The sequence below is a fragment of the Phascolarctos cinereus genome, unplaced genomic scaffold (assembly GCF_003287225.1).
Source record: "Phascolarctos cinereus isolate Bilbo 61053 unplaced genomic scaffold, phaCin_HiC Scaffold_5;HRSCAF=322, whole genome shotgun sequence".
Lineage (NCBI taxonomy): Eukaryota > Metazoa > Chordata > Mammalia > Diprotodontia > Phascolarctidae > Phascolarctos > Phascolarctos cinereus.
In genome coordinates this window covers 118,223,976-118,368,154 of record NW_027555958.1, presented here as the reverse complement: position 1 = coordinate 118,368,154, position 144,179 = coordinate 118,223,976, and the positions used below count along the sequence as shown (strand labels likewise).

At 38.1% G+C, this 144,179-nt stretch overlaps 2 protein-coding genes and 2 long non-coding RNA genes across 5 annotated transcripts; 1 reads left to right on the top strand and 3 right to left on the bottom strand.

The window, feature by feature from the left end:
- Positions 1-57,304: 57,304 nt before the first annotated feature.
- Positions 57,305-71,922, bottom strand: IL22RA2 (interleukin 22 receptor subunit alpha 2). 2 transcript variants are annotated; one of them, XM_020987159.2, is made up of 6 exons: positions 71,788-71,913; positions 68,431-68,566; positions 63,534-63,712; positions 59,985-60,154; positions 59,231-59,382; positions 58,528-58,559 (listed from the first exon to the last, which is right to left on the bottom strand). In XM_020987159.2, coding segments are annotated over exons 1-6 (699 nt in total). In that variant the 5' UTR covers positions 71,849-71,913; the 3' UTR covers positions 58,528-58,558. The 2 variants fall into 2 exon arrangements, with proteins under 2 accessions (XP_020842817.1, XP_020842818.1); XM_020987158.2 differs by lacking the exon at positions 59,231-59,382 and having other exon boundaries at positions 57,305-58,559; positions 71,788-71,922.
- A 3,911-nt stretch (positions 71,923-75,833) lies between these two features.
- On the top strand, positions 75,834-122,485 carry LOC144457544 (uncharacterized). Its single transcript, XR_013486929.1, has 2 exons — positions 75,834-76,149; positions 119,078-122,485. It is a non-coding gene; the product is annotated as an uncharacterized LOC144457544 (long non-coding RNA).
- Positions 93,965-120,790, bottom strand: IFNGR1 (interferon gamma receptor 1). Its single transcript, XM_020987160.2, has 7 exons — positions 120,676-120,790; positions 111,664-111,778; positions 110,818-110,984; positions 104,366-104,550; positions 101,078-101,267; positions 98,462-98,589; positions 93,965-97,925 (listed from the first exon to the last, which is right to left on the bottom strand). Exons 1-7 carry the CDS (start codon positions 120,788-120,790, stop codon positions 97,350-97,352), a joined length of 1,476 nt encoding a protein of 491 aa, XP_020842819.1. The 3' UTR covers positions 93,965-97,349.
- LOC110208930 (uncharacterized) lies at positions 107,312-110,811 on the bottom strand. Its single transcript, XR_002324703.2, has 2 exons — positions 109,862-110,811; positions 107,312-109,623 (listed from the first exon to the last, which is right to left on the bottom strand). It is a non-coding gene; the product is annotated as an uncharacterized LOC110208930 (long non-coding RNA).
- Positions 122,486-144,179: the final 21,694 nt, after the last annotated feature.

Here is a 144,179-nt window from a genome sequence, read left to right as displayed (position 1 = left end):
TTGGCTGCATCCTACCTGTATTTCTGGCTCCAAGGGTCACCATGGCTCAAACTCAGTTCTAGTGGGAATCACCATCTGTACCTGGAACTGAGAAGGAAACAACACGGAACAGAGACCCCAGGCCTATTTCTCAGAGCTAAGATGAAAGAGGTGGAGCAGTAGAAGGAAGTCCTTCCCCCTCTCACTAATAATAGTTCAGTTCCTTGTGCCCGTGCTATGGGTGAACATGAACCAGACAGAGAGCAGAAAGAAGAAAGTGATGGTCTCATTTTCGCCAGTTTTAATGATATAAGCAGTTAACAAAAGGCCACACCCAACCATGTGTAGGGAATACAGAGGCCTCCATGTTAGGCAGTCTGGACATGCTCCAAATACCCTTCAGAGTGCCTCCATATAGGAGAATCTGGCATGTCTAGCCAAGCCCAATTAATTTGATCTTCACAACTCTGTGATGTAGATGCTATTTTTATCCTTTTTTCCTCAATTATTTTTCAGTCATGTCTGATTCTTCATGATCCCATTTGGGGTTTTCTTGGCAAAGGTACCAGAGTGGTTTGCGATTTCCTTCTCCAGCTTATTTTAAAGATAACTGAGGTAAACAGGATTAAGTGACTTGTCATCAAAACTGCTTGGTACTCACTAAGAAATAGGGAGGTGGATCAGTGGAATAGGTTAAATATGCAAGACACAGTAGTCAATGACTATAGTAATCTATTATTTGATAAACCCAAAGACCCCAGCTTCTGGGATAAGAACCCACTCTTTGAAAAAAACTGCTGGGAAAACTGGAAAAGAGTATGGCAGAAACTAGGCATAGACCCAAATCTCACACCATATACCAAAATAAAGTCAAAATGGCTTCAGGACTTAGATATAAAGGCTGATACCATAAATAAACTGGGAGAACAAGGAATAGTTTACCTATCAGATCTATGGAGAACAGAAGAATTCATGACCAAACAGGAGATAGAGAACATTATGAAAAGCAAAATGGATAATTTTGATTACATTAAATTGAAAAGTTTTTGCACAAACAAAGCCAATGCAACTAAGATTAGAAGGAAGGTAGAAAATTGGGAAAGAATTTTTACAACTAGTCTTTCTGATAAAGGCCTCATTTCTAAAATATATAGAGAATTAAGACAAATTTATAAGAATACAAGCCATTCCCCAATTGATAAATGGTCAAAGGATATGAACAGGCAGTTCTCAGATGAAGAAATTAAAGCCATCTATAGTCATATGAAAAAATGCTCTAAACCATTATTGATTAGAGAAATGCAAATCAAAACAGCTCTGAGGTACCACATCACACCTATCAGATTGGCCAACATGACAAAACAGGAAAATGATAAATGTTGGAGAGGAAGTGGGAAAATTGGAACACTAATACATTGTTGGTGGAGTTGTGAAATGATCCAACCATTTTGGAGAACGATTTGGAACTACGCCCAAAGGGCTACAAAAATGTGCATACCCTTTGATCCAGCAATAGCACTTCTAGGGCTATATCCCAAAGAGATAAAACAAATGGAAAAAGGACCCACATGTACAAAAAATATTCATAGCAGCTCTTTTTGTGGTGGCAAAGAATTGGAAATTGAGAGGATGCCCATCAATTGGGGAATGGCTGAGCAAGTTGTGGTATATGAATGTAATGGAATACTATTGTTCTATAAGAAATGATGAACAGGCTGACTTCAGAAAAACCTGGGAAGACTTATATGGTCTGATGCTGAGTGAAGTGAGCAGAACCAAGAGGACTTTGTATACAATAGCAGCCACATTATGCAATGACTAAGAATGTTAAACTGAACCCTTCTCAGCATTACGAGGATCTAAGACATCTCCAGAGGCCTCAGGATGGAAAATGCTGTCCACATCCAAAGAAAGAACTATGGAAGTTGAATAGCTCTCACTTATTTTTACCTTCAGTTGAGTTTTGTTTCATCTTTCTGATGGTTCCTCCTATTGGTTTTAATTTTTACTTACAACTTCACTAATGTGAAAATACGTTTAATGGGTATGTAAATGTAAAGCCTATGTTAGATTGTGTGCCATCTTGGGGGGGGGGAGAAAAAGGGAGAAAAAATTTTCAACCCAAAAGCATATAGAAAAAAAATTAAAAAAAAAAGATTAAGTGACTTGCTTGGGGTCCTATAGCTAGTAAGTATCTGAGGCTTGATTTGAACTCAAGTCTTCCTGACTCCAAGACTCAGTGCCCTATCCACTGAATCATCATGGAAATTGAAGCTGAGAGAGATTAAGTGACTTGTCCATAGTCAAACAGGTATTAAGGACAATTTTTTAAAAAAGCTGTATTTTATTTGTTTGTTTGTTTGTTTGAATACATTGTGAGGAAAAGGGAGATTCAAGGAAAGGACAGGACCATTGTTTAGGGTTGAGGAGACAATGATAGAACAGATCACAACGAGGAGGCAGAGCTGCTCAATTCTAATTTTGCTTCTGTTTTCTTTGCCAAAGATAAATGACCTTTGCATTGGAAATGACAGAACAAAAATAACTAACAGGGAGTTTCTATGAAAGAGGACAGTAAAAGAGTATCCAGCTGCCCTTGAAAAATTCAAGTCAGTTGACCCAGATGAACTATACCTTTGGGTCCTGAAAGAAAAGGCAATGTGATTGATGAGACGATGCCATTGATATTTAAAAGATCATGGAAAATGGGAGAGGTACCGCATGACTGGAGAATTAAATGTCCTGATTTAAAAAAAAATAGAACAGTTACAACAGTCCATAAATTATGAGGCAGGAAGTTTGTCTTTACTTTCTGGGAAATTTCTGGAATGGATCATTAAATGGATGGTTAGTGAAATCTAGAAAGAGAAGTGGTAATTACAAAAATTACAAAAACCAGCATGACTTCAGCAAGAACAGATCAGGCCAGACTAACCTCATTTCCTTTTTTTTTTTGACAGGATTGCTAAATTGTGTTTGACAGGAGGCAGTATACGCCTTGTAGAGAGAACTCTGCTACTGCCTAAGTCACCACCTCCCCTTGGGCCATGGTGGAGATGGCTCAGAAATGATGAAGGAAATGCTATGGAAATAATTTACCTATATTTTTACTTATTTTTAAAAATAATATTTTATTTCTCCCCCCAATTACATGTCTCTCCCTTCTCACCCTCCTCACTGAGATAGTAAGCAATCTGATATAGGTTATATATGTGCAATCATATAAAATATTTCCATATTAATCATTTTGTTCAAGAAGACTCAGAAAAAGAAAGAAATGAAGGAAGGAATAAGGAAAGAAAGAAGGAAGGAAGGAAGGAAGGGAAATATAGTATGCTTCAGTCTGTATTCAGACAACATCAGTTCTCTCTCTGGAGATGGATAGCATTTTTCATCATGAGTCCTTTGGGATTGTCTTGGATAATTATAGTGCTGAGAACTGCCAAGTTATTCACAATTCTTCATCATGTAATATTGCTGTTACTATGTACGATGTTCTCTTGGTTCTGCTTACTTCACTTTGTATCAGCTCATATGTGTCTTTCTAGGTTTTTCTGAAATCATCCTTCTTGTCATTTCTTATAATGTGATAATATTCTATTACCATAACTTATTTATCCATTCTCCAATTTATGGGCATCCCCTCAATGTCCAATTCTTAGCTAAAACAAAAAGAGATGCTATAAATAACCCTCTTTTAAATCTCTTTGGGATACGTACCTAGCAGTTTACCTATATTTTTAGCAAAGCTTTTGATAAAGTATCTCATGCTGTTGTAGTGGAGAAGATGTAGAGATATAGACTAAAAGATAAAGGAATTCAGATTAGATTAAATTCAGATTAAAGGAATTCAGAACTGGTTGGATGGCTGGATTCAGAGTCATTTTATTAAAGTAATCAAAGCAAGATAACAAGAGGTCTCCAGTGGAGTGTCCCAATGGAACTGTGCTTTACCTTAAGCTGTTCAACACATTTGTCAATGAACTGATCAGTGAAAAAGCATTTATTAAGCAATTATAATGTGCAGAATATTGTGCTAAGTGCTAGAGATAAAAACAGAAAAGCAAGATAGTTCCTTCTCTCAAGGAGTTCATGTTTTAATGGAAGAGACAACACCTATGGGGCATGTTAGCTATAAGTCAGATGGAAAAGCTTAGCGATCCTTAGTGTGCCATGCAAAGTAGATGATAATACACCTTTTAAAATTTTATTTCCAGTGATAAAACTACATCTGTTTTTGATGTAGAATCATTTAACAGGGCCAAGGACTTTGGTGTCAAGAATTGCTTTTCCAGGTCTTCAGTGGCTATGGCCAGCTGAGGATGCAGTGGCTTCATCCTTGCAGAGGCAGCTGATGAATCACATTTCCATAATGGTCGTTTCTCATTAGGATAGCTAAAGGGTTCAGGCTGATAGCAGAGAGTTGGTGGTCTGGGTGGCACTGCTATTCTTGAGGCCCTTGGCCTTACCTGCCTGTTGGTGGAAGTTGATTAACTTGTTGACTGATGTTGGTGGGAATAATGCCTTCTCCACAAGGTTTCTTCCATTTGATGATGGCTTCAGGTGCTGGCCTAGAAACACTGCAGTTCTTAGGGCTCTTGTGTTCTGATTTCTGAGCCGTTGCTACCATGGTCCAAGAAGAGGTGGTGATCTGGAGGTGATGAGAGTGGTTTGATCTACATGGCATATGCTGCCTCTTGTTAAACAATTGGGTGAAGGCATTGAAATCATGCTCAAAATTTGCTGATGACAGAAAGATGGAGGCAGAGCTGACACAGTGTGTCAATGTAAGGATAACAAAAGTATCTTGAGAGGTTAAAGCATTGGGCTGAATCTAATAAGATGAAATTTAATAGAGATAAATATAAAGTCTTATCTTTGGGTACAAAAATTAACCTCAGAAGTACAAGATGGGTGTGTATGTGTATGGGGGGGTGGGATTAGGGATAGACAGCTGTTGTTCTGAAGAAGATCTTGAGACTTTTTAGCTCAATAGGAATGAACCCACAGTGTGGTGTAAAGCCAAAAAACCTGATGCAGTCGTGGGCTGCATTGAGAGGCAGAGCTTCCAGGAATAGGGATGTGAGAGTCCTAATGTATTCTGCTCTCATATGACCTTATCTAGAACATTGTGTTCAGTTCTAAGAGTCAGTTTAAGAGCATTTTAAGTTTTAAAATATGCCCATGTTCAAAACCTGAGTATCCAGAGGACAGCAGCCAGGGTGATGAGATACCTTAAGTTCACGTCATACGAAAACCATCTGAGTGATCAAGTCTACAGGTATTTATTAAACATTTTCTAAATGACAGGCATTGTCATCTATGTGTGTATAAGCTTGGGGGAGAGGGGGAAGGGGGAAGAAAAGAAAAAAAAAACAACAGCACAAACCACACACAGCTCCTGCCCTCAAGGAACTTACCTTTTAATTTTGTTGTCGAGTTGTTTCAGTTGAGTCCAACTTTGTGACCCTATTTCGGGATTTTCTTGGCTAAGACGCTGGAGCGGCTTACCATTACCTTCTTTTAAAATTTTTTATTTATTTCATTTTTAATTTATTGATAAACATTTCCATAACATAATATAATAATAAAAGTGATCACACATGAAGCTTGCAAGTCTATTATGTACAACTTGCTATCCCTTTTAAAGTTATTATGTAAATTTTCACCCTATTTTTCCCTTTTTTCTTCCCTCCCTCCCTCTGCTCTAGAGAAGGCTACCATTCGACACAAATATATGTAAAATCATCCTATATTTACTTCTATTTGTCATTTCTTTCTCTGGATGCCTAGAGCTTCTTCCTTCACATGTCATTTGTAGTTAATTTCCTTCTTCCCCTCCTTTTGCAGATGAGGAACTGAGGCAAACAGGATTAAGTGACTTATCCAAGATCACATAACTAGTAAGTCTCTGAGGCTGGATTTGAACTCATGAAGAAGAGTCTTCCAGATTCTAAACCCAGTGCTCTGTCCACTGTGCCACCCAGTTGCCCTACTTTCTAATGGAGGAGATGTATTGATAACTAGGTACATACAAGATATAAACAAAGCTTAAGGAAGGCAATCTGAGAAGGGAAGGCATTAGCAAATAGGTGTACTGGGTAAGGTCTCTTGGAATGGGGGGGGGAGTTTATTTGAGTTTTAAAGTTAGGGAAACCAAGAAGCAGTGGTAAAGGAATAGCGCATTTCGGGTGTGGCAGATAGCCGCAGGTGAAGTGCAAGATGGACGTATGTGTGGTGGGGACAGGGGGAAGGGGAAGGAGGAGTTGTACAAAGGTGTGGAGATGAGAAATGGAATGATGTATTGAACTGCAAGTCGGTGAGGGCTGCTAGAAATGCTACTGAGTGCGAGGAGGAAAGTCAAGTGTGAGAAGACTAGAAAGGTGGGAAAAGGTCAGGTTATGAAGAGCAAAGAAGTTTTATATTTTATTCTGGTGGTAACAGGGAACCACTCGAGTTTATTGAATAGGAGATTGACATGATTAGACCAATACTCCAGAGGACAGCTGTCTTCAAGTATTTGAAAGGCTGTCATATGGAGGAGAGACAAGACTTATTTGTCTTGACTAAAGAAGGCAAATTCAGGAGCAATGGGGTGGGAGTGCAAAGAGGAAAATTTAGATATGTTGTACATGAAACTTGCCTGGGGAGAGAAAACCAAACTTGTAGCAATTATAACTGTCCAAAAGTAGAATGGGATGTGGTAGGAGGTAGTGGGGTGGAGTGGGAGTCTAGACAACCACCTTGGGGGATGTTATAGTGGGGATTCTTTTTATGTATGAGTTGGATGAGATGGTCACTTAGTTGCTTTCCGATTCTCAAAATCCTGTGATTCTGTGATATTTTTTCCCAGTTGTTCTAAGTTTGGCTTCCTTCCAATGATCTTTACATTTATGTTTGTGTTTGTGTGTGCGTGCGTATGTGTATGTTTGTAGGGTCTTTTAATTGTAATTGTAATACATTATAAATAAATATAATTTAATCACGAATTGTAATAAAATACCACCTTTGCTTCTGGAAAAAAAAAAAGCTTACAAAAAACCCCCTGACTTATTGTTTCGCTTACCATCCCTATGATCTCCCATATCAAAACATCCTTCCATGGTTGCTATTCCCCATATGTGTGTTTCCCCCCTATTAGACAGTAAGCTATTTGAAGTCATATGTGTCTTACTTTTTAATTTGTATCTTTATTGTTTATCATGCTCAGAACACAGTAACAGCCTAATAAATTATTTTAAATTAATTCGCACCTGAATTTTTTCATAAATTTTTACTAGATCTGATCAATGGTCAGTCTTTTCAATGGGAAACTAGATGTAGAGGGTCAACTCCAGAAGGCCAGGAGTTATAAACTGGTAGAGCTCTTAAATGAGCTGTGGTAATTTTGATGAGCACATGCTTGCTGTGGAGATCCATAATGTGGTTCATCTCCATAAAATCCTAGATTTTATGAGTTTAAAAGCTTTAACTCATGTCTTAGTAACATTCCACCCTGATTATTATGATTCTTGGTGTGTTGCTTTGCCATCTGCCTACCTGCAGGAATTATAGTCCTACTGAATGACACAGCTAAAATCTAGAGTCGGATAAAGAAATATGAGAATTCTCAGTTCTTTCCTGCTTTCTTGATGGTATGTTTTAATACTTTGTTGGCATAAGCACAATAATTAATTTCTTATAGTCACAAGTTTTCTCATCTCATGTCATCTGATCTCGTTATCATCATCATCATCATCTCTCTATATATATACATATACACACATACTTTTATGTATATATATATATATACTCATATATGTATATATATATATTCATTCCTAATTGTTTCTTTTATGGATTTTATTTCTTTTTGAACCACCTTGGAGTTTCTTCTTGTTGTTTCATGATTCCTGGGGGATCCACAGGATTATGTTTTCCTTCAGGCATGATTAATTCACTTTTCCTCAGAGTATAATATTTGTTAAGAAAGATTTGTGTTCTCCTTATTGTTTTTTCTCATTCTTCTTTCTGTTTGAGGATACTCTATATTGTTAAATTCATTTAAATGTTGTCTTATATCCTGTAATGATTTCAAGTCAATTCAAGGATGCAGATTTAGCTGAATTAAGAGAAACAAATTAGAATGGCCCTATGAGACCTCTGTGTTTTATTAGCTGGGAACAAAAGGGCAGGAGAAAGGAGAGAAGCAGCATAAAATTATAGAATCTCAGTGTTGGAAGGAACCTCATGGAAGAAACCCAATCTGAATATGAACCTCCTCTATCACATACATGAAAAGTGGTCATTTGGCCTTTGCCTAAAGCCTTCTAATGAGACAAACCTCTTAAAGTGGCCTGTTCCATTTTTAGATTGCTATTTATATTCCTTACCAACTCTCTTTCAACCCACACAGTTCATAGACTCATGAAATGTTGGAACTAGAAGGGAGGGATTGTAGAGCCCAACTAGATCAAAGGCCTCAATTTCCAGATTTCTTCATTTTCCAGATTTCCACTCCACAGAAGTGAGGGCCACACATCTAGTTAATAGCTGAGCCAGGGGCAGAACCCTCATCTTGATATCTATTCCAGCGTATTTCAGCTCCATGCCCTCAATATGCTACAATGAATCCATGAAGTGAGCATACCCTTGAACAATAGACTGCGACCCATACCTTCTCATCGTCTGAAACTCTTGCCTGTGTCCTTCTATAAATCCTCTGCAGGCGAACCACTGCTAGCAGCTTTGCTCATACTTTGGACAATTGGTATTCTCTGTTTACTTGTTTTTTCCTGCACTCATAGTTCACTGAACTCTTTTGAGTTACTATAGATCTAATTAAAAGGCTCTTCAGGTTTGATGTGACCAACAAAACGGCAGATAAATCGTTTTCTCCATACTTCTTTAGCTCTCTATCCTCATTCCTCTAAAATGAATTGTGTGCTTGATGTAGGATAATTACAGCAATATTCACAGAGAAAGGCAGAATCTTTGGCTAGATAAAAATCTATTATGAGCTAATACCCCTTCCCCACCAGACTCCATGAGTTCAGGATAAGAGCAGAAGCAAACTTACAAACTTATGTGCAGCCAGAGGTGGGCATCCCCTGCTGCTTCAAGGACTGTCTCTATAACAGCCCCCAACCCTTCTACCCCCAAGAAGCAGCAAGTGCAGATTTTGCCCAGACATATGAAGAAATTGAGAGCAAGGGGAGAAATAAGATAAGATGCGGGTGGCTGAAATAGACCTGGAAGAAAGGGAACTGAAGCTCAGCCCAGAGGTTACTCAGGACAGACACTTAGACTGGTTAAGTCTCTATGCCATGATATCAGGAATCTGAGGCAGCTTTGTAGTCCAGGCTTAGAGGTTTGCTTATCAGTAAAGGGAAGGTGCCAAAAAGCCAGGGAAAGAGTCCAAAACACTATCAGATAAAGCAACATAGAGGATCCTAAAACGGAAGAATGAGAAAAATACCAGAGAACACAAATCTTTCTTAACAAATATTATACTCTGAGGCAGCTAGGTGGCGCAGTGGGTAGTGCACCAGCCCTGGAGTCAGGAGAACCTGAATTCAAATTCAGTTCAGACCAGACACTTGACACTTACTAGCTGTGTGACCCTGGGCAAGTTACTTAACCCCCCAATTGCCTCACCAAAAAAAAAAAGTATTAAAATTTAACAATTTTAGCAAAAAACAGTGAATTTTTCATCTATCCAAGGAAAAGATCTTTAAAAATGCAGGAGAGAAAATGTAAACAACCCAATATTACTCAATAGTCACAAGAAATCTCAGAACGGAATGGAATAATATTTATCAGAAAGCTGCAATCTAAAATAACCTATCTTGCAAACCTAAGCCTAATCATCAATGACCAAAAAAGAGGATGTTTAATAAAAAAGAATAATTTATGACATCCCTGAAACAACAACAAACAATCCAGATCTGAGCAAAATTTTTAAATTACAACTCTCTTAAACAACAGAAATATATAAAAGACAACTGTCAAAGAAAAAAAGTAAATCAGTTACTTTATACCTAGAGACTATTGCTTTAAAAAAGAGAAAGGTTGGCCTTTGTGGCAAAAATAACAAAGTGGGGAGCATCAAGGGATAATAAAGAATAGAAGAGGAATAATGAGAAGTGAAGGTGGAAAAACCGGATGTAACATCAAGGACTTTAAAACCCCCTGCCTTCCTACAGCTGAAGTGAATGTATTTTGAGGAAAGTTACATAAATAGGGAGATGAGAGGTAGGGAATAGAACAAGAACAGGTAAAGCTCTCTCCCTTACCAAATATATGAACTAATAGTAAGGTGTACATTGGGAGGATACCATCTCTGAGAAAGTTGTTATCTCTAAGGGCAGCATCCTTTATATGAGGTTCCTAGGGGTATGTGAGTTCCTTGGGGTATCTGGTACCCAGAATGATGTTTGGGGGTCAGGAGACATAGCAACAGAGATGGATGACAGTTTTAAGAAGAAAAAAAAGTTATGATAAGGGTCAGGAGTATCTATTTTTCACAGGGACCGCACAATTTCAAACAGAGAGATTTTTACTCTGTGGGGTTGCTTCTATTCGATATTGCCTGCTTTATCAGAGAAGTTTGTCATGAAAATATTTCCCCAATTAACTTTTCCCCTTCCAATTAAATTTTCATTTTGTTTGTGCAGAAGTTTTTCAACTCTATGTCATCATATTGTATACTTTATCTTTTAGGAACACCTCTTTCCCTTGTTTAGGTAAAAATGTCCCTCTACATATAGTTGTGAAATATATGTCCTCCTCTTCTCTAATTTTTTAATATGACCTACATGTGGTTCTTTCTCTTGTAGCAAAGGTACTAGAGTTGCTGTCTCCCATTGACTCAGTTTCCACCATTGCCATAGTTCCATCTTCTGTAGTTCAGTTCTTTGTAAGCATCTTCAATTATGACACTCTCCAAATCAATAAATCAGTCAGCAATTATTTATGAGGCGCCTACTATGTGCCAGGTAGGCTCTGGAGATAAAAAATACTGTAAATGATAAAATATCTACTTGAAAGGAAATTAATTTATAATTATAGATACTATAGCATGCACTAATAAATCAACTAATATTTACTTATTAAGTGCCTAGTATGTTGCAGGCACTGTGCTAGGCAGTGGGGATACAAGCACAAAATATTTAATGATCCCTAATCACAAAGAACTTACATTCTAATGGAGGAGATAGAAAGTACATATAAAATTATATACAGCATAAATACAAAAGTTAAAAAGTACAAATATATACAGAGTAGGAAAATAAAAGTAGTTTGGAAGGGGCAATCCTAGAGGTTGAGGGCAGGGGATCAGGAAAGGCTTCATGCAGAAGATGGTGCCTGATCTGCTTCTTAAAGGAAGAGAAGAATTCTATGAGGTAGAGGTAATGAGGGGGTGCATTTGAGGCATGAGAGCAGCCAGTGCAAAGGCACGAAGAGATGGCGTGTCTTGTGGGAAGAACAGAGAAGACAGTCTGGTTGAATTTACAGAGTTCCAGAGGGGAAGTAATGTCCAATGAAACTGAAAAGGTGGGTTGGGGCTAGGTTGTGCAGGGCTTTAAATGTTTAGTACCTTCGGTAAGGAACTAGCTTGGCCTGGACTATTCTGATGTGATACTCAAATGCATAATGGCTCAAAAACACGTCCTTGAACTTGAGTGCTTTGATTCTTTTGAAACCTTCTTTTTATATACCTGAGTCTAATAAACCCTATTTTCCCATTCCAAAGGTCTTTCAGGATGCTATGGAAATGTTCCCTGTCCTCCCTTGAGTTAGTCTCTGTTTTTATTCCTCTCTAGCTGAAGGGGAGTCAGTCATTTTTCCTAACTCTGTCTCCCACTTCCCTGGGTAGTATGATTCCTGCCAACATCAGCTCCTCCCATGGAGTCTTGTGGTTTGGAGGGACCCCTACCATCTCCATTCTTGTCTTTCTGTTCTACAGAACAGTGTAATGTGTTCCTTCTGTGACAGGTGGGCCATGGTATTTAAATTATCCCATAGGTTCTTCATTAAAATTTTCAAAAGAGAAGAGGGGAAGGGCAGAGCCATTGACTTCCTAGCATGGGTGGACCTGTTCCAAGGAAACCTATAGATACAAACAGGTAGATACAAACAGGTACCAACAGGAATAGAGCCTTTGTAATTACATGCAACATTTATCACGTTCACACCTATGGATAATGTCAATTAGAAAAGAAGTGCTTATTATATTATGCCCTTTGAATAATAAATGTCAACAAGCTTATGATAACTTTTTCTCTGTGATATTTTTTTCACTTGGAGTTGTCTATGTCATCCTGATCTTCCTTTTTGCAAAAGTGTAGATGTGACTTAAATGTTTTGTTCTAATTGATTCCCTACTTATTTTCCACCCGCACCTTTTAAAATTCATCACAAGTATCTTTCTTTACCTGGTAAGTACTTGCCACTACCTGCCATCCTCAGGTTGTCCTCCACCATAAATAAAACTGCATAAACTTTTATAATCCATAGACAATTTTACCTGATTTTGCTTAACTTGATTTTTAAAAATAAGTTTAATCTGGGTGATGTCTTATTAGAGAAAGACATAGCACACAAATTTTTAAGTTTCAAAATCCAAAAAATGAAGAATCTCCTAGGATGAAAGATTAAGGCAATTATCTAAAAGTATGAGGATGTAGTTTGTTTCTTCAAAATTATGCTTAGAAATCAGAACTTAAATTCATGTTAGAGATTTTTCATCTAAAAATCACAGCTGACATTTATATGGTACATTGAGGTTTACAAAGTGTCTAATACTGATTATGTAATTCAGACTTCACAACAATGTGAAATAGATGCTATATAGATATCCCCATTTTACAAATGAGGAAAATGAGACTCAGAGATTAAGTGGCTTGTCTAGGGTCACACAGATAGCAAGTTTCTGAGGAAGGATTCAAGGCAAACTGACTTCAAATCCAGGACTCAAAATAGAGTTTGGTCCCAGGGTAGAACACTCTAATAATAATTGCTCACATTTATAAAGTACTTCAAGATTTATGAAACATCTCTAATATATTTATTATGTATGTATATATTATATATATATATATTTATAAATAAATAAATATTTAATCCTCAAAGTAATCCTTTGAGATTGCAGATGTGACAAGAAGGCACTGTAAGTACCTAATACATTTTTGAATGATTGAATTTAAACAAATAAGTAATTTTTTGTAGTGCAAATATAAACAGGATTATATTTAAGAGTTTGGTTATTTTTCTTCCCTAATGAAATTATCCATTTTTTTTAATTTTCAAAATTTCAAAGGATCTGTGAATTCTTCAATGAGAATGCTCCCTATAGTAAGTAGCATTTACATAGTGTTTTACGTTTTGCAAAATGCTTTACAAATATTATCTCATTTTATCCTCACAACAACCCTGGGAGGTGAGTGCTATTATTATCCCCCATTTACTAAGGCAAACAGAGGTTTAAGTGATTTGTCCAAGGTCACCTAGCAAGTAAATGTCTCTGACTAGATTTGAACTCAGGTCTTTCTGACTCTAGGCCCAGAACTGTATCCACTGTACCATGTAACTGGTATAGATACATGCCTTCTCATCCTGTGCAACCCTTACATTATCCAGACAGAATCCTCTAGTTCTTTTAACATTATGGGAGACCCAAGGAAGTGCATAGTCTGTCAATCTAGCGTGCTTCCCTCCCACTACCTGACTAAACTTCCTTGTTTTCCAGTCATATACCTCTTTTATGATATCTTTTATTCAGTTCAGTGCAACAAGCATTTATTAAGCTCCTACTGTATGCTAGGCACAGTTTTAAGCTCTAAGGATACCACATCTTTGTCCTCCAAGAGCTTGCATTCTCCCTGGAGGAAACAACATGTACATGGATGAACACAGACAAAATATGTACAAAAAATAAAGTAACTGGGGGAGTTGAGAGCATTAATAACAGCTGAATTGGGAAAGTCCTCTTGTAGAAGGTGATACTTGAGCAGAGTCTTGAAGGGGGGGTGGTGGAAGAAATGAAGGTGATACTTGTGCATGCGTATTGCCTTTGCTGGCGATACATCGAGCCTTCTTATTCTTATTATGGAGCATTCCATTGCTCTTTGGGGAACCCACAATTTCAATTCTGTGGAGACTCTGGTGTGCCATGATTTCTAGTCATCATAGGAAGAATACGGATGTTAAAAAGATAGGTTTCTGTTTAAAGGAGAAGCTTGGGATGGTTGTGCACTATAGTGCACAGAGTATTAGGCCTAGATTCAGGAAGACCTGAGTTCAAATTTGGCCTCAAACATTTACTAGCTGTGTGACGCTGGGCAAGTCACTTAACTGCTGTTTGCCTCAGTTTCCTCATTTGTAAAATGGGGATGATAATAATAACATCTACCTCCCAGGGTTGCTGTGAAGATCTAATGAGATAGTAGTTATAAAAGTACTTAGCACAGTGCCTGGCACATAGCAAACACTATATAAATGTTAGCTGATTAGTATTACTATTATTATTTTCAATGTAATTTGGTCCTCTTTTCCCATTCAATTCTGTCTAGTTTATTATGTAGCTGAAATGTTTATCTAAGGTAAATGTACAGATGGACTTGCTCAGTCGGCTGTCCATGAAGCTGTACAATCCAACTGAATAATAGACTTTTATCTGTTGGGTTTTTCCTGTGTGGATTGTTAGGCTTGACATATTTGATGTAAATATTTGAACTCCTTTCTTTTTTTAGTTGTATAGTGTTCATAGGTCAATTTCCAATTGTCTGTCTCTCCTCAACATGTTCATTCACATTCATGGGTTTGGGGTTATAAATACACGCAGCGTCTTTGTAGTCCAATCAGTACAAATCCCATTTCTATATGCTGTACAAACAGGTATTTCATAAACTTTTGTAGATAACATTAAAGTATTGAATAATATATGAATAGGTTTTTGAGGACATTTTTAATTCCTTTGCCTGGAAAGTCCTTTTTAATTTTAATAATTAAAGTAAAAAGTTCATGAGCCTTAATTACCTGTCCCAATGATATGATAACAAGTAAAGCAAAACTCTTTTAAGAAAGGCCCATTCCGGAGAAAATTTGGAACTCAAAATCTTGTGGAAGTGAATGTTGAAAACTAAAAATAAATTAATTAATTTAAAAAAAGAAAGACCCATTGCCTTTTCAGATTTGTTCTGATCCTTCATTGGTTGCTAACTGGGACACAGTTCAACACACGAAAGTTGAAAGTGGATAGATTATGGATAAGGACTGGGCAAGACTGGGCCTATACCTGGCTGTTAAACTATTGTTACATTTTCAGCTGAATGACAAGGCCAAGAATAAGACAAATTAAGGGTGCAGTAGAGAGGCAGTATAGCTATTACACAGAGAACAGAAAGTCAATCCAGAATCTAGGAAGAAGTGGATTCAAATCCTACCTCTCTGACACGTACTGGCTGTCTTACTACAGTGGACCCCTTGATGTCCCAGGCTACTTTCTAGCACTATAGTTTGCAGAGATGATGCTAAACTTGCATCAGGAGAGGAAGTTGCTTCCTGGAAACTCCCTAGACCAATAAAATCACAGGTTCAGCCCCATTTCTTCACCAAGAAAGCAATGACAGTATAATCTTGGACCCCTTGCACCAATGAAGAGAATATCTTCGTTGACTTTTGATGTGTAATTATAAATTAAGAATAAAGCACCTTAATAGCATAAGCAAGAAGCAGCATGCATTAGATATGGAGTCAGGAAGACCTGAGGTCAGCCCCTGCCTCTGACACATGGTAGTTTTAAGGTCATAGATAAATTACTTAATCTCTTAATGTGTTAATATCTCTAGGACTTTAAGCTGCAGATTGAATTTCCAAACCAGGTGTTCCTTTTATCAATAAAATCACAGGGCCAGATCAAGATAAAGAAATAAATGATACAAAGAAACACTATTACAATTTACATAGGCGATAGCGATAAGGAGGTAGATATCAGGCTGGATAACACTTGAGAAATTTCACAGTGCTTTAAACAACCTCAAATTGTTTGTCATTTTAATGATCCCTTTCTTTAATACCAATATTCTTCTAGGGATCCCATGAGACCATGAATCAATTATGAATGCCATGACCTAATTTAAATTATAAATAACTAAAGGGAAAATAGATAAATAAGATAAGTTTAAATAATCTGTACAATGCTACCAAAGACATGCAAAAAATGCTAAAAGATTTGTTTGAGCAATGTATGATGAGAAAAAGAGGTAGGCCTATCACATAGAGAGAGTGATAGACAAAAGATGGATGGCTTTGGTACCAAGTACCAAGTACATTGGTATTCCCAGGATACCAAAAGTATAGAAACAACTGCATCCATAAAGGGGAAAAAAAAAACAACTTCATTGACTTTTAATGTATAATAATAGAAAAATTACGAAATCATGGATCATTCAATATAACTTATAAAAGATATAAAACTTGAAATTTGTGTGCAAGGTCTCTTTGATAATACTTGTCATTGTTGGTAAGTGTACAATAACTTTTGACCAACATGGTGCAATGGACAGAATCCTGGATTTGGTGGAAGAAGACCTAGGTCCAAATACCACTTCTCACTTCTCATGCTTAATTCCTGTTACTTAGTGACCTTGGGCAAGTTGCTTAATCTCTGTAGGCTTCAGTCTGGACCTTCACTGGAGGAGGTTGGACCTATGTGGTCTCTTTGAGCCTATGACCCAAAACTTTGTTGACTTCAGTCTGCAAACTTCAGGATCCAATTGTTACTTTTTTTTTCTATGTTGGAAAACTGTACATGCAGAAAAAGATCATAGTACACCTAGTCCTCAGGTTTTCCAGGTACAAAACAAGTGATAGCCTAATTACCATGCATAGTTGATCCATTTTAGTCAATAGTATTTTGACCTCCTCCCCAAGGCAATTTTTTAACTGGCATTATTAACTACACTAAATCTATGTGTAGTGAATAACATAATAATATAGTCTTATTTATAATAATGATAAAATAACATACAGATTAGTTTCCTCATTTATAAAATGAGTTGGAAAAGAAAATGGCAAACAACTCCAGTATCTTTGCCAAGAAAACCCTAAATGGGGTCACGTAGAGTCAGACATGACTAAAATGACTGAACTACAACAAGAACAGAAGAGAATAACAACACCAACGAGGTTAAAGGGACACTAAAGTAGTGAATTATGCGTATGGGCTTTAGATTATTCGGAGGTTTTTAGTCATCTCACTTTAGCATATGAAAGTTTAGTTTCACTTTAGGTGAAAGTTGATTGGGAGGAAAGAAAGGAAGTGAAGTTCAAAGTGATCTTGTGTCTACGTAGTTGTTTGTAGGTTTTCTTAGAATGTGACCTCCTTAAGGGTATGGACTGTGTGTTTGCCTTTCTTCATCCTTATAACCATACCTGACACCATAGTAAGCACTTAAAGGATGATTGTTGATTGACCAAAGTCCTTACTCTTAATCTTTTGCTGTAATAGTTCATGGATCTCAGAACAATGCCTGGGCCATATATCTATTATCCCTGGTTTCTCACTACATGGATAGCCTAACTCTTCTTCCAGTAATACAGTAAATCCAGAGCATTAGATGATATACTTAGAGATGGAATGGACCTCCAAGGTCACCTAGTCCAAGCCCTTCATTTTATAGTTGACAAAATCAACATCTAAAAAATGACTTGACAAATACTGGATTTCAATCCAGATCTTGACTCCAAATCCAGCATGCTTCCCATTATACTGTTAGCTCCAGAATAATTCCTCGACTGTTCAGTGATTAATATGATCAATAACTAGAAATGTAGGATTGCTCTTCGATACTAGTAGTAACCATTTCCTTACTGACTAATTTGGGGAGTTAATGTAGAACTCAGAGAATCTTAGAGCTGGAAGGAACCTTAGAGATTGTTTGATCCAACCCTTTCATTTTACAGAGGAAATAACTGAAGCCCAAAGAAGTGCTCAGCCACATGGAGTGTAGCAGAGCCAGAATAGAATGCTCACTTTATCTAGTGTGCTTCCTACTGCACCACTCTGAAAGGGAACTGGTTCAGACGTACCTTTGTTATTACAAATCATCTCCCAGCAATGCTGTTTTGAAATTCATGAGACAGACTGGAACCTGACATTCTGATGAAAAGAGAGAAAAAGAGGGGGACACACCCCCTTCCTCTCAAGCTTAGCTTGTAAAAATGGGGTGAATCACTGGTTGCCAAACTTTAAATGAATCTGTCATAGTTTCACAAAAAGGTTACAGAGGAAATCTTATTATATGGGGCCTAAACTGTTCACTGGAAACCAAGTTCAGATGACATATTTTTTAACTCTGGTACATAAAAAAAATCAGTAAGATAAAATTTTCAGTAAATATTTTAGTAGCATTTGCCTAATTTTTTCCCCCTTCTCTATTATGTATTACCAAAAGGCAGTGAGTATATCCTTGTTGTAAGATAGACCATATGTTAGTCTAGATAGATTCTTATATTGGGCCTTCATTCTTCTATAAATAATTCAAAAGGTGTTTGTGGGGGATACCCTCCCAAATTTCCCACAAAGTTTCCAGGAGCTCATGCAGCTGAAATAATAAGACTTTGCTTTGGAGAATTAGGTTGAGTCAGGAAAAGGATCAATTTCCTGGCACTCCCTGGATTTTTAGCTTCCTAATCTTGAATAGAGTCTCCCCACTCTGAAACTGTCCAGCAACCGTGCTATTCAGCCACACCCTGGTACAAGCCTGTCCTTTTCCCTTAAGCTTATTCTCCTTTCCATTAAGATCCTTTCTTCTTACACCCATATGGAGGTTGCCCTTCCAACCCAAACATTGCATCTAATTACTAGCACATGTCAGGCTGACCTTGCAGGGAACATGACATGTCATATATAAGACACTATATACAGGTTAGCTTTGGTGTCATTGAATCAACCACCTCCTTGTATGGTCATGAAAACTGAGAACAGGGAAAAGAGCTGCTCAAGGTCATACAGACAGTCAGCCTTGTTATTATCACGGCTTTGAATTACATGGTTCAATCTGTTAAGGGTATGTAGGATGGGTGAATGGGCATGCTATATCTGCCACTGGAATTAGAGTAGTCATGCTTGCCATGAAGCACTGAGGTGGTAAAGGGGAATTGTAGGATGTAGGTAATGGTGTTATCAGGTGAGAGGTAGTCTGGTTCATGATCGTTGTAGAGCTCAAATAGTAGAGACAGTCATTATCAGGCATGCATCATTGACATATGAGGCCAGAAGGCAGGAGACAGAGGTCCTTGTTGGGGAATGGGCAGTCTTGGCATTCAGGAGGTAAAGCAGACTTTTGCTAGTAAAGCAAGTAGAAAACCCTCATCAGAGGTTAGCATCATGGATGAAGCTGACAGAATGCTAGACTTAAGAACCACAGGAGAAGGCAGATCACTATTTGGTGAAAGACAGTATTTCCCACAGCTGTCTGAAATCACTAATTACTCCAAGACTATCAAAAAATCCAAACACATCATGACCTCTTCTTGACTGCTTGTAGGATACTAGACTCTAGGTATTTGTGAAGGAGAGTGTAGAGTAATAATTGAGTGAGAGAGGAAAAAAAATGGGAAAGTGTGTGAGGAAGAAGATAGGGAAGAAAGCTGTTAGTAATTCCTGGAAGCAATATAAGTGAATGTGAGGGAGGAATGGCATCTAGCAGATGTTATTTCTATAGTCAGAGAGAGGAAACAGAGTGCTAAGACAAGCCTGAGGCAACCATCCCTTTGCACAGTGGCTAGAGTGCTAGTCCTGGAGCCAGGAAGACTTGATTTCAAATGTAGCCTCAGACTCTTACGAGCATTATGACCTTGGGCAAGTCACAACTTTTGTTTACCTCAGTTTCCTCTTCTGTAAAATGAAGATAATAGTAGTTGTGAAGATCAAATAAGATTATATTTGTGAAGTGCTTAGTACAGAGCCAGGTACATGGTAGGCACTGTATAAGTATTAGCTAGCATTATTACTATTGGATAGCTGGCTCATAGGGTTATTTGGGTGGGGTGCCTTTTCATACAGCAATATCAGTATTTTAGAATTTGTGATGACAAACCCTGATATACACAAGGTCAAACTCACCTTCTTATTGTTCTGCACAAATAACATTCATTCTTAAAGGGCCCTTGGGTGGCCCTTCAAACACAGTCCAGTAAGTAGTTCAGGAGTGAGATGATTCTCATGAGTTCAGGCCAGGAGCAGCTTTGTGGAATGGTACCCTTGCACTGATAGTAGAGGGTCAGCAAGGGGGAAAGAGGGGATTTCTCCCTCTTTCACACCTCCATAAAACATGGAATCTAGCATCAGAACTACTGTCCAGTAAAGGATGCTCTGTCTAGCAGTTTGAATATTCATCAGTTTGAAAAATTTGGGGGAGCAGAGGCACACACTACCCAGTCAGACACAGACACAGAGAAGCAGTGACTTCAGGAATAAACATTTTTAAAGAGCAAGACCGCCCAGATATCAGATAAGAGAGTCAATCATGGATGGAAAACTGACCTGAGAAGAGGCATAGATCCGAGGAGTTCATCCACTTAGCAAAGATATAGCACCTGAAGGGAGTATTATGAGCAATGCATGAGGAGAGAAAGGACATCAGAGCCCTGTAGTACTAGAGGCATGAATTGTCTTGGCCATCTGTGTTTTCTATATGTGTGCCTCATTACCATTTGTAATCCTACTTTATGTCTACTTTTCCCACAGATGTTGTGTGTATTTGTAGCAGAGTGTGCCCTAGGCTTGGAGGGTGGGGAGGCAGAATACTTTATAGCTACTATTCTTACTTTGCTATCTTAGTAAATATTTTTGGTGTGAGCCAGTTGTTTCTATTGGCTGTTAATGAGAGGCATACTGATGGGGGCTCGTGAACTACAGTTTTAGGAGTAGCCACTCATAGAGTGCCCTCTCCTTCAGTCAGCAACTCCCTCAGTCCTCGGACACAATCTGCAGACTTGTGAAAGTCAAGTTAGGGAAGTAGCCAAAGAGATTGTTACATATGTACATGCTGTCTTCCCCAAAAGAATGTATCTTCCTTGAGGGCTAGGACGATTTCATTCTTGTCTTTGTATTGGTCATTGCTGAGCACAGTGCCTGTAAAGGCCTAGTTGGCTCTTGATAAATGCTTTATTACTTGGTTGATCTTTTAATGTCACACAAGAAAAATAATGTAAGGAAATACTAATTGATTTAGAGCTTATGTTTGTGAACATATATGAAATACATCCATAAGATAGAGACTTTTTCCTCATTAAATTAGAATGAATGAATGAATCTCTTTTAACTAGAGGCAAGGACAGGTAGCTCAGTGAATAGAGCACTGGGCCTGAAATCAGGAATACCTGAGTTCAAATCTGACCATACTAGCTATGGGACCCTGAACAAATCACTTAACCTCTGTTTGCCTTAATCCAATGGGGGAGATGACAAGGAATTCCAGTATCTTTGCTAAGAAAACCCCATGGACAACATTGGCATACTATGGTGCAAGAGGTCACAAAGATTTCTTGCTGATCCTCTGATTAAGAGTTGGACGTGACTGAACTAGTGAAGAACAACAAGGCGGGGGCAGGGAGTGGCAGAGGAAGTTTCCTAAATAATGCTTCCCATGAGATAGAGCCTACAGTGTCTTAAATAGCCGTGGATGGTCTCTTACTTCCAGTTTTGCTACCCAATGACAAAGCATTGTCATTCTTTATCCAAGGCCTTTTTCTATCAGTGTCACTACAGGTACATCAGCCTCTGGACAAATTTGTGGTTAACAAATTTGGAGAATTAAGCCTTCTCTTGGCTCAATTTGGGCAACTTTCCTGGGGCCTTCCTCTGGGAGTCTGGTTCTCCTGGTTCTAGGTTAAGGTAATGGAAGGTAAACAGAGGGTGAAGCAGAGGGATACCATCCATGGAAACTATCACAATAGTGTAGGTGTTGATGGTGAGAATGGGGATGAAGGAATGGACGCAGGGAATTATCTGAGGGAGAATTTATAGGACATGGTGATTAATTTAATGGGGGGGGAACAGGAGGTAAAGGTAAAAGTGAAATCAGTGACAACTTAGGTCCAAATTACCCACTAAGGCCCATGGGGAACCCCTAAAACTAAATACATATAGAACCAAGTATACCATAATCCCTTGAAGTAAGGCAACATCATAGTCCAGGGGAAGAAGTACTGGATTCAGAGCTGGAGAGCCTAAGTGTGAATCCTACATATATTACCTCTTCTCAACCCTGATCAAATTATCTCATCTCTACCGGTCTGTTAGTCAACAAACATTTATTAAATTCTTACTGTGTAAGGATACAAAGAAAGGCAAACATACCTTCCAGTTTATTTCCTTAGTCTCCTCATCTGTGAAACAAGGGGTGTGGGCTTGATAAAATTACTTCTGACATCCCTTCTAGCTTTAAATCTATAATCTCTAAGGTCCTTTCCAGCTCTAAACCCTCTGCTTTATTCTAAGAGCTGTTCTATTCTGAAGCCGCATGTGCCTAATCTGGCCACAAGGGGTCAGCAGTATCGTACAGATTCCTGCCCAACCCTTCAGAATCCAAGCCTGAGAAAACTTCAAACCAGAAATTTCTTAACATAAAACCAGAAATATAGAGACATGTAGAATCCTGTCCAATGTCATACTGCTAGTTAGTGTGCTTCCTACCTAACTTCAGCCCTTCAGGGATCTGTGATGATGTCCATGTTGAGCCCTTCTCTGCCCGTGTTAATCACGTATCCTTATCTTAAACAACAGTTCATTAATTCTCATAGCAACGAAAAAACCCCAAACCACACACACACAAAAAAAAATCCCGTTGGTTGACTCTTAAGTAATGAGCTTCCAAGGCAACACATATTATCTATCTCAATGCCCATACGTGACGCCTTTGTGGTTTGGTAGGATCCGCCCAAACTTAGACGCTCCTTTGAGAACACCGCAGGTCACAAAGAGGTCTCAAGAGAAGATTTTGAATCATGGTCTCAGAGGCAGAAGGGGTAATGAAAAGAACATTGGATTTTGAATCTGAGGACCTGGGTTCAAATCCTAATTCTGCTTTGGTGTCACCTATGTGACACTGGACAAGCCACTTTCTGGGCCTCAGTATTCTCATCTGTAAAATAAGGGGGCTGCACTAGATGGCTTCTAAAGTGACCCCCAGCACTCTCATTTAGCTTAACTCCATCATTTTATGAACAACTGGGTGTCACAGTGGATAGAGTGCTGGGCCTGGAGTCAGGAAAACTCATCATTCTGAGTTCAGATCTGTCCTAGACACTTATGAACTGTGTGACCCTGAGCAAGTTACTTAACCCTGTTGGCTTCAGTTTCCTCTTCTGACAAATGAGGTGGAAAGGGAAATGGCAAATTACTGCAGTATCTTTGTCAAGAAAACCTCAAATGGGGTCACGAAGAGTTGGACGTGACTCAACAACACTATTTTACAGATGCCCATGGTCACAAAGCATAGCCAGAATTTGAATCCACATCTCTTCCGATCCTAGAGCTAGCATTTTTTCTACTGTACCAAGCTCAGTAGAGGATTTCATTTCATACTTTTATATAAATTAATATGTTTACTTATAGAAAGGATGTTTGTAGTTTAGAGAACAGAATGTAGCATATTTGAATGTGCCATGTGTATGCCTCCCTCACTCTCTTTCTTCCTTTCTCTTTCCTTCCCCCCCCTTTTTTTTTTTAGGTAATTGGAGTTAAGTGACTTGCCCAGGGTCACACAGCTAGTAAGTGTCAAGTGTTTGGTCTGAGGTCGGATTTGAACTCAGGTCCTCCTGACTCCAGGGCTGGTGCTCTATCCACTGCGCCACCTAGCTGTCTCTTTCTCTCTTTCATTTATTCATTCTTTCTTTTTTTCTCTCTTTTCCTTCCTTCCTTCCTTCCTTCCTTCCTTCCTTCCTTCCTTCCTTCCTTCCTTCCTTCCTTCCTTCCTTCCTTCCTTCCTTCCTTCCTTCCTTCCTTTCTTTCTTTCTCTCTCTCTTTCTTTCTTAAAAAAAAAAGCCAACCTTTTGGGAGAACAAGCCAAAATCTGGTAGTAAGCAGACCTCTCCTAAAGATCAGCATAAATTCCTAGTAGCTTTGAGGTACGGGTATTTAGGGTCGTGTTTGTTTCGGTTTGTTTTGTTTTCCAGTGGGTTCTCAGTAGATGGTTTGGGGTCCTGCTCTCAGCTGGCTTCCGGCTGCCTCTGCTGGAGCAGTAACTGCAGTGATTTGCCTCTTAGTTCCCACTGCACCCTACAGGTATAAACAAGCATTGCTCTCTGTCCTGGTTCCTCTAGGTATTTTCCCTGTGACTCCCAGCTGGGAATTCTCCAGGTGTGGCTCTGTCTTTCTCACTCAGCTGCCAAGCAAAGCCTAAACAAATAGAAAACCCTGTCTATATCTATATTGTGGCAAGTGAGGTCTTCAGCACTTTGCAGTCAAGAGTTCTGCTTGTTTGGCAGGAGAAACAGTTCTCCTGTGTTTGGTACTCCCAGATGCTGGGCTGCTGTATTTGCCCAGGGACTTCCTTTTACAAAGGTTATTTATTCTCTCTGGTTTGCTCCTCACACTCTAAACATGTAGCTGCTAGCTCAAGAGCAGAGTCTACCAGTGTTACCCAACTTTAGGAGAGTCCCATCACAGACAAAGGGATGATACAATTCTATGAGACCACAAACCATGCTGCCCTTTCCCATCTTGACTCCCTAGTTGGCTGTCTTTCATCCAAAAGAATGTTTTCTACTTGTTCAGCAGCTGACAAATCTCCCCCAATTATTCCCTAATTAACTTTTAAACACAGAATTATTTAAAGCATCTAAGTCTGTCAAACATCTTGAATGAATAAACAGTCAGTCAATATACATTTATTAAGTGCCTACTATATGCCAGGCCCTGTATTAAGTTCTGGCGATACAAATAGAGGCAAAAAGAGAGTCCTTATCCAGCTGGAGCTCACAAGCTAATGGGGGAGACAAGTAAACAAATGCTGAACAAGCTATAGCCAGAATAAATAAGAAATAATTAAGAGAGTGAAAGCACTAGAATTAAGAGGAGTTTGGGAAAGGCTTCTCGTAGAAGATGAGATTTTAGTTGGGTGTTTAAAGGAAGCCAGGGAAACCAGTAGGCAAAGAAGATGAGGGAGTGCATTCCAGGTGTAGGGGACAGTCAAAGAAAATGCCCAGAGCCAGGAGATGGAGGGTCTTGTTCATGGATCAGCCAAGAGGCCAGTGTCACTGGATGGAAGATTAAGAAGCAGGAAGTACGATGGAAGAAGATGGGAAGGTAGGAGGGAGTTAGGTTATGAAGGGCCTTGATGATTTTGCTGGTGAGTAATTAAGCTGGCCTTAAGTGGAGGCTGTGCTTTTAGCAGCTCTCAACATGCCAGCCTTCAAGAGAGACACTAATCAGGGGTGGGATTTGCTCTGTGAAGTTTGAATTCAATCAGAGGGCTGAACTAGAGGACCTAGAGGGCCACGTGTGGCCTCAAGGCCACAGGTTCCACACCCATGCACTAAGTTATCTCCAGGAGAAGAAGGGAAGGAAGAAGAGGTAAGTTGGGATCTTAGCACTCAATCTACAAGTATTACTATGCACTTACTACATTCCAGGTATTGTTAGACAATCCTTGCCTTCAAGGAGCTTACAGTCTATTAGGGGAGGAGAAGGAGAGACTACACACACACACACACAAATGTATATATGTGTGTGTGTATAAAACACGCGCGCACACACACACACACACATATATAAAACATCTCTCTCTATTTATATCTGTATGCAATAGCTAATAGAACATTTGGGGAAGAGGTTAGGAAAGACTGCATGTTGAATGTGAAGCTTAAGCTGAACCTTGCAGAAAACAAAGATTTCCAAGAGTTGGAAGTAAGGACAGAGTGCATTCCAGGTGCGTGGACAGTGAATACAAAGACGTACAGAGAAGGAATAGACTGTTATTTATGAGGAAGAGTAAGTTGGCCAGCTTAAGACAGCTATGTGGCTGGAGCCAGGAAGACTTGAGCTCAAATCCAGCATCAGACACTTACTAACTGTGTGACCCTGAGCAAGTCACTTAACTTTTGTCTGCCTCAGTTCCATCATCTGTAAAATAGGAATAAAGGATTGTGAGGATCAAATGAGATAATATTTGTAAAGCACTTTCTGAATCTTAAAATACTACCATATAGTATGCTAGCTATTATTATTTGCATGAATCAAAGTTCATAAAGGGGAATAACATCTATGTAATAAACTGAAAGGTAGGTTGAGGTCAGGTTATGAAAAGCTTTGAAGGCCAAAGAGAAGGGTCTATTTTTGATTGTAGAGATAATAGACATCATAGAGGCTATAACTATCAGCAAGTTGAGTTAAAATTCTATCTTGTTCTGGTCCCCTGACCACCTCCTCCCTTTCTGGTCAGAATAATGAATAACTTTATAACTAGGCAACATAAAGTGGCTATAGCAGGAAGTGAGACTGCAAAGGGGAACCTAGAAGTCACAAACAGAACATCTCAAAGCCCAAAGGTGCATAATTTGCAAACTGTATCATATGTTAACTAAAAATCACATGCTGGTAATATGTTTTGAATCAGGGGAAGCCACCTTAGTTTTGCTGTTGGGACCTTTCAGTCCTATGATATGCAAATCTCAGATGAGTTCCAGACATCTGCAGTAAACAGCAGAAAAACATTGAATGTTACTGACAACTTTGAGATGTTGTCATTGTTTAGTCATTTCAGTGACCCCATTTGGGGTTTTCTTGGCAAAGATACTAGAGTGGTTTGTCATTTTCTTCTCCATCTCATCTTACAGATGAGGAAACGGAGGTAAACAGGGTTAGGCGACTTGCCCAAGGTCACACAGCTAGTATGTGTCTGAGGTCAGATTTGAACTCTAGCCTTACTAACTCCAGACACAACGCTGTATCTGCTGCTTCACCTGGCTGTCCTATTAAGATGATGAGGATGTGTTAATGAACTAACCCCAAGATGGCACAGATAAGAGTTAGTCCGTTGCCCACCAAAACTCTATAAAAATAAGACTCCAAAGTCCTTCCCTCCCCACCTGCCCGCCAGCACTGTTTCCTCTCCACTAGGTCTATGCTCTTGACTGCTTCTAACTCTAATCCATGATTACGTGAGAGATTCTCTGTGCCTCTCTCCCTCCCCCTCCTCCTCTTCACCATGTTGCCTGCCTTCCTCAACCACCCCATCCCCCATCCTCCAACCCCTATCCCCATACTTTCTGCCTCTGGATCCCTCCCACCTTTTTTCTGCTTGTCTCCATACTTTCTCTGCTGTTTGCCTTATTAAACTGCAATTGCAGCCTCACTTCCCTCTGCCATCGTGGTCTTTCTCAGTGAGTACCCAAAGAATGGGGAATGCCTGCCCCATTTCATCATTTCATAAATTAGCAATTTTTAAGTATCAGTGGAGAATATTGACTTTGCAAATAATGCCTGAGATCACTAACAATTTCATTTATGAAGGTAAAAGTCACCTTTTAATGAAAGGCTTTTGTGGGCCTTACAGCTTGTTGTCTTAAAAAAAAAAGCCTTATCCATTTGTCAAAAACAAACTTGATGATACCTAACATCACATTCACAGGTACTGTAATTTGGTCTCCATTTCTTTGTTTTGCCCTTTGAAGGAGTCATTATGTGACAAGAGCGTGGGCCCTGCAGTAGCAAATCCTGGGTTCAAATCCCACCTCTAGGAGTTGCTATCTATTCACTTAATGTCCCTGGGCCTCAGTTTCCTCATTGGTAAAATGAGAGTGTTTGACTGGATGGTCTTTGAAGCCTGCTTTTAGATCTGCGATAGTACTGTGTTGAAGCTGGCACTGTTGGCTTAACATGAACATGGCGAGTCATGCTTTGGTTGCCTTAAGGGTCCCTAGACATCTCAGTCAACCTTGGCTCTTGTTATACTATAATTTCAGAAGACAGCTTTACTTTGCCAACTGCTTGGATTTTAAAAATCTCTGCCTCTCTTATTTGTTCTGTAGAACTCAGGTGACTGGATGCTGAGTGTTGGGTCTTTGTGATTTCTTAATGAACTTGAACTGGATATTTTGTGATTTAAGAGATTTGGGGCCCCAGCTTGGTGTTGGGGAAAAACCTTATAAAACCGTCCATCTATGCTAGAGTTCAATTGCTTGTTATATGCACTAAGTAGTTTTTCCTGGATCAGTGGTGAAGATTCTGATGGTAAAGCAAGACCCCATTGATTTCAGTGCAGGTAAAATTGGAAGCCATGCACATTTTCAACAGTGTCCATTTATAGTCTGTTTAAAAAGAATGCGGGGCAGGGTGGAGGGAGAGGAAGTTAATTTTTCTTGCACCATTGATATTTAAAAGTCTCTTGGCAAGGCAGCTTGGGATATTTATATTGTCTATCACACAAGTAAACAGCTGTGGTCACATTTATAGAATCCTGTTGAAGGACATGCTTCAGATTCATGGAATGGAATTTCACATTTTTAACTTTTACAGGCAGGTTCTCTCCCAAAATACCTAGAAAAAAAATCAAGATAGATTTCAAATTGTTCAAAAAATTTAAGAAAAAGGAGTCTTACTCTATTCCACTCATAGGGGTCTTTTAAATCCTCTCTGCTATTGGAACCCTGCCATCTCTGTCTTTTGTTTTATTCCTTTATTTTTTGTTATTCACCAAAGTCTGAAATCCTGTTTTACCATATTAATCAATTGATTTTAGCGGGTATTTTTAAAAGTATCTACAATGTGCCAAAAGTACATACTGTATGCTGTGCTAAGCATTGATGATACAAGTACAAAAACAGAATCAAACATTCTATTCTTGGACACAACATGTACATGTATAATTATAACTCCTAGGGGAAGAGAAGGGTTGGCTTTGAAAGTAATCAATGTTTTCTGCTCCCTCCTGCCTTCTGGAGGAGCTGAAATTGAATCTAATCTAGGCCTCACCTGTTTCCACCATCTTCTCCCACCTTTCCTTCCTCACATCTGAAGCCTGCAAATATCATTAGCCACACATTGTTAACAGCATCCCGCTCACTTTTACAATTTAACGGCCCCCAGATCCTTGTGGGCCCTTTCTCTGTCATTTTATGAAGTTTACATCAGAGCATTATTAATATAATCACAATAGCTCGGAGCCCTCAGTAAGAAAAATTCCTATCATTCGTACAGGTTTGGCTCTCTGCATGGAAAGATGTATGTGAAGTAAGGAGAGCAGAGATAACAATATACACAATGACTACAACAATATAAAAGAAAGAACAGTCACAAAAAAGTGAATGCTGCAAAATTACAGAGAACAAGCATGACTCCAAAGAAGAGATTGAGAAGACATTCCCATCCTAACACTTTGCAGAGGTGGGAGCTCTCTCGTAGTACATTGCACATAGTTTCTAAATTTTGTGATCTATTGATCAATTTTGCTTATTTTTCTTTTTTTTCCCTTTTTTCCCTTGTCTTAAAAAAACATTATTTATCATATGGAGTATCTCTATAGGAGGAAGAAAAAAGGATACTCTGGAGAATTTTGGTGCTGTAAAAAAAGACATCAATTAAAATTTATTAAAAAAAAAGTTCGATGCATCTTTAGCTACATGTGACCTCTTTATTGTTGAGGCAAAAATCAGGATTCAGCAAACATGTTGGTAAAAGAAATGAGTAGAGTGTATTTCCTGTGGAAAGCCAGGAACATAAAATACTTTTGGTAGAGCTGTGAATTAATTCAATGTCTCTGGGAAGCAATTTGGAATTATGCTAAAAAGTAAAGTGACTAAAATGTTCATATCTTTCAATTCAGAGATCCCACTGCTGAGGCCAAGGAAAGAAAGACACCCATATATGTCAAAATAGTCTAGGCTGAAGTGTGTGTGTGTATTAGAAAACATCTAGACACAAAGTAGATGCATATTATTTGGGAAATGGCCAAACAAATTTTGGTATATGAATGTAGTGGAATATTGCAGCATGAGAAATTGTGAACATGTAGAATTAAGAGAAGTGTAGTAAGATATATATGAACTGATGCAGAGTGAAGTAAGCAAAATCAGGGGAAGAATTTACACAATGAATGCAACACTGTAAATGGAAAGGATTTTTAAAAAGGAACTGAACATCATAATTATAATAATCAAGCTTGGTCCCAGAGAAGAATTGAGAAAATGTACCTCCCTTCTTTGCGGAAGTTAGGGATTATGGGTATGAAATATTGCATACACTGTGAGACATGGCTGGTTTTTGCTGAACTACTTCTTTTATCTCTTCTATTCTTTGTTTCAAGGAATGTGTTGGGGTGTGAGAAACAATATAGTTGGAAATAAAGAAGAATTAAAACAAAAATATCAATAATTTTTAGATAAATTAAAAAGTAAGGCAAAAAAGGGAGTCAAGTACAATTCAGACTCTTAAATCTCTATTCATGAAAAATATGTCATTTGGCAACCTCTCAACCATCTTGGGTTTCTATTCATATATCCCATCTCTTTACCTGTTTAAGCACAGTCATAGGTCCTCAGCCTCTAACTTTTCTTGTTTTAATGACATATTCAAACCAGTAACTATATGGTGTACTTGGAGCTTTTGGATATTTCAAAGATAGATTTGGATCCACAGCATGGTAAGTCTAAAGGAGACAAGGTGGTATAACCAATAGAAGGCTGGCCTTTGAATAAAAAAGACTTGAGTTCAAGTCCATTCTGATATGTATTAGCTATGTGACCTAGCAAGTCACTTAACCTATTAGTTACCCAGGGGACTCTCTAAGATTATAAATTAAAGGTAGCAATTCCTTATACTGATGAAATACTCTGTCCTAATTGAAAAAAAAAGGCAATCTGAACCATTTTTGTGAAAAAACATCTTCTTTACTGAACAATAGAACACATACCTGAATACCCAGTATATGAACTGTATCATAATCAATCATATCCCAACATATAACCATAAGGCATTAGTCATGTCAGGGCCAGGCAAGTCAGAAAGTTTAAATGATGATTAAAATAGAGAATTGGGATTAATTTTACTTTGTCACTTGGTCATAGTTCTAGACATGATCTAAAATAGAATGAAGGACAAGGCTCAGATTCCTTAAGAACCTAGCCAATAGCTCACACATGTTCAGGTTCCTTAAGAGTCTGGCCAATATGCTGGATCTTTAATAAACCTTGTCTCTGGCTGATAGAAGGCTTGGGTCAAATTCTTTTGGGCAGGACCCACGTCTCTCGCTCTCAATATTTTGGGGTCACAGCACCCCTAAACCTCTAGACCTCAACATGTGGTTCCCTGACAAGGAAGAACTGCCTAATCCCAAGCTCTTCTCCAGCCAAGACTGGAAGGTATGTAAACCTGCACCTCCCCCAATCCCTTTCTTGCTCTACAATTGGTGGATTTCCAAGCAACAAGGAACGCTTGTCTTGGAAATGCTTTTCAGGCCTGACATCTCAGGTCCCAGATGTCTCGAAATCAGCCTAATGCTCTCAGGCTCTTGGTCCAGTGGTTCTGTTCGGCCATGGATCTGGGCACCCCTTTGGATTCCCTATCCAGAAGTGTAGGCCCAATTCTCTCAGTTCTCTCAGTGCTAGGGAATTGGGAAAACTTTAGATACTTTTTGGGGCTTTTGGTTTTTTGTTTGTTTCCTGAGGCTTATTTCCAAATCCTCCTTTAAGAAGGGAGGGACTTCCAGTCCCTTTGCCCAAAAAGGGTCAGTCCTCTTCAGTTCCCAAAGATTCACCTTTGGGCTGTCTTTTACAAAATTGGGAAAAATTTAGTTTCTCCAAAGACCTTAAAAAGAAAAGGCTGGTGTTCTTTTGCAACGCTATTTGGCTTCAGTATCACCTGGAAAATTATGAGGCATGGCCCATTTTTGGGACGTTACAGCAACATACTCTCTCAGAGTTAGAATGATATTGTAGCAGAGAAGGAAAATGGGTGGAGATCCCCTACATAATGACTTTTGTTGATATTTCTTGTGACCCCATTCTCAGAAAAGATTGTAGAATGCTCATAGCTAGAGCCATCCCACAAGTGGGGAATGTAGATCAGCTAGACTTTATGGATGACCCTCTTATGGCTTCCAGTGCTACAGCACTCCCCTCTTCCCATCCTCGGTTAACACCACTTCCCCAGCTCTTATCTCCACCTCATTCTCCCCTGCCCCCCCTTGCTTCCCATGCTGCCCTTTCCCTTGGTTTTCTTTTCCTTTTCCTCTAGCCCACCCTCCTTTGTATCCTACCTTGTTCACCTTCCATGTATCCTACCCTGCATTTCCTCCCCAGTCCCTTTATCCTTAGGCAAGGACTACCCAGGTCCCAGTCTCAGTGGTATCTCCTCCCCTGACCCTTCCCCCTCCTCCAATGCCAACTGATTTTTCCCCTTGCCAGCTGAATCTCCCAGTTTTGCAGTTCAGTCCAGTTCAGCCAGCATTCTCCAGTCCCTCACTCACAAGAAGTGGGACTTCCTGTCTCTCTTCCTCTCCAGCCCCAGTTCCCACAGTGCCTTCAGGGCTTTTTCTCCTAAGGGAAGTTCCTGTCTTGCCTAATGGGACAATTAGGGTGCATGTTCCATTCTTCATTTCAGACCTCATTCAGGTCAAAGAGAAACTGGGGTGATACTCCGAAGATCCCACTTTTACTGAGGACTTTAGGGATGTGTCCCTACAATTTGAGCTTTCTTGGAGTGATTTGCATATCCTCTTCTCCACCTGTTGTACCACTGAGGAGAAGAGGAGAATCTGGGAACAATTCCAAAAATTTGGGGACCATGTGGCTAGCAATGACCCCACAAAATACCCCCCCTGGGAACAGCTGCTGTTCCCACTACTGACCCAAGATGGGATTATCAGAAGAGTGAGGCTAGGGGGAAGAGAGACTATATGGTAATTTGCCTATCAGAAGGCCTAAGAATTTCATTGCATTTCAAAAGCAAGTAAATTTTCAAAAAATTAAGGAAATTACTCAGGGAGAAAAGGAAAACTCTGTCCTTTTCCAAGATAGAATGGTAGAAGCTATTAAAAAGTATACGAATTTAGATACTGACTCTACAGAGGGGACAGCAGTCCTTAGCCTGTATTTCATTAATCAGTCTGCCCCAAATATTAAGAGGAAACTGCAGAAATTGGCAACAGGACCCCAAACACCTCAGGCCCAATTATTGGAGATGGCCTTTGGAGTTTTTGACAGCAGAGATTTAGCAGCAGCAGAGGAAAGAAAAAGAAGGGAAAGGGCTACAGATGCAGAACATGCTCAATTCTTAGCCGCTGCCATGGCCAGAAAAAGACCCAAGGGTGCTCCTGGCAACTTGGGCAGTGGGGAAACCTGTTTTTCATGCCACTAGGAGGGTCACTGGTCCAAGGAGTGATCCTCCAGGGCGCCCCACCCAGAAGGAGCCCCCAGGACCAACTCCTCTGGGACTGTGCCCAAGATGTGACCAGGAGGGACATTGGAGGAAGGATTGATTGCTCCCGAGTTTGGAAAAGTGGTGGAGTTGCCCCCCAGTACTCCATCTTCCAGTCTTCTCAAGATTGGGAATGACAGGGGAGCCTGGGGCTCGGCAGCACTCCTACTTTCTTCATCTCTCTCGCCCAGCCCTGGGCAAAAATTGAGGTCAAAGGTAAGGTTACCCACTATATCATGGCTACGTTCTCTGCTTTAACCAATTACTCTGGCCCTATCCACCCCTCCACATGTCTGGTCATGGGCACTGAAAGGAAAACTAAGAGATGTCTCTAGACATACACCCTCCCCTGCCTATTTGAGGATCTATTGTTTGAATACCCCTTCCTTATACTCTCCTCTTGCCCTTCCCCTTTGTTGGGAAGAGGGACCTGATGGTGAAGTTGGGGAGCCAATCTTCTCTAGTTAAGCCTCCCATCTCCCTTTTCCCTCTGTGCACCAGACTTCCCCATGTTCCCCCAGAAGTGTGAGACAGTTGAGCTAATTGTTTGGGATCAGGGAATTCCTGGTGGAGCTACTCATGCCACCCCAGCTGTTGTTCACCTCCAAGACCCTAAGGTCCCTAATTTTGGTCTTTTTACTAAGCTCCTTTATGACTCTACTCAAGGCCCTGACCAAGCTAAAGCATTTGAGACATTGAAAACTAAATTGACTACTACTCCAGCATTAGTTCTACCCAATCTAGAAAAACCTTTCATTCTATATGCTGATGAAAGGAGAGCGGTTTTGGGAGTCCTAACCTAGTCCTTAGAACCTGACCCCAGGCCAGTTGCTTATTTTTCAAAACAATTAGACTCTGTGGCTGCCAGATGGCAGCTGGGCAGTGGCTGCAAAAGCCATTTTGTTTAATGGGCTTGCCCAACTTTTTCCAGAGACTCTGGAATATACCTGTGAATCCTTGGAGGACCTCAAGCTACTGTTTGGAAAGGCCCCAGCCCCCTCCACTGGAGAGATAGATAAAAAGAGGTGAAATCCTACATACTCTTTTCTTTTTATGTTTTTACCTTGCTATAATCATCTTTAATTCCCTTCAGGGAAATGGTCTTTTCTCTATACTCCTTTTGTGGCAGTTTGGTCCTTGTTTGCTTAACCTCCTTGCCAAGTTTGTCTCCTCCGGGGTCCTTGCCATCGACTTCCAGATGATTGCTCAAGGCTACCAATCTCCGACCGGGTCCAGGGTTTTCTAGCACACTGGACCTGAAGTCTGACCCCTTGAACGGGACCCACACAAGTATGGACAGATTTATGTCCCTAGCCAGCAGGACACAGTTTCAGAAGCTGAGACCTTTGCCCCTTGCTCCAAAAAGAATTTGGGTCCCATTTGTCTAAGGGATTCTCCTTGAATTCTCCCATTTGATCAAAGAGGTCTCTGGTTTTCCCTTGAGGCTATAATCCTATCAACTGATCTTTCATTATCTCCCTGGCCCAATCTCCCAATTCTCTGTTACCCTAAACCTAGCCCAGCCCTCTATTGTTTATTACCTCCCAATGGCCCCTGTCTACTTCCCACCCTTGACCCTATCTAGACCCCATTCATTCCCATCAAGATCCTTCCTAGATCCCTCCCACAGTCTTTCTGTATATAAGGTCCATCTTGTCTTCATTAAGATGCTCAGATTCCTTAAGAACCTAGCCAATAACTCACAGATGTTCAGATTCCTTAAGAGTCTGGCCAATATGGCGGATCTTTAACAAACCTTGTCTCTGGCTGAAAAAAAAATGCAATAACAATGGCTCCCAATTGCCTTTAGTATAAAATACACACTCTCTATTTGGCAATTCAATCCCTTCACAATCTTACTGTGTTAGTTCATTAAGTGCTTTTACTTTGAACTAATTGTGTTCTATGGCTAACTTGTCAAAGTAGATAAAGCAGTGGGAGCTCAATAGCTATGGGTTTAAATGAACGTGGACCCACAAAGTATCTGCAGCATGCTGGTTTTCGGGGAGTACCATGTGTGAGGAGGTGCCCAGCTGCTCTATGTAAGATGAATTAATCAGAGCAGATGATTTTTAAGGTCCTTTTCTACTCTAAATTCAACCTGCTTTGGTTGTGGTGGCAGTATCCATAATGATAACATTACAGATCATTTGAGGTATTGGAAATATCCCTGGGTAGTTGCAGGCCTCCACTTTTATATTCCATTGCAAAGACATCTCTAATATTCTACCACAGAAAAAGACCCAAGCCAAACCATCCATGAGCAAAACCTCCAAAGCCAGGCCATGATTTCCCTAAGGTGAAATTCTTGTTATCTTGCAAGAAAGGAAGGGAAGTAAGAAAAACCTCAGATTATGTCCAGAGTTGGTACATGCTTCTGAAAAAATCTTGAAGAACTCTATTCTTTTTATTTGTGTCTTAGGCATAGAAAATAGAAGCAGTTGGTGGTGCACTGGATAGAGCACTAGGCCTGGATTCAGGAAGGCCTGAGTTTAAATTTGGCTTCAGATGCTTACTGGTTGTATAACCCTGGACAAGTCACTTTATCTCATTTGCCTCAGTTTCTTCAACTTTCAAAATGGGGAAAATGATAGTACCCACTCCCCAGGTTATTGTGAGGATCAAATGAGATAATATCTGGTTTTTTTGAAGCACTTAGCACAGGGCTTAGCACTTAGCACACACATAGTAGGCCCTATGTAAAAATGCTTATTCCTTCCTTCCCTCCTGCCTCCCTCTCTGTTCTGATTTGTCATTCTGTAATAATACCATTTCTATTAGTATTGACATCAGATTATAACAACCCAATTAAAGATTCACGATAATAAGATCTCCCCCCACCCTTGATTACCACCTACTCTCACCGCCCAACCTTTATTTAAACTCAGTGATGTCTTGACTAGTAAAAAACTGATAGCAAGGGCTCTCTTGGCTGTCCCCTGCCAAAGGTAAGATAAGATCACAGGAGGAGTTTCTGGTGGAGACTGAAGCACACCCACATAAACAGCCCCCAGTCTATGTTTGATTAAAATATATATGTGGGAGTTGGGGACAGGACCAGACCAGATGCTGGACCATATGATGAACACAGAGGATCATGGTATGGTATAAAAACTGGGCATTTATATGGTACAGCTGGCTATGCATAATCTTCTCCTAATTTATAAGGCTGAAGCATCTGGTCTGCTGTTGTCATTCTTTCCAATTTTCCAACAGCCTTATCCTTGAATCTCCTGTTTAATTATGCAGTCCCACTGTGCCCAGGAGACAAGGGAGGGTCACTACTGGTGAAAGACACAGTGGCTAAAAGAACACCATATTTCACATAAGACAAGGAAAATATTTTCTCCACCTTTAGTTCCATTTCCATTTCACCTGAGGGTTGTTCATTGAAGAACTGGTTCTCAAATATATGCTTTAAAGTGTGTGTGTGTGTGTGTGTGTGTGTGTGTGTGTGTGTACGTGTACACACACATATGTATGTGTATAGTACATATATACATATACATACACACTTTATAAGGACTTTTAACTTTATAAAGACCTTTCCTTTTCTTCTTCTTAAATCTGCATCATGACCCACTCCTTGGAGCTCCCTTCCCAGGGATAAAGTATATTTCAATAAAACAAATGAACAAATTGGCTGTGTCTGACAGCCAATGATGTGCCTACATCATTTTTCACCCATAGTCCCCCATTTCTCTGTTGAAAGGAGGAAGGTATATTTTGCTCTCAGAGATTGACAAGTTGAGATTGATCACTGTATCAAATGCACTATTTTAACAGGAGCTACCCATTGTGCCACCTATCTGAGTGATAGGGATTTCCTTTCAATACTTTTGTTAATCTATGGAAGGGACCTTAGTTAGACCTGCTGATTAGGTTAACTGTCTCTGTTTATGTACTATTTAATGCACCAAGCATTTGCAGAATCACCTGCACCCAGGGCCAACATGGCACAAAACTTCCACTTCCAATCTCATTCTCTTTATTTTTCACTTGTCCTTCATTCTTGAAGAGGACCTCTACTTGGTCCCTTCTTTTCCTTTATACTCTCTTTCCCTCAGACTGCTTATACTATGTCTTGTGGAGTAGGGTCTTATTTTCTCTTACTTTCCCACCTAAGCATCTGAGAATTAACTAATAATGGATTAGAGGTGTCAGTTCTCTCAGTGATGGCTGCATGTTAACCATGGATTCTTCAGGATTAAAGGTCTTGAATACCCAAAGGAATGGATCCCTAATAGTAAAATTTTAGGCACTGGTGACAAGATAGGGGAAATAGATTAGTGAGAAGGGAGAGAAAATTTGCTGAAGCCCCTTAAATCATATCATATCAAAATTCAATCCAACATTTATTAAATACATCCCATATGCAACGTACTGTGTTAGTCACTGGGAGAGGTATGAAGACAAATAAGACACAATCCTGGCTCTCAAGATACTTGTATGTTACAGGGCCCTAGCCAATGGGAACTCCATCTCCAAGGCATGTTCTGAGGATTTGGCTTGCTGCCAGCCTAAATGGAAGAGGCTGGAGAGTCTGTCTCCAGAAAGCTGTGATAACTTGTAATAGAAGACTATTTGGAGCCTCTAAAGACATTCCATAACTGGTTATGTCTCTTTACCGCGCGGATAGCAGACCAGATGGAGCTCTCATTGGCCAGGACCCCGTTATGCAATATCATAAGAGAATTAAAAAAAATTTTTTTGTATTGGCTTAAGTGTCACCATTTAATTAGCTCAAGCCTTTTGAATTTAGCTGAGAGCTCAGAAGTTTAGCTCTGGTTAAATGATAGAAAAATTTCTAGCTCAGCTTTATTACCCCCTATTTATTTTAGCTGAGCCATCTTTTAGAGCTGATGCTCCGGTTAGTTCCTGCTTTTTCTGTTTGCAAATTTCAGTTAAAATCCCCTCATGTTTGCTGATCCAATTAATATTTTCATCTGATATACATCTTCCTTTTCTGCTCTAGGTTCTTTGAGGTATAAATATTAATCTTCTCCTTTGCCCTCTGTAAAATTCTAGTAGTATCTTTCCTACTGATATAATTCAAGACTAACAGTTTTGGAAATGCTACATGGGGCCTGTTGGTTTCTGAGTACCATGGGACTGTGCTCAGAGCATATCATAAACCATTCATTAAAATGTCTCTGTATATTAATAAGTATGATCGGTAGAATACTTATCAACAAATCCTTGAATATATTTATATCACAATCCACTAAAAAAAAAGGTAAGGCATGTTCAACAATAACTATCACCCAAAGTAGAATATGATTAGTATGTAAGACAGGTACACAGGAGACGAAATGAGAGTTCATTTTATGGAAGGGCCAAGGCCAACCTACCTTCATTCTCCTCTGCTTTTCTGGGCTTCAAAACCATGCCTTTTCTACTGCTCACTCATCCTGGAACCTCCTCAGTATCTGAGGTCTCCTTTTCCTAGAATAACCTAACATCTCTGTGGCTTGCTGACTTTGGAATACCCCTTTTCAGATATCTGTCCCTCCTCCCCCTTCTCCCATTGGTGAGTTTCCTCCCGGAATCACCATTTTGTGGAAGGGCCCAAGCTGGCTTGCGTTCATTCTTTTCTCTGTCTTGTTTCCTGACATTCTGGATTTTAAAACCATGCCCCCTACACTGAGTATCTTCTTCTTCCCCTCCTCCCTTTTGAGTTCCTTGAGGGCAGGAATTATCTTTTTGCTTATGTTTATATCACCAGTGCTTAGCATACTCCCTGGCACATCCTGTTTGATAAAAGCTTATTTCCTTCCTTTCTTCCTTTAGGCAATGATTACTCCTGGCAGGGAATATGGGGGTGGGTTGGAATCAAGACAGCTTCAGGATGGAAGTTATACTTGATTTGGACCTCAATGAATGGGTAGAATTTCAACAGGCAGAGAGGCAAGATGGGATGGGGACAAAATGGGAAATCTAAGAGTAACCCTACTCTACTTACTAGTGCCTAATCTACTTGGTACAGCTTGGTCCTGCCTAGATAGCACTGTACTAGACAATACAAGAGAAATGCCAAAGAAATAAAAGGTCCTGTCCCTGAGAAACTTAACAGTTAGTTTGAGAAGCCTAAAAAAGCCAACATGAAATAAGAGCATTTACAAGTAACATATGGACTGGAGTAAAATAGAATTTGGTCTTCAAAACATAATTTGCTACTCGTGACAGAACCATAGCTTATGCTTTCATAGGGTCTTATTCACTATTTCCATCTGCTGCTATAGTTCCCTCTTGCCCTTGTTCTCACTACTTTCTTCCACAGTAACAAAAGAGATTTTCAATTCAATTTAACAAAATTTATTAAGTGCCTATTGTGTATGGAACACTGTACTAAGTGTTGTGGATGAGGTTACAAAAAATGGCAGAATCCCAAGAGCTTATAATTGTGTGTGCGTGTGTGTGTGCGTGCGTGCGCCTGTGTGTGTGAGAGAGACAGAGACAGAAACCAAAACAGAGACAGAGAGAGAAACACAGACAGAGGGAAGGAGGGAAAAAAGGATAGCCAGAGAGAAAAGGAAGGAAAGAAAAAAATAAGGAAAGGGGCAGAGGGAGGAGAAGGACGTTTAGAGAGAAAAAGAGAATGTGTCTGCTTTTTTTAAAGAGCTCTTTTCATTTTTAAACCTTAGGTGGACTTCGATGGAATTATGGTAACTTGCATAATAAGCGCACCGAAGGTCTTACTCAGTGCTCTGTACACAAAGGGCCACATGCAGGGCCTGCTGAATGTGTCTGAGTTCCAACTTCTGATAAACCTGATTCCTTTAAGGGGCAAGAAGGAAAGTGGTTAATACCTGTCATGAGACATAGTTATCTCATTCCCCAATATCTCCCCAAACTTTAGCACCTGATTTACTTCTCTGGTATTTAACCTTGGTTTGTTCTTGGCTTTTCTTCTTATCATGGTCCCACTCCTGGCAGCTATCTCAATCTTTCTTTTTTTATGCTTTAAATATATGTTAATGCACAGTAAATTTTTCATATAATCAACAAGCATTTATTTTCTCTCCCTCCTACCATCCATTACAAAAGAGAGAAAGAAAAAAAAAATCTTTGTAACAAATATGGATAGTCAAGCAAAACAAATTCCCAGACTGACCATGTTCCAAAAATGACTGTCTCATTCTGTATATTGAGTCAAACACCTCTGTGTTAGGCACTGGGTAGCATTTTTTATCATCCATCCTCTGGAATCATGCTTGTTCATTACGTTTTTAAGTCTCTTAAAGTTGTTCATTTTTACAATGTTGTTATTGTGTAAATTGTTCTCCTGGTTCTGTTCGCTTTACTCTGTATCAGTTTATACAAGTTTTCCCGTTTCTCTGAAACTGTCTTTTGTCATTTCGTACAGCGCAGTAGTATTTCATTACATTCATGTGATACATTTTAGCCATTTCCCGTTTGTCAGAAACTTTCTTAGTTTCTAGGGTTTGGGGTTATTTTTTGTTGTTGTTGTTTTTGCCACCACAAAATTACAAATATTTTTGCACTTGTGAATCCTCAATTTCAGAAGAAATACCTTTTGTGGGTGTAAGCCCTGTAGTGGCATTGCTGGATCAAACAGTATGCACAGTTTAGAAACTTTTGGGGCATAGTTCCAACTTCCTTTTCAGAATTGCTATACTGATTCATAACTCCATCAACAATGCATTAATATTCCTCAAATTCAATCTTTCAATCTGATTCTGGCACTTATAATATTTCCGTTTCTGATTTCCCTCAGCTTGGAATCCTCCAAACCTGTTCCTGGTTTCATTCTGGCTTAAGGTTATGCTATTTGATTTTGACTATGCTTCCCATTTTGGTTTCCCCCCATGAAGAGAGTATCTGACAAGTACTGTAGAACTGGAATGAATCATTTGTCCCAACTAGGTCTGGCTGCTGATGTAGCTGTTCATTAATCCTTCATTTCCTGTTCTGGTGAAGTAGGATGCAACAGCAGACACAATTTGTGAAATATGTGGAATTTATGGCAACATAATTTAAATGGTATAAGTGTGGTATAGAAAAAATATTCCTAAAAAAAAAAAGAAAATATATTCCTTACTTGTCTTGGACTCGAGACCCAAGTTCAAATCTGAATTCTGTTAATTACTACTTCTGTGACCTGAATAAGTCATTTTACAATTCTATGTCTCAGTTTCCCCAAGGTAAAATGTGAACAATGATGTTTGCACACTGCATAAAATTGTTGTAAGGAAACTTCAAAATAAACTTCAAAATGTTAATACAGATGAATGACTTATTTTAACATTCCAATTTCATTGTTTAGTGTTCTGAATGAATTTGTTTATTGGAATGGATCAGATAAATTCATACTGTACTAATCTCAGATGTGATCAGTATTAGTATTAGAATTAGCTGATTATTATTAGTATTTAAATTAGTATTAAATTAATATTAGTATTTAAATATTTGAAGGACAAATGACTCTCTAATGGTGAATTTCAAGTATCAGTGATAGGATAGTACTCTCCAAATCACTTCATTAGATAGGCAATGAACCTGTTTACATGTAAATAGTGTAAAGTGTAAATAGTTTACCCAGTAAATAGTTATTAAAGACTGACTTGCCTTTCTAAAACCCTAGCCCTTTCCTTTCAGTAAAGTTACGTGCTTTAAACAATTATTTTGAAAAATCTAATTGATATCTTAAAGAAATACCACAGTCATTTCCTTACATACACACTAATTATACAATTCTCCCTTATAACAACAACAATAAAAAGTTAGGCAAAAGTGAACATACTAACTGCATCTGACAGCACATTCAACATTCCACAACTGTATTCCCCCTTCCTCTCTAAAACATGTTAGGCACTGTGCTAAGCGCCTTACAAATAGAAAAACTTCAGAGGTCAGCAGAAGTTTGTATCACAGAGAGAGAAGCCTGTCCAGAGCCCACGCACACAGCCATGGCACTGACCCACAACAGCAGCAGCTTTGGGAGCTCCCAGCCCAGAGACAGGAAGGAGGTCAGATGACTGACTGGTCAGAAAGAGATAGCAGAGAACCCTTTGCTGACACTGGGTATAGCTGGCACTGATTGGCAAACTCTATTGCCCATAGGCACTTCCAGGGAGGAGGGAAGCACTGGTGGCTGATCACAAGGGACTAGGGGCCCTGGTCACAGTTTCAGAGCATAGAGGAGAACTCAGGCTTCTGACTGCAAGGGACCAGGAACCTTTCTTGAATAAAGACCAGAGTGCAGACCAAGAGAGCAGTGACCACACTTCTCCCAGGATCATACCAAAGCACCAAAAATTTACAGATCCTCAGAACTAGCCCTGAAAACAGCATGAGAAAGCCTGAAGCTTGAGACAGTGTCTCCCCGCCTCTATGTAAACAGAACTCAACTTGAACATAAAATTCAAAGTCAAGAAATAGGCTGGAAAAATGAGAGAACAACAACAAAAAAGAATTTAACCATAAAAAGCTATTATGGTAGCAGGAAGACCAACACATAAACTCAGAAGAAGACAAAAATGTGAAAAATGCTACCAAAAAAGCCTCAAAGAAAAATGCCAATTGGACCCAAACTCAACAAGAATTCCTGGAAGACTTAAAGAAATAGATGAGTGGTAGAGAAAAAATTGGGGGAGGGGAATGAGAGTGATGCCAGAAAATTTTAAAAGGAGAATTAACAGCTTGGTAAGAGAGGCATAAAAAATACTGAAGAAAATAACATCTTAAAAACCAGAATGGGCCAAATAGTAAAAGAGGCACAAAAATACACAAAGAGAACTTCTTAAAAAGTAGAATAGGTCAAACAGAAAAGAAGGTACAAAAAAATTCACTGAACAAAAAATGCTCTAAATCACTATTGATTAGAGAAATGCAAATCAAAACAACTTTAAGGTACTATATTACATTTATCAGATTGTCTAGCATGACAAAACAGGAAAATGATAAATGTTGGAGAAGATGTGGGGAAATTGGAACATTAATGCATTGTTGGTGGAGTTATGAACTGATCCAACCACTTTGGAGAGCAATTTGGAACTATGCCCAAAGGGCTATAAAATTGTGCATACCCTTCAACCAAGCAATAGCACTTCTAGAGCTGTATCCCAAAGAGATCATAAAAATGGGGAAAAGGCCCACATGTACAAAAGTATTTATAGCAGTTCTTTCTGTGGTGGCAAAGAATTGGAAATTGAGGGAATGCCTATCAATTAGGAAATGGCTGAACAAGTTGTGGTATATGAATGTAATGGAATACTATTGTGCTATAAGAAATGATGAGCAAGCAGACTTCAGAAAAACCTGGAAAGACTTGTATGGACTGATGCTAAATGAAGTGAGCAGAAACAGGAGAATGTTGTACACAGTAACAGCCACATTGTGCGATGACTAACTTTGATAGACTTAGCTCTTCTCAGCAATGCAAGGATCTAAGACATCTCCAAAGGTCTCACGATTGAAAATGCTATTCACATCCAGAGAAAGAACTATGGAGTTTGAATGCAGATCAAAGCATACTATTTGCTCTTTTTTTTTCCTTTTGTTTTATTTCTTCTTTCTTGTGGTTCCTCCTATTGGTTCTAATTCTTCTTTACAACATGACTACTGTGAAAATACGTTTAATAGGAATGTATGTGTAGAACTTATATCAGATCGCACACTGTCTTGGGGAGGGAGGCGGGAGGGGAGGGGGAGAAAATCTAAAACTCAAAAGCTTATGGAAATGATTGTTGATAACTAAAAATAAATTAATTAAAAAAGTAAAAAGTAAAGTATTAACTGAAAAGGGAAAAATTAGCTGAAGAAAAGAACTCCTTAAAAAGCAGAATTGGCTAGGTGACGCAGTGGATAGAGCACTGGCCCTGGATTCAAAAGGACCTGAGTTCAAATCTGGCCTCAGACACATAACACTTACTAGCTGTGTGACCCTGGGCAAGTCACTTAACCCCCATTGCCCAACCAAAAAAAACAAAAAAACAAAAAGTAGAATTGGCCAAATGGAAAAAGAGGTACAAAATCTCACCAAAGAAAATAATTCCTTAAAAATTAGAATTGGGCAAGTGGAAGCTAATGATTCCATGAGACATCAAGAAACTAAAAAAAAGTCAAAAGAACTAAGAAATAGGAGGAAATGTGAAATATCTTATCGGAAAAATAACGGACTTGGAAAGTAGATTGAGAAGAGATAATCTAAGAATTATTGGATTACCTGAAAGCCATGATCAAAGAAAGCCTAGACATCATTTTTCAAGAAATTATCAAGGAAAACTGCCCTGATATCTTAGATCCAAAGGGTAAAATAGAAATGGAAAGAATCCACTTACATGTAAACTTGTTTCAGCTAATAGAATGCAAACTTCTTGAAAACAGAAATTGCTTCATTTTTTGTCTTTGTATCACTGCTGCTTAACACCGCAGATGTACCTGGTAGAAGTAGATACTTAATAAATGCTCATTTGTCAGTTCATTAATTTCATTTCACTTATGAATAAACTGAGGATCAGAGAGTTTAACTGAATTGTCCAAGGTCATATAACTTGGAAGTTGCAAATTAGTATCTGTGAAATGATCAAGATTGATTCTACATAATTTTTTAAATGACTCTATTTATAATTAATTGAGTTTGTCCTGTTACTGCTTAAATCATGGTTCTTTGTCTCTGAACTTAGCTAAAAATTCAGCAGTCCTGCAATGAGTTAAGTTTAGAAATCCACTTCTCCAGCTAATCACCATTCTATTCTTGTCTCAAGGAAATCTGCCATCCTTGATGGATACAGGTGGACATCAAGGATGTCTGGTCCACTCTCTCTGACATTGCAGGTGAACTGAAACAATGAACATTTCTTAGTCACAGGAGGGAAGGAGGGAGTTTTTTAAAAAAACATTTTATTGTGAGATTAATAACCATCAATGAATACTCATTTTGAAATGCAAATAACTAGAAGAAATTGATCTGTGAAAGAAATTGTGAACTTCTGTTACATTGTTTAAATTCAACAAGGAAGGAATAAAATTGTTCAACGTGTCTCCTTTTACACTTTTTGTTTTCTCCTGTGCATTTTTTCAAATTTCTCTTTTTTAACTTTTAAAATTTATTTAGCATGTTGTTTTTCCACAGTTACATGTAAAAACAATTTTAACACTCATTTTTAGAACTTTGAGCTCCAAATTCTCTCCTTTTCTCCCTCTCCCCCCCATTGAGAAGGCAAGAAATTCAATATAGGTTATACATAGTTGTGCAAAACATATCCATACTAGCCATGTTGTGAAAGAAAATATAGACCAAAAAAACTCAAGAAAAATAAAGTAAAAAAAGGATGCTTTAATCTGTGTTCAGACACCATCAGTTCTTTCTCTAGGGATGAATAGCATTTTCATCATAAGTTGGAAGGAGAGAATTGTTACTAGCCTGTCTTCCCAATTTTCAACCAATCATTTTGTCACCTATGCCTCAGCTCTGTAACCAGTCATTGATTTCACCATTCATGATGTTGAGCTCTTGTAACCAATAATAACCTGTCCCTTCCATGAAATCCTGTTCTTTGCTCTATAATCCCCAAAGAGAAGAATCTTCCTTATTTGGGTTTTTTTTTTTTGGCCAGGCAATGGGATTAAGTGACTTGCCCAGGGTCACACAGCTAGTAAAGTGTTATGTGTCTGAGGTCGGATTTGAACTCAGGTCCTCCTGAATCCAGGGCCGGTGCTCTATCCACTGCACCACCTAGCTGCCCCCTTATTTGGGTTCTTCACTTTGCTGAGGAAGTTGATCCTATTGATTGGTATATTCATGCTTTACTAATAAATTAATCATCCTAGGAACTTTGTCCCTCAGTTTACCTTATTTTCACTGTTACATCTGCACTCCAAATCCAGCCCCCTTTAAATTCTACTGCATAACCCATTTGCCTTCCAGAAGAAAAGAGGACAGAGTAATCTGTAAACCTGGAGTTTTTACCATGTAGTCCCTCCTCCATATTATTCCTTTTTTTTTTTTTAAATATTATTCCTTAAAGCCCATTTCACATAAATGCGAAAAAAACTCCAGTCTCTCCGTCTTTCTGGGGAGAATGTCTGTGTAGCTTGGTCTTTTGTTCCATCTAGAAGTTAGCTAATCCAGGTTCCTGTAGACAAGGAAGTAGTACCACCCATTCCGCTTGGAACCATGTCCAAGACTATTTGAAAGCATGGCTCTAGCATAAGTACTAGTTTTTTATCACCCACAGCCCACAAGGAGCTCTAATGGATTAGTCAGACAGAATTCCCCTTGTGGAGACCTTTTGTCCGTTGGCAATGTACTCCTCTGCACAGTCTTGAATATTGACATACATTCTTAGAATTAAAGATCTGTGTGACTCTTCCACTGCTGCAGGCTGAGATTTGAAAGAAGACCAGCGCAGCTAGATAAAGCACTCTAAACACTGCTGACTTCCTGAGCTGCTCATTTCTGTTTTATTTCCGAAAATCCATCTCATTGTGCTCCTCTAATTGAAAACATGTACTCGTGGAAATAAAAATTTCCTCTTCAAGTTACAGTTTTCCTTCTCCTCAGTCAGGAAATAAAGTCATTGTATGGCACAGTGGTGCCCTAAGACATTCTTTTAGCCCATACCCAATGGATTACAGATTCAAAAGACTACCTGGATGAATCTCCCCTTGGCATGTTGTCTGAGACCCTCCCATGGCATTTCAGATCATAGGACCATCGTGCTGAAAGGGGTCTCAGAAGCCATCTAGCCCAACTCTTCCTTTTACAGATGACCAATGACTAAGTTAAGAGTCAGTTAAGTGACTAACCCAAGGTTATATAGCTAATGCCAGAGACAAGATTTGAATCCAGGTCCTCTGATTCTTTCCACCTTTTTTTCTACCTTGTGTTATGTATTTATCTTATCAACTAGATGTATTGTGGGCGTAGACTGTATCTTCTTTCCCTTGTGTTCACTAGGCTGCCTTCTGCATGGTAGCTCATATGGTTGCCTTTTAGATAGTTCTTTAGGATTTACAAAGACATTTCCTCCCAATATCCTTACTAAGTAGGTAGTGCAAATGCTATTATCCCTATTCTACAGATGATGAATCAGAGGCTTATAGAGGTTAAGTGATTTGACTAGGGTTACACAGCTAGTAAAGATTGGAATCTGCATTCAAACACAGGTTTGTGGACTCCAAATCCAGACAGATACATGGCTTAAAAAACTGATCCATAACACGCAAAAATATCTTTGTCAAGCTGCCAAAATCAACACTTCCATCTGGGAATGATATAGTGAAAAGAACATTAGACTATGAGTCAGAAGGTCTCAGTTCTTTTCCTAGTTCTGACATTAAAATTGCTATAGGTACCCTGGCAAATTCCTTAACTCCTCAGAGATTCAGTTTCCTCATTTCTAAAATTAAAAAGAGTAATAATTGCATTGCCTACATTGCAAGGCTTATGAGTACTCAATTCAATTCAACTAGACAAGTAATTCACAAGCATACTACAATCCAGACATTGAACTAGGCACTGGGGTTTAAAAAAAAGTTATCCTTGTTATGAGAGAAATATTTCCTCTTTGAGTTTATGTGGCTTGTTGGTGTGGTGGATCAGAACACCAGGTTTAGAGTTAGGAAGGCTCATCTCTCTGAATTCAAATCCAGCCTCAGACACTAGTTATGTGACCCTGGGCAAGTCATTTAACTCCATTTGCCCCAGTTTTCTCTCTTTTAAAATGAATTTGAGAAGGTAATAACAAACCACTCCAGTGTCTCTGCCAAGAAAACCCTAAAAGGGGTTCCATGGAAATGACTAAACAGCAAAAGTAGGTTGCTACTGATTTTATAAATCTACCAGTAAAAAAATGAACTAATACATAAAACTAGAAGCTGGTTTTATGAAAAAACAACAAGTTAGATAAACCATTGGTTAATTTGATATAAAAAAGAAGAAAACCAAATTACTGGCATCAAAAATAAAAAGGGCGAATGTACCACTAATGAAGATGAAAGCAAAGCAATTATTAGGCGTTATTTTGCCTAATTATATGCCAAAAAATCTGACAATCTAAGTGAAATGAATATTACAAAAATATAAATTGCTCAAATTGATAGAAGAGGAAATAGAATCCTTAAAAAACCCTCTCTTAGAAGAAGAAATTCACGAAGCCATGAATGAGCTCCCTAAGAAAAAATTCCTAGAGCCAGATGGATTCACAAATGAATTTTACCAAATATTTTTAAAAAAACAACAATTAATTCTAACACTATGTAAACTATTTGGAAAAATAGACAAAACAAGAGTGAGTCCTACCAGATTCCTTTTATGACACAAATATGGAGCTGACATCTAAACCACATAAAGCCAAAACAGATGAAGAAAACTACAGACCAATTTCACTAATTAATATTGATGCAAAGAATTGAAATAAAATAGCAAAGAGATTACAGCAATATATCAGTAAGATAATACATTTTAACCAGGTTGGATTCATATTGGGAATGCAGTGCTGGTTCAATATTAGGAAAGATGTCAGCAGATATGGCTATGTCAATAACAAAAACAACAAAAATCATGTGATTACCTCAATGGATGCAGAAAAGGCTTTTGACAAAATACAGCACTCATTCCTATTAAAAACACTAGAAATCAGAGGAATAAATAGAACCTTCCTTAAAATTACAAGTAGTATCTGTCTAAAACCACCAGCAAACATTATCTATAATGGGCATAATCTAGAAGCCTTTCCCATTAGATCAGGGGTTAAGCAAGGTTGCCTGCTATCACCACTATTTTTCAATATTGTTCTAAGAATGCTAGCCGTAGCCATAAAAGAAGAAAAAGAGATGGAAAGAATTAGAATAAGCAATGAGGAAACAAAAGTATCACTTTTTGCGGATAATATGATGGTATATTTAGAGAATCTTAGAAAATCAACTGATCAACTGAACAAACTACTTGAAACAATGAACAACTTCAGCAAATTTACAGGATGTAAAATAAAGCCACATAAATCATTGGCATTTCTATATATTACAAAGTCCAATAGGAGGAGATAGAAAGAGAAAGTCCATTTAAAATAGCTGCAGACAATAGAAAACACTTGGAAATCTACCTGCCAAGGCAAACTCGAGAACTGTGTGAACACAATTACAAAACACTTTTCACATGAATAAAGACAGATCTGAAGAATTGGATAAATATTAAATGCTCATGGGCAGGCTGAGCTAATATAGCAAAAATGACAATTCTACCTAAATTAATTTACTTATTCAGTGCCATACCAAACTACCAAAAATTATTTTATATTATTTTATAGAAAAAATAATAAAATTTATCTAGAAGAAGAAACAAAAGGTCAAGTATATAAAGGGCATTGTTGAAAAAAAATGTGAAGGAAGGTAGCCTGACAGTACTAGATCTCAAACTATATTACAAAGTGGTAATCATGAAAACAATCTGGCATTGACTAAGAAATAGAGTGGTGGATCAGAATACATGTTAACCAATGCACATTAATAAATGACCATAGTAATCTCTCTGGGCCTTAGGCAATTCAAACTCTCGGAGAAGTGCTGGGAGCTGAAGGAATTGTGTTACTCCCCTTTCCTCAAGGAAGGAAACTGAATGGAATGATGTTTCTTCTCCTCCTGGAAGGGAGGATGCTGCTGCTGCTGCTGCTGCTGCTGCTGTTTGTCCTTTGTTCTCAAAGAGGGCCATGACATCAAGGATGTGATGCCATGACATGCAAGTGAATTGGATTTAAGTGAGGGAGGGCTGTGCAAAGTTACCAGCCTCACTTTCACCTCCAGAGCCATCTGGGTCCAGTGGACAGATATGGATCAGGACAACTGGAGATGGCCCAGAATACAGTGGGGAAGCCTTTTCAAGCTAAGGTCTTTAGCAGGTGGTATTCTACGAAATGATGTTTCTCCTCTTCTCAAGGAAGGCAGACAACTAGGCAGGAGATGCAGCTTGATTGAATGTCATTTCTTAACTTGCACCAAAGGCAGGAAACTGGTGCCAGCATAAGGGCATTTCTCCTCTTCCTAATGGAGGCTAATATAAATTTTCTCATATGTTAAGTATAGAGTACAGATCCAGCTAAGTATTTAAGTGTTGAAAACTGCTTTAAAGGATTGAAAAAATATTATATAATTTATGTATCCATATATTTTAAACTTTTAAAAACTGGATATATGTGAAATAGGCATTTTTGTACCCTCTTCCACCACTTTTAGAGGGGGGGGTGTGTGTGTGTGTGCGCATGTGTCCATCTGTCTCTCTGTCTCCATTTTTGTGATCTCTGCCGTAATGGTACCTAGATGGAGGAATATCAAAGAACCTATTGTCATTAAAGCTAAAGCAGGCATAGAAATCAAGAATCATGTAATTCCTATGAAGCAGGTTCACCACTTAGGCTCTAGTTCTTTGCCAAGAAGTTTTGGAGATTTCAACATTGGCATTTTTGCATGAAGACTCATTACAGGGGTTCTCCAGAATTCATCAATCACATATGCCTGAGACCAGCCTAGAGAAAATGAAATCCTTGGCAAGATAACTCATCAGCTGTAGGAAGGATTCTGAACTCTAAAATCTCCCCAGCACTGAACTTCAGGAAAAATTTGCCTTTTTCTTCCACTCCATTTCTTAGCGTGCATATTTTAGGAACAGTTAGATGACAGATCTACATATCACAGGAGGATAGAAGTTCAAAATTGAATATTGCTGAGGTATAGGCTATACCTGAACAGGAATCCTATTCATAACAATTAATCATTTAGCCTCTGCTTGAAGACCTCCAGAGATGGGGAATCCTGTTATCTCCTGGGATTGCCCTTTCCATTTTTGATCATTAGATAGAGCATTTATTAAGCACTTATTTTGTGCCAGCTAGCATGTACTATAAGACACCTAGGTGACACAGAAGATAGAGTGCTGGACTTGGAGTCAGGAAGACCTGAGTTCAAATACAGCCTTAGATATTTAGCAGCTATGTGATTCTGGAAGTCATTTAACCTCTATTTGCCTCAGTTTCCTCAACAGGAAAATGTGGGTAATAATAGTGCCTATATCCTAGGGTTGTTGTGAGGATCAAATTAGTTACTATTTGTAAAGCTCTTTGCAGACTTTAAAGTGCCATATAAATGCTAGCTAACTAGCTAGCAAGACACTGTGCTAAATGCTGGGAATATAAAGTAAAAAAGACGATCCCTATCCACCAGGAGTTTACATTCTAATGGAGCAAAACAACAAATAAAAGGAAGCTAAAGGGCGTAGGAAATGGGAGGCAGAACTCCTAATTGTTAGGAAGCTCTTCCTTCTATTAGTCCAAAATATGACTTGGAAATTTCCATTCATTGCTCTCATACATATCTTTTGGGCCCAGGCAAAATTTTCCAGGCAGCCTTTCAAATATTTAAAGATGAAAATGTTGTCGTCTTCTTCAGGCCAAACATTCCTTGATGCTTCAATAATCATCTTGTAGCATGGTTTCCAGTTCTCTCTGATCGTCATCACCACTCTCTTCTGGACATGCTTCTGTTTGTCAATGTCTTTTCTAAAATGTGACACCTGGACTTGAATGCAATACTCCAGATATGGTCTGACCTCAGCAGAGTATAATAGATGTTTGGTGTAGAGCTTTTTTTGTCTTTTGACATTAGGCTAATAAGAAAGTTTAATTTCTTTTATTTCTTTGAAATATTGACCCTCATGATTTACAGGAATAGTTATTTATTTGATCATTGGTTGACCATATTAGGTTATAACACCAATCATAGGAAAAAAAACATCAGAACAGCAGTCCTGCAACAACAGTTATCTCCGTGGTCTAGGATACCCAGAATCCAAAAGAACATTAAAAAAAAAATAAATCCATGAACTGACTCTCATTGACCTTGAGCTCACTCAGCACTCCTAGCCTACTTCCCATACTACCCCTATTAAGCTGTGCTAACAGGCCCAAGGCTCTGACATCTCAAGGCTCCTGTAAGTAAATTGGAAACTTAAGATTTCCTCCTTTCACTCCTTCCACCCCGCCCCACTCCCACCATGCCACCTCAAAACCTATGCTCAATATTATTGTGTGTGCTAAAAACTCTTACTTCATATACCACACTAGTATTTCATAGTTAATCACCTGGGAAATGCTAGGTAAGACCATATTGGGTCCCTAAATAAACTCTGACTTCCTGTTATGATGAAATGGGAACCAACCTTTAGTCTTAAAGAAAAAAAGTTATTTTAAGCTACCTTTAAAGATTCGGAAAGTGGTTTTGGACACCAAATTTGATCTGGATGTTTTTATTTTCATTCTTTTGGTTTTGTAAAATACATAGATCCCTTCAAGCCTCAAATTATTAGTATTGTCTTTATCTTTTTATTTTTATTAAAGACACACACACATTACCTGACTGCACACTAAATTACAATGCAGATTGTTCTCATTGTTCTTATTGACAGTTGGTCTTAAAATATTTCTAACTCCAAAAATGAAGTTGGACTATATGAGAGTGTTTGCGTGTGTGTGTGTGTGTGTGTGTGTGTGTGTGTGTGTGTGTGTGTGGGTGTGTGTGGGTAGTGGTGATATCAGACGTGAGGGGTTGCTTTTTTTTTCAGAGAGTAAACTGAAAAAAGATGCTAGACTTTGTGGTTTCTTTGCAGGTACAAAGGAAGCATTATGTCATGTGAAATATTTTGAGGAAATGGCTAAGATGCAGCTCCACTGATTCAGGTCATTATTTGAGAACTTACGCATGTAGTATGTCACAATTCCATTTGCAAACACACAGGTTTATTCTCAAGTTACCAAAAGTGGTCCACTTATTGGTAGGTAGCTCTTTTGGAGTAACTAGAAACTGTAAGAGGCAACCTCATCCTATATCAGATATAGGATGAAACTTTAAGTCAGAAAGACTGGGATTTTAGTTGTCTGACCATGGGCTAGTAACTCAGCCAATTACTCTCCCAGGCTACTCTCCTGGAGTTCATTTCCTGGTTGAAATCACAAGTTGCAACAGATATGCACATATACAAATAAACAAAACCTGACATATCCACAGAAATAATCAAACTCACAAGAGCTAGGGATTTGGGTTTGTTTGTTTTTTTTAAAGACCAAAGCAAACAATACATTGTTGGTCGATTTCTGGGTTACGTGAGCAAGAAGATGGAGGACTAGACATATTTTCTTATGTCCATGACCTTTCAAACCTCTCCAAAACAGGAACAGAAATTATATACCGAAGATTGTCAGTTGTCTCCATGGTTTAGAATACCAAGAATCCAAAATAAGGTTAAAAAAAAAAACCCAACAATCCATGAACTGTCATTGACCTTAAGCTGACTCAAAACACTTCATCCCCTTCCCATGCTACTGACAGTGTGGCTGCACCAGCAGACCCAAGGACCTGACACAAAGTTGAGACTTGTAACAAAATCCAACCCTACAATCTGATACCCCTTCCCTCTTTCCAGTACCATAGAAAGCCCAGCTCCAGGCTGTAGAAGCTTGCCGAGCCACTGACAGACAGCCAGTATAGCAGGCAGCAGCCCTTTAGGAGCAAAAGCCTGCTGGGAGCCAGAACTCTGCAGCATCAGTTTAGCGGTTCTGCTGGTGCTATGCTGGGACAGAAAACTACGTAGCACCAGTGCTGCAAAGTTGTAAACTTCAGCTTCAGAAGCAAACAGCCCCCCAGCCTGAGCTCAGAGAGAGCAGGACAGGATACTAGAACCTGGACACTGTGTGTGTGTGTGTGTGTGTGTGTGTGTGTGTGTGTGTGTAAGGGAATTGTGTGCAAAATGAGCACAACATCCAACTAGGGTGAGTTCCAACTAACTAAAAGTTACTTGGATCAGAGATCTATGCTGGTGAACCATGAATTGCCCAACATGGGAGGAGACTGAAATGCTTTAAGATCTAGCCTCCAAGGGAAACACCATTAGAGAGGACAGAGTCAGAAAGTGAATAAGAGAAAATTGGAGGGAAAAAAGACTGAAATTATCAAAAATCTCAGGAAGAAGAAAACTCAAAGGTCTTGACTGCGAGCAGATAAATCAGCAGGGAAAACATTTACAACAGAAGGAAATATGGCTGCAAACCAAAGGAAAATGATACAACCTTAGTCAGTTAGAGGACCTGTGAAATGTAAGGAGAACATGGAATTACAACACGCTATTCTTGATTTGGCAATAGAGAGATTTTTTTTCTAATCCTTTTGTATCTTACCCGCCTTCTAATAATTTATGAATCAGTCCTTCAATGCCATCCCAATTATATCACTTCTAGCATGGATCTCCTTTATTTACATTGGATTTGCTGGTATAATCCAGCTTTTTCTTTCTTTCTTTTTTTTTTTGTTTGTTTGCTTGTTTTCTTTGGTATCACTTCCATGTCCCTTATAAGCACATGTGGGACTGTGATATTTGAATTCAAGTATGATGGTTCCATTGTCCTTGATGGTGAAGATGGTTGTGTGTAAAAATAATTGCAGATCTTTTCCATTTTTTTCAAAGAAAATATTTATGGCGTGTAAGCATGAGGCTTCTGTGAAATGCATGGGTGGGAGGGAAATGTACAATAAGCAGCAGGGAAAGAAATGTCTTCCTGGTTGTTCATTGGATCATCATACTGGTGACTTCCTACTTTAATCTTCCCAGTGAATCAATGGCATTCTAATGGTGCAAGTGTAGTGCTGCCTGAGCATACTCCTGGGGAAAGGAGGATTCTAAAAGAGGCTTCATTAGCAAATATGTCTTGTTGATTCAACCTGCATGTCATTTTTGGCATCTGGCCCCTTCTCTCCTTGCACCAAGCTACCCACTCTAATTTAAGCCCTCATTAACTGGTCTATTACAATGCCCTACTATTTGATCATCTTGCATCTACCCCTTTCCAATTCATCCATCCAAACAGATATTCCTAAAGCACATATCTGATCATGTCACTCCCCTGCTTCTGAAGGTTCCATGGCCCTCTATTGCCTTCCTGCATTGCTGGAGGCAAGAAACTATTCTGTTTGGTATTTAAAGCCTTTCACAATTTTGTTTTAGCCTGCTACACATTACTTCCCTAACTTTCTCTAGATTTGGTCAAACTGTTCAAATTGTTTTTTCCTGTTTACTACATTCTGTCTCTCATATTTCCATTTATTTGCATAGACTTGTTCCTGTAGCTGCGGTGTTTGCCATACCTCTGCTTAGTTTCCTTAAAGGGTCAGCTTCAATAACACCTTCCACACAAGGTCCATTCTTTCTGCTACCACCTTCCCCCGTACTCCTCTCCTCTGCCCCTAGAAATGATTTCATATTCATTTCATATAGATTTCATGTTCCCTTGTCTGTTTATGTGTTCTTTCCCTTTCATAGAATGTAAGGTCCCTGATGGCAAGGACTGTTTTGTTTTTGACTTTGTAAAATACCCTCCTACCCCTATGCCACACTTATCAGAATGCATGGCACATGGTAGATACTTTTAAAAGCTTGCTGAATGAATGACACTGTGTGATTCAGTGGATGGGGAACTGTTTTTGGAGTGTTTCTGAGTTCAAATCCTGCCTCTAACTTTGTATGTCAGCTTGGGCAGACCGCTTAACCTTTCAGTTTCTGTAAAATGGATGGCTTGGGCTAGGTGGCCTCAGGTTTCTTCACATTCCAAATTGTGATCTCATAAATGACTGAAGCAGCAGACACTGCAGGGACCAGATTTCCTCCCTCTAAATACAGTCACCAACTTAGAATAACTTCACAGAGCAGTTGGGAAGAATCCAGTTGGATCATGAGCAAATTCTTCCTCACCCCCAACACTGCCCCACCCCAGTTTTGCTTTATATAGTATCAGCTCCACTCTTTCTGAGTGAGGGCAGCAGCTGATCCAAATGTCAGGGATTGATTTCCAATCAAACACATGCTTAATCACTTTTTCAGAGCCCTACACCTTTGGGGATCATTTAAACTTGTTGTTTTTTTGGGTTTTTTTTAAGCTAGTCTACTTGTTCTAGTATAGGATGAGTCCAGACCTACAGTCGGATGGTCCTATGTATCCCTTGGGAAGTTTTTTTTGTTCCAGTTTATTTTTAACTTTTATTTTATTTTTCTTTCTTTTCTAATTTTCTTTGGGTTTAGCTAGGCCTTAATAAGCACCAAAGCTGGTAGGAGTTAGAGGAACTTTTGTAACATTTTGTTTGCATGTCGAATCTGTATTACTATGTATTTGGGGGTGAGTACAAGCATTTGGACTCTCAGAAAGGCTGTTAACTTTGGAAGTATCCAAGAACTTCAAGGATGTTATTGAGATTCAGAACCAGTGACTGTGGAAGACCATTAAGAAGTGTAACTAAGAGACAGCTTCTAGAATCATCCTAAGTCACCAAAGAGCTATTGAGAATTGTTGATAGGGACTGATGCTCCTCAAAGCACTTCAGTTGTATACACTGGAACATCATCATCATTGTCATCATCATCACTAGCATTAATATAGTGCTCTAAGGTTTGCAAAGCACTTTAAAATATTTTTATTAATTTTGTTGTTTTTTATATCATCAAAGTTTTCCCCAGTTTGCCTCCCCTCTCCCTCCCAGAGAGCCAGCCCATATAACAAATAGTATTTTTTACAGACAAAAAAAAAGAGAAGAAAATAAAAAGAAGAGGGAAAAAATCAGCACAACCAGTAAATGTACAACCAAACATATGTAATATGCAATACCTACGGACCTCCCACCTCTATAAGGGGTGGGTTGGGGAGTTGCAATGCACTTTACAAATATATTTTCTCACTTGATCCTCACAATAATCTTGGAAGGTAGGTGCGATTATTCTAATTTTATAGTTGAAGAAATGGAGACAGGTGAAGTGACTTGCCTAAGATCATATGGCGAGTAAGTATCTGAGGATTTGAACTCAGTTCTTGAGTCCAGATTTAGTGCTTAGAATTAGGATTATGTCCAGTCACAAAATAAAAATGAAACTAAAAGGTTCAACATTTTATTTATTTTTTAAAATAGATAATATTTTGGTTTTCCCTAATTACACATTAAAACAATTTAAAAACTTGTTCTTGAAAGTTTTAAGTTCCAAATTGTGTCCCTCCCTCCCTTCCCTCCCCCCATCCTGAGACAGTAAGCAATGAGACATAGGTTATACATGTGAAATCTTGTAAAACTTTTCCGTATTAGTCATTTTGTATAAGAAGATTAAATAAAGAAAAAAGAATGAAAAAAAGAAAGTGGTAAATAGCATGCTTCAATCTATATTCAGACAATATCAGTTCTTCCTCTGGAGGCGGATAGTTTGCTTTATTATTAGTCCTTTGGGATTGTCTTGGATTATTGTATTACTGAGAATAGCTAAGTTTTTCATAGTTCTTCATTGTACAATATTGCTTTTACTGTGTACAATGTTTCTCCTGGTTCTGCTTGCTTCACTTTGCATCAGTTCATGTAACTCTTTCCAGGTTTTTTTGAAATCATCTTGCTTGTCATTCCTTATAGCACAATAATATTCCATCATAAGTAGATACTACAGCTTGATTTCCAATTCTTAGCTGCAGCAAAAGGAGCTGCTATAAGTATTTTTTTCTTTTTTGGCTAGGCAATGGGGTTAAGTGACTTGCCCAGGGTCACACAGCTAGTGAGTGTTTTGTGTCTGAGGCCAGATTTGAACTCAGGTCCTTCTGAATCCAGGGCCAGTGCTCTATGCACTGCACCACCTAGCTGCCCCCTGCTATAAGTATTTTTGTACAAATAGGTCCTTTCCCCCTTTTTAGGAAATTTTAAAAATAAGAGCTATTAAAAGATTTATTAGAAAAGATAAATGTTGGGGCAGCTAGATGGTACACTGGCTAGAGTACCAGCCCTGGAGTCAGGAGGACCTGAGTTCAAATCTGGTCTCAGACCAGACACTTGACACTTTCTAGCAGTGTGATTCTGGGCAAGTCACTTAACCCCAATTGACTTGCTGAAAAAAAAAAAGATAAATCTTTTATTAAAAAGATTTCTCAGGATAATGACAAACAACTGTTTTCTTTCACATATTCACTCTTATATTTTTAGCAATTAGAATAAGCATTTATAAAGACAGACAAATAGCAATTTTGAATTTTGTATGATCATTTCTACCAGGATTTTGTGTAACTACCATCTTCAAGTCAGAGCAATGTTCTGGAATACCATATTCCATCAGTTTATGTACTCTTGGCATTCCTGAGAGAGCTGTCTTCTGTATCTTTGGAAAAAGAAAAGAAATATTTATTAATTCTCTGTATTCAGATTCTTAGTACCTTATCCAGAAGACACAAGAAATTGCTCCTATTTTTTGCTCTTTGAGATGCTGGGTTAGAAGGTCAAATTTCTACTCATTTGAAAGAAATATCTTGTAATAGGGAAGAGAGTATTTTTAAGTGTAGTCACTAGTGTAGAAGTAGCTTTGTTATCATATCTATCTTTTCCAAGGCACCAGGTTTAATAAAAAGCCTAAGTAGATGGCCTCAGAGTAATCTCCAGTGCTGTGTGTATTCATTCATTCATTCATTCATTCATTCATCATTCATTCATTCATCATTCATCCATCCATAATTTAATTTATTCATCATTTACTAAATCCCTACTATTTCTTGGTCCTTCAAAACTAACTTTACCTTCCTGGAAGGGTATTCTTAGTGGTGACAATATATACAATTATATATACAAGGTTTAAATTATAAAGAATGGTTCACAAGAGGGCCTGCTTTTCATCTCCCTTTTCAATTCCAAAGCTCTTCTCCCTGGGACTGGTACTCCAGATGAAGGTTTGCAAATGAAAGATACTAAAATAAAGACTTGAAAATTAATTTTTTAAAAAATATGGGACATTGTACTTAGAACCCAAATCCTCACAGTCTTATCTAACATGTGTACCATTTCTCTGGAGCCATGAAGGAACAGATTTCAGTGCTCATACTGCTTCGGTCTAGTTCAGGCAAATATATTTCTGCAACTACACAGTTGTTGGAACCAGGCATCACATCCACTTCAACCTTGTCATTGGTGCCTTCATATACCTTTTGTTTCTTCATAAAAAGGGGACAAAGTAGACAGTAATGTGGATTTCACAAAGATGTTATTCACTATCGTTCCAATAAAATCAGATCTATTATACATGGAGATTAAAAGGACACATGAAATTCACACTCATACAAGAATTTAAAAAAAACACAGGAAAGAGGAAATAATTGGATAAAGTCATTGATGGGAGATGGGAAAAATCCTAGGGAAAATGCCTTTCCTTGCCAAACTCTCAATGTTGAGATATGGAAGTTGCCCAAGGATTTGATGTGTGAATGGCTCAGAGAAAATATCCAAAAAATTTACTCTGAAATCTAGAAGTCTTTGGAATTTGATTTGATTTAGGATAATAGGATTTAGAGCTAGAGGGAATTTAGAAATTATCTGGTTCCAACAAGAACCTACTCCTTCCCCCCATATCATATGGAGAAAATGAAGAAATTCACAAAGAAGTCGTTATTACTGAGTCATGCACTAGATTAGATCTTTTTCTTGGTAATCTTGATGGTGTTGAATTGGAGAAAGGAAGGAGAAGGAAGTCATTTGAATGCTTTATGTTTCTTTATCTGAGGGGAAAGGTCAAAACTTACACATACATTCAACTTACCATGTCTAGGGAATTATTAGTTATAAATACTCTGTATACTAGTTCATAATAATCCTGTATTGATATGTTTCTTCCTTTTTTTCCTTTATAGGGTGAATCTGGAGCATGAAGTGTCAACTGTATTGATTTGTTGTTTTGTATCACACTGATAGATACAGGTCCTATTTTTGCTAGAGAAAGAAAAGGAAAATTAGGATATTAGAAAAAAAAACCAGTATATTCACTAGACCTAATTACTTCATTTGGCCAAATTATAAACAATGATCAATTATTATCAAACTCTTGAGAATAGGATTCACAGGTAGCAGACATGGACATCACTTCAACAGTAATAGGGATGGCTAATGATTCTGCTGGTGAGGAGGCTTTGATAGTTCTTATTTCAAAATTACCCAAAAAGCATTTTCTGCTCATCATAGACTTGTTTTCAGAAAATGTGACTTTCGAAACAAAACAAAATAAATAAAACCTCAAAACCTTAAAAGTCAAGATGAGAGAAATCTGGACCAGTTCCAAAAGTTGCAAAATTGCAAAATAAGCTCCTCCCCTATTATTCCCCTCCCCTAAAGACTCCTGAGTACCCTTCAAATTGTCTTTCAAAGGGACAATTCTGTGTCCTTTGTAATGCTGTGGGAAGAAAGAGAAAGACCTTTGGCTTTAGAATTTAAAAAAAGTTTCTAAATTAAGGACTGGTTACAATGTTCTGGGCACTGTACTAGACACTAGTGATACAAAGACAATGATCAAAACATTCCCTTCCCTCAAGGAGGCTATAGTCTGTGAAGTGTATATATACATACATACATATATATATATATATACATACATACATATATATATATATATACACACACACACACACATACACACATATACATAATCATATATATACACACACATAAATAAAACCCAAAATATATACCAAGTATATACAATCTAATGAGAATTGACACTAGACATTGGGAGAACAAGAAAAGCCTTTTGTGTGTCTATAGGAGATGGAGCTTGAGCTGAACTTTGAAGGGATTCCAAGGCATAAAGTTGAAGGGCCAGGAGGGTATTTCTGGCATGGGGTAACTGCCTGTGCAAAAGAATGGAGATGAGAGATGGAGTGTTAGGTATGAGGAAGTAAAAAAGGGTTATTCTGGCTGTACCACAGAGTTCATGGACATCTGAGTGGAGCAGTGGATAGAGTGATGGGCCTGGAATCAGGAAGACCTGAGTTCAAATCTTGCCTCAAACCCTTGATAACTGTGTGACCTAGGCAAATCACTTCACCTTGTTTGCCTCAGTTTCCTGATCTATAAAATGAGCTGGAGAAGAAAATGATAAACCACACTTGTATCTTTGCCAAGACAATCCCAAATGGGGTCATGAAGAGTCAGATACAATGGAACAACACCAAAACAAGAACAGAGTTCATGGAAAGAAGTAATGTATAATAAGCCTGGAAAGGGTGGTCAGATCCAGATTGTGAAAGGCTTTAAATACCAAGCAAAATAATTTATATTTCATCCAATGTGGCTTGGTCTGACATGTTCTAGGAGTATCACTACAGCAGCTGCACGGAGGATGACCTAGAGAGGGCAGAGATGAGAGAGGGACATTGGTTTGGAGGTTATCGCAGAACTCTGGGGGAGAGGCAAGGTCAGAACCTGAACCAGGCTGGTGGCCAGGTGAGGTGAGAGAGAGGTCTAGATTCCAGACCTAAAGAGGGAGAAACTGACAAGACCTGATAACAGCTGATACATGTGAGGTGACAATAAGTGAGGAAGTTGATGATGATTAACTATGGTTTCTTACTTGACTTACATCCTCAGATCACTGAGGCCTAAGAGTCCATAATAACCATAGAACTAGATAGGATTCAATATGGTTGACATCTCAGCCCTGCACAAGAGAGGGCTCTTGATCCCAGTAAACTGATTAATCTTCTTGCCTGCCATGGAATTATAAGAGCTAAAAGGGACCTGAGAGGTTAGTCTAATCCCTACATTTCATTGTTGTTCTTGTTCAGTCATTTTTCAGTCATGTCCAACTCTTTGTGATCCCACTTGGGGTTTTCTTGGCAAAGATACTGGAATGGTTTGCCGTTTCCTTCTCCAGCTCATTTTACAAATGAGGAAACTGAGGCAAACAGGGTTAAGTGACTTGCCCAGGGTCACAGAGTTAGTGTTTGAGGCCAGATTTGAACTCAAGAAGAAGAATCTCCCTGATTCTGAGCCCAGATCCTTGAGAAAAACACACATTCTTAACATACACTTATCAGTGTACTTTCTGTATACTCCCAGTAAAATATAACGTCCCCCATTCACTTTGACAAGCTTCTCGTAACCCAGAGAGGAACATGTACCCCAGATTGGGAACTCTGTTCTATTTCTGTCCTCCAATGAAAAGATTCTTTTTTTTTTCTAGTGACCTATCATTTTGTTTATATTTTCCTTTTTTATTTCCAAATGGTTGAGTTTCACCATCTTATTCTAAGATGTCTAAGCCATAATCAGTTCCTCTTTAGTTCATCTGTCGATAGTTTTGCCAAGTTCATTTCTTCCTTTAATTCCTTCAGAGTGGTTATATTTTAGTATGTTTCAAAAAATTCTAATTTTTTTATATGGGAAAGAAATCTCATAAACTTGGTGGAAACTTCTATAATTAGAGTTTATGTTTCCTCTCTATCATTTCATACCAAAGGGAAAATTGATAAACAGAAATGTGGAAAATAAAGGCACAGCTGTATATGCCAGTTATAAACAAGTTTCCTACATTAGTCAAAGAGTCCACAGTGGAGCTGCAGTAGGCAGATTCAAGGATGGGTGACTTACCAAGGTATACATATATTTAGTAGAGAGGAGAGGCCTTCTTTAATATAGACATTAGGTTGTTATAACTTTGAGAGAGTTCTAAAATGAAATTTAAAAGTTTTAGGAGGTAGAACTGTTTGTAAGAAGACCAATAAGAAAAGATAGGTACAAATATTGTGTTTCATGAGTTTGACTATATCAGTTTGATTATAATCAAATGTACTATTAATGATATACTAGATAAATAAATGTTATGATATAAAAAGTGTTGGTCTTTGTTCTAAGCACTCTGCCTTGAGAAGGGCAAATAGTTGCATTGAATTAAGAAGATGGGTATCTAATAAAGCAAGTTTCAAATACAAAAAAAAATTATAGTTTTTTTTTCTTGGTGTTAAAATTTTGAGTCCATTTTTCTTTCGGTGCTTTTGCAGCTTCGTGGCACAGTGCATAGAGCACTGGGCCTGGAGTCAGAAAGGCCTGAGTTTAAATCCAGCCTCAGACACTTACTAGCTGTGTGATCCTGAGCATCCATGTAACTTAAACTCTGCCTGCCTCAGTTTCCTCAGTTGTAAAATGGAGATATTAATAGTACCAACCTTCCAGGATTGTTGTGATATTTATAAGAAGAGATAATATTTATACATCTCCATGCACAGTGCCTAGCACATAGTAGATGTTTAACAAATGTTTGTTTCCTTCCACAAAGCTGCAGAAATAACAACAGGCATAGAGTATCCAACAGACTTACTTTCCCACCAGGGGATAAACCTCTTTGTGATGCTCCAGTCACCATGGATGCCAGCAGAGGCAGCTTTCACCCTTCCATAATAAGGTTCTTGTACATCTGAGGTTTCATTTGTCAGGTCACAGGAGAGTTCATAAATGCCCCAGCATTCCTCTTTGTTTGTCCATTTTTTCTGTCCATAACTATAGAAGAGAGAGGGAAATCATCAACAACAACAACAACCCTGAAGACCTAGATGGTTTATTTTTTTTCTTTTCTAGATAACTGCTGTTTTCCCCTGGCTAGTTGAAGTCATTTTGCAAATGCAGCAGCAGTTCCAGACGATTCTTAAGGTTTCCACCTGTTCTTCAGTTTTGCTGGGCTGCTAAATCAACCCTGGTCCACTGAGAGGTCACTTGGGCTTCTGTTTTTAAGGTTTGGGGCCCTTGAGATGCAATGGAAGAAATGCTGGCTTTGGAGCCTAGCATCGGGGTTCAAATTTCTGGCACTGTTATTAGTGATCTCTAATCTTGTGCAAGTTGTTTAATCTCTCTCAGTCTCGGTTTCCTCCTCTGCAAAATGAGTGTTTTGAACAAAAGAACCTTTAGCTCCCTTCCAGCTCAAAATTTGTGATATATCAGCTGCAAGAAAGAATTTACTAGCTCTTTGTTGAGGGGCAGGGAAAAGGAAAGGGAAAAGAAGAGAAAAGGATAAACATTTACATAGTGACTACTACGTGCCAAGCACTGTGTTAAATACTTAAAAAATATTATATCATTGAATCCTCACAACAACCCTGGGAGGTAGGTGAAGTTATCCCTATTTTATAGGTGAGGTTAAGTGACATACTGAGGGTCACATAGCTAGTAAATGTGTGAGGTCAGATTTGAACTCAGGTCTTCCAGGCTCCAGGCCCAACTCTTTATCCACTGTGCCAACTTTTGTTGTCCAGTTGTTTCAGTCATGTCCCAATCTTCATAACTTGATTTGAGGTTTTCTTGGCAAAGATACTACACTGTTTTGCTATTTCCTTCTCCAGCTCATTTTACAGGGAAGCAAACTGAAGCATACAAGATTAAGTGACTTCCCAGTCACACGGTGCTATTGTCTGAGGACAGATTTGAACTCAGGAAGATGACACTTTCTGACTTCAGGCCTGGTGCCCTATCCACCATACCAGCGAGCTGCTTAATATGCTGCCCAGCTGCCTCATTTAGGTAGGGATATGATAAGTGAAGAGAATAGAGAAAGGTAAATGTCTTTTCTCCAATTTGTTAATACTTCAAGGACCAACTGTTTTGTTGCTATTCATACTCTGTCCTCTGATGTGGATAACAACTCCTCTGGATCTATTTAGGTGGTCTTCAGGAAATGCTATAACCAAATATTGTCCCATAGCTAGTCTAGAAATTAGCCTCTCCTCCAAAGGTAGCTAGGTTGGTCCTTGGACAGCAGATAGACTCTCTCTCATGGGGCTGACAGGAAAATCAATTTTCCTGTTATTATAAATGCCAAGTCCTAAAATAAATCAATCTCATAAGTGGAGGAAAAGGTATCTTTAATCAAGATAAAAAAAGTTCTCAAGCCTGGGACACTTCTATGCATCTGAGTACATAGGTGTCCACCAAGAAAACTCTTAGAAAGGTTTTTATACATTCAGGAGAAAAAAGGGGGGTGGGAGTGGGGTGAGAAGAAGGGTCATATGAGGATCAAAGCCTGGTCATAAGCTTCCAGCTACTTTTGGCAATCTGACCAAGAAAACCCACTTCATTTTGGTTGTCTCTACCCTTCATGATTCTACTTGCCCCAAATGAAGGGGCAATGACACTTGGAGCCATTTTCAGTGGCTGTGGCTAGCACCACTTGGTTCTGTTTCAGGATAAACAGAGCTAAAGATCCCAAGGGTGGAGCATACTCCAAATTTAATTGGGAGTAAAGTGCTTTAAAAGAAGGAATGGAATGACATTCCTAGGATTCTTTAGAGGGAGGGGCTTCTCTTACTTTCTATGGCCTTTGGACTAGGAAGGGAATATCACATTTTATATTAACAATATTAAAATTATTTTTTATCCTGTCAAGGTCCAAATGCACCCCATTGGGCAGCTTGGTGTGTGACCCTAGGCAAGTCACTTAACCCTGCTTGCCTCAGTTTCCTTATCTGTAAAATGAACTGGAGGAAGAAATGGCAAACCATTTGAGTATCTTTGCCAAGAAAATTCCAAATGTTCTCATGAAGAGTTGGACACTACTGAAACAACTCAGCAGCAACAACTGTCTCACAGAGCTTGGCTTTTTTGCTGGCACAACTTTTGAGAAACCCGGTGTCATCCTAACACTACCATAAGCCATCAAAATTGAACTGTGGTAAGAGAATAGAGAAAAAGGTAGCATGGATCTAGTTTCTCAAAATGGGCAGTGTCTTTCAAAATGCAGAGTTGCTGTATACCTTTTCAGGCAGTCTGTGAAGTCAAGACTACAGCTCTGCCTTATTTAAATCTAATTCACCTGCAAGTGAAGACATATTCATCACCCACTATTTTACCCCAACATTGTGATGTCATTGACTGTCTTTGAAACTGAAGGATAATCAACAATTTTCCTAAAAGTGGTAAGACATTTTAATTTCTAGCATGGTAAATATCAATAGATATAGCTCACATAAACAAAAGCTCTTTGGTGGGAAGAGAACTTCAATAATTTTAAGAGTATTAACAGGTCCTGAGACCAAAACTTTTGAGAAACATTGGTCTAGAGTATAGCAAGTGGTCTGGCTGACTGGAGGGGAAAAATGTACATTGGGGAGCAACCAGCTTAAAGACTTTGGATTTTATTCAGTGGTCAATCAGATGTTGAAGGTTTTTGAATATGTGTGTTACTGTTTTTAAGGAAGGGTAGTTTGATAGTGGTAGCAAGATGGATTGGAAGAAGTGACTGTAGGTAGGGGATCCAGTTCTAAGACTGTTGGCAGTAAATAACTCATAAGGGAAGTAGTGAGGACTTACAGTAGCATGAAAGCAGTAGGAATGATAAGTAAGACACAGCCCAGGAGGAAAACATGGATGCACATCATTGCTGTGGCTCTAAGTTCTGCTCCAAAGTATTTTGATATTTCAAGGGGTTTCACTGATGTATTGACTCCTTACAACTAGAGGTATATGGAACTGTATATTGTAAGAAAGGAAAATTTCAGTACTATTGTGTTGTCTATTGTGTTTAATCTGAATTTTGTTGCCATTTAATGTTGGGAGGTTTTTAACTAAAATTTTTAATGAACAGAAATTTATTTCTCACTTCTACCCCCCACGCCTTTAGAAGAAAAAAAAGAAACAAATTCTGTGCAACAAATATGCATAATCAAGCAAAACAAATTTCATTGTCTGCAGGTAAGAGTTTTCTTGGTGGACACCTCTATACTAATGAAAGTGATTTATTCAGCTATTTCCTAATTGATGGATATCTTCTTTGTTTCCAGTTTTTTGCTAACACAAAAAGAGCTGCTATAATTAATTTTGTACACATGTGACCCTTTCTTCAAAGGGTCAGGAGTTCTTAACCTGGGGTCTATGACCTTGTTTTATTAAGTTTTTGATAACCATATTTCAACATATTGGGTTTTCTTTATGATCCTATGTATTTTATTTTATGCATGTAAAAATATTATTCTGAGAGGGGATCCATAGGTTTTACCAGACAGCCAAAGGTATTTATGACATGAATTTAGGTTATGAGTCCCTAGGTTACAGGAAATGATGATAAGCAATGAGGTTTTTAAAAATACATTTTTGCCATCTCTGAAACCAGATTGTTTTGCATTTTATAGGCCTGAGAGTGAGAAGTAGGTTTAGGGGGTTTCTAAGTTTGAATTACTTCCATAAGGCAGGCTGGAAAATGTCCATGATTCCATAATCTCTAGGGGAATTTCCAAGCCACTACGCCTCCTCCTGTGTAATTCCTCCATCCCCTTTCCAGTGTAAAAACTAGAAGTTAGCCAGGGGCATGCTGGTAAATGTTTAACAACTGGTTCTCAGAAAAAGAAAAGCACATTTATCACCTTTTAAGTTTAGTCTGTACCATTAACATTTTTCTCTATCACTTTCTTACATCTAAGCTATCAACAAAACACTAAACCAGATTGGTAACTTTTGCTGATTTCTGAGGTGTAAGTGCTTACCGTGAATATTTAACAATCAGCTATTGTGGGCCATTTTGAAGTTCTCACACACCTTTGGAACAGGCAGTCAAGCCAAGTCCATTACCCCGTGAGGCACAATAACTGTTCATATTTGTGTGAGATTTCCAATGACTATGGCGTTCACATAACTTATCTCTTTGACAACTACCCTGTGAAAGCTGACTTTTGTTTATGGTCTTGAGGTTTTATGGAAGTATTTGTCATCCCTTTCTTATTTGGTCCTCACAATAACCCTGTGAAACAGATAGTGCAAATGTTATTACTTCTGTTTTACAGAGGAAACTAAGGCTCAGACAGTGTCTTATCCAAGGTCAGAAGCCTGGGAAATCACAACGTTGAAATACGAACCCAAGTCTTCTGTGTCCAGTGGTCTTCAACTGGACCATAGTATGATGTGACTCATAGAGCTTACTGACTGACTGATGGCAGGGCTATTTCCTCTCTTTCTGACTTCAGTTTCATTCTACTTGGACTGAGGAAGGATTGTCTTAGGAAACTTGGGATTGGAGATTCAAAGTTCCAAAAGACCGTTAAGTCCAACCCTATCATTTTATAGATAAGAAAACTCGGGCCCTGAGAGATTAAATGATTTGCCCACAGTCACACAGGTAATAAATGATAAAGCTGAGTTTTGTAGCCACACTCTCTCTCTCCAAATCCATCATTATTTCCTTGGCACCACAGGAAAAGGAGTTTCCCAGGCAGGCAAAAGTTAGAAGGAATACTTACATTTTGTACTGCACAAAATAGACTGTGTTGTTGGGAGTGGAAGCACTTCCAGGATGCCAGTGTAAAATACTCTGGAGATTAAATGACTGAAATTCAATGCTCAGGGGCCCCAGAGATTCCTGTACTGGTAGGCTTCCTGGAACAAGAAGAGAAGGGAAAAAACAGTACTAAGAGAGAAGCCAGAAGTGGTTTGCCAGTATTTAAGGACCAGAGCTGGCTGTTTATTCTCTGAATGTGGTCCAAGACAAATTTCCCTTCTCAAAGAATTTTGTCTTTCACCCCTTTCCAAATAACACGATGTATGATATCACTAACAGGTATGTGGAAAACACAGGAAGTTACTACACTCAGGGTCCCCTGCTATTGCAGGCTAAATTTGACTTCAGGGCCTGTCCATGCTTCCTGACTGTCATTATTCTTCCTATTTGGAGTCTTTCCCCACTTATTTCCTTGTTCACGTGGAGTGTCTTCTCCTTGAACCCACTCTGATTTTTCCTGTCTGCATACTCATACATCACAAACATACAACCCCTCTATCCCTTAAATTCAGTGCCTTCTCATTGACCTGCTTAAATAGATCTAAAAATCTATTTTTTTTTTTACATGAGCATTTCCTAGCAGGAAGCAGAGGTAGAAGGAGACATAAGGTGATGATTATTCATCAGAATTATCACTGTGGCTGATCCTCAAAGCCTGAGGAAACTGGGTGGGTTGTGGTCACTTCTAGCAACACTGGCGTTTCTAACATTTTCAGCAAGTTTAGCAGTCGACCTACGTCAGCAAATTTCATTATAAGGATTGTTATGTACTTAGGCACTGTGATAACCTGTGGTTGTTGTTCTTTGTCCTTTGTTCTCAAAGAGGACCATGACATCAGGAAGGTGGTGTCATGACTTGTACTTGAATTGGATTTAAGTGAGGCAGGCCTGTGCAAAGCCTCACTTTCTCCTCCAGAGCCATCTGGTTTCAGTGGCAATATTTAGGTCAGGACCACTGGAGATGGGCCCCACTGTGCTAAGTGCTGAGGACACAAAGGGAGGCAGAAGACAGTCCCAGCTCCCGAGGAGCTCACAGTCTAACAGAGGACAGAATATGCGACAACCATGCATAAACAAGATTGATGCTGTGATTGTTCAGTCATTTCTCCAGTCCTGTCAGACTCTTTATGATTCCATTTGGGGTTTTCTTGGCAAAAATACTGGAGCAGTTTGCCATTTTCTGCTCCAGTTCATTTGACAGATGACAAAACTGAGGCAAACAGGGGTAAGTGACTTGTCCAGGGTCACACAGCTAATAAGTGTCTGAGTTCAAATTTGAACTCAGATCTTTCTGACTCTTGGCCTAGTTCTTTATTTGTTATTACCATCCTTATACATGAGATAATTAAAAACAGGGAAGTGACTGGCATTGAGGGGTAGTAATAGGTTATTGCTAATTTGTTATTTTGGTCATATTTTAATTGGCAGATGGAATGAAGCTTGTGGACTAGCCCTGCTTCTTGATAGGGACCTAGACAATCCCTCTGTCCAAGTCTAGACATGTAGGTGACATAGGACTTGAAGTCAAGAAGACTTTAATTCAAATCCTGCGCCTGACACTTTGTAGCTATGTGACCCTGGCCAGTCATTTAACTTCTCTGTGTCTCAGTTTCCTCATCTGTAACCTAGGGATAATAATAGCACCTACCTGTCAGGGTGATTGCGAGGCTCAAATGAATTAACACATGTAAAGCATTTTGCAAACCTTAAAGATCTATATAAATGCTAGTATCATCATCTTCCCCAGTGTCAGTGTGCCTGCTTGCAAATTAGCTCTGGCAAATGGAAAGCTAGCAGGTACAGTAACAGGCCTGAAGGCATAATGGCTAGGATGCTAGATGTGGTGTTGGAAAGAAATGGGTTCAAATACTGCTTCAAATCCTTCCTACTTTTTGGCAAATCATTTACCATTCTAAGTCCAATTCCTCTTCCTGTTCCCTGTAAAATGGGGAGTGAGGAGTCCAGGATGACACCTAGGTTATGAACCTGGGTGACTGGGAGGATAGTGTGGTGACCTAGACAGTAAATACAGGAGAAAAGAAAAAGGGAGAGTGGTGGTGGTGGTGGGGGGCAGATAATAAGCTGTTTCTAAAGGTGAATGAACATAATTGGTAAGAAGCAGAAAGTAGCCTTAGACTTGCTCACTGCCCTTGATTTTTCCATTAAATCTGCTCAAAGCAGTGTCTGTCATGATGGAAGCTTGAGCAGATGATATCCCATCCAGAAAAAAGAAGATTTAGTATCCTACTCTCCTGAACTTCTACTCACCTCTCTCCTTCACCCATTAGAATGTAAACTCCTTGAAGTAATGGATGCTGCCATGATTTATCTTTGCATATCCAGTGCTTAATAGAGTTCCCTGCACATAATAGGGGCTTAATAATTTTTTAGAAAAACAAATTAATTAAATACTGATATCTGTCAACAACATTTCTCTTTGTAGTTTTAACTCCTCTAGGATCAAACAGAATAAATGTTGAAGGGAAATCCTCTTAGGTACAAACTGAGGATTACAAATTATCAGGCAGCATTATCCTTTGGCCTTCACTTTTCTACAATGCCTAACATGTTGTTGTTGTCCAGTCATTTCAATCATGTCTAACTCTTCATGACTCTGGCGTTTGATAAAAAATGATCCTTTTTATTTTTTATTGCTCCTTCTTTCATGTTAAAAGATAATACAGCTCTTGGGAAAGAATCTGTGACCAAAAGCAAGGATTATTATCTTACCTCGGTGCATCAAAAGATGAGAACTATTTATAACAGGTAATAAGCCAAAAGTTTCTCAGGGAAAAACAGAGCTCATTTATCATGGACACTTGGAGAAATGGGTCACCTAGAGGTGAAAAGGGCCTTGGTCCTTTAACATCACCTAAGCCATTCAATTCTCCTCTTTCATGACTTGACCCTCTCCTCACTACACACACTTGCACACACAAATAAGACACTCCAAAGAGTTAGAGCATCAGCAAAGACTCAACCTCAGCTTCCTCATATATAAAATGGGGCTACTAGTATTATAAGTCTACACTGTACTTATGGGATACTCAGGTAAGGCAGTGACAATGCTTCGAGAGAAGAAGAAAAAAATCATTTTAAAATGCAAAATTATAAGACATATAGATAATAAACATCTAGATGAAATTTCCTATTTTGATGCAACTCAATTTATTGTCTACCCTGAAACATATTAAGATATAGAGACACATATAGAGACAAAAGAAAAGAGCCAGTGCTATTTCCGGAGTATCTTGATCACTCAGTTTACAAAAAGAAAAAAAGGACCCCTAATAACAAATTTTAAAAAATTAGAACTTACCTCCTCCATAAATCCAGAAGAAGTTGATAAGAAAGCTTATAAAGCAATGTTTCAGCATCATGGTCAGACTATGACTATGAGAAACAAATATTCCACTCCACAAAAAGACAGCTACAACCTACCCAGTTCTATAAGTAGGTTGAAAAAAGGAAGTGATACCTATGTTTTCAGCTCTTCCTTTTGCAAGGTACAAGGAACAGTCTCTTTTGTGAAAAAATGATTTATCTTGGTAATCAGTGTCTTGGAGATTCAGAATGCCCACCTGCCAGCCTTCTGACCAAAGTTCTTCAGAAGAACATCTCTGATAATGAGATTGCATTGACTCTTATCTTGGTCAAACTCCAACTCAAGCTTGAATTGATTTTATTCTACTTAGGTTTGGATGAAGACAGACTCCCATATTTCCTTTGATGGCAGGAGATATCAAGCCCTGTGGACCGAGTGATCTAAGGCACATACTCAAGACCTCATTTTAATATAACCCACCTCCTAGTATTTCAATCAATCACGGCCAGTTGGCACCCCTTGGGAATACCTGCTTTTGAAGAGCGTATAAGGCTGTACCCCCAAATCCCAAATTTAGCCAATTTTCTACTGAACTACCATGCAACGCATGTCAAGCCATCTTGAAAGAAATTAAACCATGGACACACATACCCTGATTTTGTTTGTCTCTTAGAGTGGACTTTGTTTCAAATTGGGGTTCGTGGGGTTTGGAGTTCACATTAATGGTGCCATGATTCAGATTTGGACTAGGATTTTTGGGGTATACTCTTTTTCACCCCAACAGAGCTAGTACTGGGCACCCACAGGACTTTCTCAAGTCCCAGCCCTGAAGGATGGGTAAGACTTATCCCCAAAATTCCAGGTACTTATCTATTGGGCTTTCCATTTTAGATTGTAGTCTGTTTTCTTTTGTCTCCAAATGGCTCTGTTGTGATTTGAGAGGTTCAGGGACCCCTCAAGGACTGAAGTACAGGGCTGGGTCATCTGGAATGAATTCATGGCTCAAGCAATCTTTAAGTCAAGTTAGCAAAAGTTTATTGTTATGCTTTTCAGCTGGCAGAAGTTTTTTTTTTTTTGGTGAGGCAATTGGGGTTAAGTGACTTGCCCAGGGTCACACAGCCTAAGGAACTTCTAAGGTCTATAATTAGAGAAAGAACACTGGGAAAGAACTCCCACCTTAGGCTTTCAGTGGGAGATTAAGATTTTTTTTGGGGGGGGGTTCCAACCTGGCCAGGTTAGGATACCAGAATAAAGTTAGATAACGAGTAATGGAATCAAAAAGCAGGGAGAGATAGCAATCTTTACTGATAAAGTTCTAGAGCGTGCAGCCCAAGACAGCAAGGGCTCAGAGAGGAAAAAGCTAAGGGTTTGAATTGAGGCTTAATCAGATCTCAAAGCTAGAGTTTGTGCTGTATATATCTGCTATCAAGGCAATGTGTTTAAAACTGCAAAAATAAGGGTTTGTCTGGTCTTTTAAGCATTATAAAAGCTATTTGTGAAAAGTCTGGGAGAAATACAACTTGATTGATTTGTAAATCCTTAGGTGGTAACTCTCTTCAGATTCTAACAGGTGAAAAGAAGCAGGACTGAAAGTGGAGTGAGTTTTTGTTTTTTTTTTAAATTTGGAATGTAAAGGAAAGTGAAGGTAGTCTGAGTAATGGGCTTGAACGATTAGGAAGGAGGAATAAAAGTTTGAGTGAAAATATGATGGGTAGAGAAAAAACGGTTTGAGAATAGATGGGAATGGGGTGGTCTGCAGCAAGCCCACATGCTCTAAGCCCCCATCTTTGGATGGTTGTTCTGGGTGCCTTTGTGTCAGCTTTAGATCACGGTGTGAGGAAGTTTGATTTCGTTTTAAGTAGAAAGGTCGAAAAAAAATTTTTGTAGCTTGATTTGAAAACCAATAAAGTTATAGAGGGTTAGAAGACCACCCACTTTTCAGCCTAAACCTGTAGGAAAACCTTATTAAATCTAACCTTACACAAATATTGGCTATGGTAAAGATATTGATTATTGTGATTTGAGATTATTATATAAAATCTTAAAGTGTTTCCCTGTCTGCCTGGGGGAAACTGACCACACTCTGTCAGCATTGATTCAAATTCCTCAGATATCTTTGCTTGAGCCAAACTCTTAGCTAACCTGAATGCTTACAGGTGATTTTAAACTGTTTGTAAAACTTATATACATCAGCCTGAAACTCCCAGGAGGATGAAATGCTTAGGGTAGCTTTTTTTATCTGATAAGCCTCAAAAACAGAGACAGGATTTGAGCTCTCTTAAGGAAGTAGAGAAAAAAAAAGGGGGGGGAGCTATTCAGAGGTAGGAATCTATAGCCATGTGTCTTTTTTTTTTTTTAAGGGAATATATGAATTTGTGGATATTTCCTTTTAAAGGGCCAAGACTATTGGAAAAATTTTTAAATGTTTATCATTAGCGATTACAAATCCAGATTTGATTTGATTTAAGTCTATTTACCTCAGTTTACTGTTCTGTAAGGGAATAATAGTGGAACCCACTTCCCAGGGATTTGCAAGGATCACATGATTGTACAATGACTGGCATATGCTAGATATGACATTATTATTATTTCTCTAATTTAATGTAATTTTTACATACCTGATAACTTTAAAGTAGTTTTAAAGTACCAAAAGTAATAAGACCAATAATTTCTATATGTGATATGTGATAATCTAAAAATGCAATAAATATCATATGAAGTTTATTGTTTGTATTTCTAAATTGTATTGTAGTTCTAAAATTCTCTTAGATTGTAAAATTTGAGAGACCATTGTGAGGTACAAATGGTGCTAAAGCAATTTTAATCTCAATTTGTTTCATATGAATTGGGCCTTAAAAAAAAAAGGATGTCAAAAAACTTTTTGCAAACTGTTAACATTTAATGAAGTATATTTGGTTATAAATAAGTAATAATAATAATACTGATATTTACTATGAGCAGATTTTTCATTTGAAATCTTGGCTATTATGAAAATGTATAAAGTGGTTTCAGATTGTAGTTTCAACGTATTAATGATGAGATGAATGATTCTCTGTGCAAGGTGATTTAGAAATGCATTTACCTAAATTGATAATGGGTTGTTCAAGTTTTAAATACATTATAATGTGTAGGGTATTGTTACATTTCTAAGTTGTGCAATTTGGTAAACAATTGTATCACCTATGTTGTTAGAAAAGCAATTGCTCTTATGATGCAGATGTTGTTAGATTAAGAATTGTACTGTCAAAAAAAAAGAATGGGTTAGGAAGTTGTTAGGTCATTCTATCTGACCATTTTGAAATACTGTAATTTAAGAAATCATAAACTTTTAAGTTTTATCTATATTTGGCAGGAAGTTTCAGCTAAAATTATTTGGTTCTCGCTTATGAAATTTGAGATTGTTAGCTAAGCTATTTAGAGTTATGTTTAAATCAAATATTTGTAAAGGTATTTTTGTGAAAGGAAACTTGGTAATTGGGCAAGAAAGGACCTTACAAAATCTTCTTATAATTAATTTAGTTTGTTATAGTAACAGGATAATTGTAATCTGTTTTTAAGAAAGGGAAATACTTTTATGAAGAAATGTTTTGCAAAATCTTCTGTGTGATTTTTAAAAGGCCTACTAAATTTCCATTTGCAAGCTAATTTGTTGCAAGTAATAATTTCATATTGATGACAATTATGTCCAAACCTACTGTGAATTTTGAGTTTCATTCCTCGCTTTCTTGTATCTTTGGACTGTCCTTAATGGTTGGTTTGAGAGAAACAGTCTGAGACAGCAGCTCAATGGGAGCAGCATCAGAGGTATTAATTACTACGAGTTGGAAGTTAGGAAGATCTTGCAGTTTTGATCTGAATTAATTCCCTGGCCTACCAAGGGTTAAAATTAGTGTTTGTACTTATCACATGTATAAGATTCAATTCCTGAAGTGTCTCATTCTTTCAGATTAAGTATGATTAGAGAAGGATAAATAAGCTTGAGAAAGACATGCAAATCTATTAGAGTAGTAACTTATGATCTTAATGGAAATTTGATTTTACTCATGATGTTATTTAATCAGGAACTAGAACATGTGTAGGAGTGCATGCAAACTATTTAAGGCTCACCTTAAAGATGTTCCCTAACCAATGTGAGATTATAGTCATTTCTGAAACTTTGATTATTTGGAACTTGCTATTCAAGACCTTATGAAACTGTTATTCTGAGTCTGACTCCAGGTACGGTTATTAAACAATGCTATTGAACCACTAATCCATGATGTCAGCAACCCTGTGGGATCCATGAACTGCATCTATGAACTGCAGAGGGTGGTCTTATGGGAAGGTCCGAAGAATGACTACTCTGCATGAGCTGAGGTAGGATTCTCCTGACTCAATTTCCCTACTATGACTTAAGCCTGGCTCAATGCAGTTGGCCATCTGCATCACTTTTGCTTTGGATTGACATGAAGTTAGGGAAATATTGTTCCCTTTCTGTTATGTCCCTATTTTTTTATGGCAAATTTCTATAATCAAAAGTTTTATAAGCACAATATTAAATCTATTATATAATAGATTGATGCTGGAATATCTGAAGTTACCATAGTAAGATGCAAGCATAAGATTGAGCTATTTGGCCTAGAATTTTAGAATTAAGTGTTTAGCCTTGACATCTGTTACTAGTATATTCTTGTATAAGTTAGGGTCCTTTAATTCATCATAACGGTATGGGGATAATTAGGCCAAGGATTAGTGAAACCAGGATATTATTCTGTTACTTAGTTAATAGTTAATATCTTACCTGTCTCATTTTGTTACAATTAGTTAATGTTAAAAGAAGAATGGCTTGTGGTCTATCTTGTAAATGCTTTAGAGGAAGCATCCACTTTAATTAGGGGTTATTTATTTGAACATGACCAGAAGTTGGAATTGTTTTATTGATACGTACTGTTTTTAAATTGATCACTCAATGTATTAAATAAAAAGCGTTGCTATTAATTCCGTATTGGAATCTCCCTCCTGTTGGGGAGATGAATGTGAAGTATAAAAACTAGGTTCTAGGGACAGCTAAGCGGTGCAGAGGATAAAGCTCCAGCCTTAGAGTCAAGGGGATCTGAGTTCAAATTTGGCTCCAGACACTTGACACTTAGTAGCTGTGTAACACTGGGCAAGTCACTTAACCCTAAGTGCCTCACCAAAAAACAAGCAAATGAAAAAAAACAACTGGGTTCTAATTTTCCTGTTTTTTATTTGAGTTTCTTAAACATGACAATTGGCCAAGGTTCCAATTTTGATTTTATAATAATAGAGACATAAGGGTCGAGTTAATTTTCATTATTTGACCCCATTATTGGCAAGGTAATTTAAAAATGTGTTAAGATCAATCTTGTAGGAGAATGGACACAAGAAAGAGGATTTCTACAAGAAGATAGTCTGTTGGACACTGCTTGAACAGCACTCAGACCAGAAAACTTCATCAGATGATATCCCAAAATCAAGACAACTGTATGAGATGTCTTAAATGGACTATCTATTTTTACTTTTTCCCTTTGGGTCCTTGTATCTGTACTTACTAAGGGGACTGCCCCCTTTTAATTTGTCAATGAGTTGATCAGTTTCTCCTTCCCCTCTCACATCTTATTATAAGTCCCCAAAACCCCTTGATGAAGCATTAACTATAACAGTTACTGATTAATTGAGAAGGCTATGCCTTTCATTAGAATCAGGTGGAGGAATCTGAAAAATGATTCATTTTGGTAATCTGTGTCTTGGAGACTCAGAGCTCCTCCTTACCAGCCTTCTGATCAAAGCTCTTCAGAAGGAAATCTCTTATAATGAGATTACATTGAATCTTCTTATCTTGGTCAAACTTCAACCCAGGCCCGAACTGATTTTATCCTACTCAGGTTTGGAAGACAGACTCCCCAAACTGGGGGTGGTATTTCATTTGGTGTTAGGAGATATCTAGCCCTGTGGGCTGTGATCTAAGGTGTGTACTCAAGACCTCATTTTAATATAACTCAATTTCTAGTATGTCGATCAATCACAGCCGATTGGCACCCCTTGGGAACATTTACTCTTCAAAAGGCATATAAGGCTGTACCCCCAAATCCCAAATTGAGCCAGTTCTGAACTGGCCCCTTTAAGGGGGCCCAGTTTTGGACTGAACTACAATGCCATGCATGTCAAGCCAGCTTGAGAGAAATTAAACCATAGATACACATACCCTGATTTTGTTTGTCTCTTTCTTAGAGTAGACTCTGTTTCAAATTGGGATTTGTGGTTCACCTTTAAAGTACTGCCACTTTAAAGTATTGTCCCTTTAAAGGACTGCCTATAAAGTACTGCTGAAAGGGACAGAAAAAAATACTTTTGTGTGAAAAAAAAATTAAATGAACTGGTAAAGGATATAAGGTATTACTATTTTTATAGATCAATAGTTTGTAGGCTAAAAGGAGCAGGAAAAGAATTTTGATTTAATAAAATGACTAAAATACATGTGTAAAGAAACAGTTTTCAGATTGAATTTGAGCAGTTTAGAATAGAACTATAGTATAAATATAAAGACTTAATCACCATGTAAAAGACAAAGGCGGTGCCTCATTTGTAGGTGAATATCTGATGGCTTAAAGGGACAAATTTTATTAATTAAAAACTGAGGAAATGTATTGTAAAGAAATACAGTTTTCAGAGACAGAATGTTGTATAGAATCAGTTTGAGAAATGATTAATAGTTAGAGTTTAAGGGTATTATGGTCTCAGCTCGTTTCTGTGTAACCATTACAAGACTGTAAGAGGGTCAAACAAAAAATTTATGAAAATCATGTGATTGGAAATTAAGGATGATGAAATAAATACTGTATTTTTTATAGGAGAAATTTGGTGAGTTGTTACCTCATAAGTGAAATGTGACACTGAGTGATACCACTGATTTAAGCCACTGAAATAGGCTGGAGGCTTAGGCTGTACTGGTATAGCAAAGATGCTAACTCTAGGCCCAGGGCTCTATCCATTGTGCCACCCATCTGACCTTTGGAGTCAGAGGATCTATGTCCAAACCACAACTCTGCTTTTTTTTTTTTTAAGGTAGCCCTCTGTCCTCCCTGGGCTAGATGGTGTTAAAGATTCTTTATACCTTAGATCCCTATATCTTAGAATACTAGATAATCACTAAAGTTTCTTCTAGTTAGAAATCTTATGACCTATGGAAAGAACTGGAAATATAACCCTACATGTTGACCTGAGAATACCCACCTGGACCTACACCTGAATTTAGCCTAACCTTTTCTAGAAAGTAGTTGCTATTTTACTAAAGGACTTCAGTCAAATGGATGTCACTCTTTTGTTTACTCATTGATCTCTGGTGGCTTTGATCAAAGACTCTTGATTCACTAGTCTTATATCTTTACCCTATCCATACTGTAAACAAACTTCCACTCATCATCCTCACCATAATCATCTGTGTGTGTGTGTGTGTGTGTGTGTGTGTGTGTGTGTATGTGTGTGGAGTTGGTGTGAGTGCTTTGGAGAGGAGAGGCATTCCTTCTTTGAGAGAGGACATATGTTGTACCAAACTCTTTTAGAAACCAATTTCAGACATGTGGAAAGAAAGACAGACTTTAGAATCTGTGGATGTGTAAGAGAAGCCAGATCCTCAACATGTCCCTGATTTTCAATTTGTCTTCCTAGAGACATTAGGGAATTTCCTGTTGGATAAGATGAGGGCTTCTCTCTTGGTTGAGCTGAGATCCTATCTTGCTTTAATCTAAAGAACTCATTGACTCTATGTATTTTCTGCTTTACTCTAATCTGATTTCTGTTCTCTACATACTTGGATAAATGGATTTACTTACTATTCATTATTTGGGAAGGTCTTTTGGTGGGAAAGAGCCAAGCCAGTGAGAATAGGCTTCGGGCATTCTTCCCCTCTTTAAGGAACCTTCCAGGATATGGATTCGTTTTGAATCTATATACACCAAGATCATCTATACTGGGAGGTTGGGGGGACAAATAGAATTCTAGTCTAGTAATGACTTGGAAAATGGAGGAAAGAATGCCTAGCTTGGTGGCACTCAGGGGATTGTCAGCCTTTCTTCCCTTTCTTCCCATCTATTGTGCTGGCTTCCCTCTTCAAGAGCATCCTAGACCTCAGATCATATCTATCAATGCTCCCCACAAGACTGATTTAGACAATCTATGTAGACATCAATATCTTGAATGGGCAGCACACACAATTTACATGTGTGAAATAAAGACAAAGTAATCTGGGGAGGAGAATATTAGTAACTGAGAGAAATAGGAAGGGGTCTCAAGCAGAAGATGGCACTTGAACTGAGTTTTGAATGAAACAAAGGATTCTAAAAGGTGGGGGTAAAGAGGGAAGCATGGGGGTGAGGCAATACAAAGGCATGCAAGGGAAATGGAAGGATGTGGATTGGAAACAGTAAGAAGGCCAATGTATTTAGACTTTAGAAAGGTTGGACTTTAGGCATGCTAAACAAGGTTAGAAAGTTGGATTTTGAAGGGTTTTAAAAGCAAAATATGAGTTTATATATCATCCTAAAAGCAAAAGGGAGACGTTGGAGTTTATTGAGTAGAGAAGGAAAAATAATTTTAATATTAGGTTCTTATAGAATTGATTGGATTGAATAAACATAGCTTGCTAATAAAAGTAATTAGCTCACCATCAGAGACATTTAGATGTTGTTTCAATACTATCTAAAAGGGCTTCAGGACCTTGCTGACTATGACATAAGACTGCAGAGTATGACATACGACTTCTTCCTTTCAGTCTAACCAGTCCCCACTGATACATATTCTTATTTGTAGAGGCGCATCTTCTCATCCATTGACTCTTCTTACTTTCCAAACTTCCTGTTACAGAGGGTAGAGAGCAGTCAGCCCAGTTTGGCTCCTAACACAGGCTTCTAAGCTGCACTGGGCAGAAAGCGCAGAATGACAGAATGTGTCATCTAATCCCACCTTTTTATTTTATAGGTGAGCAAACAGAGGCTCAGGCAAGGGTCACACAGGTTGGGAATAACAAAACAAGACAGAAACATGATGTCCTGACTCTAACTCCATTGCTCTTTCTACTAAACCATCCTTCCACTCAAAATTTGAGTTTATTTTCATGACCTGTTCCAGAGTAAACAGCATGGGCAGTCAGTGTCATCACTGAAAACTATCAGCACATTTGATAAATTAATTTTGTGCAGTTTGGGGAAAACTCTTTTTTAACCTTAAAAGGCTAACTTGTACTCCATATCTGGTTTCCAGCTTGACTAAAACTGGCCATGTAGGTGGAGCTAAAAATAATTTAATCTAGTTTGCACTCCATGTCTGGGGCTGGCCTTAAAAGTAAACATAGCACGTGGCCTGCCATTTATAAATGAAATTTTGCCTAGAGATTCATTCCTTTGGGTTGAAGTATTGCTTCTCCAGATATCTTCTTTTTTTAAAAAAAAAGTTCATGGCAAAGACAACAATTTTACAAGGAGGTTTAATAAACCTCATCACTCTACTGAAACTGTTCTCTATGGTCACCAGTGACCTTCTAGTCACCAGAATCAATGGCTTTGTTTCAATCCTTATTTTTCCTGACTTCTTTACTGGCTTATATCCATTCAACCACCTCATACTATTAGATGTTCTCTCTTTTAATGTCAGTGAAATCTTACTTTCAGAGTTCCAGAGTGTTTTCTAGGGAAGGAGAAATAGTTAAAAAATAATTAATGGAGAAAAATCAAGTTGTAAAGCATTGTGATTATAGATAATTGTAGATTCCTGTCTCTTGCTCTCTCTGTCTATCTCTCACTGTCTCTGGCTATCTCTGTCTTCTCTCTGATTGTCTCTTCTCTGTCTCTCTCCACCCCCCCTCCCCCAACCCGCTTCTCCACCCCCTCCTTCTATCTCCACCTTAGCTGTAGGGGCATAATCCTGAAAAAGGGAGAGCTTTTGAGTGAAGATGGAACTATTATTTAAGAAGCTATAATTACTGCTGCAAACCCTGCCCCCCCCTTCTTGTTGGGAAGACAAATACAAAAATGAGGAAATACATGCCCTCAAGGAACTTACATATTCACAGATAAATGAATATAGTATATGTGCAAAAATTAAAATGCAAACATTTATACATGCATATGTATACATATACATAAATATATGCACACACATACATATACACACGCGTGCATGTCACATATAAACACATACATGTAAACACACATTCATACAAGCACACAAACACATACATACACATGCATATGCAAGTACATACACACAAACATATAGACACATACGCACACACATTAACACACATACACAATATATACATACACATACACAGTGATTGGGGCTGATATTAACAGCTGGGAGAATCAGGAAATACCCCCTTGTAAAAGGTGGCACTTGATCGTAGCCTTGAAGAAAGATAGGTGTTCCAGAGGCAAGGGTGAGGGGGTTCATTTTGTCAAAGAGCTTCTTATCTCCTTCCCTCTCATGTGGCGGTGAGCCCAGGCTACTTTGCTCCCTCAATGAACTCTTCATCTGTTTCATTCCTTGATGAGGCCAGAAATCACCAGAGGGCTAAAAGAAGCTGAACTAAATAATCTCAAAAATCCTCTTTCAGTTCTAAGGTTGTAGGATTCAAGTCGATGGTTCTGTGGCAGGGATTTTTGTTTTATACACTTTTACTATTTTTTAACAAGTGAATTTTACCAAACATTTATTTTTCTATTCACTTATTTATTTATTTTTATCTCTTCCATAAGATTTTGAGTTCCAAATTTTTCTCCTTCCCCCACCCCAAGACACCATGCAATCTGACATAAGCTATACATATACATTCACATTAAACATAGTTTTACATTTATACACTTTTATTATTATTAATTAAAAATGGTTCACATTTCTGAAGTGATTGAAGGTTTGTAAAGTAATTTACATACTTTATCACTTAATGTAATGATAACATGCTTCATTTTATGTTGTAATAATAATGTATATAGCAAACTTTAGAACTGACAGTTATGATTATTTTCTTTAAGTCCTCCACAATCCCTTGATTGCATCCCTGCATTGCAAACTACTTGAGAGCTGGGAGTTGTTTTATTTTTGTTTTTTAAAGCCAGTTCTAACTTAGTGCCTCACCCTTAATAGTGCTTTGATAAAATGTTTGTTGTCTTGATTATGCCATAGGAAGTACTCAGCCATTCTTATTATTTAAAACAACTTAAGTGAATAATTCTGAAAACCTCCAGTGACTAACTTGTGCTACTGTCGATCTTTGGAGTCCAGTTCCAGCATTTACCTTCCTCCCTGTTCCTCAGGGGGTTTTACCGTCCATAGTCTCTCACAATTTCAGGAAGCAACATGCAAATGTTTTTCTCTTTTATTGCCTTCTTCCTCAGTCCCCCACCTTTGTTTTATAAGTTTCACATCAGCACCTAGCCCTTTACCTCCTCTTCAGTCACTCTCTATATTTTGATGAACCAACCAACATGCTGACTGTGTCTGATAGTACATGTAATTCTACACCCATAATTCTTCAAAGAAAGGAAGAAGGTACAGCCCCTTGGCTCTTCTCCAGTGTCTTGGAATTTTACAAGGAGTAGAAAACCTTTGTTAGTTCTAAAACTGACTTTCTACTTTTTAAGTGCTGATCTTGAACAAATCAGCTCTCCCTCAGAGCCTCAGTTTTCTTATATTTAAAGAGGGAAAAGTCTGCATCTGTTTTAGGCAATTGGGGTTAAGTGACTTGCCCAGAGTCACACAGCTCGTTAGTGTAATGTATCTGAGGTCGGATTTGAACTAAGGTCCTCCTGATTCCTAGCTGCCCCAGGAAAGTCTGAATCTCAACAGTAAAGTTGATCGCAACTTTACCTAGGAAGGATTTCCATGGCTTTTAATTGTTGATACAATTCTACAACTCAGACACAGAGACCTTATTGAAGCTATAAATCATAATGAATACTGTGGTTTAAAAAATAAGAATGGAAGGGGCAGCTAGGTGGCATAATGGATAGAGCTCTAGCCTCGGAGTCAAGAGGACTTGAGTTCAAATCCAGACTCAGACACTTATCACTCACTAGCTGTGTGACCCTGGGCAAGTCATTTAACCCCAATTGCCTTACCAAAAAAAGAAAACACAACAACAAAAAATAAGAATGGAATCATGGTTTAAATCAAATAGAGTCTTGTAATGGCTCAGGTGTGACCACAAGCAAGTTTATTAATCTTTGTGGGATTTTGTTACCAGGCCAAGACCTCTATTCCTCTTCCTGGTCACCTTTATTCCAGCCTTTCTCCACTGGAAATATCATTTCTACCTCTTCCCATCTATAACGTTGGACTCTGGCACCTGAGTCCCCTGGCTCTGATAGGTGAGCTTTTTTACCTTACTTTGCTGGGCCTGGACCCAGGCCTCCAGACCACTTTCCAGATACTCTCCATGTACTGCTGTATCATTCTTATTTCTACTTTCCCTTCATATGTTTTCTTCCCCCATTGGATTGTAAGCTCCTTGAGGGAAGAGACTGTCTTGTTTGCTTTTATTTGTAACCTCAGTGTCTAGCACTGTGAGTAAATGCTTAATGAATGTCCTATTTCACTGGGGGTTACGATGATAGTAATTGCCTAGGTCTGTAGCAGAAGTTTTTAGGTGCAAAGCACATCATCTCTTTTGGTCTTTATGATAACCCTATGAGGTAGGTAATACAAATATTATTATCCTGTGTTTACAGATAAGAGTAACCAAGCCTCATAGACATGGACTGCTTTGTTCAGGGTCTCTTACCTAGAAAGTCTAGAGGGTGCATATTTGAATTTCCTTTATAAAATGCCAGGCCATTGAGGAAGTGTTAAGAAAATGTATCTCGCTCCCCTATGTTAAGAAGTGAGTGACTCTCTGGGTGTGGAATATTGCACATATTGTTGATATAGTTAAAGTGTTGGTTAGTTTTGTTGAAATGCTTTTTTCCTCCCTCTTTCTTTTTTTACTCTTTGTTACAGGAGATTGCTCACTGGGTGAGTGGGATGTGAAGAAAGGATATATTTAAAGTGAATTTAACATGGAAACAAAAAGTATCAAAAAATTAGACTAAGATTTTAGCCTTGTCAGTCTTGATTATGTATGACTGATGATAAAACATACCTCCCTCCTCTTGGTAGAAAAGTAATGCATTATGGATGTGAAATGGGTTTATATACCTTCAGACATGGTCAGAGTTGGTTCATTTTGCTTACATGTACTTTGTTACAAAGGAAGGTTATATTGGAGGCATATTGAAAAGTGAAAGCAATGTAAATTAAATTTTAAAACATTGTAAGTTCAAATGTTTAAATGTCTGAAATTGCCCAGGTATTATCCTACCTTAAGAAACTGGGTACATTGGTTAATTTCTTAAGGTCTTTTCATGATATATAATTCACTGACATAAACATTTTTTCCACATTTTTCTTGCATGCAATAGCTGGACCTTTGGTATTCCCAGGAACACAAAGAGTACATGCACAAGATTCCCCTCCCTTTTTTTTCTTTTGCCTTTTTCCCCTTTGACTTTGGGCAACACTGCTGAAGAATGATGACCTTTAAGCTGTTCCTCTTCTTGGAAATAATTAGCAACCATTTCAAAAGAGTTTATGGGACCAAGTTCAGGAAAAAGGAACTTCTTTAGAATGTAGACACAAATCATCATTGTAATTACTAGTCTCACCACAAGTTTTTACATACTGAATGCAAAGCAGCCCATTAATGACTTTCATCAAAAGCTCAATTAATCTTTCCATGTGGTAGATATCATACCCATTTACAACTCTGAGGGCTCTAGTCTTCATTCAGATCAATATTACTCTTTCCTCACCAATAATTTTGGTTGAATGTTTTATTAGAAATTTGACATTAAACATCAATTCAAACAACTAGCTTACTAAATGCTTCTATTTAAATTAACTTCTTTCAACACATAAAGGACCATAACATTATTCTCCAAGGAAACCACTGATAAGAAGAAAGTCCTCATATACCAAATATTTATAGCAGCACTTTTTTTGTGATATCTAAGAACTGAAAAACAAAACAGATGCCCATCAATTAACTAAACAAATTGTGGTATAGGAATGTAATGGAATATTATTGTGCTGTAAGAATTGATGTATGTGATGAATACAGAGAATCATGGAAAGATCTTCATGAACTGATTCAGAGTAAAGTAAGCAGAGCTAAGAAAATAGATGAGGTGTACTACAACACAGTAAGTACAACAATGTACATGGAAAGAACCACAAGCAGAAAAAAATCAAAACTAAATACAACAAAATTATAAAGCATGACACCTTCAAAATGAAAAGATACCCCCAAACCACCCCTTCGTGGAGGCAGGAGGTCCACAAGCATTACACACTGCATTTTTTGGGACTTTTCTCAATGTATTCATTAATTGTGCTGATTTTTTTCTCTCATCTTTTTTCTTTCTTTTTTTTTTGTCTTTAAAAAATACTGTTTCTTATATGGGATGACTCTCTGGGAAAGATACTGGGGATAACTGTGATGATGAAAAAAACAAAAGACATCAATAAAAATTTATTTCATCACACATTTTCAGTCTCTCTGACTGTAAGTCCACTGCTCTTCAAAATGATACTGTCCTGGTTTATTAATTTATAGGAAGACTTTATACCCCCAAAATCAGGAAGGTTCTTCATTGCTCTAAAACACTGGTTCTCAAAATTTTTAGTCTCTAGACCCCTTTAATCTCTTAGAAATTATTGAGGATTCCCTCTCCCCCAAAGAGCTTTTATTTATATATGGGTTATATCTTTTAATATTTATATTAGAAATTATAATTTCCTGAACATGAAGGGTGGTATTAGATATATATACATCATCTTGTAATTAAGCTTTTTATTTGAAGAACTATTTTCTCTTCATGATTTTGTCTCTTAAAGAATGAGGAGAATTTCAAGAGGAGGTAATGGAACAGGTGACATTCCAGAGACAGGAAACACTCTTGAGCAAAAGTCTGGAGATGACAAAACATGGAATGTGGATGGGGGACATAAAGTTGTCCTGTTTATCTTGTGTAGAAAATATGACAAGGGAATCATGTGAGATAGTGGAAAGGTATGAAGTGGCCACGTTGTGGAGGATCTTGAATGTCATGCTAGCAAATGTTAATTTTACTTAGTAGACAACAAAGAAGTCAAGAGGAATCAGTCACCTGACTGAGAAATAAGTATTTATTAAAAAGCCTGCTATCTGTCAGGCCCTGGACCTGAAGTGAAGACAGAAGTGAAACCAGTTGATGCCTCTAGGAGTTTACATACTAATGGAGGGAGACAATGTGTATAACTATGTGCATACTATGTGCAAATGAAAATAAATTTATTTTGGAAGTTAAATAAATAAATGAATAAAGAACTAAATGCTAGCTAGTTTGGGAGGGAAGGCTCTAGGAGCTGATGGGATCAGGACCTGCATGTAGATAGATGGTGGCATTGAGTTGAGTTTTGATACTGGGATCAAAAGCAGGGATTCTGAAAATTGGAGGTAATAAGTGAATTCCAGGCATGGGGGACAGTCAGTGGAAAGGCAGGGAGACCAGAGATGGAGCAGCATAAGTACAGAACAAGTAGGCCACTATGGAATTTGCTTGGAGGGGGTTGAGCAGAAGGGGGTGTTAATATGTAAAAAGATTGGAAATGCAGTTTTCAAGTTGTGAAGAGATGTAAATGCTTTGATACGGGAGGTATTAAGAAGCTTCCTCGGTGCAGAGGGGGGGAGGATGATGATGGTCAGAACTACACTTTAGGAAAAGCACTTCAGTGGCTATGTGGAAGATGGATCGTAGAAGGGAAAGACTTGATGTAGGGACACCAAATAAGCTATTGCAATAGACCAGACAAGAGGTTATGAGGGCCTGTAATAATGTGGTGAATATATGAATGGTGAGGAGAGAAAATACTGAGATGCTTTGGAGATGGCAATGAAAAGATTTGGGAACTGATTTGGTATTTGGACTGATTGAGAGGAGTCAGAGATGACACTGAGGCTGCAAATCTGAATGTCTAGAAAGATAGAGGTGCCCTTTACAGCAATAGGGATGTTTGGAAAAGGGTTGGAAGATGAGTTGTGTTTGGGATATGTTTAGTTTGTGATGCCTATGGGACATCCAGTCTTAAATGTCCCATATTCAGTTTGTGATGTGGGTCTGTAGCTTACAGAAACTATGCTTGATACACAGATTTCAGAGTCATTGGCAGAGAGGAGGTAATGAAATTATCAAATGAGAATGTAGAGAAAGAAAAGAAGAGGACCCAGGACAACCAGTTGATGCAACATGGATGATGATTAAAGAAAAGGAGACTGAAGAGAAGCAGTCAGACAAGGTAAGAGAACCAGGAGAAAAATACAAAAAACATAGAAGAGAATATCTAAGAAGAGAGGGTGACCAACAGTACCAAATACTGCAGAGGATTCAAGAAAGATGAAGATTGAGAAACGGGGAGGTTTGGCAATTAAGACATCATTAGCAACATAAGATTTTTCTATTCCTATTGGAATTTCCTGTCCAAGCCATAGAATTTCCTGTCCAAACCATAGAAATTATGGGATAATTTGTTCAGAACTGTTTCAAGAAGAATTGAATTTGGTCTCAGGGTCCACAGTTAATTAGTAGCCCCATTGAATGGATGGGAAATCCTGTTTTCTTAGGAATTCTTCCTACACAAGCTTTGTTTAAAAAACAAAACAACTTCTTTCAAGTGAAAGGTCAGAGGCCGATTCTCCATACCTTTTCAGCTTCTGTGTGTCCTTCAAATTGAAGAAGATTTGAGCAATTTCAATTGACAAGAGTTAATACTATATGACATATTCAACCTATTTTTTAAAATGTAAAAATTATCTCCCATTGAATCCATTGAAAGGGCTTGCCCATCTCTTATCTCTCCACACATGGGAAACTTAACCCCAGTGTTTATGGTGCTTCCTAAACTGGTGGGTCTTCCCAGTTAATAATGGTGCCTTCTTTCTCCTTAGAAAATTCTTTTTCTAAGCTCTTTGCAAGTTGTAATCCTCCCCATCAGTCTTTCTATTCCCAGTGTCTAGCACAATGCCTTATATATGGCGGATGATTAATACATACTTGTTAAAGAGGTGACAGACTCAGAGCACAGAATGAGCTATACCCTTTTTGGAAATGGCCAATGAGGGAATTAATTTTGCTTGAGGAAATTAGTTAAATTTGCTTAAGCATATTTGTTACAAGGATTTTGTTTTTCTTTTTTTCTTTTCCAATGGGGTATGAGGTAGAAAGGAGAGAAAGTATATATCTATTAGTTAAAACAAACAAAAAGATCGGATTAAACTTTGAGCTCTGTTGTTCATAGTCTCAATTTTGTAAAACCAAGAGAGAATTCAAGGCAAGAACTAGAAATGAGGGCAAAAGGCAGAAATAAGGGCTTTATTTTTTTCTCTAGCCCTACATGATATTAGTTAAAATGGCCAGGGAGAGATATAGTCTAAAGAATTTAGGTAGATTTCCTAGATCAAAACAGGTCTAATATGGAGTAAAGCTTTAGAGTGTGACATGGTAAGTCCTTTGAAGGAAGAACCATGGAGGCTGTTTTGTACCAGATTTAGCTCAGGAATCTACTTTAGTGACCTTTGCCTTTGTATTCCCCCTGCCCAGTTAGTGCTTGACACTTAGCAAGCACTTAATTAAGGCTTTCTGCAAGCACTTAATTAAGGCTTTCTGAATGAATTAATGAATTAATCTAAGCTTCTTGAAACTATTTTACATTGAAAAAAAATATCAAACCTAGTCAGATAGTGAATTCTTACTCATATACATGTAACACAGAATATATGTAATTTGGTCCAGACTTATGATTTTGATCATGTTGGGAGCCTCCCTTGGTAAGGAAGCTCTTTCTACCAATATGGATCTGCAACTACTTTGCAACTTACCACCTTACAGAGCTGCCAAGGATCCAAGGTCACATAGTTATTACATACATAGGCTTTGCCCCACTTTACCACACTGTTTCTCACTATATGCAAAGAAGGTTATGATATTGGTTACTGAAGTAGAAATGATAGGAACTTTAGGGGCAGAGAATCACTCAATCTTAGAATTCATGCTAGAGAAGGAGAGAAAAGCTGGACAGAGTCTGATGTACAGATATGGGGAGGTCTCTATCAATATCAATATTTATGTCTATATCTATCTATCTATCTATCTATCTATCTATCTATCTATCTATCTATCTATCTATCTATCTCAATGTTAAAGAAAAATTGATGTATTTTCACTCACCAATACATGTTAAAGAGGAAGGGACATATATGAGATGTTAGTAATGGTGTATTTCAATGCTACAAGGAGCTAGGGTTCCTCCAGTGTGGGTAGGCTGTAATGGCTTAAAATTCTACAGAGGAAATAGACCCAAGAGATTGGGATGCTCAAGAATGCAATTCTAAAGACAAACAGAAATGATTCAATCAATTGAATATTCATATTTAAAATAATCTTACTGATCTTTTGTCTTTAGATCATTGAAATTTCCCCCTGTATTCTTTCCCCAATTCCTCTCAGAAAGCTACTCTATATGACAAGCAATATTTTTTTAAAGATGAAGAAAAGACAATCAGCAAAATCTATCTATCCCCATCCATCTCTCTAAGTTGAAAATATAAGCACTGTTACACACTCATGGATCCTTCACCTTTGCAAAGTGTGGTGGGACTGGGGGGGTTGTGGGAAGAGGTACCTTCTCATATTTCTTCTTTGGGGCTACACTTAGCCTTTGTTATTTTGCAACATTTACTTTTGATTGTTTTGTGGTGATTCATTCCATTTGCATTATTGTAGTTACTGTGTATGCTGTTTTCTTCCCTCTGCTTACTTCAGAATTCTATCTGTTCAGTTAAGTCTTTCCTCGCTTCTCTGTATTCATCATAATCATCATTTCTTACAACCCATTAATATTCCATCACATTCACATACCACAATTTGTTTAGTCTTTCCTCAATCAATGGTCACCTACTCTGTTGCCAATTCTTTGCCACCACAAAAAGTGCTGTTAGAAATATTTTGGTATATTTCAGGATTTTCTTTTAATTAATGATTTCCTTGGGATGTAAGCCTAGTATTGGAATCTCTGGGTCAGAGGAAATGGTATTTTAGTCATGTTATTTAGCAAGTATTTATAAGCACCTACCATTTTCTAGACATTGTGTTAGGCACTAGAGATACCTGTATATATATGTATTTTTTGTTTTGTTTTGTTTTGTGAGGCAATTGGGATTAAGTGACTTGCCCTAGGTCACACAGCTAGGAAGTGTCAAGTCTCTGGTCTGAGACTGGATTTGAACTCAGGTCCTCCTGACTCCAGGGCTGGTGGTCTATCCATTACACCACCTAGCTGTGCCTAGCTCCAACACTTTAGTTGATCAATTATGCACTATCTTCTACTTGTGAATCACTTGCTAGTTGTCCTCTTTAGGTGCCATTGAGGCCAATAAACATGTCTGTCCTCTCTATGGAGAGGGGCTTTCTGATCCCAGACATAGACTTCCTACCCTTTAAGCTCAAATTGATTAGGGAACTTTTTTTTTTGTGAGGCAATTGGGGTTAAGTGACTTGCCCAGGGTCACACAGCTAGTAAGTGTCAAGTATTTGGTCTGAGGCCGGATTTGAACTCAGGTCCTCCTGACTCCAGGGCCAGTGCTCTATCCACTGCACTACCTAGCTGCCCCTTGTATATTTTGTTTGTACAATAGAAAAACTGTTCCTACCCTCAAGAACTAATACATAGGGGGAGACAATATTTACTTTCATAGGTATACACTAAACATAAAGTAGATATAAAGTAGCCTTGGTGGGTAAGGCATTTAGCATCTGGAGGGGACCAGGAAAAGAACTTCTGAAGGAGGTACCTGAGGGTAAGTCTTGAAGGAAACCTGGGTTTCCAAGTAAGGAGACAGAATATTCCAAGATTCTAATAACCAGGAAAAGGGAAGTTGTTAAAGAGAACTGGGGTGGCTATGAAGGAAACTCATTAATCAACCTAGATTTGTAAAATACACATACATACAGATATGTACAATATATATTCATATATGACAGGTACACATATTTTACATAAAACATATATGTATACATACACACATATATTATGGAATCAAGCACAGGAAATAGAAGATGCATTCAAAAGGATACCATGATTCTAAAAAAGTACTTTTTGGGGGGCCTTGTTGGAGGCCAATGAAGGATCAGAAATGGATGGGAACACTGAGTGGATGGGAGGATAATAATGGATAATAAAGAGTAGACAGAACTGTCTAACTCTTGTTTCCATTTTCTCCTCTGAGGAAAATGATTTTTTGATCCGGAAAGACAGAATAAAAATGGTTACAAGAAGATGAAACCCAAAAATGAGTCATACTCATAAGAAAGTATCTTCTTATTCTCAATGACATCTTGTCAGCAGGTCTAGAGGAACTACATCCTAGAAAACCAGCAGGGCTTCTGGGTCATGTGAATAAGACAGAGGACTAGGCAATATCTCTGATCCTCACAATGTCTCAAACCTCTCCAAAACTGAAATTATGCTCTAAAAATAAAACTTGAGTTGTCTCAATGGTAGAGGATACCCAGAATCCAAAAGAAGGTAAAAAGAACAACAAAAAAACCCCAAACCCCCAATCCATGAACTGATGCTCTCCGACTCTGAGTTCATTCAGCATCTCTCTTACTCCTCCCATGCTAGCCTGCTACTTAGTAGACTCAAGGACCCAAGAGGGGCTTATCACAAAACCCACCTCCAAATCCCAGTGCAACCTCCCCCCTTTTCAGTGCCATGGAGACCAACTCCAGGCTGTGGAAGTTTCCCTGCTGGGATGGATAGTCAGGGCTGCTACAGCCTTTCCTTCAGAAACAACAGCCTTCCAGGGGCCACACAACCTACCAGCTCTGCTAAACTCTGAATGGCCAGTGCCCATGCCAAGAGAAACAACAGCATACCACCAGAGATGCAAGGGCAGACAACCCCATGGCACTAGCATGGCACATCTCTGAACGACCAGTTTTAGGCCAGAGAAAGTAAAGAACAGAAGGAGTGGGATGGGATATCAGGACAGGATACTGTAGGGAGTTGGGGTGTGTGTGTGTGAGAAAAAGGGCACGGTATCTAGCTGGGGTCAGTTCTGACCACTGAAAAGTCATTTGGGGCTGTGACTTAAGTTGGTGAACTATGAATTGTCCAGCCAGAGAGGCTAAGACTCTGAGATCCAGTCCTTAAGGAAACCACCATCAGAGGATTGAAAAGTTAGAAAGTGAATAAGGGAAACTCAGGGGGGAAAAAAAGACAAATTGCCAAAGATCTCAGGAAGAAGAAAATTCAAAGATTTTGAACACAGATAAATCGATAGGGAAAACATAAATAACAGAAGAAAATATGGCCACCAAATCAAGTAAACAAGTTCAGGCATCTATGAATGAATACTGCATAACAAAGGAAAATAATTTAACACTTGATGAGACAGAGGACCCTGCCACATGGGAGAATATGGAACCAGAATACACTGTTCTAGAGTGGTTCAGAAGAAAATGAGAAACATGAGAGCACAATTTATGGTCTGCACAGCAAAAATAACAGGTAGAATAGAAAAACTAGAAACTCTGGTGGCAAGTCTCATCAAAGAAATGAAAGAAAGAATAACAGATTCGGAATGCAAATATACAGAAGTGAGGGACAATCTAGAAGAGAAAACAAAATAACACGAAAAGAAAATCTGCTCACTATGCAAGCAAAGCATACTGATCTCAAAGAAAGGATGAATAGAGACAACCTAAGGGTCATAAGTCTCACCAAAAAAAAAAATTACAGGACAAAAAACTGACACCACAATGCAGGAAATAATGGAAGACAGTAGCCTAAAATTTTGGAACATAGAAAATCTATTATTTAGGAGAAATACATTAGAAAAATAAAGTCATATACAAAATAAAACTGAGAGAATGGAAAATTAAAAAAAAACAAACTTAAAAAAAGCAAGAGTTGTGATCATGCTATTTAACAAAGCAAAAACATACATTTAAAAAAAAAGGATAAACAAGGAAACTTTTATGCTGAAAGGAAACAGGCAACAAACTGTGGTGAGTGAAAGATGAAATGACCAAGGAAACAAAGGTTCAAGCTTTTAAGCATATCCATTTATTAAACAATGAATGCAAACTGCCCAACACATCAGGACCAGTCACCTTCTTCAGCTTTGGCACTGGACCCAGGGGGAGACAGATTTTTATACATTAAAAACAATCAAATAAGATCAATTAATTAAAAGGAAACTATTAACCAGGACACATTCATCTTATTTCTAATTGGAGGAAAGATTAGGGACTTTCCAAATTGACAGGGGGAAGTGAACAGGTGCAATTCCTTGAAATCCTAAAGGTGTCTCCCTCCCCCCTCAAGTGTCTGTGCACAACCAAAGAACAGTGATTAATATGGGGCCAATTTTAAGATAAGACATATGGATTGCTTGAGATGTGTAATTGTGAAAATACCTGCCATCAATCAACCTTTAGATCTGACTGGTCAACATAACCTAGGTCCTCAGTTTAGGATCTCTAAGCAGCAGACAGAAGTAGTCCAGCTTCCTAGCCATATAGAGCTAGGTTCAAACAACACAGTAAGGTCTTCTCCCAATTCCCATTATTGAATGAAGTTTTCTCATAAAACAGAAGTTGAACTAGACTCATAATTGAATAAAGAGAAATGAGCTAGCTCCAGGATTGAGTCACAAGATGGAGTCAGTATGGTTCACTCAATTCCCACAATTAACCACTTGTAATCCTAATCAATTCCCTAAAAACTAATACCAGCAATACACTTACATACTCCAAATATGTTAGCTTCCAGATTTATAAAGGGAAGATTATCTGAACTATAGGACGACACAGACAATATCACAATAGTGATAGGAGACTTCAATATCCCTCTCTCAGTTTTGGATAAGTCTAACATAAAGATAAACAAAAGAGAGAATATGAAACTGAACAAATTAGTGGAAAATTTAGAGTTAAAACACTTCTAAATGGGACAGCAAAAGAATTTACCTATTTTTCAGCACATGTAATTTTTACAAATATCGACCATGTACTAGGGCAGATACTGCAAACAAATAAACATCCTTTACAGACAATAAAAATATGCAATAAAAATAATAATTTGTTCAGGGACAAACAATACAGACCCAAATGGAGTATAAACAATAAAATCCTAATAACAAGTGGGTTGAAGAACAATAACTTTATAACCGAATAAAGGAAGACAACACATAAATGAGGGTGGGAGGGAAGAGAAGGGCATCCATTTGCAGACATGGTGAAGGAGAAAGAGAAGTCCCAGAGTAGTATAGATAAGAAATATGTGAACTAAGCTCCCTCCTTAAATAGAAGTTTTTAAAGTTCATAGCTTTACCTTCTACAGGGGAGTAATAAATCAATCAATAAACATTTATTAGCCAACTTCAATGTGTCAGGCATTGTGCTAAATGTGGGGGATACAAAAAGAGACCAAAACCAGTCCCTGCCCTCAAGAAATTCACAATCTAAAAGGGGAAAACAAATATATACAAAGCAATCTATATACCCGATAAATTTTAAACAATTAATAGAGGAAAAGCTCTAGAATTAAGAGAGGTTGGGAAAGGTTTCCTGCAAAAGATGGGATTTTAGCCAGATTTATAATGCTGATCTTGAAAAATAGTTCCATGTGGTATCTTCTATCCAAGGGAATTTGAAGTGAAGCAATACAGTGCAAAGAACAGGAGCCTGAGGCACTGGTTCTGGCTCTATAACAACCTGTTTAAAGAAGTCACTAGACTTACCCATAAAATCAAGGGCTTAGACTAACAATTCTTTTTACTTCTGAAATTCCAAAAGCCTCCCTATCTTAGCACCAAGCATCAAAAGACCAAAGGGCTTCTCACTTTTCACTTATTTTATATAACAGAACCCTGATGCACTAAATGGAATGGTTGGTAAAAGAGGAAAAATAAACAAAATGACACAATTGGTGGGTGAAATACAGTCATTAAGAAATCAAACAAGTTCACTGATGCGGGTGCCTCAATGAGCTGTGTTAGCCCTGGAAGAGCTGAAAACAGACCTAATCTTGGGGAGTCAAAAGCCACTTGATAAGGCCTGACTTTTGACTTGTCACAGCAGGGGTAGGATGGGGGGGTGGGAGGGAATGCATTGTGTGAACTAGACAATTCTATGATAACAGCTCATAAACTCATAAGCTGGGAGTTCTGTCATCTATTATCTTATGCTGTCTCATGTGCATACTTTTGTCGAGTGAACACTGATAATAAATCAGTATAGTTTAAACTTGATTTCTAATATCTGTATCTACTTTTAAGAAATAGTAATCATTTTAAAAAAGGATTTGTAGGGTAGTTTAGGAGCTAATTCTTGCTACTGGAGGAGGTCAAGGCTGCTGGATCATATAAGTTCACGAGTTCTGAGTTGCAGGGAGGCTGAAGCCAACTGGGTGTCTACACTAATATGGTGAACCCTCAAGAGTGTGGGTCACCAGCTGTCAACTGGCTCTCCCAGAAAAAGGGAGAGGTCAAAAACTTCTGTGCTCATTAGCAACACAATCAGGCCTGAGAGTGGGCACTGTGCTTCTAGCCTGGGTAAGATGGGGAGATGCAGTCTCCTCTCACTCCTTAAAATTAAAATTACGAACTGTGGTTGAAATTTTGGTTTCCAAGCACACATCTTACACTGATCTAAACAACATTCCTATTAATTTGGTACAATTGATTTCCCACAGAATTACATGCCATTTTTTTTTAAATAGCATCCAAAATGGCCTGCTTAGACTTGTACTATCTTGGTTACTTTGATTTTGCTTAGTCTCACATAGCCCTGATAACTGATCTAAATCCTTTACATGAGAAGTATATGGCAGAAACAGAAATGTAAAAGAATTGAGTTAGTCAAATGAGCTATTTCACTCAGTTAAAAAATTGGCTTATTAGCTTTAATGATTATCCATTTCATACTTTTTGTAATATTCAAAACCCCAAATCTAGAAATAAAAAGTCTGGATGACAAAATCTATATTCAAATGTCACCTCTGGTGTTTTATTACGTTAACTGAAGGATTGGAGCTCCAGCAATAATTAATTACAATCAAGCACAGATAAAGATTATATATTCATTTATGAACTGAGCTCCACATTTAAGGTGCTAGTTATATTTACATAAACTGTGTGCATTATAGATATTGTAGCTATCCCCTCTGTATCTTTATTCAACATGTGTTCTGCATTTAGGATTGCAGATTTAAAGTACTGTACAAAGGAGCCTTAGAAATCAAGTCAAAACTTATTTTACAGAAGAAATGGAGAGCCAGAGGCATGAACCAACTTGCTCAATATCACACAAGTAGGGATTCGAAACCAGGGATTCTGACTCAAAATTTAGACACAGTATCACTCAACTTGAATGTCAAATTTTAGGAAATGCAAAATGTCAGATTTGCTTTATTTTAGTTGAAGACTACGAAATTTCCACCGATGGTTCTGAAGGTCGATAACCAATCAAAGACTCTTTATCATTGGCATCTATAAGCATATCTACTAGAACATGAGGTTTATCATACCCAAAAGATGTAACCTTCCTTAGAGTGATGTTGTCTTGAATGTCTGCCCTTGGTTCAGAGTCACTTTGTGTAGGCTCTGGGTCAGATATGAAGTCGCATGATTCCACATGCCTATTCTCAGAATCATCCCTAGGAAGGCAAGAGTTTGAAATGAGACTGCCAGATTCAGCTTGGCTACTGTTAGAATGAAAATAATTCTCTTTCATCATTGTGCTCTGATGACTATCAGAGGTCATTTCAGTAATATTTTCTTCAACAGTCATTTCTTCTGTTATGCTTGATATTTCTTGGAAGTGTTCTGATTTTTCTCTATTGCCTTCAGAATTAATGCAACTTGTTGGGGTCAAATGATCAATGCTTTTTTCCTCACTTCCTGGGATTGCCAAGTATGATGTTTCAACAACAGAAATACATTTCGATTCAGAATTCACCTCTAAAATGTTGCGTGAATTAAAATTTCTTACCACAGAGACCTAAAGGGAAAAAAAATGAGTATGTTAGATGAAAACAAATTCAAATCTCCTGTTCATTCACAAATTAGAGTGATCTAAGGCAATGAAATAAGTTCAACTCAAATCCTAGCCAATCTGTTACTTTAAGATGAACCATGAGCGGAATAAGGGTGAACAGTTTATTTTTGTTATTCAGAATCATACTCTCTACCATCAGCTACTCAAACCACTGTACATGGCACTCATAAATTCTATCCTGGAAATTACACTGTTCCTACAATCTAGCCATATACTTACTAAAGAGCAGAGATATGCAAGGGAACCTTAAGATTTAGATGGTCTAGCATCAGTTCTTAGTGTGGCAGACCTGGATCAGTCCTTGCTCTATAAAATCACCTACTCCTAAGGTGGTCTTATAGATTGAACTTAGTTTCAAACTCTTATGTCTACCAAAATCACTCCATCTCTTCTTTATCAGACACATGAGGAAAAGCAATGAATAAAATTATTACAAACTTCAAGTTCAACATACATCACAGTAAATTTAAATGACTTACCAATGACTTGGGCAATTTGAAGTCCTTTCTCTGAAACACCTTTCTCTTCCAGACCAGGTAAGTTATGAGTATTATACATATAACAAGGGCAATGCATACAAAAATAATTAGCATGGGCAGAGAAGAATCTAAAAAAGAGAAAAGAAACAAGATTAACATGAAGATGGCACAAAGGTACAACAATCTGAATAATTTGCAAGAGTCGTTTAGTTATTTCTTAATATAGTAAAATTTCAATTACTATCATAACATTTAGACCATGCTGGAAACAGTTAAGTGAAGCTACCTTGAAATAGTGAAGAAAAACCCAGAGCTGGGAATGTAAAGTCCTGGGTTCTAGTTCTTGTCACTAACCATATGACCTTGGGCATATTAGTTCCTCATTCTTGATCTCATTGGGGGACAAAGGAAAGGATTTTTTTAAAAAATTATTTTACTCCCAATTACATGTGAAGACAATTTTTAGCATTCATTTTTTAAAAATTTTGAGTTCCAAATTTTCTTCCTCCTTCCCTCTCTCACCACTCCCCTCCCTGAGATGCAAAGTAATTTCATATATAGATTACACATGTGCAATCATGCAAAATATATTTCCATATTAGTCATGCTGTGAAAGAAGACACAGACCCAAAGGAACAAAAACCCATGAAAACAATATAGAAAGTGAAAAACAGTATGTTTAGATCTTCAGACTCCATCAATTCTTTCTCTGGAGGTAGACAGCAATTTTCATCATAAGTCCTTCTCAACTGTCTTGGATCACTGTATTGTTGAGCATGGCTAAGTCTTTCACAGTTGATCATCATACAACATTGCTGTTACTGTGTCCAATACTCTCCTAGTTCTGCTCACTTCACTTTACATCAGTTAGTGTCTAAGTTTTTTCTGAAACCAGTCTGCTCATCATTTCTTTTAGCACAACAATATTCAATTACAATCATATACCACAACTTGTTTAGCCATTTCCCAACTGATGGGCATCCCCTCAATTTCCCATTCTTGGCCAATACAAAAAAGAGCCGCTATAAATATTTTTGTACAAATAGGTCCTTTTCCTTTTTTCAAAAATTTCTTTGAGAGAAAAAAAACAAAAACAAACCTAGTAGTAGTATTGCTAGATCAAAGAGTTTTTTTGTATCACAGTTTTTTATATGCACAGTTTTATAGCCCTTTGGGCATAGTTCTAAATTGCTCTCCAAAATGGTTAGATCAGTTCACAACTCCACTAACAGCACATCAGTGTCCCAATTTTCCCACATCCTCTCCAACATTTATCATTTTCCGTCTCTGCCACATTAGTCAATCTGACAGGTGTGAGGTAGCACCTCAGAGTTGTTTTAATTTGCATTTCTCTAATTAATAGTGGTTTAGAGCATTTTTTCATGATTATTTAATTTCTTCATCTGAAAACTGCCCATTTATATCCTCTGACCATTTATCAACGAGGGAATGACCTATATTCTTATAAATTTGACTTGGTTCTCTATATAGTTGAGAAATGAGGCCTTCATTGGAGACATCTGTTGTAAAAATTGTTTCCTAGTTTTCTGCTTTCCTTCTAATCCAGGCTGTTTTGTTTTTGTTTTGCAAACCCTTTTTAACTTAACATAATCAAAATTATCCATTTTCTATCTAGTAATGCTATCTCTTCTATGGCCATAAATTCATCACTTCTCCATAGATCTGACAGGCAAACTAATCCTTGATTTCCTAATTTACTTATGGTATCACCTTTTATATGTAAATCATGTACCCATTTTGACCTTATCTTGGTATACAGTGCAAGATGCTGATCTATACCTAGTTCCTGCCATCCTGTAAGGAAAGGACTTTAAATGCTTGGAGTTATAATTCTAAGACAGAATTTTATTCTACATGGAGGATTTATGGAAGGACACACAAAAATTACACAGCATCAGAAGGTAGAAAGGTTGCAATCTGCATTAGTGGAGGACTATCCATACCAATAAAATTAAAGATCCATATTAAGGCACTCAATGAACATTTAGAAGGCACAATATGTGGAAGTTCTGGCAGTGTTTATATATTTAGCCATTTGAAAAAGAATTACAATAGACTTCAGAGGTTATGCAGTAAATGGTTTCATTTTTATTTAAATCACTGTGTATTACAGTGTATGGATATGTGTGTTTTCAAATGAGGTCAAAAGTTCTATATTTTATAGGGATTTTAAAAAGAGATATCCCATTATTAATTAAACTGATGATAAATATCTGATACATTTATCTTATACATAAAGTCTAAGTGCCTAAAAAGATACGTTATAAAACTTTCAGGAAGAAGAATAAAGTTTTATTAGTAGAAAACTTGAAGCATTCATCAGTGTGGCCCTCTGGCCTGAATACATCCCCTAAAACAGTATTTCTTTCTTGAGCATTCCAGTTAAACCAGGTTTTACTACACTTTATGGGTCTGAGGGACATTTTTTTTGTATTCAGAATTTCTTCATGAGATAAAATTATTCAGCTGTTAAGCATCTCAAAGCAGAGTTTACCTAAATTTCAAATTAGATCACATCTCTGAAACCTTTCTATAGTTGTTAGTCACAATAATTAGGATTACTGGTAAGATTAATGAAGATTAATGACACATTACCTTCTTCTCTATTAGGATAAGGAGAAGTTGCAATACACTGTTCTTCTGATTTCTCACATGTAATTTGCCAAATTTCACAGTTCTCACAAAATCCTTCGGCAGAAACACAATACTCAGAATTAAATGAAATTGCTGGTATAATTAACTGGCATTGAGTTTCACTGCAAGATTGAGCTTCTTCCTCAGTGATCTGCATGAAAGTTATTAAAATGAATAAAACATTAAAAATTTTAAACAATCATCACACTTCAGTCAATCTAGAGACATGCTGTAGAGAGCATATTCATGTTAAGTATTTACTAATCTGAATAATTTAAATAATTAAGTTTGTAGATGACAAAATTGGAGGGGACTGACAACTAATTGTATAGTCATTATTCAATACAGAAAGGTGGGAATGATATGCTAATAACTGAGTGCCCTGTAAAGGACCAAGACTGTTTGGTACAGCCCCTTGGGCTATCACATTTTTCAATACAACAAAACTTTAGGCACCTTGAAAACATCCAGCCAAGCTGACACTGAACCATTATCAACTATCATGTTATTCAATCAGTCCTAAATCCATCTAATTGTTTTACATTTAGTCAGCAACTTGACATCTTTAGTGCGAATCACATTATCAAATGTCTGACTAAAATCTTTGTATACTCTATCTACAGAATTTCCTTCATCTACCAATCTAATAACCTCAAGAAAGTAAGGTTAGTTTGATATTAATCAATCAACTCCTATGTGTCAGGTAATGGGGACACAGGTACAAAGAACGAAATAGTTCCTACTCAGAGGAAACTTACATTTTAATGGGAAAGACGACAAATACAAACAGTTCTCCTTTTACTTTAAGAGGACAGTTCCAAAAACCTTATTGTAAGGCAATTTTTATGTAATGTGAATTTCCCTGCAGATGTGGGGAAGGGAGGGAGATAGAGAAGGATGTTTACGGACGGAGAGGACAAGCACATGGCTCCAGGATATGTTAGGGCTGGGGACAGAGAAGGGAGAGCAGGAGGAGGAACACGCAGGGGCTGGGGCCAGCCATGTGGGGTGCCTGGCTGCAACCAAGAGGAAGAATATGCTGGGGCAGACACATGGGAGACAGAAAAGTAGTACCCAAGCACAGACAGACCGAAGACCGACATGAGGGGGCTAGACACAAGGGTGGATGGATGGAGTTGGGCAAAGGTCTACTCTTTTTGTGCCAGAGGTATCAAGCCAAGTGGTGGTGGCAGTCTGTGCATCTGTTCTTCTGCTTTCACTTGGAGGGGTTCTTTTTTTTTGGTGGGGGTCAGAGGATGTGGAGGCCACACAGTGCCAAGCAGAGGGAAAGTGAGAGCACAGTACTGTTCAGTAAAGTTAACATAGGTGTTCTTTTGGAATCATGTGCACATGTAGAGTGGTGAGTCTTAGCAAGAAAAAAGGACCACCTCTTTCCCAGAGGCTAAGAGGAGAGAGTGGGTAATGTCATGTGATTTTGAGATGAAGAGAATGGGAGCAACCCAATACAACTGATTTTAATTCCTCAGTGAAGAGTTAGGTCCTTAGCTGAGAGAGGAGAGCTAGGGAAAGTATGGGAACCTTAAGGATGGCAGAGAAGATTTAACCTCCTCTTCATAAAGTCCCTCTGGTTCTTTGTAACCATCACTTCCTTTTCCGGATAACCATTTATTTAATGATCAATTTTATAACTTTCCTAGGAATTGAGGTCAAGTTTACTGACCTGTATATAGTCTAAAGATGCTTCCTTTAAAAAAAAAAAAGGGGGGTGGGTGGGAGGATATTTACCTTTCTTCAGTTCTAGAGTACCATCCTTTTTACATGATCTTTCAGTTACTACTAATAGTGTCTTACCTGCCAGTTCTTTTAGTATTTCAAGGTGCAATTCATCTGGACCAAGTTTTTTTTTTTTTTAAGGCAACTGGGGTTAAGTGACTTGCCCAGGGTTACACAGCTAGTGGGTGTCAAGTATTTGGCCTGAGGCTGGATTTGAACTCAGGTCCTCCTGACTTCAGGGTCGGTACTCCATCCACTGCACCACCTAGCTGCCCCAAAAAGCAGACTCACCTGGTTTTGCCTATGAACTTTTTTTTTTTGGCTGGGCAATGGGGTTAAATGACTTGCCCAGGGTCACACAGCTAGTAAGTGTTATGTGTCTGAGGCTGGATTCGAACTCAGGTCCTCCTGAATCCAGGGCCGGTGCTCTATCCATTGCACCACCTAGCTGCCCCTGGCCCAAGGTTTTTGAATTTGTCAAGGGCAACAAAGCATTCTCTTACTATCTTAGGTATCAAGTCTCTGTCAGCCATTGTTTTCAGTCATTTCTAATGCAAAGGTCATTTTCTCTGGCAGTGAAATAGAATTGAGCATTTTTGCCTTCTCTCTGTGGTCAGCTGCCATCTCATGTATCTCAAACGTAATGATTCTTTCGTCATTGATGATGAAAATAAATTATTAGAGAAATTCTAGAAAATTGTTCTATTTTAAGAAATGTATTCTTTCTAGGTACTTGCTATCCTCCTGCCAGGTACCTCTATGAATATTCTTGGGATAAAGGCTCATTGGTGTGTTTCAGGTATGTTTGTAGTCGGGTTCTTTTGAGGTATGCCTTACACCAGTTGTCCTGATGTCACTTCTAGTTCTCAAATCCTGCGATTTGGGCCTTATGCCAAACTTTATGACTTACTTTTACTTCTAATATTTTCCACTGTTTTCTAAAGCAGTACTAAATCTTCCACCATTACAGGGTCATAGGATCATAAATTTAAAAGCTGGAAGGGATTTAGAGTTATCTAGGCTAACTCTCTTATTTTGGTGGATGAAGAAACTAAATCTCAAAGAGGTGATCTGACTTGCCCAAGGTCACGTGTTGTTCCGTTACTTCACAAATGATTTTATGTTTTAAGGCAGTATTGTCCTGGGTTGCCATTTCCTTCTGTTTGCCAAGGTGCTCAAATGCTTGCTGACTAAAGCAGTTTCTAGGCTTTTTTGGTCTTTCTCCTTGTGACAACTGTTTCTCCTCAGTTAAATTTTTATATGATATGGTAACAATCAAGGTCAAAATTATTTGTGGCCACACAGGTAATGGGGCAAAGTAAATATTTCACTGAGTTTCAGTAGTTTAAGCTGATGCAGATTAATTCAAATATAAGCTCCCATCTACAACATCCATTCCTTTTTCGCTCTTTCCCTGCCTTTATGTGCAGATACTCAGAATACTTTTGTTATTCTACTGATAACCAACTTATACTATATTCAGAATATTTCTAACTTAAAAAATGCAGAACATACCTTGCTTCCATTTATCTTCAAATACACCTTGTATGTGAGTATGCTGCAATCATCATCATCATCATGATGATAAAAACACACAGGTCCTTTCTCTTCTCCTTCAACAACTGTTAGAGGATGGTCTATATCAATGATAAGTTGGCGATTTTTCTCTTGAACCTTCAGTTTAGGTGGTCCTATTTTTCCTGAAATAAGCAGCAATATTACTTTAGGCATATAAGCTTAATACATTACAATATACATTTATTAAGCAGCTACTATGTATCAGGCATTGTGCTAAGCACTGGGGATAAAAATAATAAAGAACCTTTACCCTCGAGGAACTTACAATCTAATAGGGGAAAACAATACAGTAAAGGAAACTGGAAAGAAGGGAAACGGGACCCACTGCAAAGGCAGCATGTTCTGTGGACCTGAAATCAAGCAGAGCCAGGGTGAGAAAGTAGAGAGTTAGCTGGAAAGTCCAGGTCTCAGCCCACTATAAAAGAAAGCTTTGCAAGGAATATAGTCTCTCCCTTGCCATCTTGGGGTGGGGGGAGGGATGAGATGGGAAGAATATGTGGAACTCAAAATGTTGTGGAAGTGAACACTGAAAACTAAAAATAAATAAATAAAAGAAATTCCTTATGCAATTTAATTCCCTCTCATTCTCAGTGTAGAAAACTTGACCATGATCCTTAACATCATTAAAACGATGAGTTGGTAAGCTGACTTTCAGCTTTGTATTTGGATCTGCAAACCTGGTCTCTTGAGACTTGTCACACTAGAAAATTTTAGGAATCCTTGGCCAATTTAAAAAGCCAAAACAAAAAACCAAACCCTTAATCCTAGCATTAAAAGGAAACTCAGAGGTCATCCAGGACTCATACCTGAGCAGGAATCCCCACTGCAATATCCTTGACAAGTAGTAGTTCCATAACCTGGGCTTGAGGACCTTCAAGAAAAGACAAAGAAGCCCCTACCCCTCTGAAGAGTTCATCCTATTTTGGATAATTCTGTTTTTCTTCCCAGTGAGCTGAACTCTGACCGTCCACAAATTCTGCCTCTTGCTCCTTTGTCTGTTCTCTGAAGCCAAGCAGAGGAAGATGTACTTCCCTTCCAGATTAGAACGTGAGCTCCTGGAAGTGGGGAGCTGGCTTTGCCTTTCTTCATGTTGGCGGGGCTTAGCCCAGTGCCTGGCATGTAAGTGCTTGTTGATGGACTGTCCTCACTTGATCACTCCAAATCTTTACAAACCAGCTGTGTTAATTTAACAACAATGAATAATAATGAGATAATATTTGTTAAGCTCACAGCCCAGTGCCCGACATATACTAGGTGTTATGTAAATACTAGCTGTTATTATAGTCATGTTTATAACAATTAATATTATTACTATAACATTATACATTTAACAACAACTAGCATTTACATAGTACCTACTATGTACCAGGCACTGGGCGAAGTGTTTTACCAACAGTATGTCATTTGATCCTCACAACAACCCTGGGAGAGAAGTGCTATTGTTATATTCACTTACAGCTGAGGAAGCTGAGGCAAACAGGTGAAATGCAAAATCTTGCCCATGTCACCAAGCTAGTAAATGTCTGAGGATGTATCTGAACTCAGGTCTTCTTGTTTCCAGGCCCAGCACTTTATCAACTGTTCCACCAAAATATACCAGTGTTAAAATACAGGACTGATTCATGATCTCATTTTTTATTTTTGCTAATATCAAAAGGTTGTTTGACCTATCAGTAACTTTATTTCCTAGCTATCTAATGCCATAATAATTTAGGGACCACAGATCATCTAAATCCCTTATTTTGCACATTAGGAAATTAAAGCCCAGAAAGGTTAAGAGATCACATAAGTATTAAGTAGCAGAGCCAAAAATTTCTCTTTATTCACTAACTTTCTCTGCCAATAATACCCTTTCTAGTCAAAGGAACTCTTATGGTCAATTCATTTACCTAGAAACTGTTATATTTCTTTTTTTTTTTTGCCACGTATAGTCTACAAACTATTGCCTTTTGAGTGCAAAATGTATTCAATTAAGAATTCTGTGCTTTCGAAGGTTTTCTCTTTTCTAAATCCAGTAAAAAGACACCAAATTGGAGTAATACAGAAAAATAAGTTGGATAGAATGACAAATATGAATTATAGAGTATTTTCCCAAGAAGTACAACTTCAGTACTTGTAAACACACCACATACTCAATTACAAATTAAGATTAAATGAGTACAGTGCAAAATAGGCCAGAATTAAGTAACGACATTTCAGAGAAAAAATCCTCTTTTTCTCAGCTGTCCATCTAGCATTTTTCTTTCTTTTGGATAAGCCCAACAGCTCCAGGAACAGCAGCACCCTACCTCCCTACTCCCCTTCCAGCTGACAACTAACCTTGCTTTCAGTCTGGCCCCAACAGTCATTGTACAAGAGAGCAAATCCCATGGAGAAGAGGACTACTCTGTCTACCAGTTGCTGACCAACTGTCACCAATGGGACAGGCCAGCTAGTCTAGCAGAAGCAGCAAGGTATTGTAAAAGATAGGAGATGACATAGGTCAGGTAGATCAGATGATCTCTACCACCTTCTTCCCTCAAATTCCAGTAGACCAGGATTCAAAGTCCAAGAGCCCTAAGAATTGCAGTGCAACCCACACCAGTACTACTTCTTGTCCAATGAGAATCTCTGTAGAGAAGGAGCCCACCATTCCCACCACCCAACAACCAACTACTACTGATGGGCAGGTAATCCTCAAAGCCCCAGGAAAAGCAGTTTAACACCAATCCCTAAGTCTCTTTTGTTTGTTTGTTTTGGCTAGGCAATGGGGTTAAGTGACTTGCCCAGGGTCACACAGCTAGTTAAGGGTTAGGTGTCTGAGGCTGCATTTGAACTCAGGTCCTCTTGAATTCAGGGCCGGTGCTCTATCCACTGTACCGCCTAGCTGCCCTCTAAAGTCTCTTTTGACTCTCAAGTCCAGCACTCTTGCTATTTTGCCAAGTTTCTGAAAGCTTATTTGGAGTCTTCTCTTCTTTTGTGACAGCAAAGAATATAGGGGAACAACCCATTTGGGAATGTAATCTGTCAATTGCCAGCCATAGTTTCTGAAGACTAAGAAAATAAAGTTCTCACTAAAGTCCTTAGCACTGCCACATAGTTCAAAATTAGATATACATATGGTTTTTATCCAAAGAAATGATATTTTGGAGTTTCAGGAGGCCCCAAAATGTCACTTTTATGGATTAAAAACTGTATCTATTTCTGATGTTGAACAATTTGACAGTGTTTCAACACTTAACATATAAACAACCAATGACATAACTTACAAATAAAAGAAAAATTAAATGAAAGGAGAAATAGACAATAAAACTATAATAATGGCGGGTACCTCAAATTATCCCAAGTAGGACTAGATAAATGTAACAACAACAACAACAACAACAAAAACCTCTAAGAAATAAAGGACTTGAACAGAATTTTAGATAAATTAAAAATATGATAGACTTCTGGCAATTACTGAAATGAAAAAGAAGTATACATATTTTATAACTGAGTATGTGTATAAAAACTGATCATATCTTAGGACATAAAAAGCTTAAAAACAAATGCAAATTGTTAGATCAAAAAACAAATCATATTGTGGTATATGGATGTGATAAAGTATGATTTTGCTTTAAGAAATGAGCAAATAGATGATTTCAAAAGACATGGAAAGATTTTTATGAACAAAACCAAAGGGAAGTGAGCAGAATTTATACTATCACATCAACATTATAAAAATGAAAAATTTTGAGGACTTTCATAAACAGATAAAGAACAAAATAAAACAAACAGAACCAGGAGAAGTTACACAATAACAAACATCCCTGAAAGCTGTAAGTATATGACCAGTAAAATGACCATACCAGATAATCAACCAATATCATACCAGATATCAACCAATGATAAAACATGCTCTCCGTTACAGAAAGGGATAGGATTTAGGGTACAGAATGAAACATACATATTTTTGTGTACAGACATTAGGAGAATTTGTTTTGTTTAAATACACATGTAGTCAATTCTCAAATTTCACAGGGGTAATGTTCCTAGAAAACAGGGAATGCTCTTGGATGAACGAGACCAACGAAGCTCCTAGCTCCACAAACTTGCATGCATCTTGCCTTTCACTTTTTTTTTCTCTACTGCATATAACCATGAATGTGGCTGACTACCAACACAAAAGCGAAAATGAGATTACTAATTAAATCACACGATTGTTTCACGTCTCAAAAGCTAAACATGCAAATGTTGAGAACTATGTTTGTTAAAATAATTTTTTTCTTTTTCTTTTCAATGAGGTGGGGAATGGGAAGAAAAAATGGTTTCACTTGTCTAAATAAATAGGGAGGTGGGACTAATGCAGATGTGAAATGTATTAACTTTCAGATAGGGTTACTGTTTTATTAGTTTCACTTAACCGATTTTATTTATTTTGCTATAAGAGCCCTCTTATCCAGTGAGTGTAATTTATAAATGCACTTAAGGTAAATACAAAACATATCAAAAAACCTCAAAGAGACAAAAAAAGAGGAAATGATATTTCTTCCTCTTTAGAGATACTATCATTTGATTAGCAGCAGAAATTTCTTTGCACATAGTAAGTACTTGGCAATTTTTTTCGATCATTCATTCCCACCCACTAACATATGTACTCTGTCAACCAATATCATACCAGATATCAACCAATTTTTGATAAAACATGCTATCCGTTAAAGAAAGGGATAAGATTTAGGGCGCAGAATGAGACATACCCACTGATCTTTTTGAAGGAATATCTACATAGGTAACTGCCTGACTGTACCTATGTATTCAACATGTGTATGGCTAATGCCACAGCGAGGAGGGTGAACACCCAAACTGAAGTTACTTTAAAAGGCAAGACTTTGGAACTTCGTTGTTTTTAGTTGTTTCCTTATTCTCTGGGGGTAGATAAGGTAGGGCTGGGAGAATGGTATGAAAGCCCCATTTTAGACTATGTTTTTCTAACTTGCAGTCAAGAAATAGTTCAATTTCATAAAGGGCTCGGTTGGAAACTTACTTTTGGTATACTAACTGTGGAGGCTACAAATAATTGAAACTAATTTGGACTCTGCTGCCATCAAAGATGAGAAGAATCTAAATCAGCCTTCAAAAATCTGGTATAACAGTGAAGTGACAGATTTAGGAGTGAGAGGCAGTAATACTTACTAGATGAGTCACTCTTAGCCTCCCTAATCTTCATGTTTCCCAATCTATAAAATGGGGCAAACAGTATCACTGGGCTGTTTTGAGCAAAGAACTTTAAGCACCTTAACATGCTATATAAATTGAGTTATTTATTAACAACATATTAAATCAACTATAACGTAACTTGTTTGGCTGTCAATCAGTACGTAGTGAACTCACCCTGTTCACTTCTCTCCCCTCCCCACCCCATTCCACCTCCTCTCAATATGGAGAAGATTCTTCTAAGAAGGTACCTGTACTAACCTGGTGAAGCTGTTTTCCCTCAGAGCTTTAGAAGCTATTTTTATTTGGAGCGGGAGGGAAGGAGAGCCTGGACATGTAGGGAATAAAGAAGGAAACTAAACATCAACCAAAACCTAAGAATATTTCAATTCGGATATACAGACTTTCTAATTATCGTGTTAAAAGTAAGATTGGTTCTCGTTAGTCTGTAACAGCAGGTCCCCCTAGAAGTAAAAGACCATAAGGGATGGAGAATGGAATGTATAACAATGAGACACTGCTTGATGAATAAATGTATCTATAATGCATACATGGTTACTGAGAGTGTGCAAATTAGAAATCATAGACTGATAAGCCCCTAGGCTTATCCTAATCCTTTATTTTAAGCCATCCAAATGTTGGGGCATTCTCGAAATGTTTTTAAACTTACTGGTAATCAGAAAAGCATTGCCTACATATTTAAATACTACTTCTATCAAGCAATCTTCATGCCATGCTTCCATACCTGTGACCCAGATCGTCAGCTTCCACCAGGGGGACCTGTACTCCTGACTGGTGACAGTTCTCCACAACTAGTGCGACCCAGAACAAAAAGCTGCTGCTCTTCTGCCACTGCTACTCTATACCATCTTGTGCACACCCTTTCCCCACTACCTTCCAACCCTAGCTCTGAATAGCAATCAAAAATCTCTATTACCCTTTATGGAAAGGACATGTCTATCAAATGTCCTATGGCTCTACTCATTATCCTTTTCCAAAATACCCTTTCTGACCACTATTTCTCATTGTGTTGATGTCTCATGTAAACTCTTTCAGACTAGAGGAGGTCTTTATTTTCACATTTGAATCTTCATCACTTAGCACACTGACTGACACATGGCAAGTGCTTAACCAATGCTTTTTTATTCATTCATAAAAATAAAAACACTTGAAAATCTTGAATGTCAAGAAATTTTATCTTTTCACACATTACTCACCATGCTGATACATAAAAAATAATTTAGATTCCACATAGGAAGATTCTTTTTGTCCAATGGTAGCTTTAACTCTGGCCCAGTAATAACTCAATGGCCTTTTAACATGGTCAAATATGTTACAAAAGAGATTGGAAATATTGGTGCACACTTCATTCCACTTCCCTTCTCTGAAAAGGAAAAGAAGGCAACTTGTGATAGGGTATAAACACATCCAAATAATAGTATTAAAAGAGACAACCTCAAAAAGGGAAGAGCTTAAAAGCACTAAAAATTTAATTTCATTAAACCTAATGAAAGTCTAAGATAATATCTAACCAAAGACACAACTATATGTACTTCTAATACCCATATATAATACAAAAATATGTTCCCCAACATCATTAATTAATTTCCATGAAGAAAATTTTAGGTGAAACAGGATTGGTGGGAGGCAGTGAGCACAATATTATAAATAGTAAATGGGTTTATGAGGAGGGTTTCTGAGGGGTGGGGAAAGGCAGCAAAGGGTCAGAGGAGAGCCCAGGGCTGTACACCTATTGAGGGGCTGCAAACTTGAGGTGGCTACATTAACAGGAAAGGCTGTAGATCCTCTAGATAATCCTGGGAAAAACACAGGGAATGGAGTGGTATAGGAGCTTCTGCTAAAGAACTACCTCTAGTAATGCAGACTGGCCTCTACTCTGTGACTTAAAGAGTCTGAGAGAGTGGCTTATAACAGAGGTGTTCAATTTCTGGCCCAGGCAAAACTCCACAGCCACGTTCAAATGTAATTGGGAAATGTTTAACAAAACAAAAGGATCCCTGGATGGCTGCATTTACAAAAACAAACAAAACAGTAACACTTACTTATAGTCCTTTAACTCCACAGTGAAAGTAGGAGTCTGAGATGTTCTCTGGTAATTCCAAGATACTTGAGGATTCAAATTGTAAGATGTTATTTCAACATTAGTTGGTGTAGATACTGTAAGAGATTCAGATATTTTAAATGTAAATTTTAAGAAACTAACACAATAATTAGCAAAATAAACATAGTAGACAGTAACAACTTTAGAAAATTTTATATTTTGTTCTTAATCTGTATAAAATAATTCTCATTTATATTATATCTGAGGTCATCATGGAAGGATAATTCTTAATTCCACATGATGATTTATAATCACGAGCCTGGTGACAATCTGAACTAATTAAATGCAGAAGTCATACATCAATAAGATATTTTTAGTATATGAAGCAATACATAATGAAACCAGCAGAATCAAGAGATCATATATTTAGGGCTGGAAGAAATGTAAGAGGTCATATAGCTAGCTGTCCTTTTACAGATGAGGAAATGGAGATGTTGAAAATTCACTAAATACTATTCCTAAAATCATTTTGTTACCCATTATTTACAATCTTCGGCGTATGGCTAGAGAGCAGCTCATATGAACATGACTCAAACTATAAGCTCAAAAAGGGGTCAACATTGGGCCATGGCAGCCATAAATTAAAGTAATTAATAGAAGTATAGAGTCTAAGAATGAGGAGCTGATGTAACCTGCTTTGGCTAGACCACATCTGGAACGATCTAGGGCACTACATTTCAGAAGGGATAATGATAAAATGGTATATGCCCATCTAGATAAAAGTGACCAGGATGCTTTATTAGATTTTTCAGGATGATAAGGGAACTCAAAACTGTAACATAGGAGAATTAGTTCCAGAAATTCCAGGGTAAACAACCCTAGAAGACTTTAAGGGAATATGGTTTTGGCCTCCAAATATTTGAAGGATTATTATTCAGGAGAAGAACTGACATTCTTCATCTGTAAAATTATGAAACTGTTCTAAATTATTCCTAAGGTCCTTTCCATTTTATGATTTTAGTTTATATTTTAATAATGTCGTACATATTAACTTGTATGGGACAAGATCTCATTAGTACAGGCAAGAAGTTTTCTCAGGTCCCTTGTCTCTCCACTTAGTCAACTAACAAATTCTGCAAGATCTGAAGATGGATAAGCTCTAAACCAATTATGGAAACAGATTTCCACAAGTCATGCTATGAAAGGAGAAAAAGAACTAAAGGGAAAAGCTACAAGATAAACAAAAAAGTGACAATAACATGCTTCGATCTGCATTCAGAATCCATAGTTCTTTCTCCACATGTGGATAGCATTTTCATCATAAGTCTTTTAGAACTATCTCAGATCTCTGTGTACAGCTGAGAAGGGCTAAGTTAATCATAGCTGATCATCACACAGTGTTACTTTTACTGGGTATAATGTTCTCCTGGTTCTGCTCACTTTACGCAGCATCAATTCATGTAAATCCTTATACCACTTAAACTTTATGAGGCCCCTTATTAGTTGTTGGTGCCCTCCATCTTGGACTGGTAGAAAAAATGGACTGGGAATTCTGAGTCTTGGCTTCTGGTTCTAGTCATGCTACTATACTACCTATTTATTGTAACCTTACATAAGTCACTTACTATGATACTACGATCTTTGGTTCTTGAAGAAGATACCTTACAGTAAATTAGAAAGCAAATAATCTTCCTAGTTTTAGTTCTGCCCCATGCAGCTCTTTTGGCTATCTTATTCTTTCTAACAAGACCCACTGATTCTATCTCATCTATTTTCTTTGTTGCTCAAATTTTTGTGTTTTGTCCATAATCTGTATGTGTTTACGCAGGCTGAGGCAGAGATATGAACCATTTCTTTTTCTGGGTTCAATTTATGTCTATGCAGGTTTTAGGATGAGTAAAAGAAGCTTGAATAAATGAAAAATATTATTAAATGAACACTTCACTAAGTGCTGGGAACAAAAAGAAAATCTTGACCTCAAGAAGTTTAATTCTAATAAGGGGAGACAATATATGTGGGGGAATCATGGCCAAGGAAGATGGTAGGTGGAGTCAAAAGGGTAACTGATTGACGTGTTCTTTCCAGAAGCAATGGTAAGCACTATTCCTAGAGCAATGGTGAAAGGGAAGGAGCATGTCAGAAAGGAGAAACACGGTTAGGCAGATGGAGGTGGCTAGCTGTAGCGAACTGTGACCAATGTGCATTACTCTAAGGCAGGTAATGGGAGGGTGAAGCTGTAATCTCTCAGATGGCATTGAAACGGGGGAGACTGCATATGGAGGAAGGTGCTAAGGCTGGGTACATGTAAATCTTATTCAAAAGCACATTCTGAGTTACTGAATATGTGTACATAAATGCTAAATACACTATAGAAATTAAATGAGATATTTTTAGAAGTTAAAACAATGAAATGGAAAAGAGAACAATTTTATCAAAAAAAGACACATTAAGCTTCATCTATTAACCACAAAGGTTTTATGATGAGTAACAACATTCAGGGTGTGGGGAAAAAAGTGGCTGCTGTGGTTTATCTGCAAAAAAAATTTAAGGGAGGGGTCACATTTCAGTGATCAGAAATCTAAGTTACATATAGCTAACAATTCTGATTCAAGTCAATCACAATCATTCCTGACATATTTTACAGTTTTCTCTTTATACTTTATAGGCTAGTCAAAGTGACCTGCTTGTTTTTTCCTGAACTCAAATTACATTTCCTATCATCATAATTTTGTATAGTCTAACATATCTACAATATGCTCCCTCACATTTACCCCTTAGAAACTTTAGATTCCTTCAAGTCTCAAATAAGGTTTTACCTCTTGTTGAATTAGTGAATAAAATACTGGACGTGGATTCAGGAAGACCTGTGTTCAAATCCAACCTCTGATACTCACTAAGCTGTGCAATCCTAGGCAAGTCACTTAATCTCTCTGAAATACAGTTCCATTATCTATGAAGTAGGACCAACAGTGCTCTCTAAGAGATGTGAAAATCTCAAAATCATAGATGTGAAGTGCATATAAAAGTGAGCAATTATTATTACTACAATTACAGGTAATCTTCCCTAATTCCACAACTTACTAGTACACTCCTTCCATCCTTGAATTACATCACTTCTATGTTTAAATGTTGCACTTCCTACTCCATCCCTTGAAACACTCTATCCCCTTAGTATTATTCACCCATACTCTAGCTTAGCCATCAAATTCTAGTTTCTATTAAGCATTTTACATATTATGCTTTATTACAGAGAAATGTTATTACAATGAAAAGCTGGAAAAGTAGCTGAAGTAATCAAGACTACCTAGAGGGCTATCTATCCCTAGAGAGATCAATTCTTAAGATACTCTGATGAAAAGATAAGAAAGGCTTGAGGAAAAAAAAATCACTCACCTCTTTATTACCAAATAAAGTAGCCAAGAAAATATCAACTGCCAAACCAAACTCCCATTATTATCATTACATCAAAGTCAACTAATATCCACCCTCTTTATGCATACTCCTTTAACTAGGTGTAATAACAATACAGTTCTCAAGGGTTGCAAGTCTCATATTCCCTTGTAGGGGTTTAAACACCCCCCCCCTTATTAACAACATATTGTATCCTTCTGTCCCATTTACCTTTTTAAGTCCTTCTTGAGTCCTGTACTTGAAGATCAAATTTTTTGTTGAGCTCTGGTCTTTTTATCAGGAAAGTTTGGAAGTCTCCTGTTTCTTTGAATATCCACCTCCTCCCTTGAAAAATGATGCTCATTTTTTCTGGGTAATTGATCCTTGGCTGCATTCCAAGCTCCTTTGCCTTACGGAATATCATGTTCCATGCCCTGCGGTCTTTTAAAGTAGAAGCTGCAAGGTCCTGTGTAATCCTGACTGTGGCTCCATGATATTTAAATTCTTTCTTTCTGGCAGCTTGCAGCACCTTCTCTTTCATCTGGTAATTTTGGAATTTTGCTATTTTTCTTGGCGTTGTCAATTTGGGATCTCTTTCAGGTGGTGATCGGTGGATTCTTTCTATGGTTATTTTCCCTTCTGGTTCTAGGACTTCTGGGCAGTTTTCGTGTATGATTTCCTGATAGATACTGTCCAGGCTCTTTTTTTCATCATGATTTTCAGGTAGTCCAGTAATTTTTAAATTGTCTCTCCTGAGTAGATTTTCCAGGTCGGTTGTTTTACTGATGAGGTATTTTACATTTTCATCGATTTTTTCATTTTTTTGTTTCTGTTTGACTGAGTCTTGCTCTCTTATAGAGACATTAGTTTCCATTTGTCCAATTCTAGTTTTTAACAGATTGTTTTCTTCTGTTAGTTTTTGTACTTCCTTCTTCAACTGGCCAATTGTTTTTTTTAGGGACTTGTTTCCTTCAGCATACTCTTCTGTTAGATTTTGTACTTCCTTCTTCAACTGGCCAATTGTGTTTTTTAGGGACTTGTTTTCTTCAGTGTACTCTTCTGTTAGTTTTTGTCCTTCCTTCTTCAATTGGCCAATTGTGTTTTTTAGGGACTTGTTTTCTTCAGTGTATTTTTTTTCCAACTGGCCAATTATTTTTGAAGGACTCTTTTACCTCTCTCATTTGACTATTAAAATCCTTCTTGAGCTCTTCTAAGAAGGCTTTTTGGGCTTCAGACCAGTTCATATTCCCTTTGTTGTTGCAGATGTGGTTTGTTGACAATGTTGTCCTCTTCAGAATTTCTGTCTTGATCTTCACTCTTCTCATAATATGAATCTATGGTACGTTTCTTTTTACTCATGGTGTTTCTTTATTCCCTGGCCTTTAAAGAGATTGAGCTCTCCTGCTGGGGCACAGAGGGTACTGACCCAAGCTTCTTGTGTTGGGAGCCTAGGTCTTGGTCACTGGCTTTGCGTTCTGGGGCCTCTTATGCTGGGAATTGGAGGCTGTAGGTTTCTGGCAGCTTACCTTGTATTGGGCTGGAATCAGCAAGGCTGGAACTTTCAGGCAATTCTAGCTTGTCTGCTTTTCCTTTCCTTTAGCTTTCTTCTGCTCCTTTTAGATGGCTGCTGCAGGATGTTTATCTGCCTGGGGCCCCCTGCAGTGCTGTCTCCCTCCTTTCTGCTAATGCACCAGGAGATTCCTTTGCAGTGGATTGCCAAGACTCCTGGTGGTTTTCTGAGCTTGTTTCCACCGGTTCCCCCTGCCCTCACTGAGGCACTCGGAGGTCCAGGTGTTGGTGTTTGCCTGCTCTACCACCTGGGCTTCAGGATCTCTTCACAATTGGGGGCTTCAGGGCTCCTACAGCTCACCTGGTGTTGGGTTGGAATCAGCAAGGTCAGGGCTTTAGGAAGCCTTTAGGTTGTTTTCTTCACCTCCTTTCAGATGAATGCTGCAGGGTACTTATCGGCCTGGGGCCCCTTGTTTTTGCTGAGGCACTGGGAGACCTGTTTACTGCACTGCTGCTCCTTGTCTTTCTTCCAGTTCAGGTGTTCCAGGGTTTTTTTTTTTTCTGGGGTGATATTTTCTGGGTTTTCAAAGGTTGATAGGGGAGAGTGAGAACAACTACCTTTTCACTCCGCCATCTTGGCTCCCGGAAGTGGAACCCAAAGAAAAATTTTTGAAAGCAAACTTAAGATATCTTCCAGGGCAGAAGAATGTGCTATAGACAAAAGGAGATAAGCTCACAGAGCTATGGGGGGGAAAAGAAGGCTAGTATAATAAATATGGGTCTAATGAATGAGTCATAGAATAGAGGAAATAATATTTGACTCTCTGGGTGCTACCTACAGTAGAGTTACAAATTAGGAATAGAGCCACTAGGTGCCAATAGTACACAAAACACAACCACACCTCCACTTCATCTCAGCTAAAGAGATAGTCATACCCTTGATCTTGCCATGTTTCATAAGAATGCCACTTCCTTATTAAAAAACTCAAATTCTTTCTTAAAATAGATTTTATTGATCTTTATTTTTCATATTGCCTAGATTTTCCCCATCTTTACCCTCCTCTAAAAGCAATCATCAAAAAATTTTAAAAGATTTTAAAAAATCACCAAAGCTAATCAATTATGTCTAAAAAAATCTGACATTACGTGAAATATTCCACAAAGGTGGACACCCTAACTTCCAAAAAGGAACTATGCTAAATGGATCCACTATAAATCTGTTATTTAATTTCAACTGGGCCTTCAGTACCTTAAGGCAATGCAATTCCTTATGTCTCACCCCAGCTGCTCTTCCAAATCACTTCCTTTCCTCTTTCAGTCTTCCCTAGCACTCCCTCCCACTATTCTGTTGAGTATTTTTGTGTGGAATGTACTAAGAATAGGCTATTTGCTGCACAAGCTCCCTCTTCTCATCTCATCATTCCCATTTTCCACCAGTCTGCGACTTGTTCACTTCTGCGTGTTGTCTCTTTCCAATAGATTGGAAAATCCTTGAGAGAAGAGACTGTCTTTCATCTGATCAACTGTATCCCCACTGTTTAATTCAGTAGCTGGCACACAGAAGCAGGTTAATAAATATTTATTAGATGGGAATTTTCTAAATACAACATTTCACATATAGGTCCTCCTTCTATCCACTCACAGCCACTACTCCCAGTTGGGGCTTTATTATCTCTTTCTAGCTTGTTGTTCAGTTGTTTCAGTCACGTCCAACTCTGTGACCCTATTTGGAGTTTTCTTGGCAAAGATACTGGAATGGTCTGCCATTTCCTTCAGCTCATTTTATAGATAAGGAACTGGTTAAGTGACTTATCCAGGGTCACACAGCTAGTAAGGCACAGGCCACATACAAACTTAGGTCCTCCTGACTCCAAACCTGGTTCACCATCCACCAGTGGTACCAGCTAGCTGCTCCAAATATATATTTATTGTTTTTCTTATTATCACCATAGAGATCGTACATTTTATGTAAACATATAAAATACATTTATGTAATGCTTGTCTTCCATATTAAAATGTAAACTCCTTGAGGTCAGGTGCTGTTTTTTCACTTTTTCTTTGTATCCCCAGCATTTATCAGAGTTCTAGGGACACACAGTAGCATAGCACATAGTAGGCTTACTACCACTCTTTCTTGACTGATGTGTTAGTTTTGCACATCAAACAGCACCTAAGAAATAATTTTCCTTATTTGATTAACCAATCTCTCCTCTCCCCTCCCCTCTTCTCCCTTTGTCCACATAGGGTATAATACCCTTACCTACTGATCCTCTGCCCAAAGGCATGTAAATTTTGATCACTGAGACCCTGAAAGATATCTTAGGGCATATGGGCTAGACTTCTTTCTTAAGGACTATGCCTTAAACTCAAATCACTCTGACTACCCAATAAACATTTACTGAATAATTATTTGCACAGGAATGTGCTGCCCTCTTAACTAAATATAAAATCAGTTCTTTCCACCAAGCTAATCCAACAGACTACATTCTAACACAGTCTTTCATATCTCCCTACAGTTCAACAAGTTTCCTTCCTTCACGATTGCTATCCAGGATCACAGATTTCCAGCTGGAAAGGACCTTGGAAATTATCTAGTCTAATCTCCTCCTTTTACTGATGATAACGAGGCCCAGACGGATTAAATAAACGGCTTGGATAAAGTCTCAAAGGTAGTAAGTGGCAGAGGCAGAATTTGTACTTGAGTGCTCTGAGTTTAAGTTCAATATTCTTTGCACTCGCCCAGGCACTTCCTCCTTCACTAGTGGCAGGACTATGAAGTTCACGAACAACCGGATCCTCCCAAAAGCTTTCTCCATTCCCCTACCACTGGTAAGAATGAGAGAACAAATCAACCAAAGTCCATCTAAAAGCCTCCAAAATACCCCAAGAAAAATCACAAGGATTCTTGGCTCCTCAGAATACTTTTTACCTAAAAGCACAATATTTCCTACTCCTCCCTCCATCTGAAGACTTTTAGCTTTAAAGGTAAACTAATCACCTTTCAAATGATTATAACAATTTCATCTCTAGTTCCCAAGTCTCACATTTTGGAAAAGTAAAAGTGATGATGGAAATCACAGCACAGAACGGAAAAGAAAGAGGAGACACAAGAGAAAAACTTCTGACTTGTCAAAGGAGGAAGATGTTAGAGCTTTCACTAGTTTGGAGAGTCAATCCCATTCTTAACTTCTCGTAATCAAGACTGTACAATAATCAATCAAAAAATCTGAAGCATCCATTCTCCAAGAAAATAGCTGTAAGCTGTAACAATGCGAAACAACGCAATGCAACAAATCAGAATCCATAACTTCAGAAAATTATAAACGTATACTTGAGAAAAATAAGAAAAAACCTTTTTGTCACAGTACTCAAATCTTCCAGTGAAGTACGTACAATTGAAAGGGTGAAGACGCCTAATGACTCCAAAGATTCCAATACACACATACACACTACAACTTAAGTGCGTTAGTAAAAAAGGGTCGAGGGCACCGATAATTTCCATGGGTAAAAGCATCCACTACAATTAATGATAATCCTTACTGACTAAAGAAAGGAAAAACACTCAGGGCTTCCTTTTGGCCATTTCTGGGCAGACTGGTTAAACTGTCCTCCACTTTAAAAGAAATTCCAGTGTAAGTTGTAACAGTGCAACTTGTAACAGAAAAACCTTCCCAAGACCTCCCCTCCAAAAGGATACCGTACAAAATCTAGCGGGGGGATGGATATGTGTGTGTGTGTGTAGGGTTTAGGGGTGTGTGTGGACAGGGCGTAGGTTGGGACCTATAAACAAAAATGGGAGGCAAATGACTTCCTCAACGGGGTCCGGGGCCGTTTTCGCTGTCAGGCGGGGTCTACCCTGGCCCCACTCTCTTTCTCTCCCTCCCCCTCCTGCCCCTTACTACTTTCTCCCACAGGGACACAGAAGCCACAAAGTGAGATGGTGTGACTCGTAGCCAAAGAGCTGGGAAATTCCAGTCTCCAAGAAGGGATCCCTAGATGCCAAGGGTAGATTAGGAACGAAGAGCGGAGGCGGTTTCCCCAGCCCCCTGGGGAGACAGCCGGACACCGCCCCGCCCGCTCGGCCACACCCAACGGCCAACCCCAAGACCCCTACCTATGGACGCGGCGGGTTCCAGGGTCGGGGTCTCAGCCCAGCTCCAATAGATAAAGACAAAGAGGAGAAGGAGGCGGAGGTCTACCCCGGAGGCCCGGGGCAGCCCGGGACTCATCCCTCCTCTCCCCTCCCTGCTGGACCCAGTCTGGGTCTCGGTTGCGCCCCTGCGCCGGCTGGTTCCCAGAGGAGGGCGCTAACCGCGGCGGGAATGGGTTTCCCCGACTGAGCTCTACAATGCAAACCACCAACCCCAGCCCACGAGGCCTCGCACACGTCACTTCCTGTCCCTTGCGGATTGGTGTCCCTGAGAAGGCGGGCGTGGGGAGGAATGGAGTGGGCCATCTGATCCGACCTCCTCCCCCTCCCTGTTCCCCTCCTCCTCCTGCTCCCCCTCCTCCTCTCCCTCCCTCTCCTCCTCCCCCTCCCTCTCCTCCTCCTCCTCCTCCTCCTCCTCCTCCGGTAACTGCGGTCCCTAGTGAAACGTCTCCGCCCCCGGCCCCGCCTCCTCCAGTGGGCGTGGCGGCCGCGGCAGCAACCGTGATTCCGACCGCCCCCACCTCAGCCTGAACCCAGCCCTCTTCTCCGACTTGGTCGTCGCCCTTACGCGGTTAACCACGTGAGAAAGACCTCGGTCTTTGCTTGGCCCCGCCCCTTTCCTCTTATCTCCGCACTTGTCGCCTCGCCCCAGCCTTTCTTAGCGGTGTCTTCATCACACCTAAACCGCAGGCACTGAAGGCGTTCTTCTGAGTCTTCCTGGGGCTAGAGTCTCGGGCCGCCGCACCGAGAAAGCAGATTCCTGGGCAGACTTGCCAGGCAGGTCGGCTTGTGCCAGAGCTACCTAGGTGTTGAGGAATAGTAGGCACCGTCTCAGCCTCAGTTTCCTATAATTCAAGATTGACGGAAAGCCCAGTGGAGTTTATTTATCTCAGACAACAGGCAGCATATGCAAAATAATGATAGCTAGTCCGTACATACAGATTTAAGGTTTGCCAGAGGATTTATATTTGTATCTTTTGGGCAGAGCAGGTTTGCAAAGCGATCTATATAGGATAATAAGCTAGCTGGTTCTATAACTGAGGTTTGCAAAGCGATTACATAAAAATAGCATTTATATGTGCTTTAAGGTTTGCAAAGTGATTGATACATATGATAATCGGCAAACATCTATTAAGGGCCTACTGTATGCCAGGCACAGGACTAAACACACTAATAGTTCCTGTTTATATAGTCTTTTAAGGTTTGCAAAGTGATCTACATAGATTAATAATAATAGCTAGTGTTTTTTTTATATAACACATTAAGGTTTGGAAAGCATTTATATATAGGATAAGAATCAACATTTATTAAGTGCCTACTATGTACCAGGTGTCGTGCTAAGCTCTCGAAATACAGAAAGAAGCAAAAGATAGTGCCTGTCTTCAGAGAGCTTATACTCTAATGGAGGAATCAACGTTCTGAACAGATACATACAAAGCAGGCTGTATAAAGGTGTCATCCTTTGCTGAGTTGTTCTTAGACAAACGGAATTAGGCTGCACTATGAGTGTTTATTTCTCTCAAAGCTTGTGGAACGTGCATATAGACAGAGGCATGGGAGCTCATCATAAGGCGATGAACCCAAGGAGGGACACACAAGATTTTTATGTGTTCAGAGCAATTCCTTGTCACGCCCCCTTCCCTTCCTGGCTCAGGATGCCTATGTCAGCCAAAATTATGGTCTCCAAATGCTTAACCATGATATGAGAAAGGAATTTCTTAAGTGAATAGATTGTAAATACAATAAAATAGAAGTGTCAAAGTGTCGGTTGAAATTATAGATCCCGTATATCTGTTTTCTTTTACCATTAAAATTGCATAAATAACATGACATAGCATATGTCCATAAAATACCAAGATAAGAAAAGTCACATTAGTCTGGGTCAAAGCACCTTAGTGGTCATAAACAGAAGAATTCTCTTGGTCAGGTTCAGCTGTTGACACAGGAAGGGGCATTTTGGGTTCACTTACGAAATAATGCAATGCATGTCCAGAACAGCAAAGCATTATGGTAGATTAAGCCCAGAATGGGCCAAAATGTCTCTCCTGATTGGCCGATCCAGGTTTTAAGCCTTTCTCAGGTGTTGGGGTTCAAAATGGTTTGAGGAGGGGGTCTACAAAAGATAAATAATAAATCAGCAAGTATTCATATATAGTATTGCTTTAAAGTTTGCAGAGCACTCTATATATTATCTTTTTTGATCTTTACAACAACTCTCTGATGTAGGTGCTGTGACTATCTGCATTTCACAGATGAGGAAACTGAAATTCAAAGAAGTTAAGTGACTTGCCCAGGGTCACAGAGCTACTAATTGTCAGAGGGAGGATTTTAACTCTGCTCTTCCTGACTCCAGGTCAAGCATTCTAGCTATTGTGCCACTTAGTTGTCTCTATTTTGTGAGACTGTAGAGAATGGAGAGATGTGTAGATGGGAGAAGGTTGTCTTATTTACTTTATGATATTTAAATGCTGGGGCATATAGGTGGCTTAGTGGTTAGAGTGTAGGCCCTGGAGTCAGGAAGACTCATTTTCCTGAGTTCAAATCTAGCCTCAGACACTTGTGACCCTGGGCAAGTCACTTCACTCTGTTTTCCTTAGTTTACTCATCTGTAAAATGAGCTGGAGAAGGAAATGCCAAACTGCTCCAGTATCTTTGCCAAGAAAACTAAATGAGATCATGAAGAGTCAGACACGACTGAAAAAAATAACTGGAGACCACCATCACCACATAGGAGATAATGCAGTGCAGTTTTTGTAAATTTATAAATTAAGCAATAAAGAATACAATAATTTTAGGTGTTTTTTTTTTAGTAGTCCTGACAGTTGCTTAACGCTCCAACCAGCTAAGGGAATCTTGGAAAGGCATCTTGTGAGAGGTGGCATTTGAACTGAACTTGGGTGAGGTGGGTGGAAGGGAGTCTGAATTCAAAGAAGAAAAGGTGAGGAATGTGTTTATGATCCAGAAAGTAGATCAGTTTGGCTAAAATTTAGAATGTGGCAAGAATGATGTGCAGTAAGCCTGGAAAGGTAGCCAGACAGCAAAGTGCATTAAAAGTCAAATAGAAGAGACATATTTTATACTAGAGAAAATAGGGAGCCAATGAAGTTTTTTCATCACAGAAGTGAAAGGCTTAATCTAATGCTTTAGAAATACTACTTTGGAAGCTGTATGGAGGGTGGATTGAATTGCAATCTCACCAGTAAAGTCTTCCTTTTAACGGCTGCTCCTGGCTACCTGTAGCCAACCAGGGGCAGATTGACACGTGGAATTACTGCCACCACTAGGTCTTTACAACTCTGTCACTGACCCTAATTAGAAGTTGGGAGTGTGTAATGCTCATACTCCAAAGGAAAATAAAAACAGCTTAAAGGGGGAAGCTCGGTGGCACAGTGAATAGAGCACAGGCCCTCAGACACTAGACACTTACTAGCTGTGGGCCCCTGGGCAAGTCACTTACCCCCATTGCCTAGCAAAAATAAAAAACAACAACAACAACAACAACCAACGAAACAAACAAACAAAAACAGCTTAAGACCCCAATTCAAGACCAGAGAAACAGCTGGAGAAACAGCTGGGCGGTGGAGCAAGAGCAACTCAAAACTAAACAGGGCTGATTAATCTCACTGACCTTTTTCTAGCTTCCCAGAGAACACAGCATTTAAATAACTGTTCTTGTTACCACTTGGAGGGGCTGCTGGAAAATGTAGTACTGAGTTTAAATTTACCCAAGTACTTGGAGTATGCTGAGTAAGAACAGTAACAGTTTGACCACTTGGAGAGGCTTTTCAATAAGTCCCTATCTTGGCATGCTCTCTACCAGCTTTCTCCAATCAAGTCAGAGGGCAATGAGTCTCTCTGCCTTTGACCTAACAGTTAAAATTCTGCTGCGCTGCTGACGTGGACTTTACTCACTTCTTATGAGTCTTGTGTTGTTATAACTGGTCTGGTTGTTTGAAGCCACCCTTTCTCACTCTCCCCACCCACAATCTTTGTGCTGTCTGATCCTTCAAACACTGAACCCAGTTAGTTTTATTTATTTTTTTTGACCTTTTTTTCCAAGGCTTCTTTCTGACGTGAAGGGGCTGGGTACACTTCACTCTTCTTGTCTCTTGCCCCCACCTAGGGGGATGCTGGGGAACTTGAGCATTTGGCACACACGCTTTAGTTACCCTATCAGTTCCTGTTACAAGGACTTAAACTAACAAGGCTTCAAGAGAGAGTGATTTTATTTACAAAAGAAAGACAGAAAAAGTTCACATGTAAGCTTAGTGAGTCAAGAGACACCCCCTCCCTCCACCTACCTGTCTGCTCAGGATCCTTATGACTTAGAGTAATAGCTTTGGTGAGACCCCAACAAAGTCAGAGATTGGGCTTCACTTCATCACTTCAGTGCATTGAACAATGTTGATTTTTCATCAGAAGCTGTCCTTGTTTGAGTCTCTGTTTCTTTTTTTTAAGTTTTATTTGTTTTTAGTTTTCAGCATTCACTTTTATTAGATTTTGAGTTCTAAATTTTCTCCCCCTCCCTCTGCTCTTCCCTGCCCATGATAGCATGCAATCTGACACAGGCTATACATACATAATCATATTACACATATTTCCACATTAGTCATGTTGTAAAGAAGAATTAGAACCAAAGGGAAAAAACCATGAGAAAGAAGAAACCTAAGAAGAAAAAAAGAGAGAGAGAAAATAGTATGCTTCAATATGCATTCAGACTCCATAGTTCTTTCTCTAGATTTGGACAGCATTTTCTATCATGAGTGTTTTGGAATTATATTAGATCCTTGTATTGCTGAGAAGAGTTAAGTCTATCAAAGTTGGTCATTGCACAATGTTGCTGTTACTGTGTATAATATTTTCCTGTTTTTGCTCACTTCACTCAGCATCAGTTCATGTAAGTCTTTCCAGATTTTTCTGAAGTCCACTTGCTCATCATTTCTTATATAACAATAGTATTCCATTACATTCATATACCACAACTTGTTAAGCCATTCCACAGTTGGTGGGCATCTTTTCAATTTCCAATTCTTGGCCACCACAAAAAGATCTGCAATAAATATTTTTGTACATGTGGGTCCTTTTCCTATTTTTATGATCTCTTTGGGATACAATCCTAGAAATGTTATTGCTGGGTCAAAGGGTATGCACAATTTTATAGCCCTTTGGGCATAGTTCCAAATTGCTCTCCAAAATGGTTGGGTCAGTTCACAACTCCACCAACAATGCATTAGTGTTCCAATTTTCCCACATCTTCTTCATCATTTGTCATTTTCCTGTTTTATCATGTTAGCCAATCTGATAGGTGTGATGTCGTACCTCAGAGTTGTTTTAATTTGTATTTCTCTAATCAATAGTGATTTAGAGCAATTTTTTCATAGATAACTTTAATTTCTTCATCTGAAAGCTGCCTGTTCATATCCTTTGACCATTTATCAATTGGGGAATATGAGTCTCTGTTTCTAATAGGTTCCATGAGCCCCTGTACTGTCATTGTTTTCCACCCTCCTCCACAGTTCCCCCAGTTTGACTGTGGCCCCTAACATGATGGACTTATGTCCATGTTTTTAGGGGGGACTTAACATTTCTGGCTAATGCCCTTATCTAGGGAAATCCTGAGAACTTCAGTACCATTTTGTTCTCTTTAAAGGTCCCTCAACTGCTGTGCAAACACTAAGGCTAATAGGACAGGTTTTATTAAACCCAATAAAAAGCCAATTATAGACTCTGAACTGCCCACCCCCACCTCTTTCTCTTTGGGAAAAGAACTTGGGGATGCTAGAGGTTCATTCTTTCCCTTCCCTTGACCTGACCAGGGCAATGATTCAAAGGACTAGTGAAAGATCAGTAAGGTTCTCACTTTTTTGTGCCTTCATGCATGTGGCTGTTTGCTGTACCTTTTTTTTTTTCTCCCTTTCCTCTGGTTCCTTGTCAAGGAGCCATCCTCTTTGTGTTTTCTGCTTATCTTTGCAAGATGCAAAAGCCCAAAGGCTTCTTTTTTCACAGTCTTGCCTGACATTGTCTCACAGCCTTCATGATATGCTTACTCTCCATCTACATCTCTGTTGGCATTTCAGCTTCTTTATTAAATATCAAGGTCATATGATTCCCTTCAATGGATTGCTTTGGATTTCCCTGTGGTTTAGCATCACTGTCTTTTGGTGTTCTGCATATTCTTTCATATCATGAGATAGATTCTTTCCCATACATAGATCCCAGACATCCCCTGTGAACCATGGGAAAGATTCTTGTTTGCATGTCAGCTCTATAAATTTCTTGAAATTCTAGCCTCTTTGGCCTATGTATATCTTCTGCTCTTTTTGTATCTGATGCTCTGCTCCTGGATGGCCATGCCTGCTAGTAACATCAGTTTCTTTCATGGAGTCTTTTGAGAGTCAGAGAGATGCTGAAGGTAGACACTTATTCCAGTTACCCCAGCCTGCTTCTCTGAAGTACTCCAAAGTCTAGGGGGAGAAAGGCAGAGCCCATGGGTGTCTGCTGCTTGGGTAGAAGCCTGTGACACATAGTAAAAGGAGTAATCACCTTGATTACTTGGAATCTGCTGCTTACCTGTCCTCTTCTGATTACAGAACCATAGAACAGTTGATAACTGACACGTATATAACATTTTAAGGTTTTCAAGCAGCCACAAAGAAACTATTCAAATACCATCAAGCCACAGTCAGGATCACACATGATGCAGTAGTTACTACAATAGAGGAGTGAAGGGCTTGGAATATGATAAGAAGTGCTGGGATTACAACCAAGAATAATCTTCCCAGTTAAATTGAGTATAATCTTTCAAGGGAAAAAAAGGATAATTAATGAACTAGAGGACTTTCAGGTATTTCTGATGAAAAGACCAGAACTGAGTAGAAAATTTGACTTTCAAATATAAGACTCAAGCATAAAAAGGTAAACATGAAAGAGAAATCATAAGGTCAAATGTGTACCTTTCCATATGGGAAGATGATAGATAGATGTACTTTTATCATTTTTAGGGCAGTTAGAAGGATTCTACGTAGAAAGGATGTGGGCACAAGTTGATTATGTTGGGATCATGGGAAAAAATGGATAGACAAGAAAGAGGGATGCCCTGGGGGAATGGGGAAAGGAAAGGCAAAAAAGGGGAACATTATCTCACATAAATGAGGCACACAAAGAAGAACTTTTACAGTGGAGGGGAAAATGGTGGAAGGAGGTAACATCGCTTGGACTTACGTTTAACCTGGTTCAAAAAGGGAGCACACATACACATGCATACACACTCAATTGGTAATAGAGATCTATCTTACTCAACAGGGAAGTGAGAGGGGAAGGGGATAAGAGAAAGGCATGGGAGTGATAAAAGGGAGGGCAGATCAAAGAAGGCAGTGGTCAGAAGTAAAACAATTTAGAGGATGGGCAGGATAAAAAGAGAGAGAGAAAAGGATAAACAGAAGAAAATAGGATAGAAGTAATAACTGTCATATGAATGGAATGAACTGAACTCACTTATAAAATGGAAGCAGTTAGCAGAATGGATTAGATACCAGAATCTACCGATATGTTGTTTACAAGAAACACAACTGAAACAGAGAGACACACAGAGTTGAAATAAGGAGCTTGAGCAGAATCTATTATGCTTCAACTGAAGTAAAAATGGAAGGGGTAGCAATCATGAACTCAGACAAAACAAAACCAAAAATAGGCCAAATTAAAAAGGATTAACAGGGAAACTGCATTTTGCTAAAAGGAACCATAGACAAGTGTATTGTTACTAATCATATGTGCATCAAATGGCATAGTGTCCAAATTCTTAAAGGAAATGTTAAATGAGTGACAGGAGGAATTAGTAAAATTGTGTTATATTTTTCCTCCATCTTCACACTAGACAAATCTAACATAAAATAAGAAAGAAGTCAAGGAGATGAATAGAATCTTAGAAAAATTAAATATGATATACTTCTGGAAAAAAATGAATGGGAATAGAAAGGAATATACCTTTTTCTCAGCTTTATATGGCACTTTCACAAAAATTGACCATGTATTAGGGCATAAAACCCTCACAATCATGCAAAAAAGCAAAAATATTAAATGTACCCTTCTCACACCATAATGCAATAAAAACGACCACAAATGACAAGTGCTGGAGGGAATACGAAAAAATTGAGACACTGATGCCCTGTTGATAAAGGTGTGAACTAGTCCAGCCATTCACGAGAACAATTTGGAGCCACATCCAAAAGGCTATAAAACTGTCTACTCTTTGACCCTGCAATATTGCTACTAGGTCTGTATCTCAAAGAGATCAAAGGAAAGGAAAAAGAACCTATTTGTCCAAAAATATTTATAGCAGCTCTCTTTGTGGTAACAAAGAATTGCAAATCTAGGGGATGCTCATCAGTGGGGAATGGCTATAAAAGTTGTGATATGTGATTGTGATGGAATACTACTGCGCTATAAGAAATAATGAGCAGGATAGTTTCAGAAAAATATGGAAAGACTTATATGAACTGATGGAAAGTGAATTGAGCAGAACCAGGAGAACATTGTACACAATAATAGCAATATTGTAAGGACAATCAATTGTAAAAGGCTTAGCCACTCTGATCAGGACAATGATCCAAGACAATTCCAAAGGAACCATGAAGAAAAAAAAATTCTCTCCACCTTGAGAGAGAACTGATAAACTCTGAATGAAGATTAAAGCATGCTTTTTGTTTCTTTATTTTGATTTCATTTTGTTTGTGTTTTCTTTTACAACATGGCTAACATGGAAATATGTTTCAAACAACCTCATGTGTATAACCAAAATCAAATAGCTTGTCTTTTCAAGGAGAGGATCAGGAGGGAGGGAGAGACTTTGGAACTCAAAACTTTAAAAAATGATTGTTAAAATGTTTTTACATGTAACTGGGAAATATTTAACAAAATAAATAATTTAAAAAAAAACAACATCGGACCTATATTTAGAGCTTGAAGAGACCTTGTTGGTGTTGTTAAGTCTTTAAGTAGTATCTGACTCTTTGACACCCCATGGACCAAAGCACTCCAATACTGTCCATGGTGTTTTCTCGTCAAAGATACTGGAATGGTTTGCCATTTCCTTCTCCAATAGATTAAGGCAAACTGAGGTTAAGTGACTTGCTCAGGTTATATAGCTAGTAAATATCTGAGGCTGGATTTGAAGCCGGGTCTTCCTGACTCTAGGCCCAGTGATGTATCCACTGAGCCATGTAGCTGTCTAGTTCAAGGGAGTGTAGAGGCAATATAATTCAATGCTCTTATTTTATGGATGAAGAAACCGAGGTGGAATGAATTTCTCTATATTATGAGAGGTGGACTTTGAGCCCAAGTCTCTTCTGACTTCCAAGTCCAACATTTTTATGTTGTAGCTTGCTCCCTCTTGGTATAGATTTTTTTTTCCAATTACATGTAAAAACAATTTTTAACATTCATTTTTCAAAAATTTGAATTACAAATTCTCTCCTTACACTCTTCATTGAGAAGGCAAGCAATTTGATATAGGTCATACATGTGCAGTTATGCAAAACATATTTAGATATTAGACATGTCAGGAAAGAAAACATAGACAAAAAAATCCAAGAAAAATAAAATTTTAAAAAGTGTGCTTTGATCTGCATTCAGACTTCATCAGTTATTTCTCTGGAGGTGGATAGCATTTTTCATCGTAAGTCCTTTGGAAGTGTCTTGGATCACTGTACCTTGCTCCCTCTTGATCAAAATCATAGAATCCTAAGATTAGAGGGTGGCTCAGGTTATAAGCCTACTCAAATTGTGATTCTTGTCATTAATATCCTGAGAAGTACTCGTCCATTCTTTGCTTAAAGTAACTCCAATGATGCAGAAAGCATGCTTTATGAGATAGTTCATTTAATTTATGGAAAAATGTAATTGTTAGGAAATATGGCTTTATACTGAGCTGAAATCTACTGTCCTGTAAGTTCTACCTACTGTTCCTAATTCTGCCCTATAGGACTAATCAAAGCAAAGCAAGTCCTGTTTTTTTTCATGACAACCTTTCAAAAGCAACCCATAACCCACTCTGGGTTTACATGAGATGGGCTCAGTCTTGGGCATGCCTCTTATTCACACTTTTGGGCTCATTTTACTTCTACTGGGAGTTTCCTGTGATAACCACAGAAGGTAATCCTCATGTCTAAGTTTCTATAGTTCTAAGTAAAATGGTCCCCTAGTTTACATGTGAAAGCTTAAAGATAACAGTGTTTTCTAGCTATACCCCCAAATCTTTATGAAGGCTTTTTTGTTTTTAGACTACAAGTATAGGACTTTACATTTATCTCTACTAAATTTCATCTTGTTAGCTTTCTTTATGCTCTTCAGTATTTATTAAAATCCCTAGCTCTTAAGGGATATTAATCTTCTTGACCTTATTCTTTTACAATGAAGTAGAAGAAGTAGCATGGTGTCACGGAAAGAGCACTGTACTCTAAGGATTTTTTATTTGAATATGGGTAATTTCTCTGAGCATGTTTCCTCATTTGTAAAAAATAATACTTATATGGTCTACCTCAGAGTTGTGAGAAAAGTGCTTTTTAAACTTCAAAGAGCCAAAAAATATATCGTCTTTGATTACCTGTCCCTAATTCCATTTCTTGTATATGTCCTTTAAACACCTGATTCTGTTGTTACTTTTGAGAGTTCTTTTTCTTCCTCATTGGAATAAACTGTGACTTTCTCAAATGAATTTTATTCTTGCAAGCTTATCTCTTTTCTCCTGTCCCCTCCCTCCTCTTCAATCAGCTTCCGTTTTAGAATCTCAGACTCAGAGGTTCTACCCTTTCTGCCACTGAAATTTTAAAAATCTGTTATCCTAGTGTCTATTTTACATATATCTGTCATAATCTAAGATGGTAAGGCTACTCTTCACCTAGGTCACTTCCTTTTCACTCTGAGTTCCTTTTTATTTCTACAAATCAGATACAAAATATTTCCTTTTCCTACTTCCTTTGCCTTATGAAACTGAAATTTTTAGGAAGGTAAAAGATAATCTATCTGTTTTTAGCCAAGGGAGGCCACTTGTTTGAATGCCCCATTACAATTATATCTTGTTTACATGTTGGTTTTATGATCTAATGTCGTCTGATTCTTCCAGCTGATCTGGAGCATAATAACAATTCACTTATATATTGCTTTAAGATTTACAAAATGTCTTCATTGTATCAACCCTGTGGGGATAAGTAGAAAAATATTACTTCCATTTTAGAGATGAGAAAACAGAAAGTGACCTCACATAGCTAATAACCAGCATTCTTTCCCATGTCCATCAAACTTGAGCTCATTTTGCTGAATATTGAACCTCCATTTGCAAGTAAGCTGCTCAGTTATCTCTTAACATATGATAATGTCAGCTGCTTAATGGTTTCATGATATAGCAGCCATAGTGTTTAATGATTTTTGATTTATATTTATATTCCTTTCAAGAAAAGGAAAAGAGATTTTAGGAATGATAAAAGTGAAGACTAGGAAGGATTGTTACCATTTCACAAAGTGGAGTTAGAAATGGTGAATTACGTACTAGATTTTGAAAACAAAAAAAACCAAACCAAACCAAAAACCTAGTAGAGATGAATTTCCTTTTTAGAAAGTGTTAAGTTCACTTCACTGCTTAATTATCACTTCTAAAGATTGTTTTCAACTTATGTGGTTTGAGACTTATGTGTGTGACTGTATCAGCAGTAGAGAGGAAGAAGAATGGGGTGAGCTGTGAATTTATGGGAATTAGTGCTGTAGCTGGAGAATTCTGTATGTAACCAAATATGTTTTGAAGCATGAGAACTTTGGAACAAGGAAAGGGTAGGCAAAAGAGTTTCCCATAAAATGGTGCAGGTCAGAGTTAATCATCAGTAAACTACTTCTTGTTTGTAGACTGGGAAAAGGTTAATAAAAATATGGTAAAGTAATACCAGGGGGCAGCCAGGTGGCTCAATGGATAGAGAGTGGGGTCTCTAGCAGGAAGTCCTGAGTTCAAATCCAGTCTCAGACACTCTCTAATTGTGTGACTCTGGACAAGTCACATAACCTCTATTTGCCTTAATCCACTGGGGAAGGAAATAGCAAACCACTCCAGTATCCCTGCCAAGAAAACTCTCTGGACAGTAATGGCATCCTGTTGTCCATGGGATCACAAAGAGTTATTCCTACATGACTGAATGATTGAACAATAGCAACAACAACAAAATAATACTACAAATTGTGGTATAGAAATATAAATCCCTAAATAAATAATATGAATTAATGTAAATTAAATATAGTGATGAATTTGTAACAAATATAAAATAATATATAATAAAAATATAAATAATAAAATATGAATAATACAAATATGAATTCTTGACTATCTTAAGAAAGTTGTGCTTGGCATCCAAAAGATACAATATGCTGATTCTCTTGACCAGTTTTCCTTTTTTTTGTCTTTTTTGGCTAGGCAGTGGGGTTAAGTGACTTGCCCAGGGTCACATAGCTAGTGAGCATCAGGTATCTGAGGCCGGATTTGAACTTAGGTCTTCCCAACACCATGGCTGGTGCTCTATATACTGCACTACGTAGTTGTCCAATTTTTCCATTTCTTTCTGGAAATTGTCTAGTCTATCAGGCTAGAAACTTTAAGGCCAAAGAAGACCTTTCCCTCTTATGCATCCCTTATGTATAATCTCTGTCCAAATCTTCCTTCAAGATGTCTTTTGGGACTCATGATGGAAAATGCTGTCCATATCCAGAGAAAGAACTATGGAGACTAAATGAAGATTGAAGCATACTATTTTCTCTTTTGTTATTGTTGTTGTTTTTTTCTTTCTTATGATTTTCCCTTTTGTTCTGATTCTTCTTTCACAACATGACTAATGTGAAATATGTGTAATATGATTGTACATGTATAGCCTATATCAGATTGCATGCTGTTTTGGAAGGGAGGGAGGAGAGAAAGGGGGAAAAATTCAGAACTCAAAATCTTATAAAAGTAAAAGTTGAAAACTAAAAATAAATAAATAAAATTCTTAAAAAGTTCTGTTCACAAACAAGAACAACAGCAAAATGTCTTTTGGGTTCCTTACTTTCCATTTTAGTGCCACCAGCCTATTATAGACATTTATCACCTGGTTCTCTATTAAAAAAAATCTACTATTTCCCCTTAAAATAGTCTTTTCTTCACCCTAAGTCTTTATTCCTTCTCACATATTATGGCCAAACTGTAACCGAAAAAATTCTTATCACAAATTAGAATATCTCAATGTTGGAAGAGATCATGGGGGTCCTCTAGTCAAACTTGTACCTATATAGTAATCGCCATTATAACATCCACTGCAAGTATTCAGCCTTAGCTTGAAGAATTTTAGGGACTGGGAACTCACTACCTCTTAAAGCAACTCATTTACTCCAGAACAGCTATGATTGTTAGGAAGAATCTTACATTTTACTCCTCTATAATTTCCAGTCACATCTGTCCTCTAGGACCAAGCAGAATAATCTGATCTTTCTTCCTTCATAGGATAGGAATAGGGACTGGACTTGTGACTCATTGTGTTAGGGGACTCCCTTGTGAGGAAATTCCCTCAATGTAGTTGAACACATTCTCTACACCTTAGTCTTAAACAGTTGCCTATTGACTATAAGCAATTTTCCCCTATTAAATCTTTTTTTCCCATGCTAAATATTCTCAGTTCCTTTAATTAACCTTTTTTTTTTTTTAGGCAATTGGGATTTAATCAACTTTTTTATAGGAGATAGCATTGTAGAGTAGGAAGACAGCTAGATTTGGAATCAAGAGAGATATATTTGAATCTTGCTTCTAACACTTACTAGTTGTGTGACTTTGGATATGTCACTTAAATTTCTCTTAGATTTATTTTCTACTTTTGTAGAATGGAAAGAATAAATTGTAAGCTACTTATCCTCATTGATTTGTTGTGAGGATTGAATTAGATGAAGTGCTTTGTAAAGCTAAAAGTGTTATATTAGCTGTTATATATCATTGTTCAAAGACCTCACCATTCTGGTCTTCTTCCTCTGGACAATCTTCATCTTGGTAGCATCCTTCCTAAAATGTGTCATCCATAACTGAACATAGTATTTTAGATGTGATCTGACTAGGTCAGAGTGAACCTCCCATGTGAACACAATAGTACTCTTAATGCAACTTAAGAGAGCATTTACTTTTTTAGTTGTTTTGTTGCACATTCATTTGCATTGAACTTACATAAACCAAACAAAACACCCAGATATTTTTTCAGAAAAATTGACTCTTCATGTTTCCCTGTCTTGTACTTATGAAAGTGATTTTTAAAAATCCAAGTGTAGAACTTTGCACTTAATCTTCAGTGAATCATCATCAATGTAGTTATCTCCTTCAGAACTACAGATAGCAACCTTTCTATACCTTCTCACCTTGTATAAGTCAATATATATGTGTATATGTATATATATGCATATATGAATGTGAGGTGCACACATTTAGAGACATCACCACTTCAAATGTTCATATGCACTATTTGTGCCCAGTCTCAGCCTTCTGAGCTCATAATGGTTTGATCAGCCACAATTGGACCCAATGTATCTTGACCCTGACATAGTGATGTCATTTTGGTCCTCTGTGAGCATGAAGGACAACAACCACTGCTCACACATACATACCAACACACTATATAATATATTCCTGGCATCTAAAGGGAGAAGAAATGGAAGCAGTGTCAGCTTATATATTCCTGGGCTCAAAGAGCACTGCAGATGATGACTGTAATTGTGAAATAAAAGATGCTTGCTCCTTGGAAGAAAAGCTATGGCAAATCTGGACAGCATACTAAAAAGCAGAGACATCTCTTTGCTGACACAGATCTGTATAGTAAAAGCTATGGTTTTTCCAGTAGTAATGTATGGCTGTCAAAGTTGGACCATGAGGGAAACTGAGTGCTGCAGAATCGACACTTTGGAATTGTGGTGCTGGAGAAGACCTTTGAGAATTCCTTGGACAGCAAGGAGATCAAATCAGTCAATACTTAAAGAAATTAAATCAGGCTATTCATTGGAAGGACAAATACTGAAGCTGAAGCTTAAATACTTTGGCCACAGAATGAGAAGATGGGACTTATTAGAAAAGACCCTGATGTTGGGAAGGATTGAAGGCAAAAGGAAAAGAGGACTGCAGAGGATGAGATGGATAGATAGTTTCATGGGATGTTGCGTGAAATAAAGAAAGACGTGGGCCAGGCGAGTCAGTGAAGAACTGAGCAAGTTTATTCATCTGAGGGTACAGCAAATATAGAAAAAGTCTAGCCTAACTTCGAAGGATCATCCCCTTGAGACACCCCCCCAAACATCTGCTGAGGACATGACAACATACATTTCCACATTATCAGGGTTCCTAGATTGGGTTGTAAACTCCAAGGCTTTCCCAGGCACCTTGGCGCCACCTGCATAGAGGAGTGGTGTACAAATCTAAAGGTTCAAAGGGTGAGAAAGGAATGTCTCAGGAACCTCCCTTGCAGGGGAGATTTGGAGAGCCTGCTTCCTAAATGATTGAGCCTGTGGGTTAAGACTGGGCAAAAGTCAAGCTCTGTCCTGGATCTTAAACCCAGTTCAGACTCTTTAGAGCCTGTCCTCAACAATGGGATCAATGAACATGAACTTGGATGGACTTTTAGAGATAGTGCAGGATAGAAGAGCCTAGTGTGCTATTGTCCATTGGGTCATGAAGAGTTGGACACAACTGAAAAACTGAACAACAACAAAATAGATGACATAGCACACATACATACACACACATATTTGTCTTCTGTTAAATCCTCACAAAGGGATCTACCTTTTGTGCTGGAGGCCCTTTTCTAGGTCTTTTAACATGCCAAAAAAACCTATTGTAATACTCAGGGTATCTATTTCAATTCCATTTAGCAAAAATTTAATAAGTAAAATCTATGTTCACAGGCAGTATGTTAAGGGGAAAATACAAATGCAAAATGATCCATGCCCTCAAGGAACTTACATTCTACTGGGAATATACGATGTGGGCACAAATAAGTAAATACAAGGAACTGTGAGAAAGGAGAAAACATAAGTATCTGGAGGAATTGGGGCCTTAGCTCATATGTATACCACATTTTATTTTTTAAGTTTTCATCATAAGACTTCAGTAAGGTAAATAGTACAAGAATTATCCCCATTTTATCTCAGATGAGGAAACTGAAGATAAGGGAAATTAAATGATTTGCCCAGGCCCCAGTAAGAGTCACAGCCAGGATTTGAATCCAGCTTTTTCCCAGTTTTAAATTTTTTTATTTATCTTATTTTTAATTTATGGAATAAAACAAGCATTTCCGTAATGTAATAAAAAAGATGATTTCACATGAAACTGCAAATCTATTATGTACAACTTGCTATTCTTTTAAATATATAATAAAGGTATCATGTAAAATTTTTCCCTTTTTTTCTTCTCTCTCCTTCTCCCCTACCCTGCCCTAGCATTAGACACAAATATGTGTGTGTGTGTGTGTATACATATATATACACATATGCATATGCATATATATATATATATGTATGTGTAAAATCATTCTATACATCTACTTGTCAACTCTTTCTCTGGATGCAGATAGTGTCGTCCTTCATATGTCCTTTGTAGTTAATTTGAGTGTTTATAATATTTAAAATGGCTTATTTTCTCAAAGTACTTTCAAGTTCCATCTTTTTTATTATTATTATTACTATGCCATGGTGCTTTTTGTTATCCCATTATTTGGATCCATCTTCTAATCATACATTTTCTGGATAATATTTTTATGCTACTTCTTGCTCTTCAGTCATTAACAGAAATAGGTTACAACCTATTTATGCCCACCATACATCTCTTCATTGGGTCACCATCAGTTTTGATGCTTCAGAGATTATAGCACTCTGTGATTCATAGCCATAAAATATTATTGAAAAAATACTGGTGTTCAAATATATACACACACACACACACACACACACACACACGCATATATATACACACACACAACATATATACATACATGTAATAAAGAATATGCAATATATGCACATGCATAATATACACTATAAATATATATACATATATATATATATATATATATATATATATACACCCATGCACACATACACACATATGTTTAATTTGGGAACAGCTAAAGATTTGTTGGAAGTGCTATGTAATTTTCCAAATACATTCAATTCTGTTCCCTTCTTCCCTTTTTATTCTAGGCCTAATTTTTTGTACATACCCATCCAAGAGACATGTACAAACTGGCTAACTCCATGGACTGCTAATTAACTGTATGTCAATTTGTGCAATGGACATTCTTTATCCATTTTTTCCCCCCAGTGTTACTTGTTAGGCCTGTCTCTTTTGAATGGTCTTGGGTCTCTTTGAAGAGGCCCTCCATTCATTTGTGCTTGATGAAATCAACACAGTATCATCTGCAAGTTGAGCATGTGAAATGCCTTCTGATTGTAAGGAATTCCTCTTTATATTAGCTAAACATCTGTAAAAAATGGCAGTAGTCTTTATCAATACCTTTTCTTTTATCTAATTCTTATTTTGGCGTCAGTAGTTTATTTGAATAGATTCAGATCTGGACAGAGGAGAAAAATGAACCTCAAAGGAGGTGGGGCTGCTGAGCCACGGTAGCAGAGCAAGGGTGGGGAGGGGGTTTTGGAAGTGGCAGTAAGGAGAAAGGAATGTGTTGACTTCTGTCTTTGGGCTGGTTAGATAGGGAGCAAGAGACCAAATCACAATGGATATGGTAACCAACAATGAAGTGTGAGATGAAAACATTTAGGATGAAGGGGGTTTTATAGAAGAGAAGCCCCAAGAGCACAGTGAAAGGAAGGGACACAGGAGGATAGTGACTGAGGAGGAGTAGGGCTAAGTTGTACTGGCAGGATATAATGGAAGAGGTTGAAGGGAAAAAGGGAGTATAACCCTTGTGTTAGGGCCTACATAGATTTCATGAACTTCTTACTGCTCTGGTTTATTGCTTTTATCCAGGTGTCACGTGGGAACATCAATATCTGGTATTCACAGGAAAGTTTTGTTTACAAATTACAGGAAATAGAAATTACTTATATTCAAACCTATAGGGTAAAGATAACCCTCTCCATACATGAGATATGGAGAAAACATTAATATCCATGAGATCTTCTAGCAGAAGGAGCTATTTCTGTGCCATCCTCCAATCAACCTGGTTCTTTAGGGGCCATATCTGAGAGCAGCTAATCCACTCAGCTCCCAGTTCTGAGGAACCAGGTTGGTTTATTTCGGGCATTTTCTGCTCTGTGACCATGTGTGTACTTTCTCCTCCCCCCTCCCCCAACCACTTTCCTTTCCAGCCTTCAACAATTTACTTCTTAATTTAACAACTATAATCAAATCAACACTACCATTGTCTCTGTAGAAGATATGCCTTTCAACTGCCTTATTGTTCTACTTACCATCCCCATGCCTTCCCTGAACAAAACACTTTTTTTTTCTGGCTATACCCACCTTCAAATATGTGTTGTCTCCTCTGTAGACTCTTTGAGGGTAGAGACTGTCTTATTTTTTATTTGTATACCTAGCACATAGTATAGTGCTTGCAGTATAATAAATGCCTAAATGCCTTTTCATTCCCATGTCTTCCATGCTTTTTTATGTGCTTAAATTATGTATACATGTGTCCTACAGTGGTACATGAATTCTAAGAGACCATGGAATTTTTCATTTGTTGTTTTTGTATCCTCAGCAGAGTGCCTGGCACATTGAAGGTACTTAACAAATGTTTGTCAATTTGTTGATTCATAATTTCATTCAGTGCAGTAATTTATCACTCTTTCTCATGGAAGTTTTAGTTGGAGGACCATTGTAGCTGGAGCAGAACCTTGTAAACTTGGAAGGACTTGGACTTTTTCATCAGTCACTAAGACAGTAACAAAAGGCAATGTCTTCATCAGGAGCTGAGGGACTTTTTCAATTTTCTGAGCCTCTTAGGAGGAAAGACCTTCCAGCAAAATTAGTTCAGGACTTCTGAGTTATCCCTTTACCAGATATATTCTCTAAGTTTGAGCCCACTTTTCCATGTCCTAGTAAGAGAGTGTGTCATAGATTTTTCAGGGTAATGTGTTATGTTGTACTAACTATATTACCATACAAAATATCTTTCTCTAAATCTAGTTAAGTCTGGCAGGTTTATCGATTGCAATTAATAATTATGAGCTAAAACACACCAGTGAGAGCTATTGTTCTAGAAAAGAGAATCCCAGCCCCTCTGGATCACATAGAATCTGCGGGGAGGGAGAGAAATAGCAGCCAAACAGTGGGGACCCAACCTTCCACTGTGTATAGAGGTTGAGAGATTATGCTGAAGCATACAGAATATACTTCAAGAATCTCTGATTTTGCTAATGTTTGGGTAGTTCTTTCACTGATGCTTATTACAATCCCATGTGTAATGGAAAGAACAATGATCAGATATGGAGTCAGGAGATAATTATACAACACTTTGAGAAATTATTTGGCTTTTATAGATTCTATTAAGAAAGAAGAGTATTTTAGTTTCATAGTTGGTGTCCCTAGTGGTGTATGGAGACACATAATTTGTGTAGTTGTTATTACTCTATTAAAATTTATTTTAAAATATTCTACTTTTAAAATATTTTTTAAAAATTTATTTAAAAATTATTGCTCAGTTGAAACATTGTTTTGTAAAATTTATTTTAAAATTAGTCATTAAAAATCCAATTGCTTATGTTTTTCTCTGTACATGTTGCCTTTTATAGTCTTTAATATGTCTTATATGCTTTAATGTATTAGGGACATTTTTATGTAACTACATATGGCTTGGATAAAATACAAAATTCCAAGTATGAGTTATGCTCAAAGTCCAAACTCATGCCTACCTCTAAAATTCAGTGATTTTATGTCATTCTTTTGTTTTAATATCTGCAGTTATTATTGCCTAAATAATCAAATCCAAATCACTTATTTTGTCATTTAAGTCCTTCCATCCCTGGATCTCATCTTCTCTGTCCCACTTTCCTTCCCTTTACTGCCCAACCCAAACATCTACTTTCATTTGGCTGGTGGTTTTAATGCCCCTTACACAATACTATCGTTTCTGCCTGTGTCTTCATTGACAGATTTTGATGGATACCTCTTTTTCTTTGCCAGTCTACAAGTGATGTTACAATCACTTGGTGTGAGGTCTGTGTAGGGAAGTGGGGGGAGGGGGATTGGAAGTGTTATAGCAAGGTCTCCATGATCTCTGAGCTCTTTTTCAACACTGAAATTATGTGAGTGTGTAATTCATTAAGAAGTCATTGCTGGTGGTAAATTCAACTGTTTATCTCATTATATGTGAGCACGTTTTTATTTTTCACTGGAGTGCCAAGAAAGTCAATCCTGTTTACTTTTTCTTAGTGAATATGGAACAATGACCAGAAATCTCCTCAATAGGGCCAGACAGCTTTTTTCAATCTAGACCTGTGATTTCATTGGTGAAGGATATTCAGAGTAACAAAACAGATTAGCAACTGTTGTGAAATTTGTGAACTTGAGTTGACTAGGGTTCTTAAGGTTCCACAGCCAATATGTCAGAAGTGAGATTGGAACCTAGGTTTTCCTGAATCTGAGACAAACTCTCTTGGTACTATGCAAAATAGGACCAAGTTATTTCTAGGTACAAGCCTTTTTATTTTCAAATTTCTTGAAAAGTTATCCAAAGTCACTGTTCCCAATTCTTCATGCTTATTCTCTCCTCAATCCATACTGAATCCTCTAGACCCTAGCCTAGAAGAGCCTAGGTTGTAGCTGGAGTAACCTGGAGCCCTCAGGGAAGATATTAGACTTCAGCTCCCAAAAGTCTCGCGAGCAGACTCTGAGCTCCTTCTGTTCTTTCTCTGTCCCTAGGTGGGATAAGACCTGGACTCAGAAGTCAGAGGTGACTATCATTGTGCATCTGCCCTTGAGTGGGGTCTTGAAGAACTGAACTAGCTTCAGTAGGAAGTGAGCCAAACCCTTCTCTTAATATCAGTGTATCATATTTTCTTAGAGATAGCATGGGTATAAAGGAAAGAGCATTGGATTTAGAGTATGAGGTTCTCCTGCATCATTTGCTGCCCTCCATGACCTTTAGCAAATAATTCTCTTATTGTTTCTATGCTATTCTTTCTTTAAAAGAGGGCATCAGATTTTTCTTGTACTTTTTCTCCATCTCATTACCCCTCCATTACAGAGTAGAGCTCTAGGTAAAATATCTTACAATAAAACCTAGATCTGACTTATGTCTAAGGTCTCCCTAAAAGGAATGAACAAAATACTTCTAGAATGATACTCAGTGTAAAATAATTTTGGCTGCATGAAATTAAAAAGCTTCTGAACAAACAAAGTTAATGTATCTAGGATAAGAAGGGAAGTTGTTGAAAGAGAGAAAATATCTTTAAATCAGACTTCTTAGATAAAGGTTTAATATCCAAGATACATAGACCAGTAACAGAAATATATAACCAAAAGTCATTCCCATAGACAAGCAGTTGAAGGATATGAATAACTTCTCAAAAGAAGAATTCCAAACTATTAACAATCATATGAAAATATACTCAAAATCACTAGTAAAAGAAATGCAAATCAAAGCAACCCTGAGGTCTTTTCTCACACCCAGAAAACAGATAAAGGCGATGAAAGACTAGAATAATCAATGTTGGAGGGGTCCTGGGAAGATAGGCGCACTACTGTATTGTTGGTGAATTAGTGAGCAATTTTGGCAGCAATTTGGAATTATGCAGATAAAGTGACCAAAATGTTCATATTCTTTCACCCATATATTAGGCTTATACCTTAAGGAGGACATTGATAAAAAGAAAGGCCCCATATACATCAGAGTATTCATAGTAGTACTTTATTTTGTGGTAGCAAAAAAAAGAAAAGAAAAGAAAAAAGTAGATGCCCATTGATTGGAGAATGGACAAACAAATCATGGTATATGAATCTAACTAGAATATTGTTTTTAAAATGATGAATGTAATTAATATGGAGAGATTTACGTGAAATGATGCAAAGCAAAGGAAGCAGAGCCAAGAAAACAGTGTGCACAATGACTACAACAATGTAAATAGAGCAACCACCATAAAACAACTGAAAACAGATGTTGCAAATTAAGAATAAGCTTGGCTCCAAAGATATGAGAAGATACCTCCCCTAACTCCCTTGCAGAGAAGGAGAACCCACAAGTGTGGAAATTTTTATCTTTTAAGATTTTTCCAATGTGCTGATTTGTTTTGATGAATATATATAGATATAGATATAGATATAGATATAGATATAGATATAGATATAGATATATACATATATACACATATATATACATATATATACATATATACATATCTATATCTATATCTATATATATATATCTATATATATATATATATCTATTTGCTTTTAGGCAATTGGGGTTAAGTGACTTGCCCAGGGTCACACAGCTAGTAAATGTCAAGTGTTTGGTCTGAGGGTGGATTTGAACTCAGGTCCTCCTGACTTCAGGGCCGGTGCTCTATCCACTGTGCCACCTAGCTGCCCCAGATGAATATTTTTCTTTAAAATTTTTTTGCCATATGAGGTAACTCTCTGAAATGGGACAGGGAAGAAATACAGGTGGAAATTTATAGGACATTTATAGGACAGCTATTTATTTCATTTGTCACAAAAAAATCTAAAAACACAAAAGACTCAGAAGAGCACATTTGACAGATATTTAAAACATGGAAACAGTAACTTATCACTTCAGTTATTCTTTCTTTCCTAGGAAATTAATACTGAAAACATGACACACTTTGTGGGACCACTAAACCAGCTTTTCACTTTCACTGTGGATGTTCACTGGCAGAGCAATTTGGATGTAGCTTTCTGTTGGTGGTCATCTCAGAGGGGTGGCACAGATGCAGGAAGCGCTTCCTGCTGCCAGCTCCTGGACTTCTCAATGGCTCTGGACCTCTTCTACTGGTACATAAAGCAGCTTTCCTACATGCTCAGCATTGGAGATACAAGTATAAAAACAAGACGGTCTCTGACCTTAAGGAGCTTACATTCTAATGGAAGTTATAATACATACATATGGGGGAATGACGGCCAGGGATGTATATATTGGAAGGAAGTCACAGGGATTGTGACTGGAATTCTAGAATAACTGATTGACTCATCCTTTACAGGATTGGAAGCATGATATTGATTATTTGTTTTGATTATTGTTCCCAGAGTTAGAGATAGAAAGCTGAGTCAGAGGAGAGGAAAGAAGAGAGATATATGCATGATGATGGCCAGGGAGTAGCAATGTGTTAAGTCTGAGTCAGACTGGTTAAGGTGGTCATTTAATAGTTAGAAACCCAGAGCAGGGCCAGAATTGGAATGCCAGGTTGGAGGTAGAGGGTAGACCACAGGTCAGGTAGGATTGTTGTTGGTGAGTTGT

Bases quoted from the DNA above. Each gene is read 5' to 3' on its own strand.
- IL22RA2 (XM_020987158.2), bottom strand. From the start codon at position 71,848: ATGATGCTGAAACATTGCTTTATAAGCTTTCTTATCAACTTCTTCTGG. The intron at 63,713-68,430 runs GTAAGTATTCCT...TCTCTTCTATAG, and splicing joins TATTTTGTGCAGTACAAAAT to TTATGGACAGAAAAAATGGA. The intron at 60,155-63,533 runs GTAAGTCTGTTG...TTCTTTCTCTAG, and splicing joins GTTTATCCCCTGGTGGGAAA to CAAAAATAGGACCTGTATCT.
- IFNGR1 (XM_020987160.2), bottom strand. From the start codon at position 120,790: ATGAGTCCCGGGCTGCCCCGGGCCTCCGGGGTAGACCTCCGCCTCCTT. The intron at 111,779-120,675 runs GTAGGGGTCTTG...AATCTCTTACAG, and splicing joins GGAACCCGCCGCGTCCATAG to TATCTACACCAACTAATGTT. The intron at 98,590-101,077 runs GTAATGTGTCAT...TCTCTTTTTTAG, and splicing joins TTATCCTAATAGAGAAGAAG to ATTCTTCTCTGCCCATGCTA.